The 144,179-nt window shown below is 41.1% G+C and overlaps 1 protein-coding gene across 1 annotated transcript; it reads left to right on the top strand.

Annotated features, from left to right (window-relative positions):
- Window positions 1–45,235: 45,235 nt before the first annotated feature.
- Window positions 45,236–108,458, top strand: CNTN3 (contactin 3). Its single transcript, XM_068408347.1, has 20 exons — window positions 45,236–45,317; window positions 59,288–59,383; window positions 73,389–73,592; window positions 73,896–73,998; window positions 74,997–75,181; window positions 81,022–81,158; window positions 83,429–83,558; window positions 84,768–84,918; window positions 93,130–93,257; window positions 94,537–94,712; window positions 97,678–97,795; window positions 98,582–98,740; window positions 98,840–98,989; window positions 99,740–99,810; window positions 100,699–100,933; window positions 101,111–101,226; window positions 102,135–102,321; window positions 105,620–105,732; window positions 107,614–107,782; window positions 108,358–108,458. Exons 1-20 carry the CDS (start codon window positions 45,236–45,238, stop codon window positions 108,456–108,458), a joined length of 2,811 nt encoding a protein of 936 aa, XP_068264448.1.
- The last annotated feature ends 35,721 nt before the right edge of the window (window positions 108,459–144,179 follow it).

Genomic DNA, 144,179 nt, shown 5'->3' with positions numbered 1-144,179 from the left:
TAAAAATTGGAAAGATTAAATTTACATTAAACATCTATCTTTAAATAAGGTTCCCGTAAGTATTACTGGAAAAAGAAGATTTTCTACTCATGTAACCACATCCAAAGCATCATATATTTCATCCATGTATTTTCATCATTAACATTATTATGCCTGAAAGTGTGATTGGAAAAGGTGGGCTGCTATAACCTTTACACACAGAAAGACAGAAAACTAAATTTTCAACTTTTTTTTTTTTGTTTTTAATAATCTACTGTCTAGTGGCTGTTTCAGATTAAATTAATTGATTTATCTACCTCCAAAGAAACTGATAGTGGTGATTGTCAGTGGTAAGACCAGACTAATGGTCCATCGAGTCCTATTGACTATATCCCATTTTGACAATGTCCTAGAGGTCTTTTGCAAAACAAGTTCAATTTAAGCTTGAGGTGAATTAGTTGGTATTTCTGCCTGTAGTGAGAAAGTCTTCAAAAGCTAAAGCATTGAGGAGACAAGCAATGATTGATTTTTCTGGAGGAAATTATAGCAGATCCGAGTCTACTTGTTACTGGTGGCTAAATTCCCATCTAAAATTTGGAAAAACAAGGTTGGTCAAAGCAGACAGTGGACAACAGCAGCGCACAAAAGAGTTATATAGGCAATCCATGTGCTGAAAATGTGAACGTGGCAAGAGAAGTGTTACTTGAAAGTAGACATAACAACTATGGCAGTTGGCAGAGAGCAGTGAGGCAGGTGTAATTAATGGGAGCGAGTTCTCACTTGATAGTTTAGGTCTACACCAGCTGGCATCAGGATGGACAGGGTTAAGTTGGGTCTTCCAAACAAATTATTTAATTGGGAAGTTTAAATAACATATTCATTTACCTCCTTACACCCATGCTCATAAATTAAAGTGTCTTTTTTTCCCCACTTTAATCCTTAGGAAGCATTAATTAGACAGCACTAGAGTAGAAGCATCCCTGTTCTTCTCATATAATTTCTGAGACATATTGACAGTGATGTTTGAATGACAAGTGGAAATGAAAAAAAATCATTAAGCTGGAAGTAGCGTGAGACTTGCAATTAAGTTGTTATTATTGAACACATATATTACAGTAGGCCCAGAAGCCCCAGATGGCAGAAGGGCACTGCAGTGCCAGGTACTGTGTGAAAACATGCCATCTAGCCTCAGAGAGCTCATCATCTACAAACTGATTATCTTCAAGTATATGGTGACTGTGCATGTTTGCCATGTTTTCTGAAATGAATGCAGGAAAAGCACTTACAAAGCCACTATTTCTACATGCCGGGGTTGCTATAAAATAAGTGAGGGAAAGAGTGATTTTTGTCCCTTTTTACTTGTCATCTCAAAGATTAGAGTCATCTTTTTGACCTCACAATCTCATAAATTGCCTCTCGGACAAACTTAAAAACCCCTGCATCTTTTACATGGTGTAACTTGATATAATTTGATACCTACCCTTGACTTAACTGAAACTGCAAAAATATATTAGTTGGCCAAAGTAGTCAAAATGTGGGGTTGGGCTGGAGGTGACCAAGGACATCAGGGAAGGCAAACTGCAGAATGCATCTTCCAAATTTCAACAGCTCCTATGGTCTGTCAAGCATAAAAATACAGGCTAGCCTTCTCATGCTGGTCTTGCACAGCTAAAGCTAATATTTCCAAGTGGAGAACTATGCCACAGGTCCATGACCTTGTCAGCTCTCATAAGCCCAAGCGAATCGAGTGTAGTGAATACGTGAACGGCAGACCTCTAAGGACGCGAAATCTGCATTTTGGGCTCTGCTCCTGGGTCCATGCTCATTCAATGCACCGCAGAGGTGTCCACAGCCACCGTGCTCCTACCTGCGCTAGGGTTTGCTGTAAAACTAAGGCTTGACCCTAGTCCTATCATAAGACTGTGTAATAATAACAAAAATAATATTGTCTTCTATGCAAAAGCTCAAAGTGGAGCTTTAGAGATGTGATGGAGTTACCACACTGTAATACATCAGCTGAGCTACAGTAACAGGCTGAGTGCATGCTCCTGCTCCATGCCGAAGCTGAGCTGAACCATACGTAGTACCATGAATCTCAGTGCTCAGCTCATGAACGGTAACTCGTTAAATCACAGTTATTCTATCAATCACCTCTATGAGTCCTACGTGATTGCATTCTGCCAATGAAAAATGCATCTTGTTTTTCTGAGGTATTTTATTTTTTGACTTCCCTTCCTCAGACCAGTGCCACATTTCACTACAGAAGTGACTACCTTTCAGTGCTGGACATTCCTTAATTATAGACTTGTGCGTGCACAGAAAAGTAAAGACGGTCTCTTCAGGTCAGGGCTCCTACACTAAGTCTGGGTCAACAGATGCTGTGTCGAGTTTCTACTAGTCCCCAGAGGAGATGCCACCGGTTCCCAGCCAACACATTTCAATAATTCACCACAAAGACAGAAAGGGAAACGGAGGTGGCAGCGACTTAAATCTTTCTTGTTGAAGAAGCAAACTGTTTTGTTCTTGTCCTTCCTCCCGATGCCCGGAGAGCAATGCATCACCAGCCCTGTCCAGGAGTCCTCTGTGCAGTGGAGGACGGCCACCAAGTCCTTCCCTTCTCTTGCCATCAACAGCTTCCCTGCGGCTGTGAAGCCAAATGCATCCCTCATGTAACTGGTGAAGCAGGGTAGACTAATGTGCACTTTATTATAATGTATATTTCGCTGTGCTTTGGGATCCTGAAGGGTAATAGAGGTTTCAGAAACTTACTGCTATTTGTTATATAACCTGCTGAAAAGGGGGCTTACAGGAACTCTGCTCAGCCTTAATTACAGCAACGCAGCTACAATACTGCGATCGGCTGGAGCCAGGGCCAATAAAACCTCCATCCGGCTCCTGCACACAGACCTACGTGAACCTCATTCTTTCCCTGGGCCTCCAGCCCAGAAATTAGCTGGAGTTTTTATTTAAGCTGTTACGTGTCAACTTTCCCCGTCCCCACAAGCCGCCCAGCCGCGGCGGGCAGGGCCGGCCCCACACGGCGCCCTCGCGCTGCAGCAGCACCATTTTTCCCGCCTCTCCCCCTCCCGCCCCAGGTAGCGCGAGGAGTTCGCGCTGCCCCGCGTGCGGAGCTTCCCCGAGCCCTCAGGGAAGCCGCTGTCCGCCTCCTCCTTCGCTCCCTGCCGCTCCCCGCGGGCCCTGCCCGGCACCGCGCCTGGGCTGGGCCGGGCCGGGCTGGGCCGGGCTGGGCGCAGCCCCTGGGCGGCGGTGGGCGGGAGGCCGGGCCGTGCCCGCCCCGCCCCGCCGCCTGTAGCGAGGCGCTCGCCGCTCCAGAAGAGGCGCCGGGCGGCGCAGGAGCTGCAGGATTACGGCGAGTGGCTCTGAGGGAAGGAACCTGGCGAGGCTCGGTGGTGGCGGCGGGGAGCCGCTCGGCTTGAGGTGAGCAACTTCGGGGAACAAAGTTGGGCCGGGTGCCCGGCCCCGGGGTCGCAGCGGCGGCTGAGGGGAGCGGTGTGGGGGAGAGCTGCCCGCCGCGCAGCCGCCGCCGCCGCCCCGCGCCCTGCAGCGCCCTGAGGGGGGGAAGGAGCCCGAGTTGGCGGCGCGGCGTCGGGGAGCGGGGCTGGTCCTCGGGCGCTGCCGGCGGCGAGCGCGGGGGAAGCGGCTCCGGCTGCGATCGCCGCCGGTATCAGCTCGCGGGGGCAGGCAGCTCCGGGTGTGACTTTAAACGCCGCGGAGAAGGGTCCGTGCCTGGTTGGGGGGGAACAGCGGGGGTTGGTGCTGCCTCGCTGAACGCATCTACAGTCCGGTGCAGAAAATCAGGCTCTTCCAGGTAAGGTGCAGCACGGGCACTTGGTACGTGCAAACACATCGCTGCTGCTCGCCTGATTGATTTCAACTAATTTCTACTAATTTCACTGGAACAGGCTGCCCAGAGAGGTTGTGGAGTCTCCTTCTCTGGAGACATTCAAAACCCGCCTGGACGCGTTCATGTGTGATATGGTCTAGGCAATCCTGCCCCGGCAGGGGGATTGGACTAGATGATCTTTCGAGGTCCCTTCCAATCCCTAACATTCTGTGATTCTGTGATTGCATTAGCGAGGCACCTCTCCTTCCTGCGGGCGCGGCGCGGAGCCGCTGTGCGACTTTCCCCTCTCCTCCCGCATCTCCTCCGCGGTTGCAAACGCTCCCCAGACCGCCCCCGGTTCCCAGCCGCGCTCCGAGGGGTGGGAAAGCGCCCAAGGGCTGTGGGGCTGGGCGCCGCCGGGGGCAGCGTAAAAACCGCTGAAAATCTGAATGTTTGCACGCTTTTCCCCCCCCTCCCCCGAAAATTCTTTTAAGTGAGTCTGGAGTTACTCAAGTTCTAAAACTCTGCTTGTCAGGCTTTGCTTCTAATTAAGTACTGATAATTGTCTCAAATGCAGGAACGTGAGTATATGAGCTTTTTCTTCTCTCTGCTGTCGGTGGGAACGCTGGCGTGTTGGTTTACAAAAACCAAACCCCACGCCGCTCCAGTGAAGGCTTTTTGAAAAGCTTTTTCTTTCTCCTCTTGAATAATGGCTTTGCTCTTTCTGTGCGTCATTCGGGACCGTTCAGTTTCCACTGAATTCTGACAAAACCAGAACTTTCCTGTCAGACGTGGGGGGAAAAAGATCGAGGTAGACGCGAAGTTTCAGCGGTGTCTCGGTCGGTGTAGTCAGTGGTAACATGGCTCTGCTCTCCCTCTGTGCCTGTAGCTCTCTGTAACAGCCTCGCTGCAGGTTTTGTCTGCTCTGGTGTTTGCTCTTTAACTAGGGATTTGCCTTCTCTTTGGGAACTTTTTGATTTTATTCATGATTCATACCTTACTGGGTATGAGCTGCTGGTGTCCCCAGTATCACTATGTGACCTTGGTGCCAATTAAGTGTGGTGCCTGGCTGTGATTAACCTAAATCCAAGCACCATTTTGCTGTAAGCGTCGGAGAGAGATCAGTGTGTTTCTGATGTGAAATGATCCAGCAATAGCTTTGGGTGCAAACTGGTTAGTCATGATTACCTTACCGGTGACACTGACACACGCACACACAGAATCACTAGCATACTGATTTTTAGCTGTCCTCAAAGTGCTGCTTTTACACAAGAGGAAATAATGTCAATATTTTTTATTATGAGTGCAAAAATACAAAAGTCAGGACCTTGTGAAGGACAAGCAAACTCTCCGAACTATTGACTGCGGTATTTTGCAAGAGAAACTTGAACTATTGCTTAAGCTACGTGCCATGTTTGTCCATGATACAATGTTTTTAATCTATATGGGAAGTTATGAACAAATTATTAAAATTAATAATGGAAATGCTGAACTAACTTTTAAGCATTGAAAGTGCATTGCTGCTCCATGTGGAATTATTCCAAAAAGTTACTTACTATGCAAGAGACTTTACATACTAATCTGGCAAAAGAATTTGTGAAGGCATTTGAGGAAGATGGGTTAGTGAAGGTGTATAGTTCTTACTAAAAATGCCGCCGACTTGGTGCTGGGGCTGCAGTTTAAAGGCACGTTGATGCCCTGCGATTCTTCCCTGTGCTGTGAGCTCTCTGTCCTGCTGTACGCGCTTCCCTTGCTCATCTGGGCATCTACAGACTTCATAGTATTTTTCTTTCTCTGTATTACTCTTAGCATTGCCTTGCACTGGGAGTGAACTACAGGCTTTGAGCTGAAAGCGTTGGTGTGTTCTCTGCATGTAAAGCAGTAGGAGGTGCAACTCGGGTCTGCGTTGTCAGAGCAGAGGATTTGCAAGTTGGCACTGGCATTTGCTACGGGATTTTTCCAAAGTTGGTTTTGCAGATGGTTGCTTAACGAATAGGACATCAGGTAGGGCTTGTCTATTGAATCTTGGTATCGTTTATGTTAAGGGAAGTAATAGTACTAAATTTTTTGAGAGAGCCTGCGAGGTTTGGAGCTGCTGCAGAGTGGTGGCACGCTCTGGCCCTGCATGTAACTCCTGTAGCTCTGGTAGTCATTCAGCTCCCATGCTAGTGACCTTAGGTAGGGTCTTGCACAGAAATCTGTGCATGTATCCCGCTGGCTGTACGCTTTGCAAATCCCTGGGCTTGGGGACTTACAGGTATGTGAGTTACAGACCTACCAAAACAACTTGTTCTTTAAATTCCTCAAGAGCAAGTCACTGTAGTTACGTAGCGATGCCATATTCTCATGCTACTTTTCTGTAACGTTTGTGTTGGAGTTTCCCCCCCACAAATGTTTCCAATGCCTTGTGCAGGGGGGATTTTTTTTTTTTGAGCAAGACTCACTGTCTTTCATTTTGTGCCACATATTTATGTTCTTGTGGTGTTGTAATGGGAAATTTCTGCAAATAGGTTCAATCTTCTTACTCTTCTTCGTGGGAGAGTGATTCTTACAAGTGACATAAGCCAGTGGTTTTATATGAATGTAAGTGCTTATCAGGGTTTACTTTGATATGAAGCTTAATTGCAACCTGCAAACAAGATTTTTTACTCATTTGGAACAACGAAAGGCAAAGTTTTCGTGATGCTGCTGTCTGTGAGGAGCCAGCAAGCCTACAGAGAGAGGGAAGAAGTTATAAGTGATGAGGAATTACTGTGTATGGTGATGAGTATCCCTCCTGAGTATAAAGATGACTTGAGAAATAATTACAAGATGGGGCTTGATTTGCTAGAAAATGCAAGAAAAATGGGAAGTCTGTTCATCTGTAAAGTTACTTTTTGAGTATTTTAGTTTTTGTCCTTCTTGGTGCTGATGTTAGTAGCTAGGTCTGTCTTGTTCTGATATCAAATATATAACCTTCTAGTTCATATTTGGAAACTAGTGAAAGCTGGATTGTAGTCACCTGAGATGTATGTGTGCATGAATGCCTTTAAGTTGAACACTACTAAAATTACAAGTGATGGGAAATGACTTATGCAAGTGATGAATGCATTGCTGAAGCTCATGTTGTATGTGGGTGATATTAAGATGGGTTAAATGGCAAGATACTTTGAAATCAACTTTTGTTTAAAGAAGTTTAGAAACTTACTGTTTTGGTTCTTCAAAACTGAATGTGCTACAGAAACTGTCTCTGGAAATAGAGGAGCAGAAGACTTGCTTTGATGTTCATGCTCTAAAATGGTTGCTATGTTGCTGCTATCCTTAACAAAACGTATCTGCAGTGACAGTAAGTCCTTTCCCAGGTCTTTTTTGTTTGGTTGGTTTTTGTTTTGCAGCTCTACAGCTTGTTTCCCTCAGAGGCAGCCTCTTTCAGCCAAACCAGGGAAAAATCAGTCAGTGATGATCCCAATTAAAATGTGGAAACATGAAGTTGATAGAGTTGCAGTCTTCTCTTACGCTAACATCTCTGCCTTTGATGTAGTGAAGCTATTTGGAGTCATCACCCTCACTTCTCAATGTAGATTTGAGTATCCCCATTATAGTGTGTGGTGTAGGAGAATGCATTTGAGGAAAAAATTAAAGAATCGTCAGTGATATCTTGTAAGGTGCCTTAACATAGGAAAGGATTACGTAAAGGCTTCAGGTTTGTGTAAACTGAGAAGTACTTTCCTGTTTACAGGTACTGATTCAGTGCTCAGAAGGCCATGTTGTACTCATGTTCGTTGAGACAAGTGAAAACCAGATCAAAGTTGATGGCCTTGTAAATGAAAGTGTATTCAGGAGGGTGCTGTTTGGATAACAAAAATGGGAGGGGAAACTAAAAAAAAAAAAAGCTTTGACTGTGGTCAGCTTAAGTTTACTATACATAGGTTGGTTTGTTTTTTTTTAGTGTGCTAATACAAAGAAAAGAGGGAGTAATACAGAATAAAGAGAGGTGGCAGGAGTTCAAAAAATCTTATGGATTCTCAGTCTCGTACTTGGTTGAAGAGAGAAGGTGGTGGGCAGCTGGTGAAATAGTGCAGATAGTTGGTCTCTGTGACAAGCTAAAATACGCATGTTGAAATTTGGTCTGAGGAAAGATCCATTAAAATACAGCTCATAATGTATATAGCATTGGCTTTGTTTCAAAGAGCAGTTAGTTTTATACTCTTAAAGTTTCATTTTTAAAATGTAATAAAGTATAATATTATTCCTTCAAATCAATGATACTTTCATTTTTTCATAACTGATGTGGGATTTATTCCCACACTGTAACTTTTAAATATTTTTCTCTTGAAAAATATATCTGTTTATCAATGTAAAGAGTAATTAACTGGCAAAGTTGCTGCATTTTCAGCTGAGTGAAACAGCAGTCAGAGCTATTGAAGCTTTGCTCAGCCCTGAACAATCACATCTGCAGCCTACTTGTGCTCTCCTGGAGAACTTACCTAGGGAGAATGGACAGTATTTGAAACCAGGACGTGTATTTCAGTATTTTGTTAATCCTGGCTGCACACAGGAGAAACTTTGTCTGTGTTTGTAGTGTTTGACTGGGAATCATGGAGCATTTAAAGTATGTGCTGCAGAGTTACCAATATGGTGAGCCCCCAGAAAATGAGAAACAGCAACATGGGCTGTAAAAGGCTTCTGAGCAAGTGCTTCAGATAATAGGGAAAGAAAATCAGGGGTGGCCAGGTTTGCTGGGAGGTTCTTACTATCAGTCAGTTATTGGGTGCTGAAAAATACAAGAATAAACCTTGTTTTTTTTTCCATGAGAGAGTTAGACTGCTAACTCACTTGCCTGAGTTTGGTGCATTGGGGTGTATTTCTTCTAACTGTTTTGCTCTGAGGTACTCTCACAGCAATAGGTTAGACTTTTTTTTCTTTTTTCTTTAAATATTGGAAATAAGCAATTTGTTGTCAGAGAGACTAATTGCAGACAGTCAGGCTGACATTTATGGTTATGAAGAGCATGCTTTTGAAATTTAACAGTTGGCTGAATTGTCATTTTTTTTCCTGAGCTGTTATCTGCTTTATCTCTTGTCTGGAAGTCTTGTAGCTCAACCCAAGCATGGGGAAAAAAACAAAACAAAACAAAACCAAAAAAAACCCCACAAACCCCAGAAGAAAAGACCCAACAAAACCCCGTAAATGATCTCTCAATGTCAGATCACTTACTGTGCAATGCTAATATGACTTTAGATGTATATGTATACAGGTGGGTGAAGCAACAATGCAAGAGACAGTGGCAGCTGTTTTCATTTGAAGGTTTATTCCTTCTGGTGTGCTGCTGTGATGGGCAGAGGGGCAGGCATGAGGGTCTCTCTGATATGGTGCTTGTTATTTAAATTTCTCACCTGCAGTTTGAGGGGGAAACATATTATGATGACGAGGACTTAAGTGTGAGCATAAAAGAGCTTATAAAATCTTTGTGCAAGTGAAATCTGAATTGCAAGACAATGCCACCAACTTCTGTGTCATCCCAGGGGCCCGTGTGCTGCCTAATGCATTGCAATTAGGGTCATTAGACATTGGAAAGGGCTGCCTGGGGGGGTGGTGGAGTCACCATCTCTGGAGGTCTTTAAGAAAAGACTGGACATGGCACTTAGTGCCATGGTCTAGTTGACATGGTGGTGTCAGGGCAATGGTTGGACTCGGTGATCCCCGAGGGCTCTTCCAACCTGATTGATTCTGTCATTCTGTGAATTCCAACAGCTGAGGTTGGAGCAAGACTCCTGTGCTGCACCTCCGTCCCCAGGTGTGTGTCTGGTGGTGGCAGGTGTCTCTCTGCTTCTCTGATTGCAGCTCATTTGCAGCAAAAGTCCAGAATGATTAAACTGCTCCAGCTGTTACAAATTAGTTCCTCCATACTGTGTTTAAATGAAGCATTTTTTTCCATAGTAAGTCCTGTTCTGCTCGAGTGAGGTCTGGTGGACACAGCGCAATAAGCACCAGAGGCATCAGGTATGGGCAGGTTTTGTATCTATTACTGTAGATCTATTCCTGTATGCCTTTTCTTTGGTTTTGAGATGTATAGTTGAGGAAAGCCACACTTATACATTCAATTGTAATGGAGAAGTGGGAAATTCTGTAGGTTTAAAACAGTAGCTTGAGCTTCATTGAAAAATCATTGTTAAATCTAGATTACTTTGCCATCTACATTCTAATCCAAGCAGTAGTGGGCCACCCTGCATTAATTGTTTTAAAAAATGCTCTTCTCACTACTCCCATTTTTTTGCATACTGTTTTTTTTAAAAAAATGACATAATTTCTCTAGCTCAGCTGAAATCACAGTGCCATGTTCCTAATTTGGGGAGTGTGTTTCAGTTTAATATGCCTTGACAATTCTGAAGAGTATTATTGCTCAACATATTCAAGTCTTTTATGAAATTTAAAATATAATAAATTGCAGCTGTTTGTAAACCTCTTTGGAGTAAATTGGTGGGGCAAATCAACTGGTTTTCCACAATTGGACTTAATGTAAAACACAGCCACTGTCCCTTTTGCTCATACTGAGGTCGGGACAATCATTTTCAGCATATTACGCTACTTGACTACATAAGGAGCAATCCTGTCTAATCCAATCCAGAGCGGGTCAGTAAATGATAAATTTTGTTTAGCTTGCAAGCATACTGATTTTCACAGTTCATTTACAGAAGAATCATGTATCTCTGCGTTTGAAGACACTCCATTTGTTGAAGTCGGTGTCTCTTAGCATTTCCAGTAAAATGTGCGAGATAAAAAATACTATTTTAATGCCATGTTATTGTGGAGATATTTTATATGGAGAAACTGGGAAACTGGGCTCATATGGTTGATGCAGAAACCATCATTTACTCTTCCTGTATATAAGCAAATGTTTTGATTTCATCCTGGCTTCTTAAGAGTGATTGCAGTCACCTGGATGTGTGTCTGTCCTGCTTATCTGTGTGTCCTGCTGCTTGAGGTTAGTCTGTTTTTAAAATCATGAAAACAGAGTCTCTTTTTGCTGCCACCTAACCACTTACTGGTGCCCTCACTGAGGTGGGGACAAGCATCAGGGTGAGCTTGGTGCTTATTAGATGCTGGAGCAAGTGGTAACCCTTGGTGGTCCTGATCCTGGAGGTTCAGGGCAGTAACGCTTGCCTGGGTGGTGGGACTGCGTATTGGTAGAACAGACATATGCGGAGTCACGTGCAGTTTTTACATCAAAAACTGCTGACTAAAATGTCACCATTTACTGTGATGGCATTTTTCTTTATTTGAATGGTAACTTGGTGCTGGCTGCTACAAGTGTAGTGCAGGTTGTTGTGTGTGCAGAGTTGAGGTTATGAGTGGGAGGAAAGCTCTCTTCAGCTGCCTGGGTTATTTAACATCTCAGCCAAGTGTGTTGGTGTAGGTTGTAAATGACAATAAAAAAAAAAGGCTGTAATGCAGGTATGTTTTACTAGGGTAATTTATAAAGCAGAGTATAGGTTGATCATGCTCCTGCTAGGTCACTGCTTGACCAGCAGTACCTCTTTCCCACTGAGGTGCGTTATGCTCTGGGAACGTGCTGTTGGACCGTTTAATAACAGTAGAATGTTGCACTTAAATGCTCTAAAGAAACCTCGCACAGCTATTAGCATATACACTATTGCATGTATGCCTACACTTTGAGTCTTTCCCTTCCATTATTAAGATTAGTAAAAGACCCTTTATGTTCCTACCTTTAGTATTTCAAATCTGAGCATCCAAATGCTGTGGAAAATAGTGGTGAACATTAACTCAAGTCTTTCAAAAATGTTAAGGAAAATCACATTTATCTTTCAGGTTATTCTGTTGAGTTTTCTGTCTGCAGTTAAATATTTTGTTGCAGGAAATTATATTTTTCATTGCAATAAGACAGACCAGAATTGCGGCAATTGATGCATAGCTTTAAACCGGCAGGATTTATAAATGTAATGGTATGAGTAGTGTAGGATAATGATTATATAGGTAATTTTGGCATATATTGAAATACTGGAGGTTTGACGGTGGGAGTTTCTGGCACTTTCACAGTTATGGGAGAGAGCTCTGTTAAGTAAAGATCTTCCCTGACTCCTCTTGGCAGTGGTTGTCTCCTTGACCATATGTCTCTCTTTGGAACCTTATGGTTAGCTGATGAGGAGGATTTCTCTGGGCTGTGACGTAGTTTAAGCCCCGGAGTAGATGCTTAGCAGTGATGCCCAGGGGAAAACCTCACTTCTACAGGTGGGGCAGGATCTTGGGGCCATAATGGGAACATTTCTTTCTTGCTATAAAGCAATTAGGTCACACTGTACGGTTTCTTATTGTTGCTTACCTAGCAGAAAGTAGGGCTTTCTTAAAACTAATTAATTAAAGAAGTCAGTACTATAGTAACTATTAGCATTTATTGAGGTGGTGGAACAAGACTTTGTTCCAACGATGCTTTGACTATTAAGTCCCTCCATCCCATCTCCTGTAAAATTTGGTCGCTTTGAATACTCAAGGAGATGACAGTTGCAGAGAAACCAGAAATGTATTAGAAAGAACAGCTGGTGCTCTTTTCTTCTCCTGCTGCCAGCTATGGCTGGTGAGAAGGGTGAATCAAGGGCATGGTCACAGAAAGGAGGCTGTTCCGGTGATCGCTGACCTTCATCACAACCTTTTGACTGCCCTGAACATCCAGAATGATGTAGAAGGAGCCCGCTGCCAATCCAGCGTGGTGATGGGTTGCCCCATTTCAAGCAACTTGCTCAAATCTGCTTGGTTGGAATTGAGACTGGAGGGAAGGAGCAGAGCTGAGTTCAGGCTGGAATCTTGGCTGTTTTGTTGTGGTTTTTAAACTGCTGTCTTTTTTTTTCCCCCCACAATGGAGTATGTGTCTGAATAATTGGTAGGCCACTGTTTCCATTTTGAATTACAAGGGCACATTATTATAAATACTTCAAAAAGGTGTGAAATTATTAAACACTAATAATTTCTGTCACATTGAAGTGCACTGAATTTAAGGTTCATTTCATTGGTGTGTACAGTGAAATTGTTAATGGTGTCAGTTAAGTTTCCTTTTAACTTTGGGATTTAAGAATATTTTGCCTTAGAGTTGTTGAAAGGCCACCTTTTCATTGAAAACACTTGTGCTACATCACAGGGGAGTATGTTTAAATGTTGATTGATTGAAGTTAAAACAAGAGAGTAGCCTTGCCACCTTTGAAAGGTGCCTGTTAAGTAAGCCCTAGTTTTGGGCATTGGTGCTGGCTTCTGGACCATTCAGGTCTGCATCTGCCTTTTTAGGAAAACTACTAATGTTTTTGTACATGAATTGGCATTCGTTACACACTAGTGCTGGCTCCAACTCTTTCCTTTCCATCTGTCCTAATCTTTGCTTGTGTTGACAAAATACATCAAGTGTGTGTTTTGACTGTGCAGATAGATATATGAAAATTAGTATCTGCTTTGGGTAGTCTAGGTGGAAAGGGTAGGTTTTGTAACTTCTCTCTCTTTTGTGAGGGTGCATTTATGTATGTGAATTGAATCATCTGTTAGGATAATGGCTTGTAAAGAGTTATGGGTGTAATTTATTCAGTTTCTAAGTGCTTTCGTGTAACTCCAATGAAGCTGAAGCCACAAGATACAGGGAATTAAAGCTTTCCCCGAGACCACAGATCAAGTCAGTAGGTGAACATTAATATCAGATTATCTTTGCCGAGCATGCTTTCCTACATCTGGATCCTATGAACTGGACTGCTGTGTGTAGTGGTTTACATCAATGGCGAGTGCTGCTGAGCGTTTGCCTCGAGAAAGCTTAGTGAAGCCCCATTGAGGGCTGTTAGGAGTAAGTTGATCAACTTACAGCAGAGGAAAGGGAATCAACAGCTAAGTTAAAAGACAGACTCCTGACTCGATTTTTTTTTTTTTTTCATGTTTGTTCTCCCATTCATGAGCAGAAATACTTGCTTTAGCAACTATGTGGATTAACTGATAGATAAAAGGTTGAATTTTATGGAAGCTCTGCTGAAAGTCATGCAGAATATTATGTGTGTGCTTGATTGTGTCCTTCCTTGTGTTTCTTCTGCGCCCAATGTCTTTTTAGTTCATGTAATTGGAAAACGCTAAAAGTTAAAGGTGATGAGACAGATGTTTTGGGATCTTAGGAGACAAGTATCCCAGTCCAGCTTTTCAGGTAGATATAAGTGTTGAATGGAGAGGATGACTGCCTGCTGCTCTGAGTTGGGGTATGATTGGGGTAATATTTGCTATTCCTTAAAAAGGAGATCCTGAATATTGAGTGTAACTGCTGGAGTGGGAGTGAGTACTGGTGAATGGAAATGGGGGAGAAATCTGTGTTGCTGTGTTTCTGAATGAAGTGAATGCTTAAAAGATGATGCAAATGAGCAAATACGAACAACTAAGTACTTAGTATCCCTTTAAACGTTGTGTACTGAAATATACAGAAATGTTGGCAATGTGCAAATTTGCTGTATAGGGTTGGTAAATGTTTATCTTATGGTCTATGTAATGCTACTTATGGCAGATTACTTGAAATGTGTTAAGATCTCCTGCAGTGATGACTCTGAATTTTTAACTCTTCTTCTTTTAAAAGAACTCGCACGTAGCTTACAAGCTTTGCGGAGAGCTGTTTGGGTTCTTATTTCATCTCTGCAGATGGGGGAGACTTGGAGAGGTGAAGGAAGGTGCTGATGATCAGTGGTGTAGTCAGGGGTGTTGTAAATTCCTGAGGTTCACTGCAACTTGTCACCCATCCTGCCTCCCAGCAGAACGCAGGGGGAAATGGTGTGTTAATTAGTGTCGTGATTATGAGTTGGTATCTGTAGGCAGAACAGGGCCCACTGCAGCACCTTATCTTAGTGCCGACTCTCTTCTACCCTCTTTCCCCAGAGCCTCTTACGTTCTGGCCAGGCACATCTAGTCACCCGTCAGGACATCCACACTTCCCTACAGATGGAGCAGGAGCTGAGGAGCATGGCCAGGGAGGCTCTTGGGTCTTCTCTGAGGGAGAGGTACGACATGATGCTGAGCCTCTCTGCTGAACCATCTGCTGGGATTTTTTCTTTCTTTTTTTTTTTTTTTATGAAGCCTGAGAAGATTAAAATGGAAATTTTGATTCTTCACTTAAAGAAATCAATTCACTTTATCTGTTCTGTAACTTGATTTAAAACAGAAAAACTAAACCAACTTTAACAGGGAGAGGTTTTATGTTTATTAGCCATATGGTGTACTGGGTTTTTAATGTATCAGTTTCTACCTCTCACATCTTATCTTTAGGATTTTTCTTACCTCTTTTTCCATTAAATTATGAGGCAAGCTGCTGAGGTCAGGAGGTTGCAGATGATACTGTTATATTAAAAGGGGAAGGGAAAGAATTTACAGTAGAAATGAGAGTTTTACCTAAAAATTTGTGGAATTCATGAGTTGAGGCTGAGTTGTCATGGAAAATAAGCTTTACTTGGAGTCTTAAAGTTTTTGCCACTTCCAGGCAATGCACAAGACATAAGTTTTTAAGTCTTCTTTATGCGCAGTCATTGGTTTACAGGATAAAGAGCAAAGCTAAAGCTTGCAGAAGAGAAGGAGGGTAAACAAAACTAATTTAGCAGCCAGGAAGGAAGGAAATACAGTTAAGAATAGAGGTAATTTAAATAAATTGTTTAATCCCTTCTAGGTTTGAAAGATTTTGGGATAATGAGTAAAAATATAGAGATGCCTAAGTGACTTAGCTGTTTCTGAGCTATAATCCTTGAGTTAAAGGAGACATATAGAGGATCAAGTCACCTATCCCCTTAATAACACTTTAATTTAGATTGCATCAGCTCTTTGACTTTGTTCATTGCGAGTCTGACAAATGGCTGTGCTGGCATCACCTGAGGAGTGAATAAGTAGGTGAGGGTACAGGTTAAGTCAGCATTGCTGCTAGAAAAGCATCCATGTAACTGAAGCCTTGAATTTTGAAGTGATGAAGTCTTTTTGGGGGAAAACCAGAACTCGAGTTCCTAAGGTTTGTAGCCATGTGAGGTCTCCAGCTGCGTAGTCCCTAGCATCCGTTTGAGCATTTAAGCGTATGTTTTTTGCAATGCACAACTCCTCTGGGTAAAGATTTATTGATTCTCTAGAGGTGTTCTAGGTACTTGTTAGGTTTGTGTGCACATCATTAGGGATGGTGATTCTCCACCTCTGCTCCACTCTTGTGAGACCCCACCTGGAGTACTCATGCAGCTCGGGCCCCCAACATAAGAAGGACATGGAGCTGTTGGAGCGAGTCCAGAGGAGGGCCACGAAGGTGATCAGAGGGCTGGAACACCTCTGCTATGAAGACAGGCTGAGAGAGTTGGGGCTGTTCAGCCTGGAGAAGAGAAGGCTCCAGGGAGACCTTATAGCAGCCTTCCAGTACCTGAAGGGCTACAGGAAAGCAGGAGAGGGACGTTTTACAAGGGCATGGAGTGATAGGATGAGGGGGAACAGTTTTAAACTGAAAGAGGGGAGATTTAGATTAGATATTGGGAAGAAATTCTTGACTGTGAGGATGGTGAGACACTGGAACAGATTGCCCAGAGAAGCTGTGGCTGCCCCCTCCCTGGCAGTGTTCAAGGCCAGGCTGGATGGGGCTTGGAGCAGCCTGGTCTGGTGGAAGGTGTCCCTGCCCATGGCAGGGGGGTTGGAACTAGATGATCTTTAAGGTCCCTTCCAACCCAAACCATTCTATAATTCTGTGTATGAAAAGCCTCTTATTTGTATACTGAACTTATTCCATCAGGGAAAAATACATGTTTTTGTTGCTGTAGACTAAAGATCTTATTGGTTGGGTTGGGTGGCAGTTTACCTGGGCCTGTGCCTAGACCAATGCTGGAGCCTGCAGAAGCTGTGGAGCCCAGTGGTGCTGTACGCAGCCCTGATGAGCTCTGTTGCCATCGTTGCCCCGCTGCAATGGAAGTGCACTTAAATGTCTTTTCCTTCTGGACAAGATAAAGGGCAGCAGCTGCTCATGTGTAACACTTCTCCCATTCTTGGACATTTACTTGTTTGTCTGGTTTTTACTCTTGACTAAGCAAGAGTTAGCTTTTCTCCCAGAAGTAGCTAAATTAATGTAGACTGGAGTTATTTTCCTCTTCTCCCCCTGCTTTTGAGCTCTGCCTTCCCACATAGCGCTATTCCTCTTGTTGCTTCTCTCGCATCTTTCCTGTTCTAAAAATTCTGTTGAAATTATAGTGGAAAAAGCAATGAAGCCTTACAGAGGACTGGCAAGCAATTGTGGAATCAAATACAATTACTGAAGTAGTTGCATATATATGGTAGTTTTCCTTTTATATGTTTAGCTGTTTATATGTTATTCTGTTCATAGATCTTGCAGTTTATCAATTTCTCACTGTAATTGTTGCAACTATTGGATTTTGAATCTCGTGTTGACTATCTTTGCTATTGTACTGCTAAAGAAAATAAAAATCTGTATGGCTCTGGTAAAGAGCTGTGTTTCTAATGCTTTAAAAGCTGTAGTTTATTCTACTTGAGCATCCTTTTTCCTTGATAAGCTTAAAATGCAAAGAGAATTCTAACCATGCTATTCTTCTGTGACTATTACATTAAGAACAAGCAGGGCTTCCTCTTCTCTTCTCCTTTGGAGAATAACAAAAGATTGTGGGTTTTGCTTGGCATTTTGTTTTGTAGCAAGTTCTTCCCTGCCATGTAACTGCTTCACGCACCAAAATCCAGATACTAGAAAGTTCCAGTATTTCATCAGGTGCACTTGTAGACCAGAAAGCCCTTCTGCAGATCTGTCCTTCTGCAGAACAGCTGAAATAAGTGAATCTTCATCAAGAAACACACCATCCTCTTCAAAAGGACAGCCCACAGGAGCCCCTGGTTGGAGAGACCAGTGGTCTCAGCCTCTCCGAGAACCGACTCCTGTGAATCCGCTGTGGTGAGTGCCATGCCCTGACCTGGTATTTGACACTGCTGTTGTGTTTCCTCTGGAAGTGGTGATGGTGGCATTTGGTGCCTGTCCATAAGGCACTGGGGTCCAGAAGAGGATCATGGACTTTTCTCAGCTTTTTCCTTGTTTTCTTCAAAAACTTCCAAGAGGAGCATAGTGTCTCTTTCATGTTCATTATTCATTCAAGTCCCAGTTTTGATGCAACTTAATCAAGACTGTTGCAAGTCTTCAAAGTTTTGACCTTGTCCCTGTCCTGTCCCAAGGATATTCTTGACTAGATCCATTGTGGGTTGATTGGTTTATTTTCAGATGCAAAATCCTAACAAGTTATTGTAAGTCTGTTTTCTGACTAGAAGAACTGCAGTATTTATACTCATTTCTACAAGTATTTCCAGATGACTGCAAAGCAGCTTCTTTAGGCAGCTAAGTTAGTCTCCGCTTAGAAACTGTGAAACAATCTCTTGCTCGTACTGCCGAAGCTCAGAAGCTGGGCTTACTATGCAGATGTCCCATGTCATGCAAGGAAAACAAGTACAGCACTTGCCTCCTCTACTACAGTGTACCTCACTCCTGGTGGGTGGGTTTTTTGGAGGGATTTGATTTTTCTGGCTTCTTTCATTGGTAAGAGGGCAGAATGACAGTACTTGAGGCATCTGTCCTGGGTGTAACTTAACTTGAAAATTGTTTTGATATCACTTGCTCAATGTACTCCAGAGTGAGGGAAGTTGCATAAGCTCCTTATCTGAAGCTAAGCAGCTTAAGGAAGTTGCAAAGCTCCACCACCTCGTGCTTCCTGCTGTTAAGCTGTTTTAACATACAGTCTTCTCTTACCCCAACATCTGAACATCCTAATGTTACGTATTTCCATAACTTGCATAGTTAGCTGCTTATGCCTGATGTTATCCTGAAAGAACAAAAAGCTCCCAGACCTTTCACATAGTTGGGATATAAAAAAGCAAACAGTAAAACATGTGAAATGGATAGAAAACGGCAGTAAGGTTTCAGAAGATTAAACCTGAAGTTTTCTCCAGTCTGCTTTCGTTCTGGGATGGACTCTTGATCGCTCAATGCAGTGTAGGCATGAGTTCTGGTCTAGGTCATTTGATCCCCTTAACTCCTCATCAGGTATCCACTGCCTTTCTAGGAAACTTGGATACTGTCATGGTAGAAGTTTCCAGCTGCTCCCTGAAGCTTTTTACACTGGAGTGTGAAAAGAATTACGCATAAGCCTCAAACATATAAATTCCAAATATTATGGACATACTTTCCCTTTTGTGTCCAAAGATGCTTTCTTTCTAACAGGTGACAGTCTACAGTGATGTGACGTTTTCAAGAAAACCAGGCTTGGACTTTGTAGTTGATGCATACAGCATCATCCGAAAGGGTAAAGATCACATTTTTTCTCTGCAGGTATCTTAGCAAAATAAGCTAAGAAGAATAATAATCTCCTTTATACTTGTGACTCTTTACAATACGTAACAAGGGGAATCTTCTCCCAGCCCTTGGTCACCTGCAGCAGGGAGGAAAGAATCAGCATTTCCACCATGTTTTCAGAAAAATTTAAAGTGCATCAGTGTGGGGAATAAGCGCTGCAGACAGATAACTGTCTGCCATTCTAATTTAAATTTCCTCAAAGTCTAAATACGTAAGGATCTACATTTTTTCCTTTCTGAAAGACTTGGTGACTTCTCCAATAAGCCTAATTAAGGTGGTAATGAACTTGTCGTTCTTGGTTGAATTTATGCCTGTGCTTTCTGGGTAGTATTACATAGTGATTTGAACTTGCTAAATGGCACATGTGAGAAGAAGTTGTTTGAGATACAGGTATTGCAGCAGAGAGATGGCTTTTCTTTTTTTTATTTGCGCAAAAGGAATATTAATGTTGCAGTGCTGTAACACACATTTACACTTTACATATGTTAAATTTAACCTGTAATGGACTTACGGAAATATGTCGTGTTACTCTGATGAACTGGGAGATAGAAAAGTGCTAGTGTAGGTTTTTCTTCTCTTTGTGTCCCTGATGAGGTCAGGTTTTGCTTTGGCAGCAGAAATAACAATGAATTTTTTTCTAGTCATCTTAGAACCACCTTTTGCCATCACTTACTGTCAAAGTTGGAGTTATGCAAAGTCACACCCAATATTTGGATGGATGGTCCACGCAAACAGCCACCCCCAGCTGCCTGGAGGAGGGTGCAACAAGCTTGATGGGGTCTGTGTCTCAGACCTGGTTCCTCCTTCTGCCTCCAGCAGATACATGCTGTGTCCTGCAGTGCTGGCTCCAGCCCCCATTTACTTTACAAATGCAGGCAGCTGTAATTCTGGGCACGTTTGTTATTTGTGTTATTTATCTGGTTCCTTTGCGAATCCTCCTGAGTCCTGAGTGATGTATTATTCTGATAAATTCCACAAGTTTTCTCTTCATTGTGTGGAGGAGTCCTTAAAAAAAAAAATAGAAGCTTTCTTTGTTTCACTGGGATATATTTTAAATACCTTAGACTCTTCTAACTAAAAGAAGCTGGTACTTCTAGAAACAAAATCCCAGCAAGGCTTTATCATTGATTGACAAAGTTCGCCTATGGTATTGTTCCTCTCTGCCATGTCAAATATATGTAGATCCAATTAATATTACTGGAATGTGAAAGAAATCTTGAAAGCCCCCCTGAATATTAGGCTTTGAAAAATCCTTTTTCCTGGATTCATTGTGTGTGGTCAGGTGAATTTAATGGTCTTGTTAGTCAAAAAAAGACTCCAAAAACCTTTGAAGAATTAAAATTACTTTTTATGACTTAAACATATGCATTGTAGGTGTAGCTTGGTACTCTTGTAGTAGGTTTTTTTGTAGATGAGTTTGTACTTTGTGATTCTTAATGATACAATTTCATGCCAGGATAATCTGTTAGGGACTGTTTCAGCATAAGCTCCAATTTTCACCTTCTGGGTCCTGTACAATGAAAGATGCAGATGTGTCCCAAATATTTTAGTAATTCCAGCATCTTCTATGCCATATATCATAGCTGTGACTATTCACATTTCATATTCAACTTAAAGTAACTTCTCCCTGTGAGGTAGAGTAAGAACCCATCTAATATGTGTGTTGGGTACATGTGTGTCTCATTCTTCATAGAGAATCTTTCCTTTTGATGAGAGTAACTCCAGAAAAACAGTGCAGAAGATCTTGATTTCTGTAGGAATGTTTGGGAAGTGCTAAGGGTTGCTTCTCTAGGTGTTGGGGGATTAGGAAAAAGTATTACATAGGACTGTCCAGGAACCTTTGCTCCTTTACCTATAGGATAATATAAATTCAGTCAGAAATTGAAGTTACATAGCACGTCTCTAGTGTAGCTGTTCATAAAGGATTTCTGTTGTCTTCTGGCCTTTCCCTTCCTTTTCTGGCTCAAAACACAGGTATGTTGCTAAACTATACACACAGTTTCCACTCAGTGCTTTAAATAAAAGGTGGTAGTGAATCTTGCTACAGGGAGTAAAGCAGCTTGGCTGCTTGTAGCCCACTGCAGCAGGGCTGAGCTTTCTGGTTCAGTGGGTTTATTGGTTCTTAAAGAATTACGAATTTAGTTTGAGGTCATTTCTGGAAAGGCACTTTCTCTTGGTCTGCAGTACAGGATTAACAGTGAGAGCAATGCCCTGTGCATTAAGACATGAAGTGAACCTTGGAGATCTGAAAGAAAAACGGCATCTTCTGGGGTCTGGGGCTTGTTGCTGCTTTCCTGTTAGACACCATGGAAAAGAATTTTTCTCCTCTGTGAAGAAAAGGTAAAGTGGTATTTGGGAAGGGGCACTTCTTGGTTAGCAAAGCTTCAAGTTTTGTTAAAGCATAGGTTTTCTGAAGCTGTGTTTCAGACTTGCTTTGGCACCATGAATGATTTGAAAACAAGTTTATAATTAGGATGAAATAAGACTCCTGAAACTCAAAAATTAAATGTGGGTTTATTTCTGCATCCCTATCCCCAATGCAAACTCGATGCTCTTTCTCTGTATGACTCTTACACAGGTTTGTTTTCCTGACAGGGCATTTTATGCTTTACAAACCAATTAACCTCCCTCCCCATCTTCTCCTTCTGTGGTTTTGGGAACCTATGGCAGACAGAGATTTCCTAATTTGAATTCAGTTCCTAAGTCAAAAATTGATTTTGTCAGTACTTTAGATATTCTTAGGTTCATGGCCACTGGACGTTATCTCAGTGTAGCTCTCTGCTCCTTCCAGTCCTGTTTGGTTTTTTTAAACCAAAGCTGTCAAACTTACCCAGCAAAGCCAACGTAGTCTTTATCACATCTAACCTTGTACTGATATTTAAAGAGATCTTGCTAAGTAATTTAAACACTGTTTTTTGTCAAGCCCCCCTCCCCTCCCTTTTTTTTTAGCCTGAAAGTGAGGCCTCGTTACATGGGAAGGATGAAAGAGGTTTCACAGTTCTTTGAAGGACAAGTCTAGTACTTTACTGGTTTTTGTGGCCATAGATCAGCTGTGGTTACCCTTTGCATACATTAATCTTGAGATAGTCCCTAACATTCCTCTTTTAGTATCAGTGGAAAAAAACTCAGTTAAAATTTAACCTCTAGTATTCTGCTTTTTTCAAATTATGGTCTTATGCTGAGACTCAGTTTCCTGCCTAGAGACATGGGTGACAAGGATACCCAAATAATAACTATAATCTCTAAATAATGCAAAACTGAGATTACCTGCTGCCATTTCATTGTTCATCATGTTTTCTCCTTCTTCCCCTTTACTTTCCATCATAGGGTTCTGGGTACTGTCCTCTTCCAGTGGTGAGTTAACGAAGCAAGCGTGTATCTAAACTAAGGCTAAAATTAATTTTACAGTAATGAAGGGGAGCAGGGGTGTATGGGGCCAAATAGAGAGAAAGTGAGGAGTGGGAAGAGATGGGGAAGTCTTCTATTAGAATAATAACTTTTAAAAATACCATATTCTGTGGTCTTAATAGTCACCACAAAATGGTTTCATTCTGTTAAACAGTGCACTGTCATGTGCAAGCTAATCAGCCATACCAATCAACTGAACATCTGTAACAGCTTTATCATATTCTCCAATGGGTATTACTCTGCCTGCTAGTTCAGTTGAAGTGTTTTTTTCTGTTATAATCTGACTTTGGGGTTAATGTCTCTGCTACTAGTTTGAAATTTGGCTGAGATGCAGTATTCAAGTTTTCAGGCAACATCTCATAGTTTCTTTTTTAAAAAAAAAACCTGCATAAAAATATTTGAGTGTTTCATTTCTATTCATAAGAGGGGAAAGTCTCTTGGGGTGAGTAACTTTTAAAGTGAAACTTCATACACATCAAGGCAGATTAAGCTGCCTTGGTCTTAAGAAACAGAAGGGAAAAAAAGTACTGAAATGGGTTCATGTATAACCATTCAGCTGTGACTTCGAGCTTTTCTTTCCTTTCACGTCAGTGCTGTATGCTGCAGGGGATTATTTTCTTGCATGTGACTTCAAGTGAGATAATCACAGATGGGATAGATTAAGGGTACCTGTGGCCGTATCTCCTTAAGCTCAGTTCCTTGCCAAAATTGGAGAATTCTTCTATCTAGCTCCTCCATCCCCTGGCTATAGATATTTCAAAAGAATAAGAAAAGGTTGGTAAGAATGTATATAAAATGAAAATTTCACTTTTTTAGCGCTTTTTCCTTGTTTACCTATATACTTGAAGTATTTATGCAATTTTGCCCCCTTGGTATCTTGGGAATTAATTTTTCTTTTATAATTAAACAGAGACAATACATTCCCATACCCACCGTGTTGTCAGCTGTCAGGCTGGAAATAAGTGTTGTGGTCAGAGCATGTGGGAAAACAGGGCTGGTCCTTCAACTTGCAGGGTGAGGTCTCGGTGTGGGACTGCAGTGGTGTGTTCCCCCAGTGCTGTGTTTGTCCATTACCTTCAGCCATGTAAGACCGTTTGATGTGAGTTACTCCCTGTGAGTAGCTGCCTTGATGTGGAGTGCTCCACATGGCCCAGCTTAGCTTAGCTTAGCTTAGCTTAGCTTCTTCATCACTGGAGGCAGTTTGAAGGATGCATTGAGCTTCGGAGCAGAAGACTCTCCAAAGAAGCCTGTTGCTGTTGGCTTCCCTACCCAAACTGCTCCATGTCTTAGCATCAAGTTGAATTTTCAATAAAATCTATCCAGCATGTGCATATTGGTTTAAAGACTATTGTACTCAGAGATGTGTGCTGACCTTAAAAGCTGCTAGTTCAGTGATATGTATGACACCTCACCCTTGCCTACTGTGGCAAAAACTGTAGATGTCTAATAGCTGAAGAATAAAAAACAAACGATCCCCTGGGTTCACCTGCAGGCTTCTTCCTCTGCTTATCTGGCCATGAGGCAGAAAACAAGCCTGTGGGGTCCATCTCAGGTCAGCTTGCCTGTAGGTCATCTCTTCCCCTTGTCTTGCTTCTGCTTGGAGGGAGGAAAAAGAAACCTGTGTGTGAGGTTTATGGAAAGAAGGGAAATTTTTAATCACTGCTCATGTGGACCAGTGTGTCTCACCAACAAGTTTGTGTCAATTTTATGTCAGCTTTGGTCTAGGGAGTTTCTCTCCTTGGTGTATTGGTCAAGAAGAAGCAATTGTATAGTGTGATAGTAAAATATTAAATTCACACCTATGTGTTAGTGTACAAATGTGCATGAGGACCCATGTGGGGGACAGTCATCTGTCCCAGTCATGTAATACAATTGCTTGTTTGGGTTTTGGATGTATTATCCTTTGCAATGACTCCCTGCTAAGTTATGAAAAAATCTGAGTTAGTGCTTAAACAAACTCGGAAAACCTGGCCATCAGACCTCTGAAATATACCATGAGAAAGGCTGCCCTTTCTTCCTCTGAGAAAACTGGCCAGGAAAGGCTGCATTAAAATGTATTATTAAAGTCTTTAACATATGAGATCTTGGAGGCCTTTTCCATTTAAAAGTAGGGTCCAAGCAGTTGTGGGAAGCCAAGGCCCTGGTGTCATTCGGACAGGAGAGGTACAGGTGGAGCCCAGGCACTTAGAGGCTCTTGTCCTCAAATCTCTCTTGGGATTGTTTTTTTCTTTATCTGTTGGAAACAAAGAAGTAATTGTATTGCCCTTTCTGGAAAAGGCATTATTAATGCTATACACAGGTCATGTTTTAAGTTTAGGATAGGTATTTTAGGTAACTAAAGAAGACGTGATCATACATTGAGTTTATCTTGCCTGTGTTGAATTATGCGTAGGAGAAAAATGACACTAAAATTGAGTAATTTTTCCTGTAGGTACTTGAGTATTAATATGAGACTTCTAGAGGGAGGAAGGAGAGGGTGAGAAGGAAGGGGTCTTTCTGCAATTGTCTGTTTAATATACATTATTAGATTGTTACATATATCTATCTTTAGATATGTGTGTATATGTATAGCTAGCTGTAAATATGCTTGTGTGTATATATACACAGCTAGCAACATGTTTTACTGTTTAACCTATAAAATCTATAATTGAGTTTTTTCAAGCCCAAAGTGTACTGACTGTTTAATTTGTCAGCTATAAAGTTACTAGACACAGAATGCTTTATGGCCTTTTCCAACCTAAATGATTCTGTGATTCTATTTTTCTCATATGTTGCAGTTTAAATTCTCAGTTTAATGGGCTTGAAATGTTGAGTTTCTGTATGGTCTCCTGTAGTGAGAGACACTAGAAAGGCTAGAATGTACATTTTCATGAATATTTTTGGGACTAAGCAGCAGTATTTGTTATAGGGAGATTTGTAAATCAGAGTAACTTCTTTATCGGGAAAAGGTTGCAAGTCTGTTCCAGGTAGTTAACATGGGGGCCTGTTGGTGTAAATTTTGGTGCAGTTTGGTGTTGAGAGTATTTCTGTGTTGTTTTATATACTTTTGAGTTGCAACACCCGAACAGTAACATATTGTCAAAACTTAAGTGGATTGACTATGTTGCTGTTTTGTCTGGTGCTATTTAATGGTCTGTCTATGCTTAGGATTTTCGTTTTGTTGTTTAATTTTTTTGATCTTTCTGTGTTGGAGGAAGACTTTGGGAAGTGCTTGGGGTTTGCGTTGGGTCTTTTGTTTTGCTTTTGCAAGTGCTTGAAGACAGTTTGTTGTTACTCTCTGGCAGTTCTTTGCTCCCGAGGTGCCTCAGTTCAGGTAAATGGAACTGCCTGAATTCCAGTTTCTGGGATTTGAAGCCTGTTCAAGGGTAGAATGAGTGTCGCTTGTCCTGTACCCTGATTTTATGTTGATATTGCGCTTTTATATGGGAGAAATATGAGGGAGAACGAACAACACGTTCTGCTTATAAAATTATCTTTGAGCTAGATGGTATTACTGTGGGCAATAGGATTATTGGAAATTCAGCAGTCTTTAGAATTTTGATGAAGAGGGAGCTGCTGACAGATTGCTGTAGGTAACCCCTGGAGCCAGGTCAGCCAAGCCCTGATCAGCATTCACGGGGCTCCCGGCCGGGTGAGACGGTGCCCAGCGGGAGGTGGATGTTATATGTGGGCTGGGACAAGGCGAGATGTACGGATCAGCTTTGTTTTGGCTAAGGAATATCAAAGTGAAATTATATATGCAACGGAAAGTGATGAGTTATGTTTGGGCAAATATGCAGGGTAAAAAAAACTTTTGGCATTATGATTTGTAGGAGATGGAACCAAAGGTGTTTTGAAAGAAATACTGAACTATTTGTACTTCACCAGAGCCCACTCTCCATGTGTTAATGCAAAGGCTCCTTTCATGAGAATGAGGAATGGATAATAGAAGTAACTGACTGCCAAAGGTCAGTTTGTTTTCAGAGACTGAGTATCGGCTCGGCAGCAGCAGCGCTTGCTACCCCGAGGTGTACCGTGCTAATGGTCAGCAAGTAGCTGGTCAGCTCTGACCTCCCTGGAGAGCTGGTAATGCAGATGTAGACATCGTAGTCACCCGAGCTATGGAAATAGAAGTCAGGCAGTCAGGTCCTCCTCCTTTCCCCCCACTGCAGCTACACGAGGTGTAGTTCATCCAACTTCATATTTGATTTTTCCAATAGCTTTGACTTATTTATCATAATTCTAGAGCCTTAGATTATTTTGAAGTGATTTGTAACATCTTGTCGTCTGGGTTCAAAGAATTTCTGACCTCTGGAAGTATCTGTCTTGGAACGCCTGGTTGGAGGTGATGACCCATATGTGTTATCAAAAGGGTGTCTGAAGTTGGCAAGTTACAGAGGGAAAGCCTCAGGCATACAAATTATAGGAATAGGGGCCTGAAAATAACAGAGGAAATACTTTATTTGTGACAGGTCACTCTTCTGGAGAAAAAAAAATAAGGCTTTTTGAAGTCTGTTATTGGTTTGAAATATTGTTATTCCAAGAAAGGAAGAATTAATGGACAGAGTGCAGGTCATGTCATCAAGGGTACATTGCGATTTTAACATTACAGTACATTGATCATAGGGGTTTGAAATGCAAGAGGCTGTTGCACTGGTGTTGTGTAGCGTGGGTTGGGAAGGCGTTTAATAATCTGCTGAAGTATAGAGAAATGTATCTGTATAACGGTAATAAATGGAGATATTGAAAGTAGCAGAAGTTGGCTTTTGGCGATGACTGGTGAATATGAATACATATATTTTTTAATAACACTTGTAGGGAATTTCAAACTTTGTGCTAAATAGACAAGATTCCTGATTACTATAGATAAAGCATTTTTACCAAGAAGTTGCAGCATGAAAGTTCTGGTACACTGTAAAAACACCCTTTCCTCCTGTATGATTTGAAAGTACAATTTTGGCACTGAAGATTTGATTCTACTTGGAAACTGTACTTGGAAGTAACTAGGGCACAGAGTCTGTACGCAGATGAACGCTGCAGCAGACCTACAAGTCTGCTCCTCGGGGCTCGAGGGCCATCCCTCGGCAGCAAGGACAGAATCCACTGCGTTCAGAATAGGTCTTCCATGTATGTTGGCTCTGGAGTTACTATTACTTAAAAGACTTATTAACTTTAAATTGTATCATGTAATTGATTAAAAGAGTAAAAGGAGATTCTGATAAACATTCCCCTGTAAACTTAATGGAAAAATGCAAAGCTGGTTCTTTTGTGAAGTGTTCCTGTGGGTGTCCCAAAATTGATTGAGGTGGGCTGTCTCTGCAGGTGGTGCAAGGTAAAGACCTCTGGCTAGATTTTAAAGAGGCTCTCAAATTGTTGGTATGCAGAGTTGTGGAAGGAGATGGTCTTAAAATAAAGTAGGATTCCTGAGGACTTTAAGATAAATGTCACTTCTTAATTTGTTTTCTTTTTGCAACTTCAGTGCTTTTGTTGACGTGGAATAACTCCCTATGGTAAAAGGCTCAGCTGAGTTACGGCTTTAGTGGATATAGCTCTTAAATGGAAGAACTGCAGATCCTGAGTGCAGTAAACCTGTTGGTACGTTCAGAGAGGATCTTAAAGTCGTGACAAATAAGAGGCATAAAGTAGATGCTCTATGACACTGTAGAAAGATTAGCATAGAGGGAGAGCGAGCGTTCAATTACTACAAATGTTCTTTGCTTCAGTGGGAAAAGGAGGGACTAAAAGAAGTGTAGGGCTCGGGAGGATGCTGTGCAAAGCAGAACCACTGGTGTGGTCTGTGTACCGGAGAGATTTAGATGGAGTGCATAGGACGGACGGGCAGGTGAAGCAGGGGAGCGTGGCTGAAAGGGTCAACAAATGCAGTGAGACAAGAGGAGCTGTAATGACACTCTCCACAGAACAGTTGCTGGTTCTTCTATTTTAAGCTTCTATAAATTAATTTTGTTTAAAATTGTGCTTTTAACTAAGTCTCTGGTAATGACGCACTGGAGATGATTTTAATCCTGCTTAGTGCTTGGTAATGGTGAAGCTTCTCTAAAACTTTCTACCTCCTTTTTGCGCTTACAGTCCAGCTTCATCAGGACGGTTGGTCTGTTGTTGCCATCCCTGTAGGGGTAGGAGGGCTGAGGAAGAGCCACGGGCAGCCTCAAACCGCTGCCTGCAGAGGCTGCTTGCTAATGAGTGGTGCTACTGTGCAGCCGTGGAGCACAGATCTAATGAGACGCCAAAGGAGTCAGAGCAACCACAGTTTTCCTTGGAGCGCTATTTTAAATTTTCCTTTGGAATAAGCCACGGCATTGCTTAGTGGGATTTTTAACTCTGTTATTTGTCATGCTTCTTTAGCTTTTAACTGGTCAGTTCTTATTCATTTACAGTCTTTCAGGTGTACTAGATGTACTTCCATTTCCTTCAGCAGTATGTTGCCAGTACTGGCTCTGTAATATTCAGCGTTTCCTCTGTGTTTTGTTTTTTTCTGAGCCTTTCCAATATCTAACATTAAATTACTCGATACCTTAATCTGTAGATCTGCCTGTTGGATGATGTCAGAGTTGAATTAACTATTTCCTTCAAGTGACAGAAAGACCTTTTGAGAACTCAGAAAGGAAAGACGTGCTCATCTTGAGCTAGCACTATGGCTGTGTGAATGGAGCAAATAACAGATATAAGTTTGATATTTTTATTTTTATTTTTATTTTTTTTTTAAAAAAAAAAAAAGAAATCTGTGGTCAACTCTGGCATTGGATAGTTCTGCCCGTGATTTGATACTTCCATATACCTTTACCACTTTTGACTTGAAATCCTCCCAACAGAGATGGATCCCAGTGAACTGCGCTATCTTGGTATCAAAGCGAAGTCTAGAGACTAGCTAGTATTACAGAACGACCAGCTTGATAAATATGTGTAAGTGCAGTACTTTTATAGTGGCTTTATTGTATTTCTTCTGCATTTTCCAAAGCCTATGATTGTAATGACTTTGAAAGATATTTTTGTTTTTTTACTGGGCGTGTATGGTAACTACACACTTTTCCAAAGCTAGAACATTTTCATCACGGCACTGGTTCCTGTCAGTCTTAGAATATGGACTATAAAAGACAGAGGCTTGGCTCAGTGATGTGGAAGGTAAGAGTCCACCATGTAGGTATTCCTCATTGAAACAAAGTAGATGGGGTAATTTTCCACAGCTGGTAATTTCATTTTGAGGGGAATGCGAAACTGATATTTCCAGACTATTTTTTCCCTCCAAAAATAGAAATGGGCTATGTGAAATTGCTGAGGGATATTCCATGCTCATCAGTGCCTCTCGTTTTTATGATGCCCCGTGGAGATGACTTTTATCATTAAGCACAGTGTTAATCTCATGATTTATCAAAGCGAGATTGTAATAATTCTTTCCCTTTACAAAGATATGCTGACCTCTAGTGTCAGCACGTCAGTTTATTTTCTGGTTTGTGGTCAATGCAGAAAAATAAGTTCTAGGTCTCTGTAGCTCTCCGGACTTCCAAGAATTTCTGATTAATTGAGACTCGGTGACGCTACAAATTCTTCCAGCTCATACTCAAAGTTTAACTTGAACTTGCCAGCCAGATCTGACAAGTTCCATTTCTATATATAGAAATAAAAATTCCACTTTTGGGGAACTACTGCTTTTTTGCACTTCATGCTCAGTAGTAAAAATTAAGGTCACTGAATAAAATTACTGACTCTTGAACCTTTCCCAAACTTTCTATTTCTTTCAGACTTTCTTGTCTATTACTTGCTATATTACATGATCTGGAAGTGTGTAGGTTTTGGAGAGCTAATTTGGAAGGAAGAAAAACCAAGCTGAATTTTTTATACATGTGTGCTTTCATCCTGTGTAATTTGTTTGCCTGGTGGTTTTTTTCTCGCTCTCCTGTGGTTGTCTTCAACAGACTTCTCTGAGGAACTCACGAAAATTTACTTACTTCTGAAAGTCAAAGAAATGTATAATAAATTCAGTCTGGTTTTCTCTGGTGTGTCTGCACTACTTCACAGGTTTGCTTTCTTACTGTGTTGAAATATCTTTGGCTTCTCCTGAAACCAGAGCTCTAATTTTAAAAATAGATTTCTATTTCCTCTTACATATTCTGTGGGTATTACTCTTTGTTTCTTTACCATCTTTTCCAACCACAGCAGGTGCTGCTGGTCTTTGTACGTAAGGGCCAGAAAGAGTAAAGTACTGAACTTCTGTGGACGTAACTTAAGTCCATTTATTTCCAAAAACACCAAAATGATGTTCTGTATCTGTCACTTTGCTTCTGCAAAATGAAGGGGAGGTAAAATTATTCTTTACTATTAATACTGCATTACTCTTCGTTTGTAAGATGTGACGTGTTTGAAACACTACAATCAAATAGCAAGGAGCTGGGTCCTTTTTTTTTTTTTGTATTCTTCCTTGCCTCTTTCTGAATGTGGATGATCTGAAAAACGATCAGGGTTATCTCGGAGCTTTGAAGGTGACAAAGATGCTCAGCATTGTCATCTGACTTTGCATCCCTGCATTGGCAGTGAATAGCTTTGATGCAGATTATTTCCACATGCTAGATAATTGGTATATGTATATTATGCAAAGTAACTCACTGCAGCCTTTCTAATGTAATGGATTTTTGTCTGTTACCTCTGGGGTTCTATTTTCAGATTACTACAATAGCCTTTTTTTTTTTTTCAAAAAAAAAGGTTATAGTAAAGCTGAGCTGCAGTGATACTCCAAACTTGATTTTTGGAGCAATTTCAGAGCAACAAGCTTACTCTAGTGACAAATATTCACTGAGGGTCTATAAACAGCCTAATCCTCCGGCTTGGCGGAGATGAGCTCGGTGCCCAAGGGGAGGGCAGGGAACCCGTGGTGGGTGTTGGGCTTTGCAACCCTTCATGTACCTATAGGCAGCACACTGGGATGGTGTCAGCAGAGAAAACCTTGTAGCTTCTTTAATGAGAAGGCTGTTGCTCAGCAATGAGCTGAGGAAGAACTTGAAGAATTGTATACTTTGGTGTCTGCTTGGTGTTAAATAGGTGTGCATATGAATTTGTGTCTTCCTTTGTAAAGAACTGACCTGTTACTGAGCATAAGGATACGTTTATCTGACTTAAAGCTATAAATTTGAACACAGCTAAGGGTCATGTTTCAAAAATGAAATTTTGGGTATTCAGGAATAGATCCTAGATTAACAAAATCTCACAGAACAGAGGAAAAATGAAGCATTTAAAGTAATTGAAATCTTACAAGGTTAGTTAGCTGATAACTGTCATTCTGTCTTTTAGATATTAAAATTTATTAAAATATAATGCAGGCAGAGGTTGGGATGTATTTTTATGATTTTTATACCCGCATATAAAACTTTTCAATTATTTTAGAATCTACCAAAGCACTTTTTTTCTGGCCTGAAATGGATCTGTCACATTCTGCTTTGCCCAGAGCACTTAAAGAACAAAATCAAATTAAGTTAGCTTTTCCATCTTTTTTTTTTTTTTTTTTTTTTTTTTTCCCTTCCTTGTAAAACTGCAAGAAAGCTGACATTTAAGAGTGACCTACTTCAGCCTTCCTACTCTGCCTCCTCCCCTCTCCCCTTCCTTCCCTTCTGGCAATTCTCTTTTTCTCAGGGCAAATGTTACAGCTATAAAATCACTAGTTTCTGTGGGCTAGGATGGTGATGCTTAGGCAGGATTTGGCATTGCAGCCCAAAACTAGGGGCGTCCTGAGACGTTCCCGTGCTTCTGATGGCTGCGGGAGCAGCTGGTCCTCAAGCAGCGTGGCTGGGGCCGTGTCCTGGATGGGTGTTGGGTTGTCCTGCCTCTGGGCTCTGACTGCACATGGATAACCTTCCTTAAGGGAAGGCTTTGCAGATGACCTTTGGAAACACGGGGGGGGGAATATGACAAAACCCAAGTTTTCTGTTTCAACAAAATGTATTTTTCCTCATTTTCTGTTGCTTTTTTATTTATTAAAAAAAAGTCTTGAACTACAGATCTAATGTAAAACAGATTTCTGCCTTCATTTATGTGATCTCCTCAGTATGTGCATTTGGCCTCAGGTTTTTTTGGCTCCAGGAAAGGAAGAGTTGTGATGTTGCTAAAGCACTGTTGTGGGTTTAACATGAAAGCTTGCCAGAATTTATTGTACTTACATGACTGCTTTTGTAAACCAATAACGTTTTAGTTGCATATGATAAACTTCTTCAGATCTTAGTTTGTGAGAACTGGGTATGGTTCCTCAAACTGTCTCATCCAGAGGTCTGCCTGGGGGTGGGATGTTCTCACCTCCATTTTCAGGTACTTGAGAATTGTTGTACCCCTGGAGTAAGCTTCCCTCTCATACCAGCTTGCTGGCAGCAGGTACCTGCTGAGTGATCAATACCTATTACTTGATAGAAATGTGAGTTTTGGGGGTTTCTTATTTTCTGTTTTAGAAACACATGAAAAAATCAGAAAGCAACATCCCTGACAGTCTGGAGGAGAGGATGCTGCTGTCAGCGCCGCGTGCCTTGCTGCGGAGGCTGATAGTGTACACGGTGTGAGCCGGCATCGCAGGATGCCAAAAGATACCGTTCTGGTGGCAAAGGGCTGTGCAATGTTTTTCTGGGGAGCTGAAATTCTCCTAGTGAGTCATGGGGTGGAGATTTATCAGAGTGCTCAATCTCTTTTTCTGGGGTGCTTAGCTTGAAACTGACACCTGATTTACAGAAGTATTAGTTTCAACTGTAATGTGAAATACAGTTCACATGGAAAAATCTAGTTCAGACACCTCAGATTTGGTTCCTCAGAATTAATGGTTGCTTTCTTGACCTTAATATGTCTGTGCATTGATCTGTAGACTAATTTCAGAAGGAGCCACTGGTCTGGTCTGTGTGCTGCAGAACCTCAAATTTTGCCCAGCTGCCCTTCCTCTGAAGAAAGAGGATGCTGTGGAAGTGACATGCACAAAATATAAAGACCACAGTCATACAACTTCAGAAAATTTACTGGAAAGCCTTTTTAGGAAAAAAAAACAGTAAAATAACAACATCATACCCAAGGTAGTAGACCTTGGCAAACCATTTATTATCTAGCCAGTAACAAAGGTAGAAATGGAAGCGAGCACATGAGTTCATAGCGTGTCCTTACACCTGATGCACTTGAGCACAATGTGCTCGCTGGTGGTTTTTTTTGGTTGCTAGATCTTCCTCTTCAGGCTTCTACAGTGCTGTTATGCATATTGAGTACAGATCTAGTACGGAAAACAACAAAAAGGGGCTAGACATGGATGTAATTAAATCAGTTATTGTGCACATTCAGATTGCTGCTAGCACAGTGTATACAAGGCAAGGGCAGTGCAAGCTGTTCTTGTAACAAATGCCTCAAACTGCTGTACTTTGTGTATGATTGCACCTCGTGTGCTCTCTCTTCCTTTAAAACTGCTGTTTCTTACAAATAAATGAGTGCTGGAGATCGGTGAGAAGTAGCAACTAGAAAATCAGCTTACCTGTCAGCTCTGCTGCTGCTGAATTATGTAACTTCTAACACCTCATATGCATAAAAGTGATACACATATGTACCCTTCTGTTGAGATTTAAGTCATGGGGAAAAAAAAAAGAACATTAGAGGATCTGTCAACTTTGTATTTATTAAAAAGTGCATTAACAAGGAAGCCAGTTCCTAGGGATCATCATGGGATTCAATTTTGTTTGTTCTTTTAACAGGTTAAACCTTGCCACCTGGAAGACTAAACATACAGTTCACCTGGGACTGAACCAGAATTACTGAATTTAGGTGACTGAAGATGCTGCTGCTGTGGAAACAGCTGTTCCTGGTATCATTTGTTGGCTGTCTTGGAGGTAATAATATACAATAATCTCTAACTTCCAGTTTAGAGCTACACATAAGTCTCCAGATTCCAGACTTGAACTGCACTTGAGGACTAGAACCCCAGAGACTTTGAAATGCAAATATCGTGTAGAGTTTAGAAACTAAAATAAAAACAGGTAAAATCCAAATATTAAAAACCATTGGCAACCTAAAGATTCTTTCAAAGTGTAATCTTGCTGGTTTTGATCTGCTGGATATTGTTTTTGTTGTATTTACAGTGCAATACTTAACTACAATGTATTAATAATCACTTCTGTTGGTGATTGGCAGTATGCATGTTGTTTGTAGTAGAATGAATGATTTTATTATGTTCGTAGGTATGTTAGTGTTAGATGAGTATTGATGCTAAAAAAAGGCTTGGTTTTTAATCTGTTAAATAATAATTTATAAGGTTTTTTTGGTTGATATAAGGTAAGGAAGATAAGGACTAATAAACTTATCTTGCTGTAGGATTTAGTTACATTTATACAATTTAATAGTTATCCTTTGAATCATAACAAGTACCTGAGATACAGATAGTGTAAGAAGGGAAGGCTAAAAACCCAATATTTCATTCATAGATAACACACAGTAAAATGTTCTTTTGAAAAACGACAATCTCTTTACCCTCATAGAAGTTGTATCTTTAAATTGCAAAGCGTGCAAATCTTCTGGTTTGTGTTCAATTTAAATATGCTCTTTTTTAAGTGGAAAAAACCTCTGAGATAATACCTGAGGTAACATTCAGACTCAGGAGGGTAGGCTAACTCTTAAATAGCACAGGGTTCTCCTGGTCTTCCAGGCGCTGCTGATGTGTTACGAGCAGTAATATGGAGAAAGCTGTAAACATCCCGAGTTGGAGACTTGGAAACAACTACTTGGAGTGTGAGCTGCGACATCTGTAGAACTATTGGTGTGATACCCTCAAAGCTTTGCTCAGGTCACTTAGACCTTGGTAGTGGTTCGTGTGGAGAAGTACATTACCTCCTCCTACAAGGATGGAAGATTTTTCACCCATCTGTTGAAGGACTTTTTTATCTTTTAATCTTAGATGTTTATTTCATGTCATCTCAGTTCTTTCAGGTCATATTTAAAAGCAACTTTGATGAAAGCAGGTTTTGTTTTTGCTGCCTATAAAGAAGGATAGCCTTAAGGATCCAGGATGAATGGAAAGTTTTCTTATGTTAAACTGTACTAACACCAGGTCTACCAAATTACTTCCCCCCAAAAATGTAGTAATGAGTGTGTGTTTCTAAGCAAATGTGTGGTTCTAAGGAAATGTAACTGCAGAAGGAGACACAGTATGAAAGGGATGATGTTAGCTGCAAATTCATCATTCACATCGCTCAAAGTTCTGTGTTTTCAGTAGCGAAGCTGGCATTGACTAGCATTCAGTTTGCTAATAGAGAAGTGTTTGTTATTCAGCTAATTGCTCTACTAGTAGAATACTTAATTTCCAATGACCGTTGTAGTAACAAGGAAAATGTTGCTAATATTTTTGAAGCGCAAATGGTTCTGGTCTTGTGTGAGACTGTCCTCTTCCCACGTTCATCCTGCTAGCCCTTCTTTGCATCTATTTCAGTTCATCTCCCTTCAATTAGGTTGTGTCCCAATGTCAGTTTAGTAGCCACGGGGAGTTGGTAGATTGGAGAACTGGGAAGAAGTCAAGCAAAAAGCCATTTTTCACATTGCCAAAAGCCGGATGGTTTGATGGAGCAGGACTGCTTGGAAGCCTTGAACACCCATAATTGATATATATCCCTGTCTTAACGTTGTTGTATTGCTGTCATTGAGAATGTTGCTTGGAGTTACAGTCAGCACTTGCAGAGACAAGGGTTGGAGCCAGGTGTAATTTGCTGAATAGCCTGAACTGAGCATTTCCAGCTGCCTAACCCATCTCGTGCGAAACTCCGTGAAAGGTCTCAATCCTGACATTCAGATCTTCTGCTATTTGGAGACTGGGCTTGTGTTTAATGCTAACATTACCTGTTTGCTTCAGTTGCTTGAATATTATTAATGGACCTTTGGAACAGTGTGCTTCTAAAATCCACTTAGGAATCCTGTATTTCAAGACAGATTTTAGTAAGAGCACACTGTAAACATAAAACAAGGTGTTAAACAGTTTTGAGAATATTACTTTTCACCTGTCATTAAGATAGATCAGCAGGTATTCTGGCTCTCTATAGAAAACAGTTTTTCTTAGCTCTGTTTATAAGCAAAAAGACAGTTCTTGTAAGACCTGTCTGCAGTTCAATGTTATGAAATAACATCATAGCTACAGAAATGGAGATGCTGCTGATCTTGGGTTATAAACCTTGACATTCTCTGTCCTTACAGATAATGTGTATCAAACTAGTTCCTTTATTGCAGTGTCCTCTATTGAATTGCTTTTCGTTTATCCTGTGTGAATCTTCACAGTTCATCAAAGTGGGGATGTGAGAGTATCTAATGAAAAAAAAAATGGCCCTTGGGTTTTTGTTTATTGACGTATGCTTATACCTGTATGACTAATGATCCTGCAGTCTTTTTGTCTGTTTGCCTTGGGGAGCAAAAAGGTGATTACTTAGCACTAAAAAAAATATATATATGGAGTTTCGAAATGCCTGCCTTGTTAGAAAAGGAGTTTCAAAACACGTACTTCAGTATTGTGTTTAAATTACTCTGAAGAACAACTTCAAAGACAAAAATGAATAAAATATGCAAAACAACATGAACAGTTAAAGTGCAAAACAGATCACATAAGTGTGAAAACTGCTTCTCTGTAGTTTGCATGACAGCTGGCTTTTCTTACCACTCTTGCTAATATTGGCTTAATCTTCCTGCTGCAGCTTATTGCCCTGCTCAGCTGGAGAGGAGGAGCAGGGTTCGTGGGGAGCGCTGCCTCCATCAGCCCCCACTGGCACACGTGCTGTGCATTTGCTCACCCAGACTTTCACAGCAGCACTGGTGTGAGCACAGGCATTAGTTTCTTCTGCTTTCTCATAATTTTCTGCTGTTTTATACTGCTCAAACTGACTGATCTGTTCTCCCTGGAAAGGTATCTTTTTAAAGTTTCTTCTGAGAATTAAGAGGAAAAACAACTTTTGAAGGATACTTGAAGGGGAAAGAAAGCTGTGAATAAAGAGAAAGTTCAAAGAAATGAAACAAGGAGAACTGTGTGTGGAAATGCATAAAACTTCTGTTCTTCACGAGATGAAAGGGCACATTTCAAACAGAGTGTCCAGGGTAAGACCTGTAGAACCTGCTTGGACTAACTTTCTCTGCTAAGCTGCTAATTTGTTGCCACCACAAGTAGTGTATCCTAAGGCTATCCTGACTGCACTTCATCTAAATAGGGCAAAACAAAAAATTACCATTAAACTTTTTCCTTTGGCCATTACAAGCCTTGGCCGAAAAAAAACCAACCCACCCAAACCAAGCAACCCAAAAGCAAGCCAACAAACAAAAAATCCAACCAAAAAAACTATTTGTAACATAAACTATTTGGACATTGAAGCCTAGTTCCTATTCTGTCCTTTTACACTGGAATTTACCAACAGGGAGGTTTTCCTTCTAATTCCTTATTTAATAGTCCATTTGAGTTTAAAACTAGATCATGTTTTATGTATTTCTTTATGTCAATTCAGGTGTTTTCATTTTAATTTTGTGGGGGTTTTTTTCCTGCAGTCTAATAAAAATCAACTCTGTTAAACCCTCAGGCTCAGCAATGTCGTGTATCAGATCCCACAGCTCTCCTCTTTATTAGTATTAAGTTTAGGAGACTTATGAAATTGGAAAGCATGATTCTTACTCTTTCTTTATTTTCCAAAGAGCATAAAAACAAATCTGCCATGTTCTTACTGATTTACTGTTGCTATTAAATTATGTCACGAGGAAAGTAGAAATATCCTCTTCAGAGGAAAAGCTTGGCTCTGCACACCTGGAATACCATTTTATGGGGTGGTGGGTGACTTGCTTGGGCATGTGCAAAGGATTTCAGTCAGGTTCCTGTTTTGACCCTACGTCTTTTGTCCCATATTGATTAGGAAAAGCAAAAAAGGGATCCTACTGAAAACAGTGTGATACGGTCTGATTTTTAATATCCCAAACAGCAGGATCCTGTAAGATCAGTGAGGTGAGTGAACAATATTCCAGTTCATTCTAGCATCCAGTGTAATTGGAGACAGGCTTGAATTTTTGTCATATCCTTACTAGTCAGCTGATCTGGAAAGCCAATGCCTTGCTCCTGTACTGCGTTCATAGATGCACTAGTACATGTGTTTTCCCATCAGTCTGGGAGATGTATTTTTTTTGGAGTGCTGCTGTAGGATCTGACCACAGTAACAAATGTGGTCTCAATCCGTGCTACCTTGCATTTATACGTGCCGTTCATTTAAGAGCTCAGTCTCTAACCCAGTATCCATGAGTGCATCTGTTAGCTTCCTCTTGGTATGCGTTTGTGTAGCCAGATGCTGTTTCCTTGTGGCTAAACATCTTTTGAAGGCACAAGAGTGCGCTTTTTTTTTTGGCTTCAGTATTTCTTGAAAACAAGGGATGTACCAAACATAGTGTTGTTGATTGAATGTAGATGAGGAAATAACTCATGTGTTTCTAGTGAATTCTTGTATTTAAACTAATCCCATGTAGGAGTAGATTTGCAGTCATAAATGTGTAATTCTTAGTGTAGGCTTCTTGGACATTGGCAGAATGCCAACAATGTCCTTGTGCAAAATAGTTATAGCTCTTAGAAACTAGCAATAATTTTGATTTAGTCTTCAGTGAGGAGTTTCTGTATGGGTAAGAATCCATTTGTAGAAAAAAAAATAAATAGCTATCATCACTTACTACTATGACACTGCTCTTGTTAAAATTTAGTTTTCATTAAGAGTTACAGCATTCAGATGGAGCCAGTCTGTATCTTAATGCGTAATGGTTTTGCATATTAATAGTAATATCCTTTTTGTACATTATACATGTATAGTCATAATGGTAAAATGCTTCTATGCCAATAGTGACTGTCAGAACTGTTTAGCTTGGATTGCTTGTGTATTGCTAACAAGGTTCATTACGCTGATAGACAATTTTGTTTGATTATTGAATTAGTTACAAAATGAGGAACCAGTCTTAGAGTTTTGCTTGTCTGTGGATTGTTTGATGTCATGGGTGCTTCATGCTGATCTGGTAACAGAAAACAAAATTGCTGCTGTGAATCTGAAAAGGCATCCATTGTAGATATCCCTTTGCACTTAAACCCAACATGCTATCAAGCCTAACTACTCCTCTATTATGGTGAACAAAGGATACAGCAAACAGACTGATATTTAAGCTCTGGGAGGCGATAAATTTGCCCTGCTGCAGGCATCTTTTGCCGATGAACTGAGACAGATGGTGGTAGCTTACTGGAGACCCAGTTTCACCTCTTGGTATGAGCCAGCGTAAATCTTGCCTCTGCCTTCCTGCTGCAACCCTTGCTTTTAATACAGCTATAGTCTTTTTGTACAATTGTGCCTTAACCTTGCAAGCTTTTCTGTTTTCAGCCTACCAGTAGAGCACGTGCACTTCGAGAAAGACTTTTTAAGGCTTGTATTCATTCTTCGTCAATGTTGCAGTAAGATGGTGAGCGGCAACGGAGAACGATGTCTTTGTCTTCATTAATTAAAATCGTCACAGATTTTATGACATTTGAATGGAGAAATTTTGGCTAGTGGCAACTCTGATTTTTACATAAATTATCAAGAAGAAATTTTCAAGTGCTTTATCCTGCAATAAAATTTTGTTATTGCAAATATTACTGAGCATGAAGGCTGTACATCTGTATTTATACAGTTCTTCTGCCTAGTGCGATTTAAAGTATGGTAGAATATAGCAAGTAACTCCAATTTTTTTTTGTAAAAGGTTATGGAGCTTGGATGCATTTAATAGTAACCCCTAACAGAATACTTACTCAAATCCATAGTCTAAATATTTATTTAATAAGAATGATGATAACTCCCAGTGCCTTGGGACTTCTGTTTACTGCGTTTCTTGGTAGATCATTGCCAGGTATTTAGTATACAGCTACTTACTGTATGACTTCAGTCTCCTATCTGTGAAAAGTAGCTTTTGAAGGTACATAGCTGTTCCTCAGCACGTAGCATGCGTGCCAGGTGATGAGGGTAGGACAGGAGCCTCTTCATAGCTGTGCTTTGGGTTAGCATGGTCCAAAGGGAGACTTAGGGGGGACCTTACTGCTCTCTACAACTACCTGAAAGGAGGTTGTAGCAAGGCGGGTGTTAGTCTCTCCTCCCAAATAACAAATTATAGGACGAGATGGATATCAGGAAAAAGTTCTTCACCAAAGGGGTTGTCAAACATTGGAACAGGCTGCCCAAGGAAGTGGTTAAATACCTCACCCTCCCTGGAGGTATTTAAAAGATGTGTAGATGTGGTGCTTAGGGACATGGTTCAGTGGTGGACTTGGCAGTGCTGGGTTAACGGTTGGGCTTGATGATCTTGAAGGTCCTTTCCAACCAACATTACTGTATGATTCTAACATTGGCAACATGGAGTTTCAGAAGCAGCAAGGTCTTGGAAGTTGTTGCAGGGCAGCTGGCTTCCACCCTGACATCAGAGCCCTCCCCTCCCATCCTGAGGTGGTACAAGGGGACACAAGGAGTTGCTTCGAGGAGAGGTTGTGTCATCCACTCTCTGTAAGCTGGGATCCCTCTTTCTTCTCTCTTAAAAGCATCAGCTTATATCTTCTTCCCTGTCCCCTGGCAGCAGCTATTAAAGTCATTCTTCTTTACTTGCCAGGCTGTCCCTACTGAAGAGATAAAAGCTTAGAGCTTGGCTGTTACGCCTTTCTTCTGCTGGTTTGTGTAATGAAATGAAGATAAAGCTTTCACTTGTTACCTGAATAGCCATCCTATTGTTTCTTCTGTCTTTTGACAGCAAGCTAGACAGAAGCATCCCAGGCTTGCTGTTCAGCCGTCTTCATTGATTAAACTGCCTTCTGAAGTATCTATCATTGGCTCTTGCTGAAGAATAAATGATGACCAAGATGGATGAGTAACCTCATCTGGTGTGATAATTCCAGGGGTCTTGGGTGCTACCTTTAATCTTCTATTTCTTCCCTACAAAATAGACCTAGCGGTGCCTGTTGCTTTATGAAGGCTGGAGATCTGCAGGTGAGTTGTGCTATAGAAATACCGAGGCAGGCAGGGGGAAACCCTTTTCTCTGCAAGCAGCAAGGTAAAAGACATTGGGGAGGGGGAACACAAGGGAAAAGGACTTTGGGAGAAGTCTGCTGTGCAGAACATAAGCTGTATCAGCCCCTTACTTGGGAAGCTCAGGACACTGCAGCGGAAAGAAAAATACATGAAAGTGGTAGTGAATGACAGTTGAAAAACAGGGGAAGTGTGCTTTGGTTGAAATCTAAAGCTGAATAATTTGGCAGATGTTCAGGAAAACAACAGAACTGACAATAAATACTTTGTTTTGTATTTAAAAAAGCATTCCAGAGGAAAAACTGTTCTGATTTTGTTGTTCTTAATGATCATGTTCAAAATGAATGCTTTAGATTTTTAATTTTTGGTAATATTAAATATGCTGCTGCTAGCCTCTTGGACAACAGCTTGTTTTTTGCCATAATTAACCTTTCAGTTTCTTGTTTAATAACAAATGGGATAACATTAGCCGTTGACTTTTCCAATACAGGATGTACATGTCAGTGACATTTCAGGGATCAGAACACAATTTTCACACTTGTTTTTCAGTAAAAAATAACACAAGGTTGTAAAGCAAAGGCTTAACCTCAGCCATATTACTATACATATCTGAAAACCTAAGCAAATAAAAGCTCATTTATATTCTTGTCTGATTAGCACAATCAGAACTTATTGATGCTAAAATGAACCGCATTTCCATAACTATAAACAGAATATTAAAATATAGCTGTTTAATGTAGCATGATGTTTTTTCCTTCTTGGATGGAACAAATAGTTCAGACATTCTTGTTGACTTTTTATGAGTCTTGTAATAAAGTCAAAGGCATTTCAAACACACGCCTTTTGGCAGGAATGCAGACCTTTTTCTAGACAAGTGCTGAGTGCTCTCTTCAGAGAAAAAGCGGAAGATTACACGTAGGTGAGTGTATTTGTGCTTGGTTGTCCTTCACTCTTGCATAGTCAAGGCTCAGATGTTCAGGGACTGTGAACTTGGGGGAGAAACATTTCGTAGAAACCACTTTATTTGAACCAGTCGCTGGAAGTATTTGTATTATTTTAATACAACAGAGGGGAACAGAAAGCCTTAGTGAAGAAGGGAAGGCATGGAGTAACTATGCAATGATACACAGTAAGGAACTCTGATTACTGAAGCCGACTGTATGTTTCCCTGTGGTGTAAAATGAGAAACCTGGAATAGCCTAATGCAAAGGGTGCAGGGCTGGGGGCTCTAAGGAGACCTGGGTTTGAATTGTGATGGCTGTGATCTTGTTTAGGTGACTTGGCAGTTTCCATTCAAATTGCCAGGGAAAAGCATAATGAGCCTTGCAAGAGTCTATGTGAAAAGTGTCACAAAACAGAGACTTGCTGCATTGCTCTAAATACACATCGGGGTTTGTTTGCATCTTGTGTCAGTTTAAGAAGTACCAAGTGTGAGGATTTGGTGGATTAGCATCACTTTTGTTTAGTAGAGACAGTGGAGTATGTCAGGAGCTTATTTTAAATAAGCAGAAAATGTCACGACTCCTGTGCCACTCCTCCGCCGTCGCAGGTTGGAGAGACTCGAAATGCCACCTTGTCCTGGTAAACTGTGAGTCAGCCTTTCACACAAGGCATGTACTTTGCAAAATAATTTGGTGAATCTTCAGGCGCTCTGCAGCCAGAGGCAAAGGACTGCAAGGAAAAATGTAGCATCCGTTTGCCTTTGGTGGTTGGTATGCAATGAGAACTTCAAAATGTTTTAAACCTAAACTAAAAACAGCTTAATTTGCATAGTTGAGGGTAAGTAGTGTGTATTTTATCCTGGTTCCTCATCCAGTTATTTATAACTCTGAAAGCAATATAGAAAACACCCAAATAGTTCAATGTTAGATTCAGTTAAGGATTTTCCCATACTTCAGAGGTGGCAGATAAAGGTATTGCTATTAGTAAAGAACCGAATGGCAAATTTTATGATATTGAAGACAACAGGCAAATTGTGATACTAGAGCCTTAGTACCAGACACAGGATTTGATTCACATTGATGTGAATGTATCCCAACATCAATCGTGCAATGGCATCTTAAAGGAGCTTCAAATCTCCTTGGTCACTTTTAGGAGGCCGTTGCATAGCTTGGGATCGCTGAAGTGCAGATAAGAACCGGTCTTTTAAAGCTCTGCAGTATGTTCAAGAAACTTTTCAGCTCGTTCATTCCAGATTACTTTCTGGTCTTTATGTTGCCAGACATCATCCCTCGGCAGAGACTTTATGAATTGGGTCTTTTAAGGTTTCATCACATTTCTCATTTTTAAGGTTCACTGTGTAGGAAGATCATATGGCATGTTATTTAATGAGTCAGGGCAGCTATGGGGATACGTAATGGGAGGAAATACATTTTCCCTACATTTTTCAAAATGTTAAGAAACATTCATCCTGTATCAACAGCTTAAAAATGGGACAGATTCATTCCTGCCCGTGATGTTTTGTGCTAGCTGGGAAGTGATTCCAGCAAGCTCTGATAAGAGACAGTGGTTTTTGAGATAAACTGCTGACATTAATGGTGCCTTGACTTTTTGAGGAGAGGAGGCAGCGTGACAGTTCTTTCTGCCTTCAAAATTTATAAGAATTGCTTTTGATGGCAGCTGTGGAAAAAAACTAAATCTGAATTTACTTACTAGCCTATGCAAAACTTTATTGCAGACCATGGACTAGTCTAAATAAAGCAAATTACATGGCTGAATCTATTTTTTAAGTATGTATTTTATATATAAAATCTAGAGATTCATCTCAAATTCTGGATCTACATCCATAGCGTTGATGCAGAGTGGGCATATTTCAGCTGTTGCAAGTGAGTGACAGTAGTGAGCAACATGTTGGAAAACATTGCTTCTGATTATTTTTTTAAAAGTTTTTTGGATCTTAACTTGAATTATTGTATTCTGTAAATAGTATCTGAAGAGAAAATGAAATTACATAAAAGCATAGAGTAAATGAGGGAGAAGAAGCGGTTGTTGCAGATCATAACCTTATCAGTTGGGGTGACAGTTTCAATTCCATTTGAGTTCTCTCCAGTTCTCATCCTTTTTATGTTGGATTAAGTAACAGTTTTTGTCTTCGTATTCCCATAGCAACCTTATCTCTTTTTTTTGATGTAAATCTGCTTGTCTCTAACTATCTTTCAAAGCTTGCGCATGAATAGCTTGTGAAGGAGGGGGGTATGGTGAGGAGAGAGAGCAGAGACTTTCTGGCATAGGAAATAAGGGAAAGAATACTTTGGAGGGAGAGATATGTAAAACCATCTTCTTTTTACCCAAAGCTATTTACTACATATTTTTTAGTGTAGTTTTTTCATTAAGACTTCAAATTTTCACGCTGTTTTAGTAGGTTGTCTGGGCAAAACTCTTTCAAAAAGGTGAAGGCCAACCTACATGCCCAGCCAAAAATACAAACTTAATGACCTGCAACATTATGGCTTATATAACTTAAGGAAGGTGCCACTTTCAATGAATATAAGTCTTAGCTTGCCCTGATTTTGCTCCTCATGTAACTTGGAATCTCTTAAGAGAAAGCTGAGTGCAAGCAGGTTTAGCTGGGTGCTGTGTTGACCCCTGGGTTTGTGTCCAGGCCTTCTGCCTGTTGATCCATGACCGATGGCCCACAGCTTCACAGCTGGGAATAACCTGACCCAGGGAGGGTCTTTGAATCCTCCGTATCACAGGGATGAGGCCCCAGGTCAGGTGTAAAACCAGTTCATAGAAAAGGGTTTTGGTTGTCCACCACCTTTTATTAGTTACTGCCAGAGTCCTGCTGAGAGCAGGTTTGCTACCGAACTTTCTGTATGCGTTAAAAGTGTATTTATTGTCAGTGGGTGAGGAGTGGACTGTCTGTTTATTAGCCCATTCATGCTTCATCCTCATAATCCCCCTTGTTCATTTCTCTAATAGCGATCTACATTTTGGCAATAATTATTTTTGACTTAAACATTGATTTTGCTAACTTAGATATTCCTTGGAGGGCAGTAATCTGTTTGCTGAAATTACTTAGCACATGTAGTATCTAGTTCTTACATTGCAAGGTTTTCTTGATGGTTTTTGTGGTGGGATATGGGGGGAAGGTTTTTTGTGGTGGAGGGGTTTTTTGTTTCTGGTTTGTTCTTGGTTTTTGGTTTGTTTTTTTTTTTTTAGAGGCTTTTAAAACCTAGAAGTCTTCTTTCAATCACAGAATATATGTAAAGATTAAACCAATACGATCCATTATATTTTTTGATATTTATAGAGTTTATGCCTAAATTCAGAAATCTTTTTAAGGGGAGCAGTTTGAAGTGATAGCTTCACTTCTGTAGGTGTAAGAATTTTTATAAATAACAATTTTGGCATTTTCTGCACACATGCATGCACACACACACCCTCTGCCTGGTAAAGCTCTAAACAAAAAAGGTTTTCATTTTAATTCTTACAGATCATTTTTTTTTTTTTAGAAGAGTGGTGACTTGCCTTAGGATTTTTGCACTTCAGGACTGTTCTTAGACCTCTGGAATATGGTTTATTTGGGAAAACAGAGCTTATGTTCACTGAAAAAGTAAAGCAAGTCATTGCTAGGGGAAGAATTTCATCCCTTGTTTTGTTTGTCACTATTACCGTAATGGGATCTTGTTAGCCCATTTAGCATAATACAGATAATATTAAGATAATGCTTAAAAACATCTGCCTTACATTAATACCACATTAAGGGCCTGATCTAAAGCCCACTGAAGTTGATAGGAATGTTTAGTAGGAATTTAATGCTCTGATCTTTCAATTGTAGTTTTACAACTTATGAAATCAAATATAAAAAAGTTTCAGTCAACATAAACACATCTGTGTTATGTGTGTCGTACTTCGCCCTTCATGGCTAATAAAACTATTGGATTTGGAGCCTCCTCAAACTGAAATAAATACTTGAAATAATAATTCTGAATGCATTTTACAGCAACAAGTTCTGAAATAGAAAAAATAGTGCTGCTAAAAGGCATATAACAAGCACAGTTCTCTTGTGATGTACCAAATTATACTAACACTCAATGAATATATAAATATATAGTAAGTTTTAACTGTAAGTAACCCACAGCTGCAACACAATAGATGTCAGATTTAGGAGGGATTGAGAATAACTGTTTAAATGTCTTCACTGTGTATCTTCTTACTTTAAATGCACTTTTTCAGGGCTCCAAATTGCTGCCAACCTGCCTCCTTTGCTTCCTGATGTTTATTGTCAGTGTAGCCACTTGCTAAGCAGAGCAGGTATCTTAACTCCAAAGCGATGGAACATGCAGAACTACTCCTGTTACACCGCGTTGCTTCTGTCTTTATTTTTGTATCAATAATGTATTTACATAAGCGTTTCTAGTAGATATGGTAGTGAGTGGTGACAGAGAGCACAGCTGTGAATTGTGGGGAGTCTTATTTAATAACCAAGGAAATTCTCACTACTTACGAGAAGAGATGCAGTACCTGTTTTTTATTTTCCTGTTATTACTTCTCTCGGCCCTGTGCGGTGAGAGATCTTCTTTCTTTTTTATGAAACTGTATTTTTTCAGCCCATGGCTTTTTATTAAATTGTAGTTAACGATATACTTTGGAGGATTACATCACCCTACGCGGAGCCATTTGGCTTAGGCTGGAGATCAGTCTGCGCATAGAGCATCTGTCACTTAACGATTCTGCTTCAATACCAACAAAAAGATTTGAGGTCCCACTGTGTTTTGGGGGTTTTCTCCTTATGTACATGTCTCAATCTATTAAACTCTCTTCGGTAGCACTGGGGCTGTATTTGCTTTTATAAATGGAGTAGCAGAAGAGCAGGTAGGTATTTCTAGGCAGTTGTTTTTCTCCACTCCAGCAGTTTCTGTTGTTGAATGGTTGGATGCTGAATTTGTTAATCTATGCAGTTGCTTGCTCAGGTGTAATCCCTTGTTCATCCACATTTATTCATCCACTGAAGGGTGTGCACATTGGTACATCATGGCATATTAAAGGTTTACCACTGCCTGCCACAGCTGTCATCTCTTTGACCCTTCAGTAAACTAACAGTCTTCCACATAATTTTGCTTTCATTCACGTGTAATTACTGCGGAGGCATTTACAGAATGCCGTTCTCTAAAGATCTTGTCTTGTTCCCTTCTCCTCCAAGGAGGTTAATGTGCTCAAACGATCCCTGCATTTTCTTATTTCACTCTCTTACTGCTAAAAGAGCAAAGAAGAAAGCGCTCTGGATAATCTGTTTGCACTAGCTTTTGAGGGATGGAGCAAACTGGGAAGATGGACTCACCAGTTAGGTGGAAGGCCTCTTTACCACTCAAGTTTCAAATGCCTTCATTGATTTCCTTAGAACCTTTTTTGTAGCTTTTTACTAAAGGGTTATACAGAATTTTTTTCTAATACTCCTTACCATGGAAATAAGCAAGTCAAAACCTCTTTACCCAAAACCAGCTAAACCATATTTAGATGTTAATGACATATGGCAATAACTTAAGTCTTAAGTTTTAATCAGTGTTTTGTCCATAGGCATTTGTCACATACAAGTGGTACCACTTCAAAAAAACAACCAACCCCCCCTACACACCTTCATATTAATGTTTGTGTTATATTAGTACCTTGCAGACAGCGTGGATAGCCTTGTGATCTTGCAGAGGTGATGGAGAGAATGAGTTTGTAGATGATGGGCTGCAGCTGCCATCTGGGGACATCTATTTGAAACTCTGTAAGGCAGCAGCTATCACGTCATGGAGTGCAGTTTCTCTTCATGAACTTACCATCATTGTAATGTCTAATGATTTGTATTTTCCTAGTGCTTTTATATTGATCACTTCTACTGTAGGTAATATTATTTTACCCAGTAATGATGTTAAACAATCAAATGAGTCAGTGATTTGTTTGGCTTCTTGGTTTAGAGACTAGTTCTGCACTGCCACAGCTTCTCATCTGCTCTCTGACTCTTCTTTGTGATTTGCCAGTAAGCTTCCTCACTTGTTCCCCAAGTACCAAAGTAGTGTATGATATGATGCTTTTGATTATTCATAATCTGATATTAACAGTTGTGTTTTGCATTTCCTTATTGATTGTTCACACTCCTTTGCATTCAGCTATTTTGAACCTCTGATTTCTCAATACCTATCTCTTTCTGGTTTTATTTCCTATTCTTTTCAGAAGAACTTTTTGACTGTTCAGTTTCTTTGGTTAACAAAATCTAGCTTTTTTCCTCCTTAGTATTTCATAACTTCAGCTCTTAACATATGCTACTCTTCTTTACCCTTTCACCTTTGTGTATAACTCTGCTTCCATTTAAAAGTAACTATAGCCTCTCTTCAAGCCAGTTCTGTCTCATCCATCCTGTATTTTTCTTTCTCCTAACTTTTCTGAAGGGGATTCAGTGAAACTACTATCTTGTTTCTTTTAGAAGCCTTTTTGCCTCATAAATCCTTCTTTACTGAAAAAATTTTCTAGATATTCCAGTTCTGATCTTTGTGTATAAACTGTGGGACCTGAACATGCTTCCAGACTCCAGTATTTACTGACTCCATGGCAAGGGTAGAATCCACTTCTCACATCCCGGTATCTGTGAGAAGGAGATGTCGGACTAGGGGCTGCAAAAGGGCTGCTGTGCATTGCAACTGTTCCCAGCTGAAAGCAAGCCACTTAGGCACACCATGGTACCTGTCATCCATACACCCTGAATTGCATTGATTTGTCACCATATAAGGTGTCACAGTAGATCAAGTTAGAGTGAGTTCTTATCACAAATCATTGCTTTGTGTAATGAATTTAATTTATTCCGAGTCATGCTTGTGAGGGTCTGATGTTCTTCCTCCAGACAGCACAGTATCAGATACCAGTTCATTCCGAGCAAGGCCAAATGCAATTTTATCATCTATTTATCCTTCTTTAATTGTGTAACGATCATTGCTCCTGCTTTTATAGACCAAAGCATGGGATTTATCTGCATGGGGATTATACTGCTTGTTTTTTAAATGTGTCTCTATTTCATCTGGGTCAGAGCAATGATTAATATTGGAAGAGAGGTTTTGTAACCAGGCTGAAGCTCTGGCACCTGTGCTAAAATGGCCATTCTGATTTTATGGAGGACGTGAGGGGCAAAAGTAGATGTGTGACAGAGAAAATGAAATTCCGGCTTAATTGCAGTGGATGGATTTGTCTACAGTTCTGGTCAGGATAATGAGCGTGTGTGTGTGTAGCTGGTAGTAACAGAGCAGTTTTTTGGTAGGATAAAAGGTAGTGTTTGCAGTACTTTAGATTTGAGAAAATAAGCTGTGCCATAGGTTAGTGATGTCTTTGTAAGATGAAAGATCGGAAGGAACTGTTAGATGATCTGTTTTGATCTCCTGGATATTGCAATATAATTTTACTCCGTAACCCTTGTATTAAACCCTTATCCACTCTGCAGTAGCTTATTTCTTCTTCTGAACTGTCTGGTATTCTAATTCTAACTTGAGTTTACCTGGCTCCAGCCTTTGGTTTGTCCTACCTAAGAAATGATAGCAGGGAAAACTCCTGTGAAAAGGCGATAGGCAGGCGAGTGGGCAGCGCGCAGCTGAGAGCTCTGCAGAGCCAGCCCCAGCCTTGCAGCCCACGGCGGTGTTTACTCCTCTGGTGTGCCTTCACTTCGCTCTGAACGATTTCTTCTATTGACTGCTGTGAATCTGTTGATGGAAGAGTATGAGCGTAAGAAAGCTGCTTACAGTGAAAACATATTTCAGCATAGATAAGTAGAACTGCTGCAGTGAGTCTCACTGTGCGTGTTGGAGCAACCGCGAGGATCTCTGCTCGTCAGGCGTCCTTAAACGTCCTACCAGGAACGTGAAGTCAGCACTCGATGCCTGCGGCAGGTTGTTGTACGTGCAAAATAATTTGACACCTTCCACTGAACATTCAGACTCTCAAAAACTAATTAAATGTACTCAGCAGCACTTGAGGAGAGATTTCCAGATGAGACAAGAAACTGGCTGCTCTAATAGCAGGGAGCTCTGGTACGAATCGTCGACTCTACATACTGAGCAGCTCCAAAATGAGACCAGGTGGCCTTGAAATGGCCTTTAGGCTGTTGTGGTTGAATTGACTCCTAGTCTTTGTCTTTGCAGTTTAAGAAACACTTCTGTCAAACTCTGCTCCCTGAAGCTTCACTGCAGCATCTCCTTCCCCCTGTACCGTAGCTATAGACAAGAAAATACCTTTCTAGGTCTTCCACTGTGTGTGAAAAATTACCATGGGAGTATGCCCAAACTCTTGATCGCTCCCCTTTCTTGCTGTTTGTTGCTATTTCTCTGTAACACTCGTCTTATGGAGTGTGGTATTGCTGTTGGGGTGAGACAGTCATTCTTGTGGCCGGATCCCGGCAGGAAAATCTATGAAATCCCTCTGGATGAAAAGAAAAGGGAGGAGATAGAGGAACTTAGTTCATTTTAGTGATATCATGATCATAATTCAGGGGTAAGGGATTGGCAGAATGAGTCTTATGAGACTGGGGATAAAGGAGTTTTAGGAAAAGTTGAGGAACATGCTGAGCCTGAGCGTTGGTAAGAGTTAAGGAGGCTGGAACTGGTAGGGAAGCATGGGCTGAAGGGGAAGCTGTTGGGGAGAGGGGGGCAAACACGAAGGTATGAGAGGAATAGCAGGAACGTGTAGGCACTGCATCTCAAGCTAAAGCATCCCAGACCCCGTGAGAGACCGTGGCATTGGGACTAGGGCTCTCTGGAGCCGGGGGTTTCAGTCTGGGTGGCTGCTTCGTGGGACCTGTGTCTGTAACCTTCCAGGTGGCTTCTCTCCCGATGGCAAATGCCTCTCAGTGCCTTTCCCAGCTGCAACATGTCCCCAGCCAACAGGAGCCAATGCACACTCCCATCCCAAGCCCTTGATGCTGAAATATTGCTGTTTTGTTTTTTTTTTCTTTACCAATATTTGTGATTTTTAGGTAACATTAATTCTGGCATTTTCTAACTCCAAATATTTGAGTTTGCAACCTCAGTATGTTCTTTTAATTTTATTAGGGACTACAGAGTAATATGTTTGCACAATAATAATGAAGATTATGCAGTGGTTTTTAGCTTTTGTTTAATAATTTTTTTAAGAACTCGTGCTTGTGCACAGGCTGGAGATACGGCTTCGTGGGAAACGTTAGCATTTGGCTTTCATCTTTAGTATTTAAGAAATGAGTCTGCTGCTTGGACTGCACAGTGTCCTGTCTCCTAGAGATAAAGCTGTGATTCTCATTTTTGCGCTTTTATGTGAACCTGGCAATTTTTTAATTGTCTTAAACATCTCCACTGTCAGCATCAAAATGATGTTTTTTCTTTACTTTTTTTCTACCTTATCTGTGGTAGAAAATACCAGGTTTGCTTGTCAGCTGCAAATGATGACATGGCAAGAAATGCGTTTCGCTGCATCTCCGTTCCCTGAAGTCTGTAAGAAAGTAACTACAGACCTTCTGCTTTAGCCACTTTTGGCTGCTGTAAGGGAAAGGAACAAAATACATTCTGGTTTGCTTTGATGTGCTCCTGAACATCCATTAAGCTACAACTTCAGTGTTGCTGTATGGTGCCTGGATAGAAATAGATCATTTTTCTTATCTGTCCTGTCTTCCTGAGCCTGTTAATGTAGTCTAATCCTAGGTAGTAGCCCAAGAGATTTATAGTTATAAATGTTTGCAGCAATTTTCTGGAATCTGTTTTGTGCTGTGGAAACATCTTTGTACTCAGCTAGATACTGCTGCAGTTGTAGTGGAGCACCCAAGGAACGGTGTAGTATATCCCTGTTTCAGAAATATTAGATTTGAATATCGCAGAAGCAATTAATGTCAGCACCATATGCTATATTCAGGATACGGAGTCTGAGGTATTTTGTCAGATGTGAAAATTCACTTACCTCTTTCTTAAAATTGTGATGGGAATAGTTACTACAGTAAAATCATTGTTCTTCCTCTACACGAACCAAGCAAATGGGCTACCATGAAAATGTGTTACTTTTATTTCTGCCTCTTTTTTTTTCATCTGCCAGTAACTCCAATAATAAAATTAAAAGTTTTAATTTCCTCTGAATTCCTCTGTAAATGTTCTTGATATAGTACCAATTTCTGTGCTTGCACTCTGTGGCTTACTTCAAGTAGGTTACTGAAATCACTTATGTAGAAATAGTTGTCTTCTCTAAGTTCCTTGTACTTGTTTTATCAAACTAGAGAGTTGAGGTGTAATGTACCTCACAAACCCACCTGGTTTTAGGTTGAGAAGCACCATACTGCAGAATTAGTAAAATAAAAACAAAAAATAAAAATCCGTTGGTGTTAGCGCTTCAGGATCCCCAACATGTGGAGTTTAAAATACCGAACAGCAGCTCGAGCTAGAGATAAAACCCAGCCAACTCTGGAAGAGAAACTGGCAGAGGTGGTTTTGGCAGGGTGAGGTCATGGGTTAAGGTTTGCTCTCTTCTAGGCAAATTACTCAAGTATTGTGGCTCATGGATGGGGAGAGGGCTTGTTGCATAGCACATGCCTGCTGGCTGCAAAGCTGGCGGTGGAGGGACAGACGTGAGCAGATAAAGCTACTTCAGAGTTTTAATCACAGCAAGAAACGCAGTCTTAGGGTTGCAGAGCTTTGGAGAGCCTGACCCCCGGAGAGGCGGTGCACAGGCTATGACAGCTAGAGGCTCCCTCTGAAGAGCTGGAGCAGCTCCATACAGACCATGTGGTTTCCTCTAGGGGCCCTGTTTTTAATTAGCTGTGTTGGAGTTAAGGGCATTCCTTACTATGTTTGCAGCTCTATATAAACTTGTGCATTTCCTATTACTTTGCTTAACCCAGGTAGGACACGTATTTTGATGAGAATTATAAATATTTTGAAGGTCTGTGAATATTGGATTTTCATGCTGACTAATGTGTATTTTTACATGTGAAGCAGCAGTTGTGGTAAGACATCTGTTGATAGGACACTCATCTGTTATATCTGTTATTTGTCATCGTTACATCTGGTACAGTCCACGTGGCCCTAATCAAAGCCCTGGGGCTTTTTGCCAGGTGCTCCATACCAAGTGAGATGGGGAAAATGACAGACTTTGGTTACCCATGTTCTGGCAATACCTTCTGGTGACAAACCAGCTATGTTTTGTGATACTTGTAGAAGAATACGTCCATTTCTTTAAGGAAAGTGACTGTCTTTGGAAAGATAAAGGAGTGAAGTCAGTGGCAGAAAAAAAAATCCCATTGTCTTCAGCATGCTTCCAGTGCTTCAAAAATGAACTGTTGTGGGATGGTTTTCATTGATTTATTTATTGAGGAAAGTCTTTTTGGAAGCACTGGCACTTATTTAATAAACAAACAAACCTTCAGGTAATTAGACCTAGATCTGTCAAAGCATTTAGCCATCTGTTTATTAAAAAATTAATAGCCTGGTCTCCTTCACCACTAAACCTGCGTTGTGGTCATGAGCGGTTGGTGATGGAGGTGCTTTACAGATTGTCAGGATATTCTTAGGGTTTGTTTTGGGAAAGCTTTAGGGGGAGAAAATCTGTTGCATCTGAGAACTGGCTGTAGGATAACTGCCTTGAGCAAACATCCTTCCCTCCTGAGATATTTCTTAAATTACTTGAATTGCTTTGTTCAATGCTGCGTTTGGCTTGAGTTCAGTGATAATTCCCAGATAATATGAATTAATGGAAGGCATATTTTTTGAAACATTGGAGAATGTCTTTCCTTCAGAACATGCATTTCCCTTACAATGCTATTTTTCCAGTTCTGTTGATGCGTTTTTGCCAATGCAAAGCATGTTTAAAAAAAGGTTCCATGCTCATCAGATGTTGACTCAACTTTTATGCTGTTAGTGTTCCTTTACTGCTTTTTTTATTCTACTGTCACTGGTATCTTCCTTCTGTTCCACACAGCCTACAAAAGCATCTCGCCTACAGGAAAGCTGGAGAGGGACTTTTTACAAGGGTGTGTAGTGATAGGACGAGGGGTAACGATTTTAAACTGAAAGAGGGTAGATTTAGATTAGATATTAGGAAGAAATTCTTTACTGTGAGGGTGGTGAGACACTGGCCCAGGTTGCCCAGAGAGGTTGTGGCTACCCCCTCCCTGGCAGTGTTCAAGGCCAGGTTGGACGGGGCTTGGAGCAACCCAGTCTAGCGGAAAGGTGTCCCTGCCTGTGGCAGGGGGCTTGGAACTAGGTGATCTCTAAGGTCCCTTCCCACCCAAACCATTCTGTGATTCTATGATCTCATCTCTCTCTGTCCCTCTTTCTCCCTTGTTACCACAGACTCTTCTGCCTCTTTCCATGCTGGCATCTCGTGTTCACTGTGCTCTCATGCATCCCTGCCAATTTCTTTTTTTAGCTTTTACTATTTATTTATATAACACAGACTTTGTTTGTATGGCTTTTAAATTCTTCTCCTTTAATTGCTTTAAGAGTGTTTTGTTTTGTTACATATTTTGCTGCCCCCCAAGTAACTTACGGGGAGTTGAAGAGTTTGAGATTTTTGTAAATAAGTTGTTGGATGGTTCCCTGGCAGCCAGTGAATGTCTTCTGGAGTCACAAATCACCCTGGTTCTTTGCGTGCTTTGAGTAATGTTCATTTCTGCACTGTTAATTTTTCTTCTCTTTCCTTTCTACCTCCAATAATAATTGATGATTATAGAGATAACTTTTGGTCTCATCCCTCCCTCCCACCCCAGCATGATTCTCCCAGGCTCAGTTTGAAGCCCAGAGAAGGCAGTGGAAAGTCTCACTCGCTCCATGTGCAGATCTGCTGTGCTTTTTTTATCTTTAGGAAGCTTAAAGTTTTATGCCAAGTATACGTTCAGTTTCTGGTGTCTGTCTAAAGAAGTATAAAATACATGGTCACAGAAATGCCTTAGTGTAGCCACTTTTGGGGTATAGAGGGGTGGGGAAGGAGGTTTGCTTAGTCACATAGGGGATTTAGGTGGTGGTGAAGAGGTTTGTTTTTTTGGGGTTTTTTTTTTTTTAAGAAACAAATTTGTCTCATTCTTTTCTCCAGAAGTTGCCATTACCAACATAGCTATTACTACACACTGAGGCTGTTATTCTTTAAGAGCTGAGAGACTGGTATTTCATTCCTTTTTAAGAATGTGACTTTTACCAGGGCGAGAGGGCTGTGAATTAGTACTTCATTATGTGCTGACATCGAACAAAGTCCTCACTTCAGAATTACCTATTCAAGAAAACAGCTAAGATTTGGTTGTCTGACTCATTTAGGTACTTGAACATCCCACCAGTCCAGAATTATACATAAAGTAGTATTTAACAAGTTCTGCTGCTTTGGATAATAATGAGTCTAATGAAGTAATGGAATAAATATTATTGTGGCTCTTAAGGGACAATTATGTTCGTAGAGCATGAACCCTTGTTCTGCAGTTATCAAAACATGGTAGAATTGCTAATAAACATGTGTAGACAATAAACATCAACTGATATAAGTGTAATAAGATGCTGTAATAAGAGTTGGAAACCTGCTGAATCCTGCTTCTCTCCAGGCAGTGAATGTGTCCTGTGCATGACTTTAAAAAAAAAAAAAAAAGAACAAAACAAAAAAAAACCAAAAAACCCCTCCAAACAAACAAAAAAACAAAACCAAAAAAAACCCTACGAAACCACAAACAAAAAACCACACAACACCAAAACAAACAACAAACAGACTCAGCTTATTAAATGGAAGGAGAGAAACCAATGGAATATGCAGTTTTCATATCCTTGCTGTTTGTATGTGCAAGAACATGTTTCATTGGGCTCCTTTTTGGGAGAATAAAAGACTTTTCAATAAAGCTGAATTACATTTTCTTGTTCTGTTTTATTCCAGTGACGTGTATTTCATTTGATGTAACTTCATGTACATTCAATAGATGAAATGCAGAAATAATTTAGATTATTTCTAAATAAAATTCTGCCCTTTTCTTTCAAACAAAACAATGGGATATTGTCATCTCAGGAGGTGCTGAAAAGCAAGTCCTGTTCTGACTCATCACGTCTCGAAACAGTCTTCTGTCCTGTTCTTATCTTCATTCTTTGCTTCCAGTTATATTTTATCTATTAAGACATTTCAGCAGCGTAAGAGCCTCTACTTTCAGAGATACAAATCAATCTGTAAAAGCAAACAGTTTTTTTTCCATTATTTGCCCACCTTTTACAGTATTTTATTTACCATGTTAGTTTTCTGAGAACTTAATGTTCCTTCCCGATGATTTCATGTAATAGCAAGTGTTGTTAGAAGAGACAGCACTTCTCCCTAGTGTTATTGCTGTTAGGATACTGGCTTTATTTAAAAAAAAAAAAAACAAAACAACCCAACAAGCAAAAACCCAAACAAAAAAACCCACCACACACACCAACAACAAAAAAAAAAACCAAACCAATCTGTCCTGATATTCTACCAAACAGGACTGGCTTTGAGCTTTAATACTCTGAATATGCTACAGAGAGGCCTGAAAGTCAGACTAGAATCTTGTATATAAGCAGGGACTTTTCCAAGGTCAGAGGTTTAGACTTCATTGCACAATGCTCACAGAGAACTCCATTACTATTTTGCATGGTGATTTTTAATTATTTTCAAAGTGGCACCAGGCGATGTGTAAAGAGAATATACAAGTATATAAATGAAATAAGTGATGATATTGCTGCAGCTGTGTGATTAGTCTGGTACTTACACCACTCTAGAAGGTAGGATGGAGAGCTTCCTGCTCATTAGAGAAAGAGAACTCTCTCATTGTAGTATGGCTCGTATTCTTCATGTGCTGGTGGATTCTTCATTGCTGCTTGTTTCCCAAAAAATTATTCCCCTGGGACAGCAGTCTTTATCAGCAGTCATTGATTCATAACTTCTGCAGTACGACATTGCAACAGATCAAGCCCCAGACCTGCAGTGGGTCCCTGCGGGATAGGGAGAACGTGCTTTTCTGAGTGCCTTGGCATGTCCCGTGGGTCATGTCCCTTCCCGAGGTGCTCCCAGCACAGTCCCATCCTCCTCGTGTGGTGTGTCGGACAGCACGAGGACAGCTGAGTTTCTGAAGGTCTATATTTGCAATAAATAAACGCACGTGTTTAGAAAGCAGTGATAAACCATTTCATTTTAATTACAGAAATTATGTGTGTATATAAGATTTATGACTTGGAGTGGTTGTGATGTAAGAGGGCAAAGTTTTGTCTAAATTCATTTTATATGTAAAAATAAACTTTTGATAAACTTTAAAATCTGAATTGCATAGCTGCTTTCATTTTAGTATAGAATAGTATGTGTCCTCTGGGGTGCTGGGAGCTCTTGGTTCTTCCTTTCATGACTCAGGGGAGTTGTGTTAGGGGTAGCTAATGCATCTATATTGTTATAGAGGGAAGAGAAGAGAAAGATGTTTAAAAGGCCTGAAACAAATTGTAAGGCATGCTGTTTTGATCTCCCAGTGAAACTGGTTTAGCTGTGGTTGTAGGTGACCTCCACAATGTGTCCAGAGGAAGGATCCAAACTTATTTTGTGCATGAAAATGTAGGCCCTGAGATGCACCTGCACAGAAATTCAGTTGGAAAGCTGGAAACAGCCCTTCTAAGAAATTCTTCTATAAGCTTTATGTGCAGTGACAAAGAATAATACAACAGTATCTTATCACAGCATTAAATGTGTTTTTTTAAACTGAAGCATTGAAATTTTAGTCCCTCTTGTTCAGTGTTCTGACTGTAACAGCTGTTGCTTTTCAATATTAAAAAATATTGTGTTTTGGGAAATAGCTACTGTTGGTCAACTCACTACTCCTGTTATGCTTAGTTATAAAGGCAGCCTTATTTTACAGACTGTATGTGTTAGTATCCTTTATGAGGTTATTAGCAAACTTTTTTAAAAATTGTCTTCTGTTTGGTTTTATTATGGAAAAATACATGGTTTATTCACAGAAAAATCTTTCTTAGTGTAGTACCTCAGTATTAGGTTGTATTGAATGTACTATCTAGCTCAATTCAAGGATGTGATGAGGCCATACTTTCTTGGATCTTGAGTCACCAGTTAGAAGGAAAGTTAATTTAAATTTATGATAAAATACTGCTGCTCTGCATTTCTGTATACTCGGTCGCATTTGTTTCTCCTCTTACACAGCTTAAAAAGATCCCAGAAGACCTAAAGCCGGGCAGAGCAGAGCGCTGGGTCAATACACCGAGGTGCAAAGCTCTTGCCTTCGCTAGAGCTTAGTGATGTTACAAGGGATTCTGCCGCAGGGAGATGGTCAAGGGGTTTCTTTTCTGTTTCAAAAGATATCTATCCATTTTCTGAACAGCTCTGGTGCTCGCGGTATTTTACGGTTGGTTAGAGGAGCTCAGTAGGATCTGGATGCTGTTTTCATCAGAGCCTTCATTCAGAAGCAGCAGTGGCTTAAGGACCTGTTTTTAAGTTATGTTTATGAGTCCTCTTTGGTTATCAAAATTAGGGTAGCATAAGCCTAGCCTAAGAACAAAATTAGCCATAGTATCTCTTTAATTATGTTCTTGTAAATTAGTTCGCTTCAGTCTGAATTCTGTCATCCTCCCTCGTGTTGAACAGCCATTTCTTCTGCAACTGATGCAGTGAAATCACTGAACTTAGTTGCATATGAAGAGAATCCTGAGACCTCCAAACTCCTGTGTATGTAGTCTTTTCGCTTTCCTAATATCCAGCTCACCTTTCTCTCAAAAACAGATCTTGAAAACTCCAGGACGAAAATGAGAAGCGCGGTGTCAGTTCGAGAGGGGCAGGGAGTCGTGCTGCTCTGCGGACCAGCCCCCCGGGCGGGAGGTAAGGGACCGGCCGGGCTTCAGGCTTCAGCCAGAGCTGATTGACTGTAAAGTGGGATGCAGGAGAGAGATCCTTCAGAGAGAGCAAGAATGAGATCTGGGTTCTGAAGTAAATACGGAGAGAAAGGAAACAAAACCAAAAGAGGGGGAGGGGAGTACTTAAACGGATTTACTTTTATCTTGAAATGCCTTTCTAGTGCCTAGTAATTTCTGTACACTTAACATGTCTGATTTTTATGGTATTTCCAGTAATTAATTGAGTATCTTCAGGAGTTAATTTCTGCCCAATTTCACAATTGCTGAGCCTCGATAAATCTAGTTTTCTGTATGACTAGACAATTGCAAAAAGTAGATTTTTGTCTTTAATTATGCTAGTATCTGCCTGTTTTCTTGCAATCAAGACATTTGATAGTGTAATGTAACGATGCTGGCATAATTTCAAACACTGCTTTCTCGAGGGGGGTGAGAAAACCAGATATATGGATTCTTGGTCGACCAAAAGTTGCACTTATGTTTTATCATTCATTGTGCATCATCAGTGTTTGACTAATTGCTATTGAGCCTGAAGTAATACTTGAAAGTAACTGATTTTATTTGTTTTTAATTGATATGGAGTCTCATTATTGAAGGGCTGTGATGTTAAGCATTAGATTTGATTGCAAAGACAAAGTAACATAAGCTAAACATTGAATACAATAATATAGGTATTGTGGCCTCTTAAATTTGACGGAGTCTAAGCAGACACAGCCATAAAGTGGCAATTTTACAACTGTCTGAGCTTGCGGAATTTTTCTCTCTCTAAACTGACACATGCTCTTAAATCCTCTCTATAGCCTTACAACAGCTTTGTCTTTTCAACTGCTGAGAAAATAGGTCGTTCTCCCAGCTATCTGTAAGAATTAAAATGATTAAATTTTGCTTCTATATGCAGTCCAAAGTCTGAATTACTCCAGCAGTTCTTATACTCACATCCTATGCATGGGTATACAGCCAGAGGTGGCCGCCAAACTGACTACAACTCTGCACTGAGTCTAGCAATGTTTAAGTTTGAGGTGTTAAACAGGAGGGTGATACAAAACATGCTCATATTGCTAAGAACAGTGGTTCAAATCAACACATGGAAGAGGTGAGAATTTTTTTTGCAGTCAGCAGATGGGATATGATTGACACCCCCCACACCAATTGTGTTATTGATGCAAAAAAAAGAGAGAGCTGAGGGCTCCCTGAATTATCAAATGGAATTGAGAATTGGTACCAGAATTATTTAAAATCCTTGGATTTGTCTGGGAGTTGGAGGATTAACCATTAAAGTTTTCAGGAGACATGGAGCAAGGTGGAAAAAAATCCTTCCTTTTCTTTTTTCACTAAAATAAACCTATAGCACAGTGACGTCAAACATACAGTGCCTTTAGATCTGGCACAGTAGGATATAGGTCAGTAAGTCTTAGATAAAATACCCATCCGTTAAGCAGTAGTAGTTTGTTAGGAGTAGCAGGGATGGTTTAGGAACAGCTGACCTGGCCCGAGGTCTCTGAGGGCTGTTCAGCCCTTTCCAGATCAGTGATCTGTTTTTTTTTTTCTTTGATTCTGTATTTGATGCACTGATCTATCAAATAATCTCAGACTAATTCTAAAAACCTGCTCCAATACCTTGTCTTCTTTTCCCCTTTATCCCCCAAAATATTGCTCTTTTGTGTTTTGCCATGTTGTGCAATTTCAAAGTTCCTGCTAAGCTTGATGGGGATTTGCAGTTATTTCTTGCATTCCCTGTGAGGAGCCTTCAAGAAGAGACTTGATTAAATTGTGATTATTCCTCCATATACAACATTCCAGTTACAATAGAAACCAATGTTCATCCCAAAAAGAAATACCAGTTCATAGTGTGGAAAAAGGAAATTGCTTCCCTTCTACAGTTTGGCATATTTTTTGCTTTGCTCATCTTAGCCACAGATATTTACGTAAGTAATATGAATATCCTCTTTCAATGGGGAGCAAATTATTCATGCAGTTAACGGTACTTTTGTCCTCTTGAAGTTTGCAGTTCCAGTTCCATCAGGGTATGGACATCTATCATTTAAACCGACAATGAAACTCATTAACTTCGTACACATCGGCTTGTACGCTTAGCTTGTACTTTAGCTTTGTTTCTGTGATGGCTGTTGGTGTACGGGGGGAGGAGGAGGGTGCTCAGTATTTCCAGTTGAGGATGCACAGATTAGTTTTATATTTCTGTCATTAAACATGAGCTGTATCACAAACCACTCCAATATTTTCTTGAGAGTTAGAGCATTTTCCCTTTTGGGGTGTTCCCTTTTTTAGCAGTCTTGTTTGAGATTTGCTGAATGGGGGATTCAGTGGATGACTGGTCTTGTGTGTGAAGACTTTCCCCCAAATATTTTACTAATTCAACTGTTTTTTATGTTATATAATGTAAGTTGTATTATAATTGAGCAGTGATTTTTGGATAAATAGAATGGTCATCTGTCATCATTCTGCGTGACCATATTTCTCTATAGAATTTTAATTTTGTTACAGGGAACCTGTTAAAATATCCTGGTTTTTCCACAAATCAGTAGATCATCTCCCCCACATACTCAAAAGACAAAATGACATCTCAAATTGATTTATGTTGATCTCCTGCTGTCTTTTTCAGTTATTATGACCATTAAATTCTACTGAACTCTCTTACAGCTATTTGACTTTTTACTGTGTTGTTGTTGTGTCTTTGATGGTTTTAAAGGACTGTCCATATAACAAACATCTCAACATAAAAAATTTAATATTGGACACACTTAACATGCATCTGGTTGAAAAACATTCATGCAATGTAATTTTTTTTTTTCCATTCTTGGCCGAATGGAAAAGGCTCGACATATGGAGATCTAAAAATTATTTTTCTCTACTGTTGATTTCGTTCCAAAATCGGTATCTAAGGAGTGACAAAGCCCTGAGTAAAGCAAACCTGCAAGTTCCTTTAGGGTTTTACCCACTGTCACTGCTGTACGGGTATCTTGATTATCATGTAGCTTGTCTTCAGCTATTATTTCTATTTGCTAGATATTGTGATTTATATTTGTTTAGTACTCCCAGTTTTACTAATCTGACATTGATTTTGTATTTTGGGAGATGTTACTAATTTCTGAGGTATATTCTGTTCCTCAGGAGAGGAGGAAGCAATGAGGCATAGTCCTTTTGTGTTGTCTGTGGTGGTTTCAGGACTGCTTTATACACAGAGAAAAAGATGATTTTTAAGGGTAGAAGTGAAGATTTGCTTGATGGTTATTCAGACTTCTCAAAGAATTCAGGCTTGCCTGGAAAAACTAGGCGTTAGTTTTATGTTGGTGGATATGCTCCCTGTTATCTTGTTACTATGTGGAATTTGACCATAACCCATGAGAATTTGAGGAAATGGCAAGAACATTGTGGAGCCAACAAGCTGTTCCTTGGAAATTGCAAGGAAATTCTACTTGTCTTATATTCATGTTTAGCTTCATGTGATATGTGTTCATATTTCATGCAATATGGCAAGAATATTCTACATAAATAAATCAGCAAGAACATGTCCTCCATTTTACTGTCGTGCCCTGGTAAATGTAGACTTAATCGATAAATGAGACCGTATTTGAAGGATGGGGATCAATTTATTTTATAGCTTATTATTTTGAAGTGGTGACATATTGATATGAAATTATATTAGATCATGGAAAAATAGATCCCAATTTATTGCTCACTGCTTGGTATGACAAATATTTCAGTGAATAATATCATGTCTGTTGCAAATTTTTTCTCATGTCTCTTGTGTTGCCATTTGGAGACCTGCAAGTTCCAGCAAGACTGTGCTTCATGAATAACATGGCATGGAAATTATCTCAAATGCCAGAAATATTTTGATGCTTTGATTATTTCTTTTCTGCAGCTCTTGAATATCAACACACTATTTTTCAGGGAACTGTAAGTTGAATTGATTTTACTTATTTGGCTTTGCAAACATTTTGTACCCTTAAAACAAAGCAGAACCAAACTGATACAACTCCAGAATACAATTTCTTTTCTACTGCCCATCAGTGTGTTCTCAGGCGGTAGAAAACATCCTGGTTTTGCACCTCTACTATTTGCTTTTGTTGCAGATTGTGGATGACGCTCATCTGGGCATGAGCAACAAATCATACTTGCAGTAGGCACATTATGAGGTTTTTGCACAAAAATGCATTCTAAGGAGAACAGTATGTTGGATATTGTAAAAGCAATGGCCTTAAAAATGGTTCCGTAGCGTTCTCGAGCTGTTCTCAATCTGCCAAGAAGAAATGGTATTTTTATTTAAAAATATATTTTGCAATAGTCCTGCTGGTGTCATCATCATCATCTGCACAAATTTCAGCTGACAGTTTGAAATCAAATGGTACCTGAGAGACACTTATATTTGTCCATATGAGGGGCAGTAATACATGGTCACAGCTGGATTTTTACAATGGTTTCTATCTGTCAGGAGCATTATTTTCACCACCAGTAACAAACCAACGCTGCAGAGACACTCTCTGTTCTGCGCTTTATCAAATGCCGTCTTTCTAAAGCACCTTTTCTTTTGATAAACCTGTCTTCCAGGCTGAAGTAAAGCGGACTAAAATGAGTATATCCTTATTTATGTATTTGTGTAACAGCTGCAGCTATTTTACAGTATATGTTTTTAAGCTAGCGTAGAGGTGTATAACTGGCCTGAGAAACTTCTAGGAAAAGAAGCATGATTCCAGTTTGGGAAGGGGCAAACTGTATGAGCAAGGTATCACTCCAAATTCTTACAGAACTCTTTAACTCCATGTTTCATGATGCACATCAATGACACTGAACATATGAATGTATTAGTATTTCTATTTTATTTCTTAGATTCTTGGTCTTTCATCCCTTTTGTGAGTCTTAGTTTAAGAGATATATCTAGATCATGAAGGATAGCTTCATAGCCAGGTAGTCAGTAGAGCATAAAGCCTGGAAACATCTATGATGAGAATATGAGCTCTTGTGAATTTTGTACTACATCTTGAATACCCATTGCAAAATGATTATGGGAATATTGCAGCTTTTTATCATTTTGTTTTTAAGGAAAGATTCTAGCCTTCAATCCTTCATATATATATATATATTTGTATTTTTTTTAAAGTAGCATTCCCAAGTATACAAATCGAAAACCAAAGCAATATTTTTAAATCTCTGTATTTTAAAGCTCGATTGTTATTTTCATTAGTGGGGCGAGAGAGCATATCAGAACCTGTAGTCTGTACAGTGAGGGGCACAATTTCGCCTAAAGCCCAGGAAGGAGTTTTACATGAGATTGGATCAGCTCCTGCTGGCCGCAGTACGTTTGGTTTCACTGAGGTTTTAATACATACAGTAGTAGCATAAATAGTGTGGGCTGTTGGGGGAGAGAGCAGACTTTGGTGGGACTAATACTGCATTAGTTTCATCAGCAAAATGCATGTGGGCACTCCAGAAGACCTCGAACGACTATGGGATGTGCGCTCTGTTGCTGATACCTGCTCTCATTAGCCTTCTTTCCTGAACCTGCATAAGCTGAAAGAGGCAGCAATGGGATAAGTGTTTTAATGGGAGACTGTGCCTCCTGGTGCTGGGGTGTTTGTTGGAGGAAGGGGAGGTGGAAAGAAAGAGGGAGATAAATCAGGAAGAAGCAAATTGCAAGAAAAAAGTTCAAGTCTAACCTTTTCGCTTAGCTAGTCCCAACTATCTCAGATACGCCCTGGGAAAAAGAGGAGAAAATTGGAGAAAATGACTGTGTTTGGCCCTCTACCAAGATTATTTTTATCTCTAAATTGTTACTGTGGAGTTTTTCTCCTCCAGCTCTTTATTATCTTCTCTGCTAAAATATTTGAGTTTTTCTTTAGAAACAGGATAATTGATTAGGAAGAGGCAGGAGGGAGATGGCTGCAGTGCCAGCACGCAGTCGTAGCTGATGATTGCACTGTTAACAAGAGAACTGAAAGGAATGTTTGTTTTTCACAGGGGTTTACCGAGTACCTTCTCCTAAATGAGTGCAAGCTACCAAATGAAATTTGTCACTAATTACTACTTCCACCTATAAACATTAGTACATTCCTTTGAAAATTTACACTTGGGTATTTCCATTAGTTTCCTTTAGTTTATCTCACTAACATCTGACATTCAGAAGAAATCAGACGTGTTTTCGTTGAGCAATAGGCTAAACTATCATCTTTTTATCCTCAAAATTATTATAGGCAGGAAGCAATTTAAAATACTTTCAACTATTGAAAAAGCACAACAGAGTTGTTAGAAATGCTCTGAGAAATTAAATGTAAAGTTCTAGGGAGGTGGTTAAAAGAGCAATCTGTCATTTGAAATGGATATGGCTAATGGGTATGTTTTTAAATATTGCTTCCTAAAGCAGTTTCTTACTTCTCTGCATACTTCCAGAGTACGAACAGTTTGATGGGAGCCAGTACAGTTTGAATGACACAGCCAGTGTGAAACAATTAGTTCAGAAATGTGATAAAGAGAAACTAATCCATCATCCTGCAGAGCTACAGGGGAAACGAAATTGGGTTTTTATTCAGCACTGGAACCCAAATGTAGAAAAGCATTTTGTTCGCCTTGCCCATTAGCATCTGGGTTTCCTTTGGAGCACCAAGGAACATTTAACCTGCCAGTTACGGAGCACTTCTGTATTACAAGGTCACATTTGGTTTGAAACTTAACACTGGCTGATGGTCACCCCCACGTGTGACAGGAGCGGGGGGGAAGGCAGACAGCAGGCAAGGCCATACTGCCAAGCTGCTTTTCCAGTGGATGTGCTACTGGAAATGTGTGTAACATGAGTTCTTCTGTGGTACTGATAAAGAAATAACGCTGCCAGTCTTGAGCATCTGTGTTTCCCAAGGATGAGCTTGTAAATGTTTGCATTTTAATTAAAATAGTGTGCTTTGCTTTCGACACTGCTTTGAAAGACTTGGAAAAACTCTTCAAATTGTTGAGTTTAGAGAAAAACAGACCTTCCGTGGGGTGTTTTACATCACTGGGGCTTTGTCACCTGTGGCAGCCACGTGAAGGTGACAGACTAGTGTGGGCAGTTACTGCTTGGCCAGTGTGTGGTTGTGCTGTAGGTGGGGGGGCAGTACAGAAAAATACTATTTATGCTACAACTGTGTTTAAAGAATTGCATCTTTTTTTACATCACACTAACTCATTTCCAAGTCAGAAAATGAGCGGACTCTTACCATATTCCATTTAAAAATGAAAATTAGGTGTTAGCCTGAGGTAGGAACCTTGCAATTTCAGCTAAAACATTTCAATATTCTCATTAAATGTGTAGATTGAAATTGCAAGATATTACATAGGTCTTCCACACCGCTCTCGTTGTTTTGGGTTATTCCATATACAGAAGTTGCATGCCTAATTACCTGCACAGCATGCTGAAAATTGATCTTTTATATTTTATCTACAAAATAATTCACCTTTTATGCCAAAACGATTAATGGTTTACATTAGTTTCAAATCAGAGTGTTTCCATTATAAATGGAAATGAACTCTGGAATAAAATGAGTTTCTCAGGATACATTCTTCACTTTTTGTAGCTGGACTCAGATTCCCATCATGCAATTTACATTTTGTATAAACAACAATATCTTCAGCCAGAAGGAGAGAGTTATTTTAAAGAGTTTTGGGGGGAATTTCAGAAGCATTTATAAATCTCTAAAACTTTTTCCCCAAGTTGTGAAAAGGTTACAACTGTTTTAACCAGATACTCATTGTCTCGCCTTACTCCTGGTGGCCACAGTTCTAGCCCTATTATGGAGGTTCGGTTTGTAATTGTCATTATTTTTATATAGAAAACATTAACAAAAAGTAAACTACCAACCTACAGTTTATAGATAGACTGTACTCTGAAGTGTGACTGCAGCTTTTGTAAACAGCCAAAGGCTTTTGCATTATTAGTGGTATAACTACTTGCATGCAAACAATTCAGGATTCCCCTCAGAAATACACAGTCTGAGTTTTGTTTTTCCCAGCTGAACACACTTTGGACAGTTTTCCAGTTTCTGGGCATTTAATGTGCTCAAGAACATACCCTAAAACCCTGAAATGATGTACAATTTATTTCCAATAAAATTCTAAAGAGTTTTTTCATTGTCAAAATGATATCATTTTTTACAGCGGTACCTAAAGATATTGTAATATCCAGTTTACGCATACGTTAGGGGATCCCGTATTGGAGTACATAAATACCTTGTCTTACTCCTACAGTGCATAAGATTTTTATTTGTAAAACAACCTTTAATGTTTGAAAAAAAAAAAAAGAAATTTGCCATTTATTTTATGGCAGAGATAAAGTATTACCTCTTTTTTCCTTGGCTAAAGTCCAGGCACCAAGAATAGCCTTGCAGCTAGTTGTGCTGCCTTGCTGAAGGAAGGACACACTGCTCGAGGCGGTGAGCTAAGTGAAGTAAAGTAGCTAGAGTTTGCCCAAGTAAGTGAAGTAAAGTAGTGAATGAGAAGTCAGAAGGCAGTGTACGTAGGGTGAAATGCGTTATAGCCCTGGGGGCACTCACGTCCCCAGGTACGATGCCCTGAACCCCCAGCAGTGTAATCCTCTGAGGATGCAGCTGCAGGGAGCTCAGGACGGTTTACATCTAGGCTGAGAGCATCCTCGGAGAGTTCAATGCGCTCTGCCTCGTGCAGGTTAATTTCCTACTTCTAAATAATTTGTCTGGCTTTCCCAGGGGTTCCCGAGCAGCCGCACAGAGCTGTCCTCAGCAGTGCTGACAAAGTGACATTTCTGGGTGACTGCCCCACAGAACTGCGCGGTCGCTTCGGGTCTGTGCGGTGAGAGCTGCCTCCTTCCCGAGCGAGGCTTTGCTCCATTTGCTGCCATTTCTTCACAGCTTGAGCTGAAACTGGGCCAAATGAGGAACTAATTGGCTTCTTCCTCAATTATGGAATCTGTCATTATCCTCTCAAAATCAGTGTTACTTTTCCATTACTTTTAACTCTAAGGTAGATAATTCAAAAGAGATGGTTGTTACAAATTTCCATGTCTTTAATTGCAGTTTCTGTCATTGCTAAATTTTGTCTGATTACTTTCTTGCAAACAGTTTCTTAAAAGCCATATACCATCCTGCGGGTTAGGCAGAGTGCCAGTCGAAGAGAGAAAATGCCAGGGCATTTCAGCTTCCCCTTGTATCTCTATTACAGAATATTGTAGAATCTGAATTGGAGAACTGTATGAAATAGTATAGATTTGGGTATAGTGATGGACATGAAACTTCTTTTTTTAAAAAAAAAAAAAAAAACCAAACCCAAAACTATAACACCTCTAACTGTTGTTCAGTCAGCTTGATGCACTCAAAATTAAGTATTTTAATTTCTTTTGAGGATTATTTATGGAAACATCCGCTTCACTAATTGACATCCCGTCAGTTTTAGACATTAGTTTAAATCTGTTTCAGAACAATACTGTTCACATCATTTACTTTTGGCTATATTAGAAATCTCATTTGGTGAGAATTATGGGGCTAGCAGGTATGTATTAAGCAGGTGTGTAGGAGCGATTGTCCAAAGCAAAAGGAGCAAGAGTAGGTGAGGAATGACAAGCAGAGAAGACCTTCAGAATTTGTGCATTTAGTGCATAAAGTAAACATTATGAATTATCCTTCTCCTTCTGTCATAGGTCTATATCCCCTATTTTTTTTTTTTTCAAATTTTTGCTTTGACTTCCTGAATTCATTTGCAGTTTTGGATTCCCACAACTACTGTTGTCTCTTAAATTCGGTTTGCAAGAAATAAAATTGTTCTGGTTCCATTCCGTGATCTCTTACTGATGTGTTGCAGCCTCTCTTGGAGGGAATGTGTAATATAATTAAAAACCATCTTTTCACAGCTGTGTACATGAGTTTAAGGCTTAACTTTGAACACAGTTAAAAACTACTAAATGTGTGGGCTTGACCCCCTTATGTTGCTTTAGCAACATTAAATTTTTCTTACATAGGAAGTGAAGGTACTTTTTTTTTTTAAGGCTCAAAGGTGGCAGGGAGTGACTATGGTAGACCTCAAAGGCCATGCTGATTTAATGGTTGAATTTGTAAAAAATTAAGTTTAAAAATGACAGGCAATTTTATAAGCCATTTTTAATTGAAGACTTAGGTGCAGAAAGCGCCTAGAGCAGTATGAGCACACTGAGTGTATTGTGGCTTGTAGACTGCGCAGTAAATAATAATCAAATAATGCAAAATAAAGAGGACAAGCCAGCCAAGACGTAGTAAACAAATAAAAATTGAGTAATAACTGTAATTTCTAGTACCTTATCCATGTATGGGAAGTAAGGAAAAAATGCATTGGAAAGCAAAGGCTTAGATCTCTGAGGAAGCCCAGGAGAGACATATTACTTCCATTTATAACAGAAAATCAACTGAAAACTTGTAATTGACAGAAAGAGAGTGAGTTTATGTCCCTCGAGGTGCCCCGAGATCAGCAACAAGCAAATGGTGTAAACATAATAAATCACAGAACAAGTTGTTTAATATGAATTTTTTTGGAAAATAAGAATACAATTTTGTAAAGTACAATAAATATAAAATGAGATATGGCTGTGGGGCACTGGTAAAGAAACACCCTGTTCCTTTTTTAAGAGAGTCGATGAAAATTTATCTTGAATGGGAAATTAGGTTTCCAGGAGTGCTTATTCATAGGCTGTTGAAGGATCCAATTAAAATGGAATACACTTTGCGTGGCTTTCATAACCATAATGACTGATTTCAATGAGTTTACTCTTGACTTAACCCAATATAATAGGATGAAATCAAGCAGCTTATTTTCTGGCTGTGTATCCAGATCTGTCCATCTCCTTTGGCTGTTTTGAATAATGTCTGTCTTTTTTTTTAAACTAAAATAGCATTTTGAGCTAAGGAAAACCAGTAGCTCAATAAATACCAGAACCAATAAAGCCTGGCTTCACACGCTTGTGTGTCTTGCGGATGTCTGAGTTTGATCTAGAGCTGAAAATCTAATTTCTTTTTTTTCTTACGGTTCCTGAATTGATACCTAATTTGGTCTACAGCCTTTCCCTCAGCCTTGTAGTCACTGTCTTCATCCAGCTGCTCTGTAGAAATGGAATTACACTTTATTTTCTGGTCTTTCCCACTTAGCAAGATCATATAATCTTTGCTCTCAAAGAGGTCATAGTCCCCTTCAAACTCTTCAGGTGTACTCTTTCTTTTTTTTTCCTTTTTAAAAAATATTTTATTTTATTTTATTTTTTTTCTATTTGAAATGGCTGATAGATACTGAATAGTGCCAGACCACAGCCAGGACAGTGCACAGCTGCCCCGACCCTGCTGCGCAGTCCTACTCGACAAACTCTCTCAATTCAACAGCAAACCATTGACACCTGCATCTTGGTATTTTTGTTGTAAGATGGGAGAATAGCTGTACAGAGTATTTTTTTGTTGACTGTTATGAATTTTCTTTGGCTTATGTATGAGATTACAGAATCACAGAATGACAGAATGGTTAAGGGTTGGAAGGGACCTCTAGAGATCATCTAGTCCAACCCCCTGCCAAAGCAGGTTCACCCAGAGCACGTTGCACAGGGTCGTGTCCAGGCGGGTTTGAATATCTCCAGAGAAGGAGACTCCCCACCCTCCCTGGGCAGCCTGTTCCAGTGCTCTGGCACCCTCAAAGTAAAGAAGTTCCTCCTCATATTCAGATGGAACTTCCCATGTTTCAGCTTGTGCCCATTGTCCCTTGTCCTGTCACTGGGCACCACTGAGAAGAGTCTGGCCCTCTCCTCTTGACACCCACCCCTAAGGTATTTGTAAGTGTTGATAAGATCCCCCCTCAGTCTTCTCTTCTCCAAGCTAAACAGACCCAGCTCCCTCAGCCTCTCCTCATAAGAGAGATGCTCCACTCCTCTGATCATCTTTGTAGCCCTTTGCTGGACTCTCTCCAGTAATTCCTTATCTTTCTTGAACTGGGGGGCCCAGAACTGGACACAGTACTCCAGATGTGGCCTCACCAGGGCGATGTAGAGGGGCAGGAGAACCTCCCTTGACCTGTTAGCCACACTCTTCCTAATGCACCCCAGGATACCATTGGCCTTCCTGGCCACAAGGGCACATTACTGGCTCATGGTGAACTTGTTGTCCACCAGAACACCCAGGTCCTTCTCTGCAGAGCTGCTCTCCAGTAGATCAGCCCCCAACCTGTACCGGTGCATGGGGTTATTCCTCCCAAGGTGCAGGACCCTACACTTGCCTTTGTTGAACTTCATGAGGTTCCTCTCCGCCCAGCTCTCCAGCCTGTCCAGGTCTCGCTGAATGGCAGCACGACCTGCTGGTGTATCGGCCACCCCTCCCAGTTTGGTGTCATCAGCAAATTTGCTGAGTGTACACTCTGTTCCTTCGTGCAAGTCACTGATGAATAAGTTGAACAGATTCTTGTGACACATCTTAAAAGTCTTGCTGAAGTCAAGGTAGATCCCAGGGTTTTACTTCCCACTGCACTAACTACCCTGTCTTTTCTTGGCAAATCCTAGTTGGCCTTCCTTATGGTAAATTAATTACCCCGCTCGTGTAGGAAGGAGCTTCTAGAGAAAGCCATTGTTTCACCTGAGGAGACACGCTGCAAGTCCAGAAGGGTAGATGGCTCTTTTCAACAATAAATGTTCCCAAATATGACAAAAGTTTAACTCTTGAGAGAAGTCCTGAGACTGTTAATTGGTCATACACATTGCTCCTGCAAAATTGTGTTAATGGCAGGAGTTTAAATATTGATAGAAGAAAATCAAATGCAATTATGATAGGCCATTTCATTTGATGCCCTTTTTGCATTACCCAGCCCATAAATATTTTAATAATTTCCTTTATTGAATGTTTTTTCCTCTGCACCATCTTACCTTGTGTTAAATTGTCCTGTTGGCTTAGCACTTTCCTGGGTGCGTATTCATACTCAACGATGAGGGTTGTGAAAACGCCTGCTCTCTGTTTCATGACTGCATCCAAATTTATGCACTTTCAAATTAAACCTGTGCAAAAAGGGATGATCCCCATTTCGTAGGGGCAGTGCAAATGCTACAAGATATGTTAACGTGAAGGCAGGTCAGTCAAGCTATAATCGTCTCTAATTAGCACTTGCAGAAGCTGTAATCTTTTTATAAACTTTCAGCTGAGCGGCACTTCAGTGAAAAATTATTTCATTGCCTGGAAAAACATTAAAAATTAATTTCCTTTGATTCTGTAGGATATGAATGAGGCAAGCACGTGGCCTAGCACAGGAAGGGGCTTTTGCCAATTAAAATTGGACGCAGAGCTCAGAGCAGTATTCAGAAAAAAACAAATTACAATGCTGTTTTTGCCAAATCTCTTAGTTTGTCTTTTAAAGTGTGGCTTTCCTTTCAAGTGACCATAATGAAAGGTAGCGAAGGCTGCTTTGCCATTTCAGAGATTTTTTTAATAGAGTTTTTGTGGATTTTTTGTATGAAAAAAATAGTTTTGCTGTGTGGTGAGCCCTACGGGGAATTTATGCTTCTTTTGACATTCCTTTCACTTGCATACACCTGTGCTGTGTCTGTCTGCTAAGTATCTAGCTGAGTTGTTAAGTAGCTACTGAATGAATAACGTTTCCATTTTGGCAAAGTTTGGTGACATTTTTGCTGTCTACTCCTCTTTTCATGCATATTAAGTCTTAAAAAAAAGAGTAAATCAAAAAAATTATCCTTGGGTAAAACACTGAATCCCTTTCACCCTTTTCTTCTGCTGGAGGAGATATGGCTTTTGTGAAAAAATGGTTTACTTTTGCCTTCATTTTTTTTGTTTTGCTTGTTTCTGGTACCTTTTTAAATTTATTTCTCTCCATCATCATCTCTCTGGTCCTGTTTGTTATTGTATATAATACAATATGGAAAACATAATGCAATAATAAAATAAACTGACCTTTGAAGAAAAGTGAAAAACCCTACCAAACATCTTTATTTCTCTTTTATTACCAATTAGAATTGTCATTTGCTTGGATCTTCAATGAATATCCATCATTTGTACAAGAGGACAGTCGTCGATTTGTGTCTCAAGAGACCGGTCACCTCTACATAGCCAAGGTCGAGCCGTCAGACGTAGGAAATTACACCTGCGTTGTAACCAGCAGTGTCACCAACAGCCAAGTCCTTGGGTCGCCAACTCCTCTAGTGCTGCGCACGGACGGTATGCCTTCCCTTCTCATTGTGAATAAATAACGCATCGAGTTGTCAGTGAACATTTCTGCCTCTTACAGTGTAACCTTTCCTGCGTTCTCAGGGTATTGGTTGCTTTATAAGAAGATAAACTGTTTTGTGTTGCATGCTCCTCTTCCTCTCCTACGTCTGACTGATTTCACTGGAAGGTCCCTATGCTTGCCATTCTAAATGGAGTGTGAGGGATCAATTTTGAGTTTAATGTGATGTAATGCTAAAGAGAGAAAAAAGGCTTTAAAAATTCAAAATTACCGTTTTCAATTCTCTCACATAGGTGTGATGGGAGAATATGAACCCAAAATAGAAGTTCAGTTTCCTGAGACACTTCCTGCAGCTAAAGGCTCAACGGTGAAGCTTGAATGCTTTGCACTAGGAAAGTAAGTTTTTGACTTCACCCATACTGAAAGTTGAAGTACGTTAGGGTTCATCTGCACAAGAGATGTGGAGTTCTGGCCATCGTTTTGGCATTTTTTTCTGAAGACGCTATTTTGTCTATCACAATTATTGCCTTGGAATAAGGCAAAGAGTCTTGGAGTAATTTTTGATTTTGTTTAGAATTAAAATACGTATGTTGGCAACATAAGAAATTACATTCCATTTCAAATTATCTTGGGTAAGATTAGTGCACTTCTGCAGATGTCCTTTGACCTAGCTCTGCTTTCTCTGTGTAGAAGGAACTGTTGTTGAGGTCAGTGAGAATTTTGTCTGAATTTTACTGTTAAATGTACTTGAGGCTTTCATAATATTGTTCTTCCTTTGTAGTTGAAATAAAGATTGAAATGTATTCCTCTTCTCAATGATATTTCACACACAATTGATGTCTTCTCTTTCACAAATGATCTGAGAAAGCATTTATGTTTCTATAAATGTATTTACTCCACTTTGCGGTTTATTTGCAGACAGCTTTGTCAGGTGTTCATGATTTTAAGTGCCTGATTGATAACTTAATCACATGCTATTGCTTTGGTTCCCCAGCTAGGTGAGTGAAAGTTTTAAAATCAGAGAATGAATGGCTGGTCTAGGATGGGGATTTCAAAAGACTTGCCTTGATTCTCTTTCCCTGGAAGTCACTGGTAAATCTCACCCGTCTTCAGGGGAGGCCAGTGCTGATTTACAAGAAATTTTACAATCATTGGACATGCACACAGATATTCATGAAAAATTTGGTACCAGAAATAATAGTGTATAAAACAGAACGGTACATACAAGTGAGTTGCCACAGTGTCTGACCATCTGTCATGTACAGTATGAACACCACTTTTAACACAAGCTTTTAGTCACTTCTGAGTTGTATTGTATATTAGTTCCAGTATCTAATTTTGATAATCAGGTACTTTAAGCAAAGCTGTTTAAAATCCCATTATTTTCTTTTTAGCCCCGTGCCTCAGATTAACTGGAGAAGAACTGATGGTCTGCCATTTCCAAGTAAAATAAAGCTGCGGAAATCCAATGGCATGATTGAAATACCTAACTTCCAGCAAGAGGATGCAGGGCTGTATGAATGTATTACTGAAAACTCCAGAGGAAAAAACATTGCAAGAGGACGTCTCACTTACTATGGTAGGAAAATAACTTTCTCCCTCCCACCCTTCTTTACACATGAAATATAAAACACTCGAGGGTGTTTTGGGGTTTACAGTTTCTGCAGTACCATCAAGCATTTGTGCTTAAAAATCCGTGGTGTCATAACTACTCGCAGAGAATGACAACTTCTGCACCAGGTTCTTCCATAACATTTCTAATAAATGTTCAGACTCAAAAGGGTTGCTAAGAGTAGTGTAGAAAGTGCTTGTGCTTATTGTTCTATGATGGAAAGATTTTTTTTTTCTTTTTAACACTTCTTACTGGTCCATTGGTGAAACCTTAGATTTTCAGTCAATTGGATTTATTGGGGGGATCGTTTAGGCCTTACATTTACTGAAAACAGAAACTTTATCTTGGTTTAGGAAAAGATTACTGATGGATATTGTCAATCCTTTGCTTTCAAAATGGCCAGTTTTATTTTAAAATGAGTAAATAAATGAGAGAATATAATCCAGCATAGGAAGTGAAATAATATGAAATTTAATAGCTGGAAAACAGACAGAGTCTCTCATGAATTTAAGGCTATAGAGTGAAATGAAATGGTGGTGGTTTAAAGCTCGAGTGATTTGCAACAAAGTGGTAATTGACGATTTTTGTTAAAGCTAGATCTCAGCAAATATAATTTTCTTTAGGTAAATGGCAATTTAAAGTGTGTTTCAGACTCTGCTTTGGAATGCTATTCCTCATGTAGGACTATTTGAGCGAAGATTTTTTTTAAAGTTGCATAAAGAAGCACAGAGCATAGCTACTGTGCAACTTCAGGCAAACGTTCTTTCCGTTTACTACTTGTGTAGGGGAACTTTACTACAACACACAGAGTGCTGCATGTAGGTTTTAGTCAATGAAGATTTTAATGTAAGGCACAACAGATTTTATAAGGAGGAAAAGAGACTTCTCCCTGCCTCAACTTCTGAATTAATAGTTACACTAAATCAATGCCCCATCGTTGGAAATGTTCAAGGTTAGGTTGGACAGGGGACTTTGAGCAACCTGAATTTTCCATTTGCTAGTTGTAATTACGACTTTTTGAGAAATCCTATGAATAACGTAAGGCAAAAGATCTAAGATGCTTCATCTGCCAGTGTCATCTGTTATTCCAGACTTGGCACTATGCATTGGATTTTATAAAGTGACTTTTATTCACTACTTGAAAGTTTCAAACAAGTTGTGGTTTGTACATGAGTTTGGCTCAGTATTCCTGCTCCAGTTTTAAATCGGGGCAGTCGTAAGACACGTCAACGTAAACTACATACAAAATAGAGTAGATTTGTTCATTAGTCCCTGTAATGCAATTACGACAGTGATCAGTCTTGAGATATTTGACCTGCTTCCCAAGTTTTGTTTTGCTCATTAGAGGACACAGAGCTGAAATAAATGATGTTGCTAATCAATAAAAGCAAGCAAGTTGCAGTTTTGTGACAAGTTAATCAGCGTGAACGTTTTCATTACAAATCCAGAAAGAGATTTGAACCCTCAAATAGAGTTCATATTCCAATATAAATGTCTGCCCATATTAGATTCAACCCTAATATGAATGTTTAGCCTAAAAAGAATAATGAGACCTGTAATGGCTTTAATGGCACTCCAACTGTTTTGTTTCATTTGTTCTGCTTAATGAAACCCATTCTGCAGAAATAAGTAGATTAAATAATCTTTCTTATTTTGTTACTTGCTTTGTTGTTGCAGATAGAATGCCAACAAGTCTGTGTTCAGGATAGGATCATTTTAACACTTTTTGAAATTTGGAGGATTTTAATTCTGTTTCTAGATTAGTAATGTTCTATAACTGAAGATAATATCTTCTGATGGCTTGCACTGCGCCTGATATCAAAGCTCAGAAGTCTGTCTGGTAAAGAAATCTAACCATATGCCACTCAGTCTTCCAATAAAAGATCAATATTTAAGGAAGTTGTTCTAAAAGCAGATGAGGATTTGGGGGAAACTAATGCAATATACTGAAGACTTAGAGTGAAAAATATCCATCTGCCAGAAAGAACCAGTGCTGGCGAAGATGACACAAATCTGTGTGGTAATGTTAGTGGATGTTGGCTGCTGTTAAAACACTTCATTGGTAGAAGTGTAGGATGTGTCTGCTAGTCACCTACAGAAAAAAATAAGCGTTACAAACAGACAAATGCCATTTTGTTTCAACAGTGACAACATTTATTTTCCTGTCCTCAGCAAAACAAAGCACGTTTCTGGCTTAATCAAAAAAGTGTATACGAAATGTTAGGGTTAACGTTTTCCAAGTTGTCATAGTGAAATAAATCTTCGGGGGCGGCAAAAATAGATGGAAATTTTCCACGTGACTGAAAAATAGAAGATTGTCCTTTCTTTGCAGATTTTAAAGATTCTTTGTACATGAAACATAAAGCTAGTCCTAAACAAAAGCTTGAAACATTTCATTGCTCTTCTGTGAGGCGAAACACTCTGATTCCCCTGATTTGTTTTATGACCTGAAACTGTAAAATTTGAAATCTGAAAATTGGGCTTTTCAGTGCATAAATTGATTAAAAAAAAAAGTCACATTTTCTATGCTATCCTGCCTCTTCTTCCAGTAATGAATTATAGTCTTGAAACCAGAAAGCACTTGAACATAGGCTCAACTTTAATTATGTCCATAGTCATTTTCTCAAGAATGCTTATAAATATGTTTGGTTTAGAAATTCTGTGCACATCTGCAACTCTTTTCATGAAAAATAACATGGGTCCGGTTTTCTAATTTATTGTGGGTTTTAAATATAACTCTCAATCCATAGTTGAAGCAGATAATTAAAATAGATACTCTAAAACAGATATTCTGGGTTCTTTCATAACATTACAAACAGACTATTAATCTTCCTTTTTTCTCATGAAGGATTTTACCAAGAAAAGCCCAACATCAAATGTTCAGTTTATTGTCATTTGTACAGTTCCAACATTTGTTTAATGCCAGTTTTCTCCTCAGGGGAGTTCAGAATGCGCTAAAAATAGGACAAGATTATCTAGCTGATTTAATATAAAACCTGAATATATAAATAATTTGCTTTCACTTTATTAGTATATTCGTTTGTCATCGCTATTAGCCCTTTCCATAAAGAGATAACAGAAGAAGAAAGAATCCATGGAGACGTTTGATGGCATGGAAAAATAAGAGATTAAACAATTACGTTTTTGTATTTTAAGATGCAATTAAACATGTAACATAGTAGAGATACATAAAGCAATTAATTTAAAGTATAATTGAAGAAAATATATTCTTAATTAGCTCATGCTGATTTAAAGGAACTCATGCTTGGCAGTTCCAGGATAAAATGTTTTAACAGGGAGAAAAAATTCTGCTGCTGTTCTCCTTTTGCTCTGCAGTGGTGGTCTGTGATAGCAAAGGCGAACCCTCGTGTAATACATAGACTTTATGTAATTTTTTAGTATCTCAAAAAATATTTGTATATTTTGTTGATTATTTTGGTAACAATGTACCACCAAAATTATACTGAAACTACATTATTCATGTATGTGGAAGAGCTTCACTGTATAAAGCTTTTGTCTGATAGCCTGCCTCTATCTCATTAACTACAAAACTATAAATGACTAAATAATATCAAGGAGTTTCATACTGTAAATTTCATACAGCTTTCATACTGTAAATTTCAAAGTAAAGATATGTGTATACGCAGACTGTGTCTTATGTGTGAGCTCCAACTAGAGACTGTTCTGGAAGAGCTTCCCGTAGTCTTCTGCCTCTGAGCAGAGGCATGGCAGACCTCAGCACGCTCTGGTAGAGCGTAGTACCTAGACAAACATCATGGGCCTGAAGCTGTGCCTTTCCTTTGTGCTGTTCCTAGGGCTTACAGAATTAAAAGGAGATTTTTATTGGAGTCCCCTACTCTGAAGGAAATCATATATAAAAATACGTGTTGACATGCATGGTGCACGGTACTCCACAAATTATTTACAAATCTGACCTCAGCACAGCTTCTGAATAGTGTCGGCTTCTTCAGCCATTGCTTTCAAGAGCTTTGTCGCAGTCACTCCTTGCAGTTAGTCTTCATTCACATCAACCCCCAGAACAGTCATCACAAAGAGTTTCTTAAAAGTCTAAAAAAATAGTTCTTCCTTTCGTTATGGCCTACAGGGATGCCCTAGAGTGCAATGAAGCAACAGTTATTTTCTTCAGGAAGACCTACCTGCCTGGCCTAATTAGCTGGAATAAAAGGATGATCGTAGCCACCAAATAAAAGATGACCAAGTCTTCTCACTGGGATAAATTTAACGAAGTTACACGCTTGTATCACTTCTTGCCTGTGGGACCATGATTATTACAAGGAATATTTTAGGCAAAAGCAACTGAAGCAAAATACAGGCTGGTGCTTTTCCAAGTGACTGACCATGAGATTGACTGCTAACCTTCTTCAGAAAATCAGTTATCTACAAGTATTTCATCCCGAGGGAACTTTATATGAATCTTTCATGAAGATTGCACAGCAAGTTCCTAAGAATTCTTAATATTATCACACAATACAGATTCCTGTCACAGTCTCAAATCCTGCACTATAAACTCCATTAAAATTAACGTCCAACCTCTCAACTTAAGGACGTCGCCTTTTTTTTCATCTCAATGAAAATGTGTTGCCTGCTTGTCCGTTCCTTGCTTAAGGAGGAAGGAGTGGTGTCTCTTCAGAAAGATCTAAGTTATACATCAAGCCAATGCAGTAGCTCCATGAGAGAATGAGGCTTTGTTACCAAGTCATTAGTCTTCCTTCGGGAGCACAGATGTGGTGGTGGAACCAGATGTTCTAAGCAGGTAACATTTGCCTAATGGTGACCAGACCTCAAGAATAAAGCTGTATATTCAGAATCATTTAGGTACAGTCAGGCAGAGCTCAATACAAAGGGCAGTGTTGGACTTGGAAAGTCATGCTTATGTTTTGAGAGGGTACGTAGATCCTGCTGGTACATGACCTTCTGTCTGTGGTTTTCTCAGCTGCTGCAACGTGGACCATCTTTACTTTGGCCAAGATTTAGAGTATTCAGTGGAATGTTCCCAGCTGGAATTGCCCCTGTTTAGCAGCCTTTTCAATTTTGAACTGGTTAGTTGAATTGTTCTCTTTCAGAGTTTCTAATACTTTTACAGCCTTTTTTAAAGACTTTGAGAAGTGGCAGATTGAAAAGGGTATTTTTCTTTCTGCTGAATTCTTTCATCAGTAATTTGAAGAGAAAAAGAGCTTTCTTCATGAAAATCACTAAAGTCTACATCGACACACTCTTGCAAATGAACACACACCATAAATTTCTCACATTGTGGCTTAGGACGCTCTGTTCTGTTCATTTCTGGTTTGAGTGGTTGTCTTGCTCCCACTCTTGCCCAAAAGACCCAGTTTATCATATCTACTGTGGAGACTTGGGAAACCCTCCTGTGGAGACTGGCTGACATGAAGAGTTCAAGAATCAGTGATTTTTATGGACTTTCTTAAGGCCGTACTGTGGTTTGCATCATCCAAATGCTGTGCTAACACTAATGTTTTCAAAGACAGTCTCATGTATCTATGTATTCATCCAGTTAAGTATTGACTAGCATTAGAAAACAAATCAAATGGTATCTAGAACTAAGGCTGTCATACCATTAAATTTTTTTTAGAACTTAAAGGATTCATTCATAAAAATGTATAAAAAGAGCGCGTAATTTCTTTCATTAGGTGACTTGAAGCAGAACCAGTGAGAATCTCTGGTGGTACAAACCAGTCCACAGATCAGTGCCGTGCAAATTAACCCTTTGATTCTCATATGGACCAATAACTTGTTAGGATCTTCGTTGTTGATGTGTATTTCATCTGCAGCAAAACCTCACTGGATCCAGACGATAAAAGATGCTGAAGTTGCTGTGGAGGACACCTTATACTGGGATTGCAGAGCAAGTGGAAAGCCCAAACCATCGTACAGGTGGCTGAAGAATGGAGATCAACTGTCAACAGAGGTAACATTCTGTTTTGAGAAACATGATGCTATGTAAAATTAACAGTACTTCATATAACTGTGACAATTCACAAAAGTCCATGTTATTAATCATGAGAAATGTTTGATACTGTTTTTCCTATGTTTGTCAAGAGCATCCAGATGGAAACTTCAAAAGCTGCAATAGCAGAAACACAAAGACAAATTATGTGGTACAAAAATATCTCAGCTTTAGCTCCTTTTAAGGAGATTTAAAAGCAATGATAGAAGCATGCAAATAAGTATATAAGGAAAGACTGGAGAAGGAAGTTAATTAAAGTTATACATTAACAACCATAAGTGAGGGATAGAGAACTTAAAATTATTTTGTTATACTTGTCATTGGCATTTCATTAAATGTAAAAAAAAAATATTTTCACACTTCTTAAGGAAGACAAAAATCCTAAAAACTCATAGGACACCATTACTTGATGCAAAGAGTTAAATATAAACAGCAATGTGACAGAGGTATTTGCTTTAATACAGTTGTTAAAGTAAATTAATGGAAAGTAATGCATTTGGTGACAGGGAAGAGAGGTTGTACTTAGAAGGGGAGATACTTGGTGTCCCAGATCAGAAATGCAGAAAAGGATCTGATACCCATATTGATATCAATTCTCACTGCTTCACTGGGAAAACTGCCCGGTTCAGGTAATCCAGAGTATAAATTATGCACTATGCTATTGCAGGAAGGTGTTTTGCCCCTGGCCAGCACGTTGTGCACAATGTTGGCACCTACAGCTAAAGAAGAAGGAGCGCCTGCTCAAGTGGATTTAGTGAATGGCTATAAAAAATGATCTAAGCACTGAAAAACATCTCTTACCATTCAGAGTGCTATAGTTATATGCTCACTAAAAGGCATGGCAGTGTTTTGTGGACAGGTTAAGTGAGGGAGTACAAAATCTCAGGTCAGTGGTTTGAGAGCATTGTTACTGTATCACACAATGTCACTAAGGTAATGTGCTTTTTTACCTCAGTAAGTACAAAAATACCTTCTCTCATGCAATCTTCCCATTTCTCCACTTCTGAGCATTGGTGTTGCACCTTTTGGCATGGTGTAAGGGCATAAATGTGGCTTACTCTGGAAACATTTAAAGGCTGTAAACTATAGGACTAACTCTTTGAAAGCCAGCGCTGAGGAGACACGAGGAGTTCTGTCTGTATCGTGATCTTCAGCTCCTGTACTGCAATAATTCTCCTTCATCCTGGGTCTCCTCCACAAAAATCTGCTGGGGTTGTTCCGCTTATCTCCCCTTCTCCAGAAACGAATCTGTTGTTAGGAAGAGTAAGAAGAGCAGCTTGGGACGCTAGAGAGAGGATCAAGACGTGGAGACTTAGGCTTGTTCCTCTTTGGGATTTTGTGCTCTGTCTAACTGGCTGAGCACCTTGCAGTAAACTGGGGAGGGACCTGTCAAGGAAGGAGCTGAGCTGAGCTGTCCTGGCTGCCCATGGACAGCTGGAGTCACCCTGCAGTGGGGCCAACTCTGAGTACATGCCCTTAAGAAAAGGCTGCTGAGCCACGTCCAGATCGTTTGTTAGGCACTTCTGCTCAAAAAAAAAACCACCCAGAAAATGTTTTTGAGCACATAGTTTGTTCCTTGGGTTCGTTATTGTTTCTCTGTTTTTCCCCAAAGGAGAAGCTCCTTTGGTTTTGTCTTTGTCACTGGTTCATTTTCTCACCAGTTCCTGCCACTCCATCCTTCAAAGTAGTCACTTCTTACTGGAATTCATATAGCTTTCCCAGAATAAGCAAGGTGAGAAGATCCCTGTACTTCAGTAGCTTTGTCAGCTCTAAGGCACTTAAATACGTCTTCTGTTTAATGACTCTTGGAATTTTTTCTGCATAGTATTACAGAGAGCTCATTAGCAAACGGCATGTGTGAAATCTCTAAATAGTATGAAATGCCAGTGCCATCTGTATAGTTTGGATACTCTGGTCTGTCCTGAGGAGCCTAGTATGATTTTGTCCATATTTCAGTGGAAATACGAGGATATTTGAGGTTACAAAGCCTCTATGAAACTAAGCAAGTTTGAAGAATCGATTTCATGCACCATGTTGACAAGTCTTTTTATTTCATCACTGTTGCCATACCATGATGTGGTCATGTCACTTATTTTAGAACTGTTCTCATCATTATGCTGTTACATTTACCCCATTTTTTGTATTTATGCTGTCCTATTTATATTTCTTACTTATTTTAAATTTTTCACAGGAAATGTATCATCAATAAAGATATTTTTCTTAATATTCAGGGAAGGATCCAAATTGAAAATGGTGCACTTACAATATCAAATCTAAATCTGACAGATTCTGGCAGATACCAGTGCATAGCTGAAAATAAACATGGTGTCATCTATTCGAGTGCAGAGCTCAGGGTTGTAGGTAAGATTTTCCTTTTTCACTAAAACACAAACCTCATTCTCCCTCTCCACACACCCTTCACCTGCCTCGTATTCCACCTCCTCATGATCTCAAATTTAACTCACTCAGATGCTATCACTGAAATAAACATTTTTGTCGACCTAATATCTTTATCTGCAGTGCTGAGGAGTTGGCTCATCTGCTTCCAGAGGATTTGCAGTCCAGTCATTGCTTTAGAACAGAACACAGCTAAATTATTAATTAGGGGAAGTGCAGAGATGGGGGCTTGGACACAGGCCCCAAGATTAAAACTGCTCACGTGGTCAGGAGGCAGCACTGGCTCAGCACATCAGTCAGCTGCACTCACCTTCAGCACCGCGGCTCCCGTGCTCCCAGGGGAGCCATGGCATTTAAAAGCAATAGGCTGCTCTTGTGTGCAGCCTTTCTTGGTCAGGGGGACAAGGGATTGCCATTCAGTCACTCGAACGGTGTGTGCTTGAGTCTAAAATAGTGACAGCCATTTGTTTGAGGGAAGCACTGAGCTTGTGACTGCCTTAGGTGCTCATGTGCTTGTGCGATTTCTACCTCCAACGTAGACTTATTTCAAAACTAAGCCTGTAAGAACAGTGTGGTTTTGGGGACATGAGTTATTTCCTTTGTTGTTAAGGTTCCAGTCAATCAGCAAGCTGGTCCCTCATCCTTGATCTCCTAAAATACTGAATTTCCTTTCAGTGTTAGAGTGGATAGAAGCCACGTGCCTTTTCTAAACTGTTACCCATTGAGAATGATCTGCGCTGTAATTTCATGTCATCTAACGTATCTGATTTGACATTGCACTCTCACACGGAACTAGAAGCCAACCAGTGCCTTGAGTTTTAATGAGACTGCTGCTGTTGACTGCCCTCCCCGGGCTTAGGCAAGTCATGTACAGTCACATGCAGCAAAGCGTAAAGTTAGGCGTGTGCTTAATGCTCGTTGGGTTCAGTGAGCTTCAGCTCAGATGAAGTCAGCGTGATCTTCTGTGAATGCTTTGTTAGGTGAGACCTTTACTTTTGTACCAGTATAAGGAGGAGAAATGTGTAATTGTCCAATAGAAGATCTGGTTGAATTAACTAATTCATGTTTTTAATTACGTTTGGAAGTGAGAAGTGTCGTGTAAGTGCTAAATAGTAGTGTCATTAATATAATTAAAGGTGCTTTAGTTCACTGTTTCTATCCCTTCTGTTTTAGCTTCTGCTCCAGATTTTTCCAAGAATCCAATGAAGAAACTGATCCAGGTTCAAATAGGCAGCACAGTTAATTTTGAGTGCAAACCTAAAGCATCCCCTAAGGCCAAATGTTCCTGGAAGAAGGGAGGTGAGCAGCTACACGAAAATCAAAGGTATCAAGTTATATTGGTTTATTTATTTTAATCTTAAGAACTAAGAGGTGCGTGAAAAGAAATGAGATGTGTACTCCTCATGAACGTACTTGTTCATACATATACTTAATTTCATGTGCATGTTGTTCAGATGAAAACAGGAAAAGAAAATGAAAATACACTTTCAGGTTCTTTTCAAGCAACCATGAACTTTATATACCAATGATAGCATAGGTTGCTGTTTCTTTAGTGCTTACATGATAGTGAATGTATTTTGGTGTTAGTAATTCTCCGTGGAGAGTTTGTGATTCACCTACATCCTCATCTGTTGGCTTCCAACAACATGTAAACATTTTTTCCAGCAATAACCATTAAAGAATTAATGAATTAGTCATAAACTAAAATTGCATAAGTCTATTGATCAAGTTGTATAATCAAACTACAGAAGTGTACTACCTCTCTGTGCTCTGGAGCAGCCATAAGGTACCACGTAAGTCAAAACTTTCAGAGGCTGCAATTGAGACCATTTCTTGCTCTTTCATAAGGCTAGAGCTCTGTCCTTGTACCCAAAAGGTTTGGACACTTGCTGTCATCTTGATCTGTGCAGCTCCGGCTCTTTCTTCATGGGGAACAAGGTAGTTTTCATGTGTTCAAGTGCTAAGTGTTGTCAAATGTGGCAATTAGGCAGAGGATTAGGCATCTGCCATTATAGAGCTTGACACGGTACCACAGACTTGCTAGCTGGCTGCATGCCTGCAAGCAAAATCTCATTCAAAATAAGCCCAGTTGGTTCTTCTTTCTGCATGAAACCTCCCATCATCTTGTAATGACATAATTTCATATTGATAAATAAGTCTGTAACACAGGGCCCCAACAATCCCTAAAACTAATGTGAAACCTCTTGCTTTTTGATGATTCTCTGTAGTTCTTATTTTTACGGTCACTTTGTAAAGCATGTACATAGCGCCTGATGGTCTCCATATAGGAAAATTCCTAGTTTTTATCCCCATAATATTTCCATAAAAAGGAAGGCAGGAAGAATGGCATCCTTCACGTTCCTGCCTGTCTCTTGTTGGAGCTGCCTGTCGTCAGCCTCCAGATAACCTGTCTAGGTTTGATTCATGGGGTTCAAAGCTGCCAGGCATGCCTGGACCTTGCAGGGCTCCACACGTGTCCAGGAGAAGAGCATTCCAGCCACGACTTGTGCCTTGCTTTGTGAGCTTTCTGTCTGGGTAGGCACCAGATCTGGTCGTAATGGTTGCTGTGGATTGCCCTTCAAAAGCAGTACCCACCAGTGTCATTTGTGGTGATGGTACCAGGCTAAAGAAAGTAATGTTCAGTTTCTGAAAGTGCATTGAGCGTACATGATGCTGCCTGCTCAGTTATATGAACGTAAATTGTGACTTTTCATTCTGCAAAGTGCAGGTATTATTTCCAAAATATGGCCCAAAGTGTCTCCTACTATATTTTTGACAGCACACTGTAAATGGCTTACGGAGGGAACATAATAACAAGCCAGTAATCCTGAATTAATCTAAATGAAGTACAGTCGCCTTCAGAAACGCAGCTCTTTGCAGAAAGCACTGGAGTTCATTACTGTCTGCTATGAATAATTGCAATTCAGGAAATTCTTGCAGTTCTACAATTGTTGCAATTCAGGAAAGGGTTTCCAATTAGCAGTACATTTTTCAACCATTAACTGCATTTCTAATGGGAGAAGTCTGTTGGGGGGAGTGTCTTTTTTAAGTGCAGAAAAAGGGAGGAATGAGTTCCCAAAAGGGGTAATGCTGGCCACAGAGGTCCAGCGTGCTCTTTACCTAGGAGAGGTAGGGGAGACAGAATGAGCTTAATTACATCTGGAGCTCAGACCTAGGGTAGGTTCAGGCTCACAGAGTGCCCCTTAGGAGAGACAGACAGAGATTGAGTGTGAGATGGAGACTGATATTCCCCTCCCTTACAATTGCCATTTGCTTGTAAAGAGCAAGAGGGAAATCAGAGTCTTCAGAGAGTGCAGCAACTTATTTTGTCTCTGTAAATCCATTCCTGCAAGGGAACAGCTCTTGCACCGTATCCCACATGGATAAATACATGTATAGTTTCCCAAATCTAGTTGCCCTTGAATAGTTAAAACCATATTCTTGTTGATTTTGGTAGGTCTGTTTGTGGTATAGTGGAGTTATTCAGTGTTGGTAGAGAATGAGGACAGTGTAATGTTTTGTTTTTCATGTAAACGTACACAAACGTTGGAGCGTGTCCTCTCCTGAGGATGTGCCAGCACACTGCACCAGTGCTCTGGTATAGATACCATGGTTAGACCGTGCTAATTTGGACTGTACCTAAACTGGGAAGGCTTTATGGAAGGCTTAGAGGCCAAACATGGCTTAGCATGAGGGTGGAAGTAGTCCTTAATGTTAGCTGTTAAAGTGAAAATGTCACATAAGATGCAGCAACATGGATAGAATCGGTATGTTTGAAGAAAATTCCCATTTGGATAATAAAAATGAAGCACAAATACTCCGTTACTTCAGTGTAGTCATAGTATTTTGTCATAAAAGAACTTATGTTTTCCTGGAGGTACTGACCACATTACTTAAGTAAAGCCTGAAAGATTTTCATTTTAACGGCACTGTTGCTTGTATTCTTAATTTATTTTTAAATGGTGCTGCGTTTTCAGCATGTAGGAGAGTTGGATAATGACTCAGTAAATTTTAATTAAATCAGCTGAATATGGTATGTCTTGTGGAGGGAAGAAAATGTAACTCAAAAGGGATTCATGAGCTCTGGACTGAGAAATCACTCAGCGTTGAAGAATACAATCTTGCTTCTTGTTAGTTTTGCAAAATATGTGACTTTTTTTTAATAGAATATCTTGAATAAAGAGAACTAGACAGTAAAGATCAGTGGAATACAGAGAGAAGTGAAAGTATAGGGCTCACGGTAGAACATTCAGAAGGAAAGACAGAAAATGGGAATTAAATTAGTTGGGTATTGAAGGAAGATATGCTTCCCACCAGAATGCGGTTTTGGACCTTTGAAATAAATAATTTTGAATGATGTAATGATCATAATAATGTACCTTCTTCTGTGTTGAAAAGCTGACCTCAAACACCTCCAGCTGGACATGCTTTTGTTTTTCTTTTATCCTGCAAAAAAGGAGGATTAGATGTTTTAACCAAGGTTAAATGCACTTGATACTAGTTTAACTCATCAAAAACAGAAGACATACCAAAATATGCTGCAGCCTAGATAACCCCTTTAAAGATTTCTTTAAATCTTTTATGTATGTATATGATTTTAATTGATACATAGTACTAGGCAGTTGCTGCATGTTGGCTGTAGTGGGTCCTGTGCTCCTGGCTCAAATACCTGACTGGACACAGATGAACACAAGGGATTTTGAGATCACGGGGAGTGGTGTTTCACCTCTAAACAAATCCACCTTTATTTCTAGATGTTTCTAGATTTACCAAGACTAGAAAAAGATTAAAAGATGCTGCAAACTTTTAACTTCACTAAAAGACATTCCAGTGCAGTTCTCTTAAAAATCTCCAGTTTCAGCATCTTTAACTGTGGCGAAGTGATGTCAGATTAAGGGGGAAAGAAAAGAAGTAATTCCTGATAAAATGTTGTATGATTCTTAGAAGTTATCAGTTACTGGTTTTATCTTCCCTACGGTTTGAATTAAGTATTTTTATTACATTTTGCGTTAGTTTGAAATGCTGTGATGTGGAAAGTAATGCATTTACTTACCAGTACTTCAATAGGAGCTTTTATTTGCTGACTTTCTTTTTAATTAATCTGGTTTAATTTAGTTGGAATTTGATTGATATATAAAAAGGCAGTTTTGACCCACTTTCCCACTGTTCCTTTGTACTGAAGTATTACGAACCGAAAAGCAGCATGTTTATTATATCAAGAAGGATCTAAGAGAGTTGGCTTTTCTGCTGAATAATCTGACAAAAAAGGCAGTGATTACTTAGTTTGATTATATCTGTTATTTAGTAATAAAGTATTGCACAGGAAGATGAGCAAATTTGCATTCATTAACAGTTTCATTAATGACCCTGCATTTCAGGTGGCAGCCTTGTGGTCTTGGATCCTGAGGCATGTTGTGGCCCTTAGTCATGTGATATGGTTGTACTGCACCAACATTTCAGTTTAATAGAGCCTTGGTCAGTGAGGTAGAACTATGCAAACCTCTAGATAATGCTGTCCCAGTTCTCTGAGCAAGTAGGTCTGGGGACAGTGAACGCAGAACAGCTTGAATATTCTCACACTACAGATACTGACGTTGACAGACCTCAGACTGGCATCCTGGAGCACCACTTGCTCTCTAGTCCCAGATGATATTTGTGACAATATCTGAAAATATGAAAATTTGGTGAAGTCTGTAACAATAGTAAAATAATTTATCAGTGTGAGAAGTACATGAGCTTATTTCACAGTTGGATTTCTCCATGGTTGGTTATGACTAAGATAACTAATGACAAATTATAATGTCATGAATAAAACCTGACAGACTGGGCAGAATTGATGGAGACTGTAACCCCACTGAAGTCACTCAGCTGTCTGGAAGATCTGTAATGCCAAATACATGCTCATAGTTTGGGTGGCACGGAAAGACTGTCATAGTTTTGCCAACATGGGCCTCTCAAGTCAGGAACGCTGGAGTCGGTGAATCCCTCTCTCTATTCTGTTGACCTCAGTCAAAGAGCATGGGCATGAGTTAAGACACTGGGCTGTTGTACGTTTGCTTAGTTGTTGTTTTTTTTTTCGTGCCATCCCTTTGACTATTGGGGAAAAAAAAAAGAAACTTCTCAAAGATTAATTTCCCACAATTTTGCTCAGGAGTTAGTGAGAGGTGATGATTTTGTCAATGATGTTCTGATCTGGTGACCAAACAGGTCCTAAATCAGTCTGCAGTTGTGCAAATGGGTCCGTGCCAAAGCATTATTCCCCTAATTATCTCTATTTTACAGGGCTGAAAGTTTCTGCCATTTGCCAGTGCATCAAAATGTGCAGGTTGTTGAAAACGAAATTCACTTTGAAAATTGTTGACCTTCAGCAAAATGTATTGGAAAAACTCTTGTACATACAGGGAACGGCAAAGGATGTGGTGTTATTTTTTTGTGTTAGAGAGATCGCTTCCTGGCAGCGGGCCGGCCACAGTCCATTTGTTTTATCACAGTGTGTGAATATCTAATAATTTTAAGTATACTAAAAGCTTCAGTTTGTGGAATGTTTCAGCAGGAAGGGGTAGAGCTATTTCTGGGTTTAGTGTTTTTGTAGGCTGCGCTGCGTTTACTGCTTTGTAATTGAAAAATAAAGCATTTCTCTTTTTAATTCACCAGTAAAGATTTTATTTTGGCAATAATTTGTTTCTAGAACTGATTTGTTGTTTGTTTGGGTTTTTTTTTTTTAATTCTGGAAAAAAAAAACTTGTTTCTTAATTATATCTTGGTTTTAATAAGCCTATTGCTTAATTATTTTAGGCAAGCTAGACTTGCAGGTAGCTCAGAGCACTCCAAATATGATTCGTTGTAATTAGACAATAGACATTTTCTGATTTATTCCCCAGTCCTATTTTTTCCTGTGTTTGATTTCAGGCTTTGTTAACACTGTTGAGTTTTTCTTTGCTTTTGCATGTTTTTCTGCTTCAAAGTAGATGATGCAATACAAGCCTTTCAAAATATACAGACAGCTAGAAAGTCCAACAGCTCCATAGCTTGCTTGCAACCATAACTGATATATTTTTAACACCTTTTATTGATGTCATTATAATTCCCTATAAAATGTATTAATTGTGTCTGTAACACATTAAAATACCTATAAACCATATGGTAAGATTTAATTAATTATAAATGTTCCATCTGATATAAAGTGCAGCCAAATATGACTTGGGAATTTTCCGACCCCAGTGAATAGCCTCAGGGAGGTGAGCTGTGCTGACGCTGGTGACGCCCACCCTCCGTACCAAGGTGCCTCACACACCTTGGCTCAGCTGCCACTGTGAAAGATTCAAAGATGGTTACTTCCAGCTGTAAACAGATTAAACTCTCTGTTTGTAACTCATTTTCTCCCTCAAATAAGATGCTTTTGGCTGTCATTCTGACAAGGTGACTTGTTATCACTTACAATTTGCATCTGTTAATTCCATTACTGTATCACCTTTGCCCAAAGTAGAAGTATTGCAGCTGCAGTGTTGAGTGTTGCAACAGCTTTTTTTAAGCAAATATAAAATGCAATTCAGAATAATTAAGAAAAACAATTAAATGTTGTGCTTATTTCTGGAGTATGTTTCATTGTCAAGAGCTGTGTGATTTATCAGTGCAGCTGTGGAAGGAATCCAGACTCCTGCTTTCAGACATTTAAGATGCAGTCTCCATGTGGCCTTGAGGATTAGGTGAACTTGCTATTACGGGAAGGGAGCAGCACACCTACAGAGCCGGGACAGACTCCCACCACCATGCTCTGCGGTTAGTGATCGTGGTTTTGGAGGATCAGAGAAGTTAAGGGTGAAGGATAAGGTCACTGAACCCATCAGACTCCAGAGTTCTGTTCTGCTGCCCTTATTTACCAACTTAGTTATTCTCTGAAATACAGATTCAGACAAATTGCTTTAAAAAAATACCATTGTAACATTGTATTATTTATAATATAAATCAGTATAAATAATTAATGACAGTGCAGCTTACTGAAGCATGTAACTTGTATGGGCCAACTTTTATCTCAGCAATGCAATTAAAACTAAGCCAGTCCGTTCATCAGGTGAACCTGGTTCAGTCCTGCCTTCAGTCCTAAAAGTCTTTAGAGCCTTGCCCTGCAGCTGGTGCTGCAATTTCAAGCTTGCGTTATCCTTTATCAGGTTCCGTAGCACATGTGGGGTTTCACACGGAGGATTGCTCGCACTGAGCCGTTGGATACAGCGCCTGAATGCCAGAGGAGCAAGGAACCTGTTTTTTGAAGGGAGTGTCCTGCTTATCCTGTGCTTGGAACGAGTTTTGAGAAGAAAGGCAGTGACCCCAATTCCCACCTAACACAGCAGACTTCTCCATCTACTTCTTGTAATATGTATTTAACTACAGAGAACTGAATCTCAGTTGCGACAAATGATGGAGGTCCGTCGATACTAATTTGCCTCAAGTACGATAAGAAAAAGAGGAGCAGGAATGTGTATTTAATTTTGCACTGAATAAAGAAGCAGGTTTATAATGAAGAACGTGCAAGTGGGAAGGCAAAATCCTCCTGACTCTTCTGAGAAAGAGAAGATGATAGCAATGTTACGTTTCAGGACATTTGCTGCCCCCTCAGCTGGTACTTGCTCTGACAACTGTGTAAGACGCCCAATTAATGGGTTAGAGGATTGCCCGAGTGTTACTGTTGTTTGCTGTTCTGTTGATTCTGTAGTTAGATGTGGGTCTTTGGGGCATTTCCAGAATACCTTGTAGCTAAGGGGCTTGGGGAACCAACAGAACAGCCTCACTGATTCATTTGGTGCCTTTGGAATGGATTGATGGGCTTGGGGATGGAATTAGGCGTATCAGGAAAATGTTGTTCACTTTTTTGTTAATTATTCTGGACATTTTTATATACAGTTAGTCATATAGCTGCTCCAGGTTATTTTAGGGAGGACTTGGTAGAAGGTTCTGCATCTAAGGATATGACAGATGGGAGGACCAGAAATAGGGAAGGAGGGAGCCAGATTAACCTTACCTTTACATCCCTCCCGTGCTGTTGTCTAGGATGTCATCTTTACTTTGGGGATGCTGGTGCTCTTCTGTCTATACCACTAATGCAAGTCTTCTTTTGTCCACATCTTTTATAAGCATCTTTCTGGTTGATTCCATGCTATCCATGCATTAGGCGTGATTCTCACATGTGGAGTTTGTGTGGGGTGGAGGGAATTTTCTTTCCTTCAAGTCCTTCCACAAAGCGTACCTCCACCATGTCTGCAGGTCACTCCTGCTCAGCGTAGGTGATAAACTGGAGTTAATGTGGGATTTCTCTCTCTCATACACACAAACATTGGTTCTACTGGTGTCCAAAATGGTGAGTAACATATGGATGGGTTCAAAATTGTTGCATATTGGCCATGTGTGGCCACAGAATTTTCAAACATCAGGTTGGTAATTGATGCAGTTTGTTATATCTAAAGTAACAGAATAATTATTAAAGGCATTTTTATCTACAAACCAATGCTGCAACTTTTAAAATCTCTTCATAATTTTTTAGAATCATGTTATTAAAGGATGGAGGACTAAGAATAGCCAATGTGACCAAAGCTGATGCTGGAAGCTACACGTGCTTGGCAACGAACCAGTTTGGAACAGCCAGTGGCTCAACAAACTTAATAGTCACAGGTGGGTGAGCTGGAACGGAGGGTCATCTGTGAGGGGATGTAAATTGAATTGCAAACTCTGCAACGATGTGGAGCCTGAGTTTGCTTATTGAAAAAAATACTAAATGTGGTGGAAAGTAAAGAGTGTGAGAAGTGACATACTTAACAATATATAAAGATAAAAGGATATTTGTTACAGATCTTTTATTACTTGTGAGGAAACAGACTGAGGGGTTTTCTCTCTTTGAACAAGATACACCTCCGGTGTGAGGGAGTTCTGAACACTTCCCTCTCTTGCTTATCTAAATAGTAAATAATGCAATTATGCTTTTAAGTTTTTTTTTGTTTGTGGGGGAAGAAAAATCATGGCAATTAAAAATTTTTTGAGGTAATTTTATATTGCAATGCACAGTCTGTTTAGCTCTAAGGAACTATATGCTGTTTGCTTATGGAAAATGATGTGGCAGAAACTCCAGCTACAGGAGCATTCAGGGACTCCACGGGCAGGAAAATAAAGTCTTTCAAAAGCGAATTGTATACATAATTGCTGTTAAAAGGGTTCTTGCCTCTTCCTCTTAAGTCATCCATTCCTAGCTGCTATTTAAGGTACTGGATTAAAAGGACAAGTGGTCTGTGAAGTTTAGCTGAAGGCTGTCTTTTCTCATGATTTTAAAGATTGGAATATCTGAAAGATTTTCCAAACTCAGAATGATCTAATATCCTGCTTTCATTCTAGAATGAAATTTTATTTTTACAGTATTTACAGTACTTGAAATTTTTCTCTATTAGTGTGATTCTGGAATAACAGCTATTCTTAATGACACTATTTTTAATGTTCTATATGATCTATGGACCCAAATACCCAATGCATTCTACCCTGTGTGGTTTTCCTCTAGTTTCCAGATTTTATTAGCTCCTTCTTTCAGTCCCACCCCCTAATCTTCCCAGTGGCTGCCACTACAGCTTCCTGCTCCAAACCATGAGTGTTATTGCTGAGAACCACACGTGCTCTTGAACGGTAATTTCGTTGCTGTGGGTTGCAGTGCTTTTAGCTTTGTGAAGTGTATTGGCCTGTACACAGCAGGTTAAAATCTGCCTTTTCAGTGCTGAGTAGCTCCCACTGGTAAATGTGCAAGGACACAATGCTCCCACAGGAGGGGTCAGGCAGTAGCATTTATAGTCCAGCTGCATAATTTGAAGTGACTGTCGTTAATCAGATCTGAAGAATGTGGTAGAATATTAGTAGCAAGCAAAGCTCAGCAATACAGGAATCCAATAACTGATATCTCTGCTCTCAACAGAGCCAACCAGGATTACTTTGGCACCTTCCAACATGGATGTCACTGTCGGAGAAAGTGTCGTCTTGCCTTGCCAGGTTCAGCACGATCCTATCCTGGACATCAGCTTCACCTGGTACTTCAATGGAACGCTCACCGATTTCAAGAAGGATGCTTCTCACTTCGAGAAGGTTGGAGGGGTAAGTTGCAAACACCTTCTCTTCACTTGCCTTACGCAGCACAGACAGGATTACTTTTTGTCTTTTTTCAATATTAGCATGTTTCTTCTCTTTTGAGCATGCAGAATTTTCTTCTATGTTGGAGGGAAATCATTCACTGAGCTAGCTTGCTGCCTGTAACCTGTTGTACAGACGCTTTGTACTTTAGACCTGAAGTACTTTAAGTTCCTACCTCTGTTTCTACATCTAGCCCTATGTGATTTTCCCCAAGATCACAGGAAACACAGCAATGACAGATTAAGGAACTTGGTGCAGACTTGGTGAGCTTCAGCCTAAATCCGAACAAAAACATCCCATCTTTCCTTCTTTTTCCTGCACTTGTATCCCTAGCATATCCCTCAACATTCTGACTGAGCCTCCCTGGGTGAGAAACCATCTATATCTCATTAAATATTTCCTATGCAGGATGCAGAGATGCTGCTGGGGGCAGGGGGGTGGTGACATTAATGCTTTTTAGAATTTAGCCTTCTAATCAAAACGTGAGAAGTAAAGCATTAAGACAGATGAAGGATGTATCAAGAGAAGGAAATCAATTACAGCAAAAGGCCTTATTACGGTGTGAGCCAAGGCCAAGTGATAACGAAAGAACCAGCTGAGCATCAGCAGGAAACTGGCCAGTATAAGCCTTCATAGTGTTTCCTTTCACATATTCTTGCCAGATCTCCTGCTCTAGGGGAATAGCTGTGGGTTAGACACTACCGCCTGTGAAACTGTGAGATTTCACCACCTAACTTTTTTCTTATTGCCTGTAAAACCTCGAAAGATTTAGCATTTAATCAGTAGGCACCAAACACACAGATTGTTCTGCAGTTTGCAATTAATTAAACACAAGCGCGTGTGGAGATGATGAGATTTCCTTGTAGGAGCCATGAGATATTCATATATCACGTATATTTTCACAGAAATGTTTTGAGAATTACAAACTGACCATCTGTCATGGTGTAATGGGAATGCTCCGATTTCATAGCCCGTTACCTTCCAGTATTGCTACATGGACTTTATTTATTTAGTAGTTATTTCCCCCCAGCTGTACTCTGGTTGTATATACAAATAGTAATACTAGAAAGGAAAGGTTAAAAACTTAGCAAAACCTGAATCTGACAGTTTTACTGGCTCAATTAAGGCTTCATGAGCTTATTAGAATATGCAATATTTTTTCTCACTAAAAATTCCAGCTTTTTCCTAAAACAAACACAGGCATAATTCCAAATCAAAGCCATGTTTAGGTGTCTTTTTTTTTTTTCCTCTGAGAGAAAAAAAAACCAACAACATCAAAAAGTAGTTTTCACAAAAAATTCTCAGTCAGTGCTGAAAAAAAATCCAAGGTGAGTATTGGCTAACTCAGAACTCTGAATCTCGAACATTTTACTTGAAAATTTGTCATAAGGGACAAAATTAGGGGGTTTTAGGGAATACAGACATTTAGGGTTTTGTTTTTTTTTAAACTCTTACTTGTGGAAAGAGGGATTGAAGCTCGTTAATAGAAGACTTTGTAGTTTACCAAGAGATACACAAAAATATTTTATGGGCTTTATGTGACATCAAGGTCAGTGGAATAATTTCATCTGGAGTTTTATGTGGGTCATGGTAAGTAAATAAGACAGCATAAATATGTTCTAAGCCTTGCAATAGTTGGAGTGTATATTTGTTAAATGAAAAATATCTGTGTAAAAATAACTTCAGCTTTCTTGGTCGTAAACATGGCAAAAGGAAAATAACTTTTCCATGGATGGATTTCTCTGTGATGATGTCTTGGAAGTCCCTGTCATGCATGCCTGAGGTCTCCAACATGTAGTAGTTAGTGGGAATGTTATGGGACCACCACCTGGTCTTCCAGATGGTTAGAAAAATACAGGATGTAACACTGTCTTACTGCTCTTTTTTTGTTAGACAGATGATTTATACAACGAGTATGGCAAACCAAGCAGATTCCAACATTTTGAACAGATGATTGCCTCTAAACTGTTTTGGGTATCACCTGCTTATAGAGCCCAGCAATGGCTGAGCTTGTTACGCAGTCAGGAGAAGCAAAAGCAATTCCAGCAGCTGTTCATACTGCATGGAGTACTCTGCTCTTCATTGGGATTCCGTGTAGCACGGAAAAAGGAAGGTGACCTCACCGTCACCTGGCCTTGTCCATGCTGACAAGATTTAATCTGGGTAGGCAAGAAAGTGGATACCTCTGATGGTCTGCAGAGCCGTGGGAGGTGAGGGTGCCTTCTATGGGGTAGCTTTTTGCTGCTGCAGGATGCTGTGTTTTCTCCAGTACTTTGAGATTCTTACCTAAAATATCCACGAATAATTTAAATGCAGTGTTAATATTTTGGTGGGGTTTATTTCAAGTAAAATTACTCTATTTGACAGTCGAGATGTTTTAAATTTAGTTTGCTAAAATAAGTTTGTGTAGAACATGATTTGTTTGTGAGCATGCATTGCTGCTGTTGGTCATTCCCTGAACATCCACTTCCAATCAAGTAGATGGATTTTAGATAGCCTTCCACTCAACTTCTGATGTATTGCAGGCAGTCAGCGCTGAGTTGTCCTGCAAATGCTTTCACAGCAGACCAGGTGTTGTGTTTACACACACATGGAAGGGAATCAGGCAGAATTGTTTTCAGCTTGTGTTGGACAAAGGAGTGATGGTTTCTAATAGCAGACAGGAGGTACATTCCCAGTACCAGCTCACCATGGTGTAGCTTACTTCTCTTGTCAAAGAGGGACACTACCTCGTGTTTATTAGGAAAATGCTTAGTGAACAATTACCACGGAGCAGCTGATGGGTAATAACTTGCTGTCCTGCAGGCTGTGCAAGTTTTGAGCAACTTTATCTTCAACATTTTTGGTTGATTTCCACTTACAAATACAATCTTAATATTAAATTACAAGGCAGTACATTTATGTTTATAAGAACCTTGTATTTCGACAGAGTGCATCAGGAGATTTAATGATTAGAAACATCCAGCTGAAACATAGTGGAAAATACGTGTGTATGGTGAAGACAGAAGTGGATAGCGTAGCATCCGCAGCGGACCTTATCGTACGAGGTAAATTTCAGCTTCAGTTACCATGAGTCATATTTTCTAACTTTTGTGTACTGTAGATTACAGAAACACCTGATACTGTAGATTACAAAACCCAGTTCATCTATGACTTGAATTATATGATGCTGCCTTGCAGTTAGGGAGAAGTTTAGCTCCATTTTTGGATGAAGATTAATTTTTCCCAGAGAAATTAAGAGCTGAAGGATATAATAAATCTTGACTTCACATCTTTTCTTGCTGACACTGATGAGAGGAAACGAGAGTTATTTCGACCCCCTTTGCTGGTGCAGATGAGACAAAACCCAGCATTTCTGCCAGGATGCCCAGAACGAGGGTTTTCCAGAAGGCAGCAGAAAGCTTGCCTGGCTGAATTGCTGCTTGGGGTGCTGAGCAGATGTTGCGCTGAAAAATTGCTACAATGCATTGCACAGTAAAACAGCTGTAGATAACAAATTGGCAGACTACAGAGATGTATTAGTAGATTAAAAGAGGACATTGAGGACTAAAGTGAAAGACATTGGAAAGATAGAGGGATCATGCTGAACAAAAGGTTATTGGAAAAAAAAAACAACAACCAAAACCCCTTTCATCTCTGCTGCAGTTCAGAGTATTTCAGAAATAGATTATATCAGACAAGTTTAGTGAATGCAAACCAATAATTACAAGTGTTCTTATTAATTGTTTTCTTCCTCCCACAGCACTAATAAAATGGGAATCCGTACTGCTCTGTTAGTGAATTCCAGGGTACTGGCTTTACAAAACACCACATATTTTTCAATCTGATTCTAGGCTCACCTGGGCCCCCCGAACACGTGAAAGTGGATGAAATAACCGATACCACAGCTCAGATCTCCTGGCAAGAAGGCACAGATAATCACAGCCCAGTGACCACTTACACCATACAAGCAAGAACACCTTTTTCAGTTGGCTGGCAGCGAGTTACAACAGGTAAACACAATTCTTGTTACAGGCTCTTTTGAAATGTTTGTGACCAGGGACACCATGTTCTTAGTTTCCTTTTTTTCCTTTCTTTTTTGTTTTTAATAGTTCCCGATGTGATCGATGGAAAAACATTCACAACCACAGTAGTGGATTTAAATCCTTGGGTTGAATATGAATTTCGTGTAGTTGCCAGTAACAAAATAGGAGGTGGAGAACCTAGTTTACCCTCAGAAAAAGTAAGAACTGAAGAGGCAGGTTAGTGGGTTCTTCTATTTGTTTTTAATTCAAGAGTCTTGAATATTAACAGAAAAGGAGCATTCATACCCTTGGCTCTTTGCAAACGAGCTTGGAATTGCCTTTAAATATAAAAACCTATAACTAATTTGTTCACGATTTTTTTCCATTTAGCTTTGAGACAGTTTGTGTTGCATTACTGACATCACAGAAGCATAACATCTAAATATATTTAAACTGTATTTAGTATGCCAAAGTCTGTCAGTTCAGGCAGTGCTGCAGTCTGAAGGTGTTAGTAGATGGAAAGAGGTTAATTTTGACAGTTTTGTTTGTTTTTTTTTTTCATTCCTAGTGTTTGATCAGCATACACCTTCCCCATGTAACAAGCATGTGGCTTAGGAGAACACATCACTTAAAACCTCAGGGGTTTACTTGGATTAAGGCCATTGCCCAGTACATCTGCATAAGTTAACCCTGTTAAAAAAAGTGAAGCATGCCTCCAGTTTTTAGAAGTTCATAAGCATTAGCATAGAGGGTTCAGGCTGCGAGCTAGGGAGGTTCTTCCAGCGCTCAGAAAACCATCTGCATGTCCCAGTGATGGAGAACAGCGGGGTGAACGCAGGAGGGGGCTGGGGCTTCCCAGGACGGCCCATGCTGGCGCAAAAGCGTTTACCTTGATTAAGGGTTAGCTTCAGAGCATGAAGGTAACGTTGTGTGATGTCACCTCTTGTATCTACACCACGTAGACAGCTGTATGTTTCCTGTTCACAGCTCCTGACATTCCCCCATCTGAGGTCAGTGGGGGAGGAGGCAGCAGGTCTGAACTGGTCATAACATGGGATGTAAGTTTTCTGGCAAGCAATTTTCTTCAGAGAATGATTGTTTTCATTCAAACTCTTCTTAAAAGATGAATTTCCCTGGCTGCAGCAGCTTCTCATCTAGGATGTATATGTGCTCGGTAACATGCTGTAATGTGAGCTATGCACGTTTGCCTTCCCTCTTTCGCTTTCATGTTTTACTGTGATGGCAATCAATCAGTGGGAAATTTAGTTTGTCTGAAATTGCTTCGGTGCTCAAACAAATGTTAACGCTAAAAAGAGGGTGGGGGACGAGGGAAGGGTATTGCTCAAAGGTTGAGCCAAAGAATTACGTTTTTCAGTGCAAATTTGCAGTTCTTTCTTGCTTTCCTACCATTAACTCTGCGTGTGTGTGCTAGCCAGTACAAACAATCAGATACTACTTTATGTTATGTATCCCCTTTTTAATGAGTTAAAAAAAAAAGTTGACATACTAACATTGACTACTCTGTGTGGTTACCTAATCATAATCACATCAGAGGAGGGTATAAGCAACTGTACAAAGGGCATATTGGATTCTAGAATAGTTAACTAAGCAATTATTAAGTGGTTTTTTTATGAACTATGACTTGTGAAATTGAAAAAGAAAATTGTATTTCCTGAAGAGTGTCTTAAAGCAGTATACTTAGCAGAACACAAGGAATATACCTGAAAGTTGTTCTCTTCTTGAAGTGCAAACCTTAAAACAGGTTCAAAGGAACACATTTTGCTCTGCTCTACCAGAGTTAATTTGCTGATGGAAGGATCCCAAATTAGTATCAGAACCTGGTTACAATCATGTACATCAGTTAGTCTGTTGGTACTTTCTTCCTGCAAAAACATGTCCAGTGCTGTATGCAGCATCACAGACTTGGGTTGTCGCTTTTCTCACAGCCCATCCCTGAAGAATTACAAAATGGAGAAGGCTTTGGCTATGTTGTTGCTTTCCGCCCCTTTGGCACCAGCACATGGATCCAGACTGTGGTCACCTCTCCTGACACACCAAGATATGTCTTCAGGAATGAGAGCATCTTGCCCTTTTCGCCGTATGAAGTCAAAGTGGGTGTCTACAACAATAAAGGAGAAGGGCCATTTAGTTCAGTAACCACAGTTTTTTCAGCTGAAGAAGGTATGTGACTGAGTTATCTCCAGATTGATTGAGTTACCTCCAGATATTAAACATGAGATGTTTCATCAGAGAATATGAACTGCATTTAATAGAAGTGAGATCACTTTGAATACGGACGTGTTTATTTCCACAGTCACCAATGCTGCTGCTCTCTCCTTTATTCATTTCCAATCACAGAGCCCAGCGTAGCACCCTCCGGAGTATCTGCGACAAGTCTCTCGTCCTCAGTCATCGAGGTCTCCTGGACAGCCATTCCCTGGAAAATGAGTAGTGGAAGGTTACTGGGTTACGAGGTAAGCGCATTTAAAATACACTCCTGTGTAGTTAACCCAGCGCATGTTTTACTTCTGCAGGACCCCAGAGGATGTGGAATGTTGTCATTGTTGTTCTTTTCCTGGGGCAATTGGTAGCTGTGGCTTTTGGCACTAGGTCTGGGCCAGTATCGAGTGTTTTGTGAATGGAGGCCAGGCCGCAGGGAGGACGTTCTGCAACACCCCCACTGATGGGCTGCAGGACTCGGGACTTAAAGACGCAAGTGATCTCTCTAGCCCAGTCCTTCTCCCCAGAAATTTTCTAGCTATTCAGAAGACAAGATTCTGTTAAACTGGATTTTTTCATTAAAATATTTTAAAATCAAAGCAAGCAGCTATAGTGTTAGACTCTAGAAATACCTAATTTACTGAAGATTACTGCATATCTTGCTTTCTTCCTGCCCCCCTCACCAAAAAGAAGGATATTTTCCTCTAAGTATCTTTGAAAATGAAGAACACAGAATGAAATTGTGTTTTGCTTCCTGTGCTTATAGTCATGTGTCTGTCTTAACAGTATTTTGAAAATGACATGTTTTTTCAGAATTACATTTACTTCCAAAGAAACTATTTTGTAAGATACAGTTCTCTGAGTTTAACTTGTTTACTTTTTAGATGAAGTAATGGTTTTCCTCTTGTCATTTTTTAATTCAAGCAAGATCTAATATTTCAGTTTCCTTTTTCCCACAGTCACGCTAAAAAGAGCAGCAAGCGTGGAAAGCAGATGGAGAAGAATTTTTTTTTTTACCTAGTAAACATATTTTTGAAACTTTAATGTATTTCTGCCTTTTTCAGCTGAGAAAAAAATGCACTTAAAGGAGTCAAATGCAATGCTGTGGGTGAACAGTCCATTCCATGGGAGATTTTAAATGCTTTTGTTCTATATCTACTAGGTTAGGTACTGGAATAATGGTGGAAAAGAAGAATCTTCAAACAGAGTAAAAGCTGCAGGGAATGAGACATCAATAAGAATAACAGGTTTGAAGAGCAACTTGGTATACTACACAGCCGTCCGTGCCTACAACAGTGCTGGAGCAGGTCCCTTCAGTGCCACAGTAAATGCTACCACAAAAAAGACACGTAAGTATCTTGAATTTAAAGTGGGGAGAGACATAATGGTGTGTTAGCACTTGCAGGGAAATGAAAAATAGGCGCATTACTGGGAATCACAATACGCATAAATGACCTAAATTTTCATACAGACTAGAGGAGTTACACAATTAAATTGAGCATAGATCTTCCAGTTTCTACCCTCTGCTACTTGAGCAGGATGAGTAAGTAAAACTCCACTGTGCCAGTGGAGCTGAAGTAAGATACATAATTTCCATATAGAACCTTTATTAGTCTTGTAGTGACTGGAAGACTCTTAAAAGAAAAATATCTGTTATTTGAAAGGAAGAAAACAGCTACTTGTTGAATTTTTCAGGGTTTTATAACATATTTATAAGTTCTCTAGGGCATGGCTTTTGAAATGCAATAATGGTCATATAATCCATGCAAAACAATCCTTCATGTCCATTATTTCCCCTTGAACAAATTACACAAGAGGCCACTTCACTATTAAAAGGAGAAATTAAGCTGGAGAACAGATTGTCAAAGGCTGCACTAATTTTTCTACAAATGGAAATATTTTTAGTATGCTCTTGCGTTGTAATACAACTCAGAAGCAGGGTCATCAGTCTTGAAGTATTTCTGTCAGACTCACAAGAATGTACAATTAAATCTGTCTGAAAGGTCAAATTCCCTGGAACAGTCATTAACATCATTCTACCAAAAGTAGTCGTGCCATCAATATTAGAAAATAAGCTAGTTTATCAGAAATTATTGTATGCAGAAACAAGTGTCACTCTCCATCACTGAGGACTAAACCAGCTCAGATTAACATACTTGCTGGAGTTTAAATGTATTATATGCATAGTTACCATGAGCTGGCTGAAGTAATTCACTGCCTGTAGCCCATACCTGACGTGTGATGACAAGTTCTCTCTAATAAATCACCTTTGTGGCTACTGGCTGCTCACTAGAGGTTGTGCCAGCCTGGTCAGCTCCATGATTTTTCAGTCCTTCTTTTAGTGACCACCTGCCTTTGGGATGTGTGAACGAGAACTGGACAAGCATCTGATCCCACTGATGTGATCAGGATCAGGCCCTTAGCCAAGATCACTGCTAGTTGAAATAATTAAAAAGAAAAATCAGTTGCACTATGTCCAGGTATCTTGGTGGTGAATAAAGAGAGCAAAACCACTACAACACAGTATAATAAAGGATTTTGCTAGCTACTAGTTGAATTAACTAAGACGGCTCATTCTCTGTACTGTTGCACTAGAAACTGATTTTTCATGCAAATGTGTGAATTTTGATCAATCCCAGTTTCTACCTTAACTTGAATATCTGTGATTGATGTGTTTTTCGCTGTGAAGGCTGTCCATGGACACTGCATTTACATTCACCACGACCTACAAGATAAGTCTTAGTAACTATTAACCGTATCAAGAAGCACAAATACTTAACTTCAATTGGCAGTATATGTCAAGATTGAAAATTCAGTGTTTGTCTTCGACCATTAAAGTACCTTTGCTTTTCTATTTGAAATAAATATTCATGTTCCTAGCCCAAAATAACAAGTGTAGTTTTGTTTTATAAAATATTGTTATACAAAATGGCAGTTAACTGGTGAGGACTTGCCTAAGTTTATAAGGGAAGATGTTACAATTATTTCATATTTAGAAGGTCTTAAAATACAACAGAATGTTCTGTCCATCGGTTTTCATTCAGAGAAATACGAGTGTGTATGACCAGCTGTAGGCATCTGAGGAGTCTCGAAGAAATCCATGTAGCTTATTTGCATGCTTAGCACTGGACATGTACTTACATGACGTGGTTGTTCAGGATCTGACCTGTTAAAATTAAGTTCAGTTCTGCAGTTCTGAGCACTGAAGATTATTGGAGATTTTTGGTATCTGAAGTGAATTGGAGCCTTCTGAATCACTTCCATAAGTCAAGTGATTTTTTTTTTATATATAACTACTCTTTATTTTTTCAGATGTCATATTAATATTTTGTTGTGGATTTAAAAGAATGACTCATTTCTTTTGAAAGTCAGCTTTAATATCTCAGTGTGAAAACTATTCATACATGCTGTAATACTTCATTCTCAGGAGTAAAACAATCTCCTCTTACACTTACAAAAAGTGGCTGTTAGTGCATCAGGTTAAATCCCATTTAGTATATAGAAGGCAGCAAATACTGCAAAGAAAGTATCTGTGAGTAGTTGTTTGACTTTAGAATAATTCTTTTAAGTCTTGGTGTTACATTTTTGTAGCTACCTTGTGTTAAGAAGTATAATCAGGTGGGTTTTGATCTGACTGCCCATGGAAAGAAGGTAGGGAGCTACCTGTGTGAAAGAGTTTTAAAATAAAAGAGGGGAAAAAAAGGAAAAAAAAAACCCATAAGCACATGCATAGGAGTGTTTAAAACCACTGTCAGTGTTTAATACTGGAACCTTCAGCATCAAAGCGTAGCGCAGTCCACCTGAGCAGCAGTTGCCTCCACTAGGTGACAGCAACAGTAAATTGTTTTCCTTAACACCTTTAGAAAAGATTTTAATCGTTGATTGTGTCGCTGCATGACCCATTTTCTGGGAAGCCAACTTGAGGCATCTTAAGAGGTTTGTACTTACCTTCGCCTTCCCTGAAAGCCTGGCAGTTTCAAGATGTATTAAAACGTACAGGCAAAAGCACGCTGCTCCTTTTGAAAGGAACAGTTCGGATTGTTAATGAACAAAAAAACCCCAGTAGATTTCCTTGGCCGAAGCCCACTATTGTTCCGACTGCAGATACTGCAATGGTACTGTCTGTGGTACAAAATCATGCCTTGGGTTAAAAGCAGAACAAAAAAAAAAAAAATCTGTTAAATATTTTCACATTACAAACATGTAAATCAGCATAGTGTGTAGATTTGAATATTCACAAAGACTAAATTCATCTAACAAATAATCTATTGTCAAGTGTTTGCTTATTCTTGGCAATACACTAAAACCAGAAATTGTCTGTTCCCGTCACTGGTTTCATTAGCGTTTGTTCTAATGGATCACCCATGTCCTAAGACATATGCTTTTGTCTGGCTGTATTTAATGAAGGACCATCAACAGATAATGCAACTTCAGAAATAACATTTATGTGCCATTCTATTTTTCCTTCCTTCTGTTTTTCCAATTTAGTCTCTGAACCATAAAGTGTACAAGCGACGAGGCTGCATTTGAGTTGCTTTTGCATCCGACGTGTAACGACAGTCAATTACCTGAACTATTATTTCCTACTGTAGAATAAATCACTAATGCCAATTAAATTAAAGTCACGCTTTTATTTTGTATTCGAAGCCCCCAGTCAACCGCCAGGAAACGTCCTGTGGAATGTCACCGACTCCAGAGTAATCCTCAGCTGGGAGGAAGTCAGAGCTATGGAGAACGAGTCCGAGGTGACTGGGTATAAGGTAAATGAAAACAGACCAGAAAAGTATCTGAGCACAATCCACAGTTTGCTTTTTCTTGTCTATTTGCAAGGCAGTAAGTTCAGAGGATGCACAATCCCACATCTAAACCATTTCCATAGTGTCTCCTTTTTATAGACTTAAATCATGCTCTAACAACGTCTCATAAACCGTGCTCCTTTTACCATTAGTGGGACACTAAATGCCTTCTCCTCCTCGTGCAAACAAAGCCAGGAGCTGCAGGTATTGCTGCCAGCTCTTGGGATCCCACTAACCCAGATGTGTAACACTTGGATGTTATAACATGTGTAACACTTACTTACCACATGATAAATATATAACACCCAAATGCATAACATATAATCCAAGATTTAGCTGATGGGTATAGTTTCCATTGCTGGCCAGCTATATTTATTAGCACCACATATATCAAACTGATGTTCTTAAACCTTTTTCTTCTTACCTACTGTGGGACATGCTCATTGTCTTGCTAGAAATTACATTGCTACATCTACTCTAGATCTGATCAGCGCACAAATGTCCAGGTATTTAAATATGTCATATATCTTGTGTATGTTTAAGAGAATAGGTGACAGTGTTCTTGATGAGCTGTGTACAGCTGGATCCCACCATGATATATTCCTGCATAAAAGATTTATGCTGAAGATCTGACTGTACAGTGTTCTGAGTTGTATTGGCAAGAAATACATGTTTACAGCTTAGATAAGCCACCTGGTTTCATAGACAGGAGCTGACCTAAAAATTTACCACGTAGAGTTTCAAACGGCATACTCTGTCTCACAACAATTTCAGGTTCCCCAATGGATAACAAACATTGCCAAGAACACAAAGATAAGCTGAATTTTGATAATGCTGGTTAATTTTACTGAGGTAAAGCACTTAGGGGCTTTTTTATCCCCGAAGGCAGTTAACTACAGTTGGTTTGCCAGGAAGAGAAGAGCCAACAAAGGACACTGAAAACACGAGAGCAGCCGTAGCGTGGTCGCCGTGGAAGTGAGCCATATGGTTGTGTCCCTCTGAGAGTGTTTTACAGCCAGGCACGGCATTAGGGAGCGTGTCTCCAGGGTAGCAGCGTGTGTTTAATTCCAGTGGCTTTGCATTTTTTTTCCCCATTACATCATTATTGCCCTTATTTTGGGGGAGCTGAGATTGCTGGGTTTTGCAGTGGGAAACTCCCAAGCTTACCTGCTTGTCAGGTCTGTGAAACTCCGCCAAGTGAATGCGTTGGATCCATGTATTTTTTAAACTCACCAGGACACACCTCTCTCGGTGCCTAGCCTCACCACTGGCACTAGGGACTCATCAAGCCTTCAGGACAGAAGAGAGGCTGATGTTGCTCTTAAATCCCTCCTCTTGATGACCGTTAGCAGCGGGCTGTGATGTTCAAGTGTAGCTCCCGGTCTGTAAAACACAGGACACCCAACACAGTTGAGTTTCATGACAGAATAATCACTCAGCACTTGCAGAATGTCTTCCAACAGTCTGTAATGTCAATTAGTTCTCTCCTTCCCAAACCACATATTGGCATAAGAAGCTGATCTAGATAACGACAGATTCCAGATGGTGGGATAATTTATAGAACAATACATTACTAAGATACCTAACAGAATGTATTATTCATTTGTTATCATTATACATTTATTCCAGCTTTAATCTAAAATGGCACAAAGAGCTTCATTGATGTTACCTTCTTCCTTTAAATGTAATTCTGCCCTATAGTGTTAACCAAAAAATCAGATCTTTTCTCTCATCACGTCTCTCTAAAGACTGAAACCTCATTTCCAAGAAACAGAAGCACAAACTGCTGTTGTGCAGGTCCTCGTGGAAGGAATGAGGCCCTACAGCTGTGCGCTTGTGTTGCAGGTTTTGTACAGGACCAGCAGCCAGACCAACACGAACGTGCTGAACACAGACAAGACAACGGCTGAACTTGTGCTCCAGGTTAACGAAGATTACATTATAGAAGTAAAAGCAACAACTGATGGTGGAGACGGCACGAGCAGTGATCAGATCCTGATTCCCAGACTAGCTAGTAGGTTGAAGCTGAATCATTATGATTTTGTCACGTGCTTATGTAGGGTCCCCAGCCAATATCAGAACCTCCTTTGTACCAGCCACGGTACAGAGACATGTCCCTGCCCTACTGCAGTGAATCATTACTGGATTCGCAGTTGTCACAGCTCGGCTTCGCAGGAATTGAGTCCTTATTGATGAGGAGGAAAAAAAAGCATTAATGCTTGTATGTTGCATGGTAATAAGGTAATAAAAAGAAAAGCAATTAACAGTCTTCATGCCCTTATGCATGACAAACTTCATTCTGTTGAACTGGTAAATTACCATGTAAATTGGTATTAAAAAGATTAGATTGTTTTACTTTCCTCCTTTTTTTTATTATTACCTTGAAAGTAAAAACCATTCGTAAAGCGTCAGCATTTTGCGATACATTTCTGTAGCTTAAAAACATTTAGTGTATTTTTGTAAATTTTAATTGCTTGTCAGGAATAAAAAATTTACAGTAATTTCTGCTTGGCATCTAGGAAGAGTAATAATTTGTCAGAGCAGATAGTTATGCTTTCATTTAATCCTGACCTTTTTCATTTGTCACAGGTATGGATGCAAGAGGTTCTGGTCCATCAGTCTTGAATATCTTCAGTGTATCCAGCTTCTTACCAACAATATTTTCCTTGACTCTTAATTCAGTGTTGTGATGATACATTTTCATTTGCTGGGGAAAAAAAAAATGAATCAGTTACTTCAGAAAAGTGCTTTTTTTAAAACAACTGCAGTGGTTAATGCATGTTTTTTCTTCTATCCTGACGTGTTTTTAAATTCTTTATATTTCACTGTAGGTTGAAGTAAAAATATCCTGTAAAGTTTAGCAAATCCTTTACAAAGGAATCTAAAATGCCTTAATACTTGAACCAAAGGAGTTTACATATTACATACTTCAGATACAATGGAAGAGAGAGGGAGAGCAATGGCACTGTGATCAGAGCTGCAAGGCAGAGCTTAGCTCAGTGAGAAACTCCACTTTTGCATTCTGCATTGTTACGATAATGTCCCTCTACATCCAAAAGATGAAATCGGATGATAACACGTTGACCAAGCAGCCGTTCTTAAGACAGTCTCATAAGCCAGTAGGTTTGGATCACTTTTTTTACTGCCCTTTATAGGAGTTGGTTCTAAGCAAGAAATCAAAGCCTGGAGTGAAGTCCCAGCCTGGATGTTTGTTTTGCACAGTCCGCGTTGGGGTGTCCAAGAGGGAGGGCTTCCACTACTGCTCTTAAGAAATGATTCCCCAGACGTGTTTCAAAGACGACTCTGTTTATGGCAGCATACATTTATGTACCTTTTCAAGCACCTAACCTTCCTCTCCATCAACAGACTTCAAAGTTAATTTCCTTATATTCCCACCTTCTATTTCTTAACCAGGTTCTTTATTCATAACCAAGTTCTCCCACCTTCAGGATCATTTTTATTGCCCTTCTCTGAACTCCTGTCAGTTTTTTTCACTAACAAAAGTGCCCAGTTGAAATGCAGTTGCACCATGGCCTTATGAAAAGGGACTACCACCACCTCCCTACCTTGTGATGTTTCCAAATATGCAGCCCCAAATTATCTTGCTTTTTTGTCTATCGCACTGCACTGTAAACTCATCCTTAATTCAGTGTTACATTCGTAACTCGCCTTCCTGCTGCTCTTTAACCAATTCAAAACTATTTTACCTGGTCTGGCACCCTAATGCACCCCATTAATGTCATCTGATTATGGTAAGTTTATGGCAATACTATAGGTTATAATAAAAAAATTACATAAAGACACTTCAGGCTTGCTATTATGGAGAAATCTATGCTTTCATTCATAGCAATATATTAAAGATACATTAAACCTGGTACATTTGACTTCTACAGTTGTGAGTTTAGTGAAATCACCCTTTTAGTCACCTAGAGAGCTGCCCACATCCCTAGTAGAGCACATGTTCATGTGACATAAAGCCTATCCTTTTAAAGAGATTGATTTTTTTTTTAATCTCACAGTATTATTACAACATACAGAAATACAAAGGGAGAGAACCAGGATTAATGAAATTAATGTAGGAAAAAATACCTTGATGTGCATTCAAATAGCAAATTACCTTATTAGTCTCGCATCCAGATAAAAATATGTGCTAACTGTTGAAGTAAGCAAGATCTGTATATACTGTACATATATAGTTATAAATGGCTAGTTGCTTTTGAATGTGGCTAACCAGTGATGTTTTCAGACACTTGCAAATGGGGGGGCGGGTGGGAGATGGAAAAAGAGGTGTTACTAGTAATTATATAGTTATGTTTCATGCAACAAAGGGTGACTCTTTCTATTCTTGTTTCACAAAATTCTAGTCCATGTTCCTGTATTGCCATTTTCACACTATTTCGTTGTATTATTTAATTTCTAGTTCTATATCTCCATGAGATATGTACCAAGTACCTTGTTTCATATTGAAAAGTGAAATTTATCCTTAAACTTCCAGTTGTGTGTGTATCCTATGGTTATCTGTATGCATTTTTTTCTATTATTCTAATAAAATATTTATTACATTGAGGGACACTGGATTATTTCAGAGTAGTATTGCTTGTCCATATTATATGTTTGCACACAATGGGGATTTACTGCATCTGAAAAGCCTTGTCTACGTTCTTCATAACATTTCAGGGCAGGAGGGAGAAGAAGAGGAGTAAGGACCTAAATACCTCCCGGTGTTGCTCCGGAGGAGTGCAACACGTGTGGGGCAGGGGCAGGGACCCAAGGCTCAGCTCGAGCTGCTGAGCTCTACCTCTGCCCACAGGTTTGCAGCACGACGGACAAAAAGCCACCTCTCTTTCCCTGTCTTGGTTTCCCATCTGTCCAATTAGGCTGTTCCCCCTCCTCTGAAATGAGAAGAAATAAAGTAATTATAGAATCACAGACTGGTTTGGGTTGGAAGGGACCTTAAAGACCATCTAGTTCCAACCCCCCTGCCACGGGCAGGGACACCTTCCACTAGACCAGGTTGCTCAAAGCCTCGTCCAACCTGGCCTTAAATATTGAAGAAGAGTTAGTTCTTTATAACAACTTATTTAGCATATGACTGTTTGGCATTAAAGCGCACGGCCTGTTCTCCCCTGCGAATTGCCTGTTCCTTACGTGCTGCAGCTTCCCATAAAGCCAGAGACTTTCTAGCACTAAAACCTTCTCACTGGCAACACGGGCAAAACAGAACTATATATTATTTTAAGCTTTTAAATTATGGCTTCTACCTGTGTAACAGAGAGTTGATCCAGAAGCTGCAATAAGGGTTAAGACTAGGCCCAACACGTTTCCAAGTGGCAAGGCTGTCAGGTTTTCCCTTTCAGGTGGCTGTAGGTGGACACCTGCCTTGTGCTATATTTCCCCCAATGCTCAGATTAGTCTTCCTTTAAACTGGCCTCTTGTTTGTTCCTCATCTCATGTTAATTCAGTTAATGTTTTGCAGTAATAAAACTTACTTGATTCTCCAGGGAGAGTTGGAAAAATAAGTCGTTACTGGGAAGGAATAGGAGGAGAAGATGAAGAGCCAGTAAGGGATAAGGTGAGCGGTCCCTGGGCCAGCTTACCTCTCACAGGCTTTTCCAGAGCAGCTGCTGTGACCAAGTTTAGCAACTCAGTCCTGGGGAGGGGAAAAAAAAAGAAAGAAAAAAAATCAATGATAATCAAAAATGTGAATAATATCACTTGTGTGACTGGAACTGCGGATGGTGGGGAAGGTATTTCTGCCATTTCACTTGTACCTGCACCAAAAATAGCCAGCACTTATCACTTACAATTGCTATTATTTGAAATCCAGTAGGAAAGAATAGCAGGCTTGAGTCACAGCTTGTGGGAAAACACTATTGTGTATTCAATACCCTGTCCAAAAATGTAGCTGTATTCCTCCGAGCTGTTCAGGGACGCTGATGGCGACCAAAGTGCAAAGGCAAGAGCTGGGCAGAGCAGAGAAGGAGCAGGGGGGAGCGGGGAGGGCGAAGCCCCGGAGGGACGAGCTGGGCCTTTCGCCGGCTCCTTCCGCATTTAGGGTGAGCGGTGGGTGCTGCGAGGTATAAGAATTTTAAAAACCTTTTTCTTTGGACAGTTTACTCTATCAGATGTGTTGCAAACATGCAGGATCCTCTATGAATACAAAGTAAGTTAAAAACTAATATCACTTTAGCCATAAGAAATATTGGAGATCTCCATTTTCTACTTAATTTGTCTTTCACCAGTGGAATGCAGACGTGGGCAGTGCCTGTCAGGTTATATATGTTACAGCTTAATAACAGGCAATAAAGCAAGCTGTCCTGCATGAGGGAGTGCATTAATGTGACAGCTTTCTGTCTGAAAGAAATAACAATGGAGTATTGTGAAAATAAAATGAGTTTGTAAACAGGCACTCGCTCTCTTAGGAAAAACAACCTCCTCGATTGTTTTATGCTAATGCTTTGAACTCCTGAAAAGCAATAAAACAGGGTACGTTTAGCAGAGCTATAAGGGAACGTACGTTACTGTGGTTTTATCGAGCCTGCTTGATATAAAGAGACACTACTTGGCTTTAAGTCTGACACATCCATAGTGCCAGCTGCCGCCTGATGAGGGGACACGGTACCCCGCTTCGCTCTATCTCTAGCTGTCAGTCTTACCCTCTTAGAGAAGAGCTTTCCTGGGAAGACTTTTCACAGTTCCTCGTTGCCTCCCTGGTGCGTGCACAGCCTGGGTCTCGCCGGGAAGCGGGACATACAGCCTGTGAAGAAGGGAGAGACATTTGTCTTTTTCCGAGCTTAAGATCTATTCCAACAGCTCCTCATCTGCTTTGCTTTAGAACTCTGTTCTGAGACTTTCCAGTTTGTGCATGACCATCTTTTAGTATTAGAATTTCACAAGACCTTCATGTGCATCTGTCCTTTGTTTTTTCCCATCTCTAAGGGTCAAGAAAACTTGATAAACTCTTTAGGTATTAAATTTATTTTCTTGATCTCTTTGCTGATCTTTTTGAGGTCAAGCAGTATCTTTGAAAGTCTCTCCTTTTTTTTTTTTATTTAAAATGCACAAATACAGGAGACATGCCAGTAACCCTCCGTAGCATTACTAAGACACTTTCTTTTCTTCCCAATGTACCTAAGATTATTTTCTTACCCTTTAAGAGCATAATGAGTCCTGTGAGGTCTGGACCATGCCTGCTCTCTGTGCTGTACCCTTTGTTCCATCTTGGCGATTAATTCCCTTTGGGTGGGAGAACATCAAGGCATTGGCAAGTGCTGAAAAAGGAAGAATCACAAGCATCCTGTTAGGAGCCAATAGAAAGGATGCAAGTTCAACATGTTCATTAACTCAGCCCATGATAATTTAAGCTCAAAGCAACTCCTAGGACAGGGAGACATCCCAGAATTGTCTATTAGGAAAGAGCACCTTTTGAGAGTCCAGCTCCCCTTCTGCCCGCTCAGCCTCCAGCCTCCCAAATCCCGTGCTCCTCGGGATGCAGAATGACCCAGCTGCAATAGGAAGAGGGACACGGAGTCGCTTCCCCCCTCTACTGCTAGCTGAGAGTGCAGGACTGGAACCCTCCAGCAGCACATGGGGAGGGTTTGCATGCCCTTGGTTTTAGGGACCTAAAACCAGCTACCAAACCATCTGGCCATTAATAAAATGCAAACATAAAAATGCTTCCTTTCTCCAGGTTAAACACCCCCAGCTCCCTCAGCTGTTCCTTGTAGGTCAGACCCTCCAGACCCTTCACCAGGTTGGTCGCCCTCCTCTGGACTCGCTCCAACACCTCAACCTCCAGGGATTTCAAAGCACACGTAGGGACTTATTTTTAGGTCTCTGAACTCACTGCTCTGCAGCCCTAAAGAGAAGTGCTGACTGATTTTTTTGGTCACCTGAGGGAAGGTGCTGCAAACCCTCCCCTGAGATTTAAGCACCTAAATGTGCTCCCCATGCCCATTAATTTTGAAATAATATGGACAGGCAGGAAAGGCGTTCATGGGGACTGCTCTGCCCGGTGAGTTCATTTTAGGGGATCTTTATGCTTTATGCTGGAACACGAGCAATGACCTGTTACATCAGCTAAAGACATAAAAAGAAACAAGGCAGAGAAAATAAGGGAAAGCCCTCTCTTTCATGCCCTTTATGATACAAATAATAAATCATTGTCCCAGCTGAGGACATGTAAAGGAGTCTATCAAAAAGGACATGCGTTCAACAAGAATTTCCCTCATTAGCAATCCAAGGAGGGCCATGGTTAAAGCAGACAAATAATTTAATTTTTGTCACACTTCCTAACATTGCCACCAAGCTGAGGCATTTTAAGTCGCACTTGTCACAACACTAATTATCTATTTGAACAGCAGAGCTCTCAGCTGATTGAATGAGGAGTTCTGCAGTAAGAACACATCATTTCATCAGCTGCATCTCACTGTCATTACTTTTTGGATATAGGATGTAAATCGACTACAAACGACAGAAAATATGGCTTTGGTACCTTCACAGCAGCTTCATCGGAGACAGAGGGGAACTCTTCTGCAGCAGCCAAAAGCTTCTGCTCACGTACTGGAAAACAATGTCTTGGGGGTTTGTGTTGCTTTGGAAACATGAAAAATAAACCACCATTAATTACCTACTTTCAAGCAACCACAGTACCCAGGGCTGAGGGCCTGATCCAAGGCTAATGAAACCCTTACCCCAATTTCAGCAGACTTTGACTGATCGATCAGCCCTTCTAAACAAGGAGGGGACAGAGGCAGAACAAAGCTCAGCCAAGTGTTACTTCTGAGCCTGTTTCCAGAAGAGTTACCAGGAGGCTTCAGGCAGACACTCAGAGTGGTGGTTCGCAGTGGTTGCTGCTTGCCTTCACATCCATGACTTTAACGTTGTCATCAGTTTATTTTTTAAAATATAGGCCCTCTTTTTATACAGAGGTACTAGCAGCTGACCTGATAAACACCCATGCCTCAGGAATAACGCCATTGGCAACCTCCATGAATCTCCTTTGACTCTTCCTGAAGTTTAAACTGACTGCAAGAAAGCCAGATCAAAGGGAAGGAAAAACTATTCTAGAAGCACATAAATATTCACATAACACAGGATAAGCTAGAACCCCTCATTGCTACCGTGTAGATTGTAAACAGTGTATAAAAACAGGTCATTTTTAGTTCAGCTGGGGAGGGGAGGAGCAGAGGTATTTTGTAGCTCCTGTAAAAGCGAGACAAGGCTGGCAATCAGCACAGGCTGTAATGCATCTAATTGAAAAGATCCAGAGTTTTCAGGGTTTCCTGCCTGAAGGAGAAGCAGCTCTCGGAGCCATTTTCACGCACAAGAGGAATAAAGTGTCCCCTGGCAGCCTGGGGCTGCCTCCTCCGAGCAGCAATCCGAGGAGCCCGGCTAAATAAGCCAAAGGTTCAAACGACACAGCTGAGTATCGACTGGGAAATGACTGCCAGAAACAGTCGGATTGGGGCAGGCAGCCCTCGGACAGTCAGACAAGAGCTTTAGTTCAACCCCCTCTTCTGAGCTGCTCAGCTGTGACCACAAATTTTGGCAGCAGTCTACTAATAGGACTGATGAGAAATAATACAAATTGACCTAGAGCTGGTCATTTAAGAGCAATAATAAAAATGAGATAAAAGAGACTTTTTTTCCCAACCTCTCAAGAATTGGCCTCTTTTTGGCCAGCTCTAGTAAATTCAGAGTAATGGGAAGTTCAATACACTTATTGATATTTATTCTAACGATTTCATCATCTCTCCTCACCGATGAACTGGAACCAAACCCATAAACGTTTCAATATCAAACACCCACTTCTGCCTGCCCTCAGAGGAGCACAGCTAGCCATTCTGCAGCTAATTAGGAAGAAACGAGAAAGGCCATGCTTTAAATTAGACCCATCTGGCAAAGGCTTTCTTGAAAAGATGAGACTTATGTCACGTTTTGGAGCTGTCAGAGGCAGAAGTTTCGCAGCAGAGGCCATCTGTCTCGGATAACTGCTACCAGGCCTCAAGATTATCAATTAGTCTGCAATGATTGTTTATATGAAAAAGGTGACTGAAGGGTCAGGAGGCTGACCTTTGACTATGGACATCACGGTGGAGTCTAATAAAAGCCCAGGTACTGAGATAAGGAGCGGGGCATCGCTTCCCAGCACCTCCCTTTCCTTCAAGAAAACAGCAGGACTCTCGCTCTTTGAGTTCAAGTAAGAACCGAGACGCTTCTGCTCGTGGCCACTTCCCTACTTAACTGGACCATGCGCTAGAAAGTGTGGGGCAGGTTCAGGTCCCTCCCCTGCCCAAGGGGTTTTAACCCAGTATCTCTGTTTTTCTCCAAGTCTCGTGGATTAGAGCCCTCTCTTACACCCACCACTGCCCGCAGCTGCCTGAACTCCCAGCTCAACATCTAGGATGCTTTCAGAGATGAAGGTCCCCCGATTTCCAGACCCGCACTGATGTGCTAACTAGGCTCCATTACGCACAGCCCATGGCACGGTCACAGCCACAGCTTCAAGACTAAATTACCACAAATTGCACTTCCCAAATCTCAGACGACAGCCAGGCTTGGAGCTGGCTTTTTTCCCCCTCTATTCTATGTAGTTTCAATTCATTTCCAACGTGCCACGTGCTCTATTCTCTGGTCACAGCACAGCTCAAGTGCAGTCACACGAGCACTGCCGTTACTAAAGCAGCTTCTGTCTCGCTGCTCTTATCGGGGCAGCACAGGGCTGGGACCAGCTTGTAAGGAGAGAAATTGCTTACATAATTTATGATGTCTCGTGTTGTTAAAATAACCAGACAAGCTTAAAAATATAAGCAGACGCTGAGAGGAACAATATGCTTAAAATGTTGAATTACATGGTAGTGGCATAGAATGGGAAATACTTGAAATTAGAAGAGAATAAAAATGTAAGGTATTAGAGAAATGTCAAACCTCTTCTGTACTTCACCCATCAATAATGCATCATACATTGCTTTAAAGACAGAAGATGATGGTGTCCAGGTGGCTCAAGGAAGACATTGGAAGTGCCAAATAAACATTACTGCAGCAAGGTGGCTTGTCACACCTGTAACCTTCAGGACCTGCCAGACAGCTGCTGTGCAGGGGCTTTACAGGCATTTCTCATTAGTGCTAACAAAAAAAAAGCATTTGGGCATCTATTTCTCTATACGTGCAGCACAGCTAAGTTATGTGAGCACGGTAACTCGTACACACAGAAAACAGATACACAAATGAACATGCCAAAAGGCGCTGGATCATCGCTGCTCACAGAGAGAAAATCTTCCTGGAGCTTAAACAGATGAGGACAAATCTATAAAGCACATAGACAGAAAACTGAGGGAGTGGGGGGCTGTTCTCTAAACACCCGCAGCAGAGAAGATGCTGATTGCCAGGTTACGGATGGACACCGCACATTTTAGAAATTAAACTGCAAGTTGTTGGGTTTTTACCACATCAGTTGGATTTCTGTCTGTGGGAAACTTTTCCCCAGAGAGGCTCTTTCACAGAAACAGCAGGGCATAGAGTGGCAGCAGCGTGAAATGAGAGGTCCTGAAACGCAGCGCTGTGCCGCAGGAAGCCCTGCGTTTGCATGTGAAGCTACAGCTATTCCCTGAAAGCTCAGATACGTGAAAGCAAGATTTTTAGTTAGCAGCAGATCTTTTAGCTTCAGCCTGAGTTTAAAGGTCACGCATGTTTAGAGCTTTTTGCGTTCAGCTGGAGCAGCGTGACACGGCTCTGCTTAGGACGAGCGGTGAGAAAAGCCGTGCTGGGACGTCGGGATCATCATCCTGCCTGTAGCAAACAGTGTCTGACATCGGCCCCCGCTCCCGGTGTCGGCGGCCCCGATACACTGGGATGTTGTATGAGAGACACTTCTCTGATATCGGTGACCTTAACAAGAGCTTTTTAGCACTTGTCAGGGCTGTGACAGCTGAGTCGTCTTAGGCATGTAAATGCAGCGCGAGCGGAAAGCAACTGAATGAAACCCACTGTCCTTTTTACAAAACACAGCCCTGAGGGAAGTTCAAGACATTTAAACTCAATTTTAACCTTTCTCATCTTCAGAAATCCAACTTAATTTTGACCAGGCTGAAGGTTTCCTACCTGACACGGCAATTCCACCCTCCTGTTTTGCGTCGTGCAGCTGGAGGGGCGGGCAGGGCTAACGCCCACCGTCTCCCTCCCACCACCATCGGCAGGACCACCTCGCTGCCACCGGCACTGGCCAGCCAGGGCTTCATGGCATGGATGCACAGCACCTTCTTGCTCCTCCTCATCCTCCCATGACAGCCTGACGAACAGTCCAGCATCGCAAGGTGTCGTCAACACCACCGAGCTCCCCAGTATGCTGTTTCCTCCCTTCCTCCGGCATTCAGGAGCAGGTGAAATGGGAGATAAAGAACAAAATTATGACCCTTGTCATTGTCTGCCAAATGAGAAGCACTGATGGGGCCGTGTATTTGAATATTCAGGAAAGGGGCAGACCTACACACTGGATTTACTGACAACGTTGGTCTCAGCTATTGAATTCCGGGTGCTGATGAAGGTTGCAGAAAAATTACCTGTATGCAGAATGGCTAAGAGGCAAGGGCTTGCTTTTGCCTGCCAGTATATAAAGGACTCGAATGATTGTTGGTCTGTTTGGGCTTATGATTAGAGTGATATGGCTTATGCCTAAGTATACTGCTGATATAGATGAACAATCAAATAGCAATAGAAGCTAAGATGCTCCCATCTCCTCTGGAGGTGGAGCACAACTTCTGAAGACATAAAGGAGGGAGCAGACGGAGGTGGGGACAGCTCTTGTCTCACGCACCCATCAGTGACACACACATCGACAGAGCAGAGGCGAAAACCCCTCAGATTTCCCAGCACAAATGCACATAGTGGGACTTAAAAAGACCTGTTTCAAGATGCCTTCCTTCCCCTCCCTCATCTTCCTTTCATGGTACTGAGAGACAATTTCTCACGTAACTGCAGGAAACTGCCTAACCTCAAAAGAATATGATTTTAAAGATGAGCGTGCCCTGCTCAGAAATCCCAGACGTACTTGTTCAGCGCTTCACTGAAGGGTGAGCTCAGGTCTGACAGCAGCTACTCTCCGGGGTACCACCAGCGTGACGCAGGGGCAGCGGGTAGATACAGCTGGCGTCACCACGCAAGCAGACTTGCTTAGCAAGGCAAAACCTCCACCTGGGGCTTTGGCAGACTCGGGTTCTGGCCTCCCAGTTCCCCTGCACGAATGCATTTACGCTTTGCTCTGTTGCCTCCACAAGCGCTGACGGTGCTGAGGCACCTGGTGTGCTGAGACCACTGCTTATACCGATGATGAATGTGACAAAATTGTTGGGGTTTGGGGTTTTTTTTCAGCTGCTTGTTTGTCTGCATCCAGGTAAGTTCCTTGTCTTACACTTGGAGTAAGTTTTCTGTTACTTTCTGCCTGTAAACCTCCTACCCAAAGGCATCTTCTTCCAGTATCACAGTCCCCAGGGCATCTGTTAGCAATATTTGACACTGCGAAGTCTCGGAGGTTTGCCCTGTGACCCAGCACCAGAGAGCCCTCCCAGCCCCAAAGCACCCTGACAGATTCCATGTGTCTGCCTCCAGCAGTCCCGCTGTACATCTGCCATACAGCACAGGACCACGGGCTGGATCAGACCACACGCTGGGGAAGGAAGAAGAGAGATTCTCCTTTTCCCTCTCTCCCTTCAACAAATCCCCACCTGGTTATCCTGCCGACTTATGGCCTCTGATGCTCCTTTGCACCCCTTTGCATTCACCTCTTACCTCTCACCTGGTCCTTGGGCAGGTCATAAATCTGTTACCATCCTGGGACTCAAATGCTGCCCATGTGTACCCTTGACCTTACCCAGAACTTTTCTCCCTTTCCACTATATCTTCTCTGTGCGTGTTGAATTGTGTTACCCCAGCTTTACTGCTATGTTTAAGGTGCGGAGCAGAAGTTACACAAAGCAGCAGCATCCCTGTGTGTAAGGCAAAACTGATCTTACGTACAAGGATGGAAACATTTGCAGCTCACAATGGCCACCTGAAATGGGGTTATATAAAATTGCAGATAGTACCAAAAATTTCAAAATAGAGAAAAAATTCTCTCTGACACACCTATAAAATCTAAATATTGCATATTACTTTTAAATGTGTTATTTTATGAGAAATGTGGTCATACTGCATTTAAATGTCTAACTATCTCAGGATTTAGTGCCTCAGTTGAAAATTTTCATGGTCAAGATAAAAAAAAGAAATTAAAAAAGCTTTGAATCAGAGTTGCTCACCTGTAGCATGCTCATTTGGGGTCTGCTCAGGCACTCTGGCACAAACAGCTCCATATCTTACAACACGTTAATGGTGCGGTCAGGGAAGGTTGCCTTTGGAAAGAGGAGCAAGAAAAAAGAAGCAGAGACTCAGTATTTGGGGAATACTGACAAGTCACCGTCAATAAGGCTCAACACTGTATAAACAGCAAGCAAAACTTCACCAGGAGTCGTTAATCTATTACAGAAGCTAAAAAAAACCCCACAAAACACAATCTGAACCAGTGCTCTTATACGTTAGTCTGAGACCACTACAATATTTGCACATCCTTGATTTTCTACAGCAATTTTGTATCTTTGGTTTAAACCATCATTTATCATTTGGAATGAAAACACTGAAATTCAAAAGCCTTTAACAAAGGGCCACTAAGCTTTAGGTTGAGAGTAACTGCATATAGGCTGTCCTGCTGTTTGAAAAGCAGGGACCATCCAAACCTCTGCCAGCGTGCCCCAGCCTGAACAAGTGAAGCTGTCCCTCGCAGACATTTCCTGAGAGAGGGCTTCATCCTGAAAACAGGTGAGGAAACTGTGGCCGTGCCCCTGCGCTGGCTGCCTTATGGGGTACCGCCGGGCACAGGAAATTTACAGTTAGATGGTACAAAACGTGCATAACCATGAATGTTCTTACACCGACAGTTCTCGCTGCAGAGCACTGTAATAGGGGAGCAGCTTAGGAATGTTTTGTGTATGAAAATGCAAAGCAAGCACTTGCTATCCTTGGGCTGATGTTCTTACCAACAAGTTATTGACAATATCTACTTCTTTTAGCGCAAGTTCAAAGCCCACAGATGAAGCCTTGGCCCGTCACAGAAATATGGAAACTGCTTTTATAATTAGGGGTTTTTTATTATCCTCATTGTAGGCTATTAGGCTGAGGGTCCACATTTGTAATTCATGTTTATAATTCCATTATTTACATAATGGACAAAAATGTAAAAGTAAGATGTAGAGTAGAAATATTTGTGGTTTCTTATTACAGTAAAAGAAGGAGACTTCAAAACATGGCTTTAAAAATTAAGGACAACATTATTTCTAGATGCACAGCTTTTAACGGTCTCAAAAGCACGCATTCAAAGCTAAATCAATGATAAGCAGACGTTGGAGATGCAATACATAACATTCTGGCCTCGTACACATGCAAGACAACAGTCTGAGTGAGGAATTCTTGCCCTGAAACCATAATGCCTTTGTATGGTCACAGAGAAGTTAGAAAACAACACACCTCACTCCCTTCCCGTTACCTGCAACGGGCAACAGAAAGCCCAGCCAAGGAAAAGGGCTGTTCAGTGACCACCCACATTATCCTTTTCTTAAACATATGTAAAGCTGGACGAACAGGAGACAAAAATGAAAGCTGATGTGTACTGTGTTTCATATTTCAGTCTTATCTCTGCCTTCTCATCACGCACGCGTTGTTAAATGGAGTAACACATGGGGCTGAAAATTACCAAGCAGGTGTTTAAAAGACATCCGTAAGCAGTTCTGCTATAGTCTAATTAGTGTTCTAATACATATTACAGTGCAGAGTCATCATTATTTTCTCTTCATTAGCTACTGATATATAATGCATCTTAAAAAAAAGTCTAACCCATTTTCTTTCTTTTTAATAAAAAAAAACCAAGAGCTTATTTCTCCCATTAGCATAACAAAGGCAATAGGAATATGATTAATGCATGTCATCTAAACTATGTGCATTAAACATTAAAAACCAATGCACCATCTCAGCCTAATATGCACTTGCAAATTATAAAACACGCTTGTCAATATTAACACTTGCACCGAATGAAATGTTGTTTAGAAAGAAAACAACAGAAAACCAAACCTTTTCTTCTAGCTGTCTTTTTGTAACTGCTGATCCCTATTCCTATTCTTTGAAAAGAGAGAGACCACCAAGTCCACCAGAATGCATCCAGATTATTCAAGGCATGGTCAGACCTGGTGGGTAGAGAGCTACAGGGTATCTCTATCTTGTAGTCACTCCCCTGACAGCAATCTGTGTTGGCTCTACACAGTTTTAAATTACTTTTGGCTAGCAATAGCACTCTCTCTGCCCGAGCGTACAGCTGCAGCACAGAGAAATTGCTAGAACACCACTGTTCCTCTCACCTTCTCAGACGGACTTTGCAACTGCGCTGAGCTCAGCGCTGGCGCAGCTGAACTGCTCGCAGGATCCCAGCCAGCTACCACAGAGCTGATGCGTGTCTGAACAGCAGTCACAGCAACACACCTTTAGAGCTTGGGCCTGCCAAACGTTGGCGTGTCCTTAGGAGCATCTCTGTCCATTACTCATACTTGGTACCTCTGCCCATTGGGATAACCTGCGCCAAGGACAAGGTCATGTCCAAGCTCGCAGTCCAAGTTTCCTTACATTTCTGAAGCTTAACAGCTACCAAAGTGGAAGAGATTCAAGTGCTCCCTTCCTAGAAATCTTCTGACAACTGCTAAGGAAATCCATCCCAAAAACATCTGTATTGACCTTGATTACCCCCACCCAGCTGAGCTTCCCTCCCAGTGGAAATTCCAGTTGTGGCTATAGGTGAACCCAGTGGTACAGTGCATTTGGTGCTGTACACCATGAACAACTGGTGGTACAGTCACTCACCCAGCCTACCCTCTCTCCTGCTGCCAGCACATCCCCTGTTTTGGGAGACTGAGCGATATGCCAAGGACACAGCTCCTTTCCTCCCGTGCCTGCACAGACTGGACACCTGCAGAAGAGCACTAAGAGATACCGAGGTCTCACTAAAATAAGACATCCCCTCTTCCATCTCAAAATTCCATTCTCCATCAAACATGAAAATTAAGATGAATTCATCAGAGGGGACTGCTGAGGAAGGTACATTTTTATGCCTGTTTGGCCTTTGACAGCAGCCCTTTAATTACAGCACATGGCAAGTCTTCAGCAACCTGCCAATTATGCCTGATCCCCCAAACTCATCTTAAAGCTTCTCTGCAGTTCTGCTCTCCACCTTCTCTGAAAGAGCAATAACAGATGCTTCACAAACTGATCCCTTATGAAATATAACACCAAGTCTATAATGAGGTTTTACTGCAACAACAACAGATTTTACCCTTCCTCTGGAGTTCTACAGAAATCTGGTCAATTTTTAGAAGAATTCAAGCTTTGGGGAGAAAAAAGGCCAGGCTGGATGGGGCTTTGAGCAACCTGGTCTAGTGGAAAGGTGCCCCTGCTCGTGACAGGGGGGTTGGAATCTTTAAGGTCTCTTCCAACCCAAACCATTCTATGATTCTATGATTCTAAAAAAATCCAAAGTTGACACCAGTCATGAAGCCAATACAATCAGCAGAGACATCAGGGCTGCGGGGTCATGCCCTCTCACCTGCTCTGCACCCAGCACGTCCACGCAGACATGGATTTAGACCTTGAACTAAAAGACAGTGGGTGAAGTCGCACCCTGCTGAAGCTCACTGGTGCCTCACCAGTGACTTGGCACCACGGTGTCACTCTGTCCTCATAGAGGATATGCCAAGTCCATATCCACACCATCAAGCAGCTGGAAATAGCCCCAGGATTTGCTAAGGACATTAGCACAAGGAGACGTTTTCCTTGGGTTGCCCAAGCACGTTACCTTCAGCCAAGATGAGAGGAGGTGCTCACCTGGGGCTGTCTCCTTGCTGAGGAACACGACAGCTCACACTACATCATACTGCTACGGGCACCCAACGACGAGGAGACCAAGCCCCCTGTTCCCATGATGGGTGAGAAGAGGGACTTGCCAGCAACATCTGCAAAGCTGAGCCGGGACCGGTTCCCCGCTGTGTACTCTCCCGTCTCGGCACAGCCACCCTTCATCGCACCGTTCCGGAGCGCCGCGTTTCAAAGGCACCGCACCAATACCAGTCAGCAAGCGCTGTGACTGGTGCTACAGGTAGGTAAGGCTTAATGCCTTCACCTTAAAGACAAGGAATCAGCAGCAAATAGGTTAAACAATTTAGCACACATTGTTCAATAAATCAGTCGCAGAGCCTGGGCTGGAATTCAGAGATCTTGTCCCCTGCTACTGTCTTGATTTAACTTTGCTAGAACCACCTTAATTACTTTGTTTTGTTGTTACAGGCAAAAACTCGAGCATAGGAAATAGTACAAAGGTCTGTGCAATGCTGAAAAGAAAGCGTGATGGGATGTTGTCTCCTTTGCTGTGAATAGCCAGGACTAAGAGCAAAAGGTTGAAAGTAGATGGGCCACTGAGTGTTCTTGGATTGTTTTTACAGGATTTTTTTCCTTATTTTTATTATTAGCCAAGAACACTCTGAAGTTTCCAAAGGAAAAGGGTAATGGTGTCAAGAAAATTTAACACGTATTTGAGATGAATTCAACGCAGCTCTATTAGCTTTAGGTCGGCTTCTTGTTTTTTTTGGTTTTTTTTTAAAGACATGTTTACATCTCTGCTTAAAGAAACAATTGAACCACATATAACTGGAGCAGTGTGCTATACCCCGAGGCATATTGAAGTAGCCAAGAAGCACAGTAGTTTGATAATGTCTTAATGCACCATGGACATAGCATTTGATTCCATATATTGATCACTCTACACAATTAGTTGGGTAAGTACAAGTTTACAATCAGTGCTGCTCCTTACGCTTGTTTTCTGTAGTGAATAGAACTGACTGAAGCAGAAGTGTGGGAAAGTAATCACGTTTCCTGACCTTAGAACTGACACCCATCCACAGCAACGATGCATGAAGGCTTTTTAAAATCATGCAGAAGAGCAGTCCGTTGGAGTTATGCTGACTGGTCTCTCACCTATGATTTAAAATTATTTTAAATGAATGCTTAAAGAAACATGATTTAAAATCTTTTTGTTTAATTGAGGTTAACCTTCAGCTGTAAGAAAGTCAGAGAAAGAGTGACTACTTGCTTAATTTCAGTTCCAGACGCTTCTATATTTGAGAAGTAAAAATTACAAAAATGTTTAGTATTTTTAAAGGCAACAACAAAGTTGTTTCTTCCTCTTTTTTCTGATGAAAGGTTGCAGATATTTATATTGCACTCTCATTGCTGACTGCTCAACGAATGTAAGTAAATGTCTTTTATCACCGAGACTCCTGAAGATGTTATTTTGACACGTCCACTCTGACCAACATCCACTTAGCACATCAGGAACTAACTGTAAAATTAATTCATTCAACAGCTATTTCTGCAGCCTAAAGTGTAATCACCCATGAAATGTTGATGTTTTTCAGAACAGCAGAAATTCATCATTTGTGCTTAACCTGGACTGTCTTCTCTCTCCATACACCCAAGAAGCAGTGCTTGGATGTGGAGGCAGAAAACAGCAGATGCTGGTGAGCTGGTTCTCACCTGTTCTGGACCAGTTAAAACATTGGTTTAACACTTGGGAAGGTGTGGTGGAGCACGGGCAGATCTCCCGAACACAAACTGAAATGATAACCAGATCCCAACCAGTAAAGACACTTGTCCCCTACATAATGTCTTCTTTTTCCCCCCCTTCCACCTTTCCTCTGCTTCTTGTCCCACTACCAGAGGATGTGCCTGTAGTTTCGGAGGTTTCTGAGTACTTTCTGTGAATATCAGTAGGGAGCCCTCTCCTACCTCGCTGAACACATGCTTTCACAGCATCAGCTCCGCAACAGCAAGTCACCACCTGCCAGACTTCAAGGACGTGTGGTGGGGCTGGGTTTTCACAAGCGCTCCACCTCCACCGCACAGAGCTATGTGGAGAAGTTTGCTCCAGTTATGGATGCTGGATATTAACCACAACTCTAAACATAATAATTAGCTCATCTGTCTCAGACTTACAGCAGCCTTTATGTAAAAGTACTTCACAGTTGAGTAACTTTGACTTTTTTTTTAGCTCTATGTAAAACAGGCAACATCAGTATAATCCTTAGAATCTAATAACGATTCCATCAGTGTAAAATCATTATCCTTAGGCAAGAAGGAAACCAATTCAATTATGATGCTGGTTGAAAAATCGAGGGTGAAAAGTTGTAGTACATATTAAACTTGAGGCCGGAAAAGTTGTAGTACATATTAAAATGGTTACTGCAAAATTTGTGCATTCAGGCTAACAAATGCTAATATGTTCTTTTGTTACCTTCTAATTTATATGATTCATGTAAGCCTGCAGCAAGAGAAACTTGTTTTAAAATTAATCTACATTAAAAAACAGCAATGCAATGAATTCTAAAGTTATTAGCATTCATGTCTGGTTGTGTTATTAAGCTGTACACATCAAATCTGGTAGTACAAGTACAGAAATGTCATAATGAAGTAGAACAGCATTTAATCAGAAGAATTTCTAAAGGTCATCAGAGCATCATATAAATTCATCCATGCATGACAGCAATATGAAATAAATAACTGAAAGAACACAATAAGAACAAACTTCAATCTTTGAGCTTTGTTTCCAATAGTAGAAGAATTAGCCAAATTTCATGCTGAGAGAACAGCTAACAAAAAATATCGAATTCTGTAGCTTTAATTAATGAAAGACTAATAAGACGCAGATAAGGAATTCTACACAAGGGAGCTAACGAGGTACGTACCCTGATAGCTTCCTGCGAGCAGCTGATCTCATACGTCTCCGTAAAACTGAAAAGAAGAGCTCACGTCAGTTTTTCCTTCCTCATCAGCCAGACGAGCCCTAGATGATTCCGTTTAAATAACCAATGATTTGTTAATATTTTTGCACTCGTAACAACCGTCTGACTGCTTTAGGACATGGATGACAGGCCCGACACTGGGCAGCTCCAAACACTGGAGCTGTTTGAGCATTTCCCGTTAGGGCAGCAGCAGTCTCCATTTCCCTCGCCGCGCGCTGCGATGCTCCGGTGCGGTCAGCGCAGATGCCAGGGTCACCCAGGGCCAGGCTCTGGTACCCGCAGTCGTGTTCAGCAGTGCCTCGCTCTGCACAAACCAAACTGGTTCCACTGAGACACTTCCCAGAAGAAAGTTCAATCCGCAGTGACTAAAGGCACCAGGACCTGGCTCAGGAGGTGCGTTCACACGGTCTGGGAAGCGATCCAGTGCAGCGGCACACAAGGGCACCGAGACAGGCTAAATGACTACTGCACCAAAGACTCTTTCTGAAGCCCTGCATGTACCCACGGCTTTCACCTAATTATCTGTCTTGGCCAGAAGAAGGAAGAGGCCCTTTGTTTCGAGATGGTCTCCAGCCCCGGGCACTGAGGGGGCACAGAGGGCGATAAGCCCCATTTCCCTTCTCTCAGCAGCCACTTTTGGGCAGGATCAGGAGCGCTGGGGACCTAACCCTTTATTCTGTTCAAATAGGATCACTGTAACGTTTTAATGATAAGGATTTTTTTTTTGTAATGGTAGTTCTTTGTCAGATTCAAGCAAACCATATTCCTGGTGCTGCAATAACAGTATCTGTGCTGGCGAAGGGAAGAGAAAGCAGATAAAGTGCTCTGCTGCTTCCACGCATTTCAGGTGGCCAAGGCGCCGAGCACAGAAAAGCCTGTAAAATGCATCTCTGGGCTTTCTCAGCCTAATCGCAAATGGGAATTTCTTACAAAGCAACCGCTTCTCTCCTGCTGGACCTGTAAATCTCCGAGTGTCACGTGTGTGCCCGTATCTGTGTTGGCCCCTTCCCTTTGAGAGGAGCACTGACAGTGACGGAGGACACCTAGGATTTGGCACTATAAAGGAGACAAAATACAGATACTATATATTTCCACAGTGACAAGCCAGCTGGATTATCTGTGTGATTTTGTGCATCACCAAGAGGAAAAGAGAACACGCAACTCTACACTTCAAACTAATTTGGAGACTCCACCACTGTCCCCCCCAGAGAAGTGCTTGCTCATTTCTCGCATTACACAGAGTGATGTTTCACAGCTCGGCTCCCAGCACCCTCTCCTCTCCATCCTCCTCCCCAGTGCCTGTGCTGGTGCCCTTGGCACAGGGCAGCAGGGAAGTTGAGGTTGGACATTAGGAAGCATTTCTTCTCAGAAAGGGTCATTAGACATTGGAAGGGGCTGCCCAGGGAGGTGGTGGAGTCACCATCTCTGGAGGGGTTTAAGAAAAGCCTGGCCATGGCACTTAGTGCCCTGGTCTAGTTGCCATGGTGGTGTCAGGGCAATGGTTGGACTCGATGATCCCAGAGGGCTCTTCCAACCTGATTGATTCTGTGATTCTGTGTGATTCTGTACCATTTTCATCTCCTTATTTCATATGTTGCCTCCAGGCCCCATCAAGAGATTAATTTCTTTTTTTCTTTTTTAATTCTAATAAATGACTGCAAAAAGCAACAGACAGCTCCAGAGGCTGAGTACGGTCTCACGCATCATTTTCACATTTTTTTTTAATTCATTAGCGTCTGCACTAAACGAAAGAATTTATAACCACACTCAGGTTTCCTGAGAAATCATCCCAGCAGCATGTTTACTGAATCAGCAGGAAAAACGAATAAACAAAATGAAATCAGAAAAAACTGTATCTAAATGAAAGCTAGAGGAGCTGAAAAGAACCATGAGATTATAATCTTAAATTAAAACTGCAGAAAGGGTAATATAAAAGATATTCTAATTACTACATCCAATTAAATGAAGTAAATCACTAAAGTATGTTAAGTGCCTTAACTATTATAATAATTAAGAATCAAACAGAAATCAAGCATCTTTGAAAGACTGATGATGCACATTAGTGAACAGGGAATGCTGTTTCCCATTCAAATGCAGAGGCAGAGCAGAAAACACAGGAGATTCCGCCTGCCTAAAGCCAGCAAGGGTGTGAGGGTGGGTGTCCCACGTGGGAAGCCCCCATGGGAGATGGAGTGGCCTCTTCCCCACAGAGCCAACGACATCCTGCTCTCGAGGTGAACGGCATCTTACACCTCTGCCCTGGGAAAGCAGCATTGTGCGTCCTACAAAGCCATGTCTCCTACAGAGGACTCCCACGGAGGTCTGCAACCTCTTTTGCTGCCGACAGCCCCTCTCCTCTGCTCCCTCCTCCCCGAGCAGATACGCAAACAGAAATCTGATGAGAAGTTCCACGAAAAACATCATACTTGAGCTGCAATGCTGTAGGCAAACACTGCTTTGTACATTTTATCGTTTCACCATCTGAAGCTTCAAAGCAAACGTATAAACTGGAATCATAGAATCACAGAACGGTTTGGGTTGGAAGGGACCTTTAAAGGCCATCTAGTCCAACCCCCTGCAATGACCAGGGACATCTGCAACTACATCAGGTTGCTCAGAGCCCCGTCCAACCTGACCTTGATTGTTCCCAGGGACGGGGCACCTACCACCTCTCTGGGCAACATGTTCCAGCATCTCACCACCCTTGGCGTAAAAAATTAAAAAATTTCTTCCTTGTGTCTCATCTGAATCTCCCCTCTTTTAGTTTAAAACCATCACCCCTCGTCCTATCGACATCGGTTCCCCCAATGCAGAACAGCACCCTACGGCTCAGCAACCGCACCCCCAAACGCTCCCGTAAGAACGGGCATGGCTGTTCGAGCACACTCAGGGCACATGTAGCATCTCTCCAGCGCTGGAGCGCTCTGGCCCCAACGCACTGATAAATTACAGCACGGCCACTCGGATAAGAATCCCCGGTTCATGTACAAGTCCTCATTAAACTGAAGACAGTCATCTTCCTATTCTAAATCAGTCTGAGGCCATGCATGGGTGATAGGTATTTTAATTAGTAAAATTAGCAACCAAGAAGTACAATTTAGATACAAGATTTACCTGCAAATGATAATTCCCCAACTTTTCTGCAACAGCTGGAGCTAAGCTTTCTGCATACAAAACATTGCTCTTGTGCTCAGCTAAAATAGCAGCACACACACAGACCTCACTGATGACTCCTCGACTTCCAGAGAGGCTTCAACAAATCCCTTTTTGGTATTTTTTAGAGTCAGAGCATCCCTGCTTATACAGGACCAATTTTTACTGAATTCTACATATCTGGGCTTTCCTTGCCTTCAGAAAGCTGTGCTAAATATTGCAGGACAGTTGAAATTAGGTGAACTCCAACACTAGAGTCAAAAGTGTATTTGTCTACACAGAATGTACTCGTATTTGGAAAGAAAGGCCACAGGTTGGCTCAAGGGAGGGAACTTGTCCTGCTGGAGTCCTCCACTGCACAAGGACACCCTGAAGTGCAGGAGGACGTTTTCACGGGACGCAGGGAGCCCATCGAAGGGGGATCACCTGCACTGTGTTGCATTTCTCCTTGTCTTGCTAAGGCTGGAGCTCTGATGATTATAAATAATCCTGATAGTTTATTTAGCCACATCACCCTACACTTCAGGGAGGAGGAACAGTATTTGAAGGATTAAAACCGTAACAGATTTTAAGAGTGTGTAAGTAATTATTTTTTAACAGTTCTCCCTCCATTTTCACTTCGCGCATCCCTTTTGCCTGGCAAAAGTTTGTAAATGAAAAACACACAAAGAAAAAGCAAACTGAACAAAAGCAACAGTGAGTTTTGTTCCCATTCTTGTTCGTATTTGTTTTCCCTGTAAGAAAAATGTATTGAAGTGCTCAGTGTGGGATTTCATACGGTGCAATTTTATCTCAGGAAAGTGATCCCTCCCACACCGCCGTGCGTGAAAAGGAAGAGAGCACAGCAGTCACGCGGGGTTTTTTCATTCCTACAACTTCCTTATTGCTGGCAAGTAAACACAATTACACCTTGTGCACAACAATACATGCTAAAACTGTAAAATATCTGCAGTATATCTAAGTCTGTTTGAGAACTGTCAAGCCTCCATTCAGGTAAAGAAGACGACAAGAGAAAATACCGCGGCAGGATGGGCTCCTGGGCTGCTTTGGCAGCAGGAAAGAGCTTGGACGGGAGTATGAGCAATCTGCAACCTGCAAAGGCCAGTCCACCACTTAGCCAGTACCAAAAGTTTTATTAAGAGGCTGTAACACTCCCTACTCTGCAATTGCATTTGCGATATTACTTTTAGAAAGCTCATTTTCACCGAGGCCAGCTCATAATCACTTTTGTCTCTTGAACCATAGAACCATTGAAATTTTACAATATTGCACAAAGTACAGATATTTCATTGGCAACACTGATCCTGGAATTCCTCCTTTGCTACTTTCCCAAAACATAACCCGCTCCAATCCCAGTGCTGAGGGGTCCTGGCAGCCTTCAGCGCTCTCAGAAATCAGCAGATTCCCCCCCAAAAATGGTACTTATGTCCTCACTACAACCTGCTGGCACTCTCACCCACCGCCCCGAAGCAACCAGCAAATGCTCCCAGCCCGGCCAGCGATGCTTAGCCCAGTTCCCACCACTATGGGCTGCAGTTTCTCGGCCCCTGCACAAATATTCCATGCAATGCAAAATGCATTCAAGAACCGAGCCTTGCAAAAGTCAGGTGAGTACTAACGCGATCTGATCCGAGCCACGAGAGAGGATGGACCCACTGACGTGATATGAAAATCCAGTGCTAGAGCTTGCTTCAGACAAAAAGCAACAACAAAGTAACTACGTTAATCCAAAAAGGCTCAGTAGAGGAATCCCTTTTATCCACAATCCAGTTCAAACTTTCTCAATTTTAGCAAAAAATATTGTGAACTACATTGGAGAAAATGCCAGAGCCTCAGACCCTTGTCCTTCAGTGCTTGTGCCACACCACAACTTGAGCAACTTGAGGCCATTTCCTCTCATCCTGTCTCCCAGGTAACAAGTGACAGGACGAGAGGAAACAGCTCAAGTTGTGCCAGGGGAGGTTTAGATTGGATAGTAGGAAAAATTTCATCACGGAAAGGGTTGTCAAGCATTGGAACAGGCTGCCCAGGGAAGTGGTGGAGTCACCATCCCTGGAGGGATTTAAAAGACATGTAGATGTGGTGCTGAGGGACATGGTTTAGTGGTGGACTTAGTAGTGTTAGTTTAATGGTTGGACTCGATGATCTTAAAGGTCCTTTCCAACCAAAACGATTCCGTGATTCTGTGACCGAGTCTCCCCTTTAAGAGGAGGCTTCTTGTTTTTAGGGTTGCTCTTTGGGAGCTCCCCAGTTACCTGCAGCTCTTCCACTTGGCCAAAGCGATGTTTCGGCCCCTCCTGCCCTTTCAGACCCCAGGACCACTGCAGCTGGAGGCTTCAGCTTCAAACCCGCTCCTGCGGGTGACTTTCCACCTCTGACGGGCCCTCTCTCACAACCCACCTCTTCCATCATCTATATCATGTAAGTCTTCAAACTCTCATCCCCAAAGATTTAACCAGGTCTTTCTAGCAGTTCCTCACTCAAGATCCTCTACTTATCTGTGGAAATATTTTACCTTTCACCATAGAAAGCTCAGATTTTTCTGTGTTTGAACTTCAGTCTGCTTTATTTTATCTTCTAATATATCTCTCTGTCTTTTACAGTTCCCGGTTATATTATCATGCATTTGAGCAAGTTTCCCCCCTAAGGAATGACCTTATCTATAGGTATTAGAGCTTGACAGCTTTCAGCTGTTTTTTTACTGCTGGATTTGTTCTTTAGGCTGGGGAAGGGGAAGGCCAGGTTCAATGGATAACCAGTAAATATCTACTGAGACCTCCCTGCCAAGATTTAACCCTTTTCACAGGCTCTGCCTATAAATTCTTGGATTATCGCTCTGTCTTTTCTTTCCCAAATTATCCCAACAAAGAAAAATTTGCATCTCTAGCAATATTTTGGAGGTCTGGCATTTCAGAAGCGAGGATTGCTTCCCCAAATGCAGCACAGGAGGATTTGTTCAGAGCAGTGGTCTGCATGCGTGATGACTCTCCCACGTCAGACACACTGACCGACCACTTCAAATAAAGATGCCCACAATGCAGAAGGCAGTAACTGGCCCCCAAAATGTGCTTCCGTTAAAAGTTAACTTACAAAATTTTATTTTCCATCTAGTTTTTCAGCTCTTCAAAAATATATCCTTATTAATGGAATTCTAGATGTTCTCATTATATATTCTGCTTTTTAAGCACAGTAAATTGTGATCCTGAACGCTGCCTAGTGACAATAAGTTCTTTAGGGCTGTTGTATACAGCACTGATCTTCCCATTAAATTTCCAATGAAGTATTTCCATTTTTATATCTGAAATCCCAGAAACGGCACTAGAAAAACCTAGCATTTTATTCTTAAATCTAATACAAACTATTTCACTCAGCATGAAAGCATTTTAAAATGACTCCAGTGCAGACTGTGGCTCACTGTTGTATTTGGTGAGCTTAGTATGTCCATGGCAACTGGTGAATATTACTGCTGTATTGCTATAAATAACAAACATATTTGGCAAAGTCTGAGATGTAAATATTAAATCCAGCACAAAGGCAATTTTCTGTTCCTTCTTTTGCTCCCTTCTGAGTTAGGAACCTATATTTGCACGTCGATAAGAGTATTTCCAAATAGATCTGCAGGTGTCACAACATTGCAGAAACAAGCAATTTTGATTGACGTTGCTTTCAAGAAGAATCACACATTTGGGGTCAGGAGCGATGCTGTGTAATGCCAGGCTCCCTTTGAACCATGAGTGCGCCCCAGTCCCAGCACCGAGATGGTGCAAACGGAGAGTACATCTTTTGGAGAACCATCAAAATTCATGGCCATTTCTGGCTTTGTTTTCAGAAAGTTAAAGGCAGAGTCTCACCTGCAGTAGCATATGTGCAACTTGGTCACTATTTTGCATGTGCAAAGGAGGCATGAGGGCATGCAAATGGAGTTAATACCCTTCTCAACAGATGGTACCACTGACTGTGAGCTCGTTTGGAAACACACTTTGGATGGAGTGCCAGAAACTACAGAGATGATTAGGAGAACTGAGCGCAGTTACATTGGCCGGTGCATTTGGGAAGTCATGTACTGTCAAATCTCTACATATTTCTCTGCTCCTCTTGGCCACTTTCCCACTCCTGGTGAGAGAGAGGGGGACATCCCTGCTATCTGTCCATGCAACGATGCTGGGATGGAGCATGGCAGGAGAGCTCTCTAATTGGGCTCTGGTCAGCTAAGGATGGTGGCAGTGAGCCACGGTTTCTCCTTGGGAGCCTGGTGACTGGTTGGTGGGCACAGAAGTAGAGCAGACCTGTCACCTCCCCGGCAGCGCCAAGCTCTAGCAAGGATGCTAATTGCTTTTGAACTGCCACTTCATATGAAGAATTCAGATGAACTATAGAAACACTTTGCCTCGGCTGCCTTTCTGAGCTCCACCAGGAATGCTGCTGGCTATTGCACCCCTCAAGTAGTTAGGCCATTGTCTCAACCGCAAAGTGGCAACTTTCTGCTAAGGGGTGGTCAGAAGCAGCTTCCTAAATCATCTCACGGTTGCCATTCTACCCTTGCTGCCCATCAGGCTGGCTTGCCTCCCACCCTGGGGACCTGGAGGCTCTGGAGAGATGGTCTACAGACCTGCCTGGGTTTAATGGGCATGGCAAGTGAGGAGTTGGGGAGCAAGCTTGAGTCTAGATCCAGGTCAGACATGAGCTGTAACTGCAGCAAATGCAATGTTCTCCTTCCTGACCCCGCTTTCCCCACGCATCCACTCTCAACAGCACTTAAAAGGGCATCGATGTGTTGTGTCCTACACAGATCTCACCTTCACAGAATCACAGAATGTTGGGGATTGGAAGGGACCTCGAAAGATCATCTAGTCCAATCCCCCTGCCGGAGCAGGATTGCCTAGACCATATCACACAGGAACGCGTCCAGGCGGGTTTTGAATGTCTCCAGAGAAGGAGACTCCACACCCTCTCTGGGCAGCCTGTTCCAGTGTTCGGTCACCCTCACCGTCAAGAAGTTTTTCCTCATATTTAAGTGGAACCTCCTGTGTTCCAGCTTGCACCCATTGCCCCTTGTCCTGTCAAGGGATGTCACTGAGAAGAGCCTGGCTCCATCCTCATGACACTTGCCCTTTACATATTTATAAACACTAATGAGGTCACCCCTCAGTCTCCTCTTCTCTAAGCTAAAGAGACCCAGCTCCCTCAGCCTCTCCTCATAAGGGAGATGTTCCACTCCCTTAATCATCTTCGTGGCTCTGCGCTGGACTCTCTCTAGCAGTTCCCTGTCGAATGGCAGTACCTTCCTGCCATTCCACCAAAACACCAACAATTCATCGGGACGCTGCATCTCCACAGCTCTGCCAAGCTAAGTGACTCCAGGGTCCATGCCAAGACAACAGCCAGCTACACCTTATCCAAAGGCATGTTGAAATATCCTTTGACACCACATCAGAAAAATCAAGTGTTGAAACCACTTGACTCAGAAGAAAAACAGTAGCATCAAAATAGACCTCCCCTCCACCCTGGAGTTTGCTGTTAGCCATATTAGCTAAATCTCGTCTCGTTAGGCACAGTGGCCTGCACTGAGGTGTACTGCTCCTGACATTTCTGGGTGTGGGTAAACGAGGTAAACATGAGTGTGGGAGAAATAAATGGGAATGTTAGAGAGCTGCTGCTCAGACGCAGTGCTAAACCCTCCGGCACTGAATGCTACAATTCTTTGTCATAAACACATCAATTACGGTGTTTATATCAAAGCTTTCAATAGATTACACTATTAATATAAAAATGACAGCTGCCACGCAACACATACAGCAATGTCACAGTTTCAAAGCCTACAACAAAAATATGGGGTTTGATTCTGCAAAGCTCAGGTTCATGCTCAGGCAAACAGTTGATTAAATTCAAGGAAACTATTCAGCTCCATAAATAAAGACCTCAGAACCAGTGCCAAAGCCATGCTTGTAATGCAATTTAAGTACATTATTCTCAAGCAACTTAACTAATTCTTAACATAATGACAAGTAATTAAATTGTAAACGTGAGCAACTATGGATTTTTCAGCACAGGTAATACACCATTTCCAACAGCAGAATTGCTGTGAAGTTCACTGGACCCACCTGTAACCTGGACTGGTTAAGCCACTTTCAATGTAGGGATCAAACCCCTTTACTTCAGCTAGTCTTACAGCCAGACACTCCAAGTGAAGTGGGGTCCCTTACTCTTGAAAGTGAAGCCTTAGAAATTCATAAATTTAGACCTTTGTACCTGTATGAGAATGCTCTGAAGGAACCCCTCAGACACATATGTGCAGGCTGGAGGCCACAGTGACAACCACAGCCACAACCTTACAGAAAGGCACCTCCAACCAAAGGCAAGCACGTGATATTTAACCTCCTTACCACGTGCTCAGGGGCTCGTGCAACACACTCATAAAAGCCCTCTTTAAGGACGCTGGTATTTGGAGATGTGGAGGGTGAGGCTTGAGGAGCCTTGAGAGGAGCTCCAGGCAGCAGCAGGAATTCAGAGAAGGTGCTGGATTTAGAGCTAATGTTCTGCAATATGTTGCCAATCAGAAGTAAACATGTTAAAGTAAAGATGGATGAAGGCAAAGAGAGGATCAACCTTGGTGTCCAGCACCCAAGAGCAGTCAGCTCATGCTACAAGCACCTATAAAACACATGGCAATCCCTGTTAGACCTCCCCTGATGCAACTACAATATATATACATGGCTGTGTATCCATGCTAATAATTTTAAACAATTGAGCCATTAAGCTCTGTATTTACCACCTACAGTCAAGCAATGAGACTATGTCCATGATTTCTTGGAGAATAATTCATTATAGGCTGTAGCTGCTGGTTTGTCACCGGGACAATTTGTTGGAAAAGAATAAGCTCTGGGTTTCTTTATAAATCTTAAAGCTGACAGCTTTAAAAACCAAAAACCAACCAAAGCATTACACTAATTTATTTTAAAGACTTTAGAAAAAAGCTGTTTTCTTCACAAAGGTAATTGGATGGATGGAAAATATAGACTTTTCTTGCAATGATTCCTCTATAAACTGCCTCAGTTAAGGAATTCAGACTCTGTTCAACGTGACCAAGTGTAGCAAGGTCTGGGATATGGCCTGGGCAGCTGGCCCTGGGAAATCAAATACAAATGCAGATATTGGGCTGGAAAAGAGGTGAAAGTATTCATTCTAGAAAAGGAAACAGCAACTAAAGCCCACCATGAAAAATACACATGAAAAGCATTTTAATTTGCATGTTCAGGTGGTAGGCTTTTCCTTACGTAGCATAAACGGGGGCAAAAAAAAAAGAGAATAATTCATCCACATCTAACACCAACTTAATTTCTTGTAGAGTTTTTTTACTAGAGTAACTTATTCTCATTGAAAAATCTGCACATGGGAACCTATATACTGTCAAAAGTTGAAAGAAGCTGTTCTTCAGCCTCTTCCCCAAGGTAAATCCTTGTAGTAATGGAACAGTCTGAGAAAAGAAAACTCTGAGCTGAGATTTCACTCAGGAAAAGCTCCTGCCAGGCCGGCTGTCAGCTATGGGGGCTGTGTTGAAGGCGAGGTAAAGCTGAACGATAAATGAAGTATTTCCATGTTTCCAGACTCTCTTCTACTGAGAGTGGAAGACTGGAGGTGGCCTATAGCACAGCCATCGAAAACATGAGATCTGCTCATTCATTTAATTACAATTAAATGTAATAAATCCAAAGAAAACCCACCGCAGACAGCAGGCAGTTATAGGCTCAAGGTGAGGATGTGCTTTCTACAAAGGCTTAAATTCTGTGGTACTCAACTAAGCTGCAACGCTTAAATCCTCCTCTGAATCTTGCCCTGAGCCATTGTAACTGCGCAAACAGATGCAGAATGAGTCTTTCCACAGTGGAAACACCTCTCAAGAGCGTAACCACCTTCCAAACAGCTTTGCATTTTGTTTACTGAGTTTTATTGTCCCTGCTTCCCAAGTGCCTGCTTCCAAAACCTCTGCTGCTTCCTCTACTGTTGCTAATTTTACCAGTTTGGGCTATTTTAAGTTTCTTTCCGTAAGCAACTGTATTTGAATTCTCTACTAATGCCAAAATGTTCACATCATAACCCCACGGATATTCCCACATCAGTAGTTTTTAAAATCTTTTCCATTCTGCCGCGTACACGCCGCTGGTTTCGCCCTTCCTCCTCGCCCCACCAGGACCCGTTCCCATCTGCTGGGGTCTGGGGTGCAGTAAGGACTCCGCTGAGTTATTTCACAAGCCTTCTTTTATCTCCACATCTCTGGGCGTGTAAGAAAATGTCTTTCCCTTCAGAGGAAAAAGGTTTTACTGCCACAGACCCTAAGAAAAATCAACTTTGTTCTTATCTGCAAGAAAATACCAGCCCAATATTTCAATATACTGCTGCCAGTTCTCATTGTCTGGATTAAATACGCCCATTTTTCCATAAATTGCCACATTTCAAATACTTAGTGCTAATTTTGGAAATGGAAAGCTCCTGTTGTTTAAACAAAGATCACCCATGCAGTACTAGTGGGAATCATTGCTTTATCAACTGAACCAAAACAAGTCCAAGACAGAAATTCCCACCGTCAGGAGCACCTGCAGCAGAGACCTCATCCCCCAAAGGCCAAATTCAAACCATCTCCATCAGTTTATAATTGTTTTTCTCCCCTAAGTTACAGGGACAAGGCCAGGAAGGAATTCACAAAGGCAAGAGGTGAAGACAGGCTGAGAGAGTTGGGGTTGTTCAGCCTGGAGAAGAGAAGGCTCTGGGGAGACCTTCTAGCAGCTTCCAGTACCTGAAGGGGCTACAGGAAAGCTGGAGAGGGGCTTTTTACAAGGGCAAGTAGTGACAGGACAATGGGGAATGGTTTTAAACTGAAAGAGGGGAGATTGTGATTAGATATTAGGAAGAAATTCTTTACTGTGAGGGTGGTGAGACACTGGCCCAGGCTGCCCAGAGAAGCTGTGGCTGCCCCCTCCCTGGCCGTGTTCAAGGCCAGGTTGGATGGGGCTTGGAGCAACCTGGTCTGGTAGAAGGTGTCCCTGCTTGTGGCAGGGGGTTGGAACTAGATGATCTTTAAGGTCCCTTCCAACCCAAATAGGAGTTAAAACTAGAGCAGGCAGCCAGCTGGTTTTGACCCTGACACATGGTCTGTTGGTGTCTCAGCCTCAGCCCCACCAGCACAGAGGAGACAAGCAGGCTCTCCCCAGGGCTGCAAACTTCACTTTTCCAGCATTTAGGGCCAGAATAGGTCCGTGCGTGTCTAACGGAGGAGCACTAACCCCAGTGCTGGCATTGTGAGAAGGGGAGCTTGACGGGGACAGAGGATCTGGGAGCAGACACAGCTGCCGCGGCCGCAAACACCATAACCCATCGGAGGTGCAAGTCCCCCGAGCCGGGGGTGAACTCACCAACCCAGTGCTCAGGCAATTAGTTGTTTTGATGTAAATGTGATCTAATCATAGCTGCTGCTGCTGCCTCCCCTTACTGGAGCATGTTTCTGTTTACATGATATTTACATAACCACATAGAGCTATTAAGCACTTGCACCCAATTAAAAGCTGAATCCTTCACTGGATAATTCACAGGCACTGACCAAGCTGCTCCACTCCGAGCTGGCAGAGCACCGGGGCTGTCACCATTTGCCACAACAAACCCACGCTCCCTCACAGCTGGGGAAGGAGCCGCCAGCACCTCTCCCAGCACAACACCCGCACGTTGCTCTGCATTTCCAAACGTACAACAGTGTTTTCTGATCTCTGCACCGTCGATTCTGAAATTGTTTTACACCCCATAAATTCCATAATGTGCCAAAGTAAAGACCTACAAACCGTCACCATTTAGGATGATATACATTTAATTTCACCCAATAAAGCTGCTCGCACTTACCACAGCGCCTTTCCCAGAAAACAACTCAGTGTCATCTAACCAGCGCGTCTCCTGCCCGCGGCTTTCATACAGCGCGGAGCCGGGGCCAAATCTGATCACGGGAAAACACAAACGCTGTCAAGGCAGTGGAGCCGCAGCTGCGCACGCTGACCCTGAACCAGCACAGCTCCGGCCAGGCTGCCCTGCGGAACGAAGCACAGTCAGAAAGGTCTGAGGCAAATGTCCAAGCCAGACTTTTTTTTTTTTGAGCGAATGAGCACGCTGACAGCTCACGGTGCCTTCTAAGCTCACGCTGTCAGCCTGCTCACTACCTTGTCTGAAGCAGGTAGAAAAACTTGGGTACAAGCAGTATTTAGACATTTCGTCTTTAAAATCAGAAAGGTGATCCTGTTCTCCATTTCCCCTAGATGCCTCGTTATCACTGCTAGCCACTGCCCCTCCTGATCAGTGGTCTCTGCGTGGTGAGGACATCAGGTTTCTGTTCCAGCCGATGATGTGGAGGCTGCAAAACCCACGCACTGTGCCAGGACATGGCAGCCCGCACTCGGGCTGCACAAAAGCCAGATACACACGCTCCAGCCCTGGGAACTCAGACCCTAAAAGCCTCCCACATCCAGGGCCTGCACAGGAGACAGATCCTCTGTCCTGATCTTGTCCAAGTCCCAGGCTTGCCGTAGAAACACCACAGCAGGAAGGAGGCAGGACTGCAGGATGTGCAAGCATACTTCAGCCTACTGGTACCAGCATCAGAAGCAGCGAAGAGCTGAGCTGCATGGGCTACCAGGCCAACAGCAAACGCTGCTATAGCTGTTATAAATGAAAAAAAAAGTGCCTGGCCCCTGCTGTATGAACAAACAGCACCGATGTATGACTGTGTAATGAAATAAAGCACCAAATCTGCACCACGTGCCCGTGTCCTTGTCGTTACCTGCGCTAGCCCGTGCATCACCTCTGACTACCAGCACATCTGCAATGGGAAACGCTGGTACAGACCCTGCTTCAGTGCAGGAAGACACAAATCACCTGCCAGCCCTCGCCCTCCCACAGCTCCCAGTCCACTGAGCAGATCTTTGCAAAATGGTGCTAAAGATACATCTAATACGTCTAATAGACGCTACTACACAGGGGCACAGGTGTGTATTTCCCCCACCCCATCCCACTGTGCTGCTACCTTGCCCCCTTCCTTCTCTGGAGTAGCCACTTCATGGAGTTTTCCTCTGGCAAACCCCTCCTTCCAGCACACTTTTATACCTTTCCAGCCTCACTTGCAATCAAATTAATTTCCATAAATTCACTGAACTGTAGATTACTTTACAGTAAAGCGTTTCCTTTGCTAGCCAATGTCTCCCATGTGTTTGAGTATTTAAAGCCACTCTCACGCATGCTTTGCTATCTCTCCTCAGCACGCACAGCCAAGTCCCTGCACAGGGTTTTTGGTGTGGAGGAGTCTAGCGTGGAAAGAAGCTAAACAGAGAAATACTGTCACCAAAGAGGACAAAAAAAAAAAAGGAGAAAAGTTGACAAGAAGAAAAACTGACATTGGAAAAATGCCGGCTCTGTACAGTCAATCTTCAGGTTGGCAGCAGGAATAGCATTAAGTGCAAAAGTCAGAGGGTCTCTGATGACAGATGTATGCACAGGCTTAACACAGGGTTGATTAAAAAATAAACAACAATAAAAAAGTCACATTTCTCTCTACTTAGTGTTAGTAAGAATCTATTGCAATTCACAGACACGACTGTGCAGAAGTTTATAGCACACAAAGAGAGCCCTTTCCCAACTCCATGGATCAGAAAAGACGTGTAAAACCACCCAGCTCAAAACACTTGGTTTTCTTCAGCTTTAGCTTTTTTCCCCCCTCTGGGGCAAATCCTCCTCTTGGCACCAAACTCAAAGAAAACTTTTTGCAAGAGCGGGTCCAGCCTTGGCAATTTTGGCAGCTCTGGGCAGTGCCGGGGTGCAGCGGTGCTCCTCCACCACAAGCATCCCATGGGGTGCATCACCCCCCGCCCAGTTCTGTCCATGGCAACCTTCCAGTGATGGGTCTCCATTGGCACTGGAGAGTCCTAAGAGAGCACCCAAGCTCGTGCATCCCTGGCCGAGCTCTTTGCCTCTAGGGAAAGACCAGACCTCATTCATTTTGCCACACAGTTGGCAGAAATGTTTTTTATTTATCAGTATCACTCTATGCAGCTGTACATTTAAAAATATTTCTGCTACAGAAAGGGAAACTGTTTTCAAAAAGCCCTTTCAAAAAATTCAATTTTAGGGTCTTTTCCTCATGATTATGATACTTAACCTTTTTTTTTTTTTCAGAAATACCTGTATGAACTAAGATCTTAAGTTGTTAAAAGCAATGTGGACTCATTAAATGATTTCAAAGAAATGGGACTGGAAAATTAAGCTTTTAAATGCTAGATATATAAAAGTATTTAGAAGTCTAAGGATGCAGATAGTCACCTAGTAGGATTTTTATTCTGAGTGCATCTGTCGGTATTTAAATATCTACAAAAACTGGCCCCCTGCCACACTTCAGAAACAGGAATATGCAGCAAGATCTTTAAACGAGTTTAGATACCCAACTCCCATACATTTTGCCCACAGCTCCTAAATCTTTGTGTGGTTTTGAAATGTTTATCTTCCAGCTAAACAGTATCAGTTGTCTGAAAACCATAAATGCAACAAATATCTGCCATGGTAAATTACCCACCCAGTACAGCCAGTGCCCAGACACATGATTAAGTTGCCATGGATTAACAAGCAACCACATTTCACCGAGCTGTCTGTACCAACACTTTTAGCCCAATGCAAATTAAGAAAAATGTGTTAGCATAAACGTATTTCACTGGGGTACGAGCCTGTATTTGTCACGGGCAGAGGACACAGGCAATCAGTTACTGCGGCTCGCCGGAGCCACAGTAACTCTCCAGGACTTTGGGAGCTCTAACAGCTACATCGGTGGGATCCAGAAACCAGAAAGCTAAACCCAAGAGTGGCAAAATTCTTTCAAGAGGCCGAGGAAGAGTCATCACTGGTGCCTCACATCAGGCTTGGCGAGAGGCAGAGGAGAGAGGCAGAGGAGAGAGCGGTGATGCTCCTGCCATTGGGCAGCAGCCCGGAGCAGGCAGCTCCTCTCCAGCAAATCCCGCAAGCCCAGGCTCCGCGGCGGCCTCACAGCTGGGTGGGGAAGGAGTCGGGATCGTACATTAAATCCACCAAAGCAGCCCGGTAATCATGTGCTAAAAATAAGGGAGTAAGCACACTGCTTATAAAGCTGAACTCCCTGCCAAGTCTTGCAGGAGTAGGACACGCGTTCCTCCCCCTTCCCAGGCACCTAAAGAGATATTGCAGAGGATTAAAAAAAAAAAATAGGTGACACAAATTTCCATGTAGGAGGAGAAAAAAAATCCCCTATAGCTTCCCCTGTGTTCTTCTCAGAAGGAGCTGGTGCTGGCCACTGCGAGGGAAAGGAGGTCTCACATGGTACTGCAATGTTCTTGTGCCTATTCCACTACGTCAGTATTATCTTTGATTCATTTATTGCACCTGGTATCAAAGCCCAGCTTCTGACCTTAGCAGAAAAGGGTGGCCACATTATTCACACCTTGTTTTCTGCACAGACCTTTATATATGAGGGACATGAGGCTTTCTGGAGACGACTCCTTTTCTGCCTTTGTTTTTCTCTCCATCTAAAATAAAAGACATCCTTGACAAAATGTATTTCTACAGTTTTTGTCAACAGAGAGCTATAGTTAAGAGCTGGCTGGGCGACAAAAAATTGGGTTCTTCAAAAAATTATTCATATTTTAATGACTGCTCTAATTGTGCACGAGGATGGGAAGAGACCAAAGGAGCCTGATGCCCTGCAGGGAGGCAAAGGCAGAGATTTGTGTTCCCAGCCCGAAGAGGAGGCTCCCCCTGCCAGGGCACGGACTCAGAATTGCTCTGCCACATAATTACCCCCCTCCACCCCCAGCTCATCCCTGCCCCACAATCAATTCCTAACACAAAGCAAGACCGCCCCAATGGCGCAGACAGAGACCAGCCCGCAAGGGCAGCGAGGTGGGAGCAGGACTCTCCTCTCCACCCACCACCTTTGCAAAAGATGATTTTGACTCTTACGATTTGACTCTTGGCCCTCCCTTTACCTTCCTCCTTTCCCTACAAATCTCATCAAAGCGTTTCTGAGCAGCTGTGGGTGCAGCAGTGATCCCAAACCACAAAGAAACAGTCAACTCAATGCATTGATAGAAAAGCCAACAACACACGTCCCAAGGGGGAAGCAAATCTCATCGCGTGTTACCCAAGTAGTGCAGGGGCAAAGCCAAAGTTTTTAAGTCAAGCTTCAGCTTGGAAGTAACTTCAAGTACAGTTCGGGCAACACAGTATTAAAGAGAAAACATTAAAAAGAAAAACAGAAGAAAGCTTTTGTTTTAGGAAATAAAGGGATTTTAA

Source organism: Nyctibius grandis, chromosome 10, assembly GCF_013368605.1.
Source record: "Nyctibius grandis isolate bNycGra1 chromosome 10, bNycGra1.pri, whole genome shotgun sequence".
In the NCBI taxonomy this organism is placed as follows: Eukaryota; Metazoa; Chordata; class Aves; order Nyctibiiformes; family Nyctibiidae; genus Nyctibius; species Nyctibius grandis.
Note: the sequence above shows the minus strand (reverse complement) of the source record. Positions and strands in the feature narration are given on the sequence as shown.

Excerpts from the sequence above, each read along its gene's own strand:
- CNTN3 (XM_068408347.1), top strand. The coding sequence starts at position 45,236 with ATGGCCCACAGCTTCACAGCTGGGAATAACCTGACCCAGGGAGGGTCT. Across the intron at positions 101,227-102,134 it reads GAAGGTTACTGGGTTACGAG|GTTAGGTACTGGAATAATGG; the intron begins GTAAGCGCATTT and ends TATATCTACTAG. Across the intron at positions 102,322-105,619 it reads TGCTACCACAAAAAAGACAC|CCCCCAGTCAACCGCCAGGA; the intron begins GTAAGTATCTTG and ends TTGTATTCGAAG.